General features: G+C 29.9%; 14 protein-coding genes across 22 annotated transcripts in view; 6 read left to right on the top strand and 8 right to left on the bottom strand.

Annotated features, from left to right (window-relative positions):
• The first annotated feature begins 5,040 nt into the window (after positions 1-5,040).
• Positions 5,041-6,648, top strand: LOC119679902 (polyadenylate-binding protein-interacting protein 2). Its single transcript, XM_038092491.1, has 4 exons — positions 5,041-5,123; positions 6,050-6,209; positions 6,267-6,427; positions 6,488-6,648. The coding sequence occupies exons 2-4, from the start codon at positions 6,066-6,068 to the stop codon at positions 6,585-6,587; spliced, it is 405 nt and encodes a 134-aa protein (XP_037948419.1). The 5' UTR covers positions 5,041-5,123; positions 6,050-6,065; the 3' UTR covers positions 6,588-6,648.
• A 486-nt stretch (positions 6,649-7,134) lies between these two features.
• On the bottom strand, positions 7,135-15,507 carry LOC119679903 (eIF-2-alpha kinase activator GCN1). Its single transcript, XM_038092493.1, has 4 exons — positions 15,412-15,507; positions 15,257-15,359; positions 14,228-15,198; positions 7,135-14,088 (listed from the first exon to the last, which is right to left on the bottom strand). The coding sequence occupies exons 1-4, from the start codon at positions 15,424-15,426 to the stop codon at positions 7,204-7,206; spliced, it is 7,974 nt and encodes a 2,657-aa protein (XP_037948421.1). The 5' UTR covers positions 15,427-15,507; the 3' UTR covers positions 7,135-7,203.
• A 761-nt stretch (positions 15,508-16,268) lies between these two features.
• LOC119678779 lies at positions 16,269-21,756 on the top strand. 3 transcript variants are annotated; one of them, XM_038090830.1, is made up of 3 exons: positions 16,269-16,466; positions 20,956-21,220; positions 21,274-21,756. In XM_038090830.1, exons 2-3 carry the CDS (start codon positions 21,104-21,106, stop codon positions 21,649-21,651), a joined length of 495 nt encoding a protein of 164 aa, XP_037946758.1. In that variant the 5' UTR covers positions 16,269-16,466; positions 20,956-21,103; the 3' UTR covers positions 21,652-21,756. The 3 variants fall into 3 exon arrangements, with proteins under 3 accessions (XP_037946758.1, XP_037946759.1, XP_037946757.1); XM_038090831.1 differs by lacking the exon at positions 16,269-16,466 and having other exon boundaries at positions 20,867-21,009; positions 21,069-21,220; XM_038090829.1 differs by lacking the exon at positions 16,269-16,466 and having other exon boundaries at positions 20,867-21,220.
• Positions 18,845-19,613, bottom strand: LOC119678781 (MICOS complex subunit MIC10-like). The gene is made up of 2 exons (XM_038090832.1): positions 19,416-19,613; positions 18,845-19,243 (listed from the first exon to the last, which is right to left on the bottom strand). The coding sequence occupies exons 1-2, from the start codon at positions 19,507-19,509 to the stop codon at positions 19,113-19,115; spliced, it is 225 nt and encodes a 74-aa protein (XP_037946760.1). The 5' UTR covers positions 19,510-19,613; the 3' UTR covers positions 18,845-19,112.
• Positions 21,757-26,881: 5,125 nt separating the features above from the next.
• Positions 26,882-29,567, top strand: LOC119678778 (transmembrane emp24 domain-containing protein bai). The gene is made up of 5 exons (XM_038090828.1): positions 26,882-27,267; positions 27,321-27,441; positions 27,839-27,909; positions 29,174-29,300; positions 29,368-29,567. Exons 1-5 carry the CDS (start codon positions 27,094-27,096, stop codon positions 29,487-29,489), a joined length of 615 nt encoding a protein of 204 aa, XP_037946756.1. The 5' UTR covers positions 26,882-27,093; the 3' UTR covers positions 29,490-29,567.
• A 1,695-nt stretch (positions 29,568-31,262) lies between these two features.
• LOC119678900 (inositol polyphosphate-5-phosphatase A) lies at positions 31,263-39,817 on the bottom strand. Of its 3 annotated transcripts, none has more exons than XM_038090987.1 (10): positions 39,744-39,817; positions 39,537-39,680; positions 39,252-39,482; positions 38,031-38,198; positions 37,798-37,970; positions 37,651-37,738; positions 37,431-37,586; positions 37,129-37,377; positions 35,625-35,661; positions 31,263-31,565 (listed from the first exon to the last, which is right to left on the bottom strand). In XM_038090987.1, the coding sequence occupies exons 2-10, from the start codon at positions 39,645-39,647 to the stop codon at positions 31,306-31,308; spliced, it is 1,473 nt and encodes a 490-aa protein (XP_037946915.1). In that variant the 5' UTR covers positions 39,648-39,680; positions 39,744-39,817; the 3' UTR covers positions 31,263-31,305. The 3 variants fall into 3 exon arrangements, with proteins under 3 accessions (XP_037946915.1, XP_037946917.1, XP_037946916.1); XM_038090988.1 differs by having other exon boundaries at positions 31,486-31,565; positions 35,483-35,661; XM_038090989.1 differs by lacking the exon at positions 35,625-35,661 and having other exon boundaries at positions 31,455-31,565.
• A 4,555-nt stretch (positions 39,818-44,372) lies between these two features.
• LOC119677620 (C-terminal-binding protein) lies at positions 44,373-57,096 on the top strand. 4 transcript variants are annotated; one of them, XM_038089045.1, is made up of 8 exons: positions 44,373-44,787; positions 45,618-46,057; positions 46,240-46,545; positions 46,617-46,877; positions 46,940-47,080; positions 47,166-47,388; positions 52,974-53,164; positions 56,968-57,096. In XM_038089045.1, the coding sequence occupies exons 2-8, from the start codon at positions 45,863-45,865 to the stop codon at positions 57,034-57,036; spliced, it is 1,386 nt and encodes a 461-aa protein (XP_037944973.1). In that variant the 5' UTR covers positions 44,373-44,787; positions 45,618-45,862; the 3' UTR covers positions 57,037-57,096. The 4 variants fall into 4 exon arrangements, with proteins under 4 accessions (XP_037944973.1, XP_037944975.1, XP_037944974.1 ...); XM_038089047.1 differs by having other exon boundaries at positions 52,974-53,149; XM_038089046.1 differs by having other exon boundaries at positions 44,374-44,787; positions 46,940-47,071.
• Positions 57,097-59,125: 2,029 nt separating this feature from the next.
• Positions 59,126-68,216, bottom strand: LOC119682661 (prion-like-(Q/N-rich) domain-bearing protein 25). Its single transcript, XM_038096150.1, has 11 exons — positions 68,122-68,216; positions 65,586-65,884; positions 65,394-65,511; positions 64,859-65,338; positions 64,679-64,798; positions 62,249-62,368; positions 61,934-62,197; positions 60,589-60,744; positions 60,354-60,482; positions 59,384-59,536; positions 59,126-59,318 (listed from the first exon to the last, which is right to left on the bottom strand). The coding sequence occupies exons 1-11, from the start codon at positions 68,183-68,185 to the stop codon at positions 59,218-59,220; spliced, it is 2,004 nt and encodes a 667-aa protein (XP_037952078.1). The 5' UTR covers positions 68,186-68,216; the 3' UTR covers positions 59,126-59,217.
• A 6,926-nt stretch (positions 68,217-75,142) lies between these two features.
• LOC119676033 lies at positions 75,143-80,597 on the bottom strand. Its single transcript, XM_038087255.1, has 8 exons — positions 80,524-80,597; positions 80,244-80,450; positions 78,825-79,005; positions 78,694-78,772; positions 77,640-77,866; positions 77,448-77,579; positions 76,442-76,596; positions 75,143-75,353 (listed from the first exon to the last, which is right to left on the bottom strand). The coding sequence occupies exons 1-8, from the start codon at positions 80,595-80,597 to the stop codon at positions 75,209-75,211; spliced, it is 1,200 nt and encodes a 399-aa protein (XP_037943183.1). The 3' UTR covers positions 75,143-75,208.
• Positions 80,598-91,790: 11,193 nt separating this feature from the next.
• Positions 91,791-105,056, bottom strand: LOC119684868. Its single transcript, XM_038099001.1, has 4 exons — positions 104,862-105,056; positions 97,076-97,222; positions 92,097-92,273; positions 91,791-92,035 (listed from the first exon to the last, which is right to left on the bottom strand). The coding sequence occupies exons 1-4, from the start codon at positions 105,004-105,006 to the stop codon at positions 91,944-91,946; spliced, it is 561 nt and encodes a 186-aa protein (XP_037954929.1). The 5' UTR covers positions 105,007-105,056; the 3' UTR covers positions 91,791-91,943.
• Positions 105,057-110,443: 5,387 nt separating this feature from the next.
• On the bottom strand, positions 110,444-111,614 carry LOC119683706 (protein SEC13 homolog). Its single transcript, XM_038097511.1, has 2 exons — positions 111,228-111,614; positions 110,444-111,170 (listed from the first exon to the last, which is right to left on the bottom strand). The coding sequence occupies exons 1-2, from the start codon at positions 111,512-111,514 to the stop codon at positions 110,510-110,512; spliced, it is 948 nt and encodes a 315-aa protein (XP_037953439.1). The 5' UTR covers positions 111,515-111,614; the 3' UTR covers positions 110,444-110,509.
• Positions 111,615-111,706: 92 nt separating this feature from the next.
• Positions 111,707-119,036, top strand: LOC119683705 (DNA polymerase epsilon catalytic subunit 1). Its single transcript, XM_038097510.1, has 6 exons — positions 111,707-112,063; positions 112,123-112,249; positions 112,303-113,325; positions 113,401-113,995; positions 114,063-118,629; positions 118,686-119,036. Exons 1-6 carry the CDS (start codon positions 111,993-111,995, stop codon positions 118,993-118,995), a joined length of 6,693 nt encoding a protein of 2,230 aa, XP_037953438.1. The 5' UTR covers positions 111,707-111,992; the 3' UTR covers positions 118,996-119,036.
• LOC119683707 (ATP synthase-coupling factor 6, mitochondrial) lies at positions 119,027-119,781 on the bottom strand. The gene is made up of 3 exons (XM_038097513.1): positions 119,638-119,781; positions 119,356-119,507; positions 119,027-119,300 (listed from the first exon to the last, which is right to left on the bottom strand). Exons 2-3 carry the CDS (start codon positions 119,505-119,507, stop codon positions 119,135-119,137), a joined length of 318 nt encoding a protein of 105 aa, XP_037953441.1. The 5' UTR covers positions 119,638-119,781; the 3' UTR covers positions 119,027-119,134.
• Positions 119,782-122,320: 2,539 nt separating this feature from the next.
• Positions 122,321-144,179, top strand: part of LOC119679547 (ETS-like protein pointed) — a 90,743-nt gene continuing 68,884 nt past the window's right edge. The window contains exons 1-3 of one of the 2 annotated variants that reach the window (XM_038091962.1): positions 122,321-123,039; positions 124,906-125,143; positions 131,084-131,186. In XM_038091962.1, the coding sequence (XP_037947890.1) occupies positions 124,919-125,143; positions 131,084-131,186 (328 nt within the window). In that variant the 5' untranslated portion in view covers positions 122,321-123,039; positions 124,906-124,918. The remainder of the gene's footprint in view (positions 123,040-124,905; positions 125,144-131,083; positions 131,187-144,179) is intronic. The other variant, XM_038091961.1, reaches the window with a different exon arrangement.

The raw sequence follows: 144,179 nt of genomic DNA on the forward strand, positions 1-144,179 counted from the left end.
GGCTCACAGCAAAGCAGCACACAGTTCTAATTTCGGTAACGATTTTTTCTTTGTGGGAGCCACTCTAGATTTTGCAGTAAATAATTGTATGTGAAAATTACCTTTGAAGTTTGTTGAACGAAGATATAAACAGCAGCCATATGCATGTATTGATGCATCACAAAACCCATGAGTTTGTAAGTGTGTCCACTTCGTAACCAAGCAATATCTTGGTACTTTAACTTGTGAGAGAGATTGCATGCTACGAAGAAAGTTATTCCATGCTAAATGCAGATTCTGTGGAACGGATTCATCCCAATTAAGTTTTAATAGCTACAGCTCTTGTAGAATAATTTTTGCCACTAGTATCAATAGTGCTAATAAAACTAATAGATCGAAGAGAGACGATGCTGTCGATAAAATTACTCGCTACGTGTAATTAATTTGATTTAGTGTTAAATGTAAATAGAAAGATATCTTGTACTTGTTGCCATTTAATACCTAAGGTACTAGTAAGTGCGCCGTCATCCGGATTAAGGTCTTTCATTGTGCTATCATCAACGAAATCTGGATAATTAGAATGCCATTTGTCTAGCTTCAGGCCTCCGTTTTCAAAGATAGTTGTAACTTCTTAATTTAAATTCTTTAATAATTTTAATGTTGTGTGATCAAAACATTGGAATCAACTGTTTGCAAGTACTGAACACTTCAATCTGGATTCTATCAAAACAAAAAAATCACTGAATTAGCCCTACCTATAAAATCGTCAACATAAAATGAAGTTTTTGTTTATTCAGCATCGACTGGATGTAATAAAGCATAACCAATTCAGACTTCTAGTTGCTAGAAATGGTGCTGAAACCATACCATAAGTGATAGTGTTTAATTTATATGTGTGTATGGGCTCCGCGGCGGAAGTTCTTCACAAGATGCAGTGGAACCTTCGATCCTCCTTATCGATAAGTATTTGTCTGAACATTTTTACAATGTCTGCGGTTAATGCATAGCTATAGAGACGAAACTGCAGCAATAGATGAAACAATTCAGGTTCTGTTATTGGTCCTACCATTAAGATGTTGTTGAGAGAAACATTATTAGTTGTGCAACATGGCGCATCGAATACTACTCCTAATTTAGTAGATGATCTTGTAGGCTTTATCACACAGTGATGTGGAATATAGTAGTGCGGTTCCATATTTTTTGGCTGATTAACCATAGTCATGTTCCCCAATTATTCGTACTCTGTCATAAATTCTATATAGTCAAGTTTAATTTGTGGTTGTAATAATAATCGACGTTCTAGTGCTAAGAATCGACGTAACGCAATGTTGTAAGTTAAGCCAAGATAGCTTGGATTTTCTTTGAAGGATAAACGGACCACAACCTTACCGACTAAATTTTGATGCACTGAATTAATATAAGGCGACTCACAACTCTTATGTTCTGGCGACCATGGCTTTGAGCTTACCTTTAACTCCTCTAGTTTCCACAACATTTCAAAATTATTGTTAATCGCCTTTTCAGATGTAATAGAGTAGTTTGCAGTCGAGATAAATGATTTGTGTGTTCTGTATTTTCCGGATACCACCCATCTCAATAAGGTTTTTTGAAGAGTAGGCAAATTCTCACCTAATTTAATTTGACCGACACATAAAAACTCAAAAAACTTTCCGCACCTAATAGAATATCAATTTTCTTTGATTTGAAGAATTCTTCATCAGCGAGTGGTGTATTCGCGGGAAATTCCCAATTAGAAATGTCGAAATCTGAATCTGGTTGATAAGCAATGTGAGGAGTTATGCAAAAATCAAGAAATCATTCAAAATTATTAACCCGTGATTTAATAGTAGTTATGATCTGATGTTTAATTTTAGTCGACGTATTACCTATACTAGTGATATTTAAAGGTTTTTTATAAGTTTTTGCATAAGCATAAGTTTTTGTGAAAATTCCTCTGTCATCAGATTAACTTGGGAGCCCGAATCGAGCAACGCCCTTCCAAGTTGATAAACGCCAAAATTGTCCTTTATTAAGACTAATGCAGTTGCAAGAATGATTTGTTGGGTTGAGCAGATATTTAGGTGAGTGTGGATAGCAACAGAAGTATCCTCCGAACGTATGGGACTTGTTGCCAATTCTGCAACGAAAGGCTGCAACAGCTGCTGACACGATGACTTTTTGAAAGACAATTTATACAAAGACCTAGGCCTTTAAGCTTCTCAAATCTTTCATCGATACTTAACTGTTTAAATTGACGGCAATTTTGAATTAAATGCTCATTGCTTGTGCAAAATAAACAGGTTTTAATTGCTGTAGCTATCGAAAATAAGAATTGATTATTACGAACGTTATTTGGTAGTTTATTGTCAACCTTACGCAATTGTTATTGTTGGTTGCACTTACCCTCTACTGAACTTAAAAATTGACAATGCCTGTCAAGTATTTTCACAGAATGGTCCCAAGTTGGAAGCAAAGTGAAGCTTAGCGATTCCTTCCATTTACGATTCGAATAATGTTGAAAGATTTTCCATAAAAATCAATGTTCTATTGTCGTATCACGTCTTAAGTCTTTCGAGTGCCTTTGGATAATTGTCATTAGTAATTGGGAGTGCTTGTACTGTATCCAAAGCCTGTCCTAATAAATGATTGAATTTTTCAATGTTAGTCAAACTCGACTCTGTCAATAATTTGACTAAAAAGGTAAAGATGTTTTGAAACTCTGAGTATTTCCCATTAAACGTTGGGAGTTTTAGCACCGGTAGTTTTTTTAAGTAGTATTTTTAAGTCACGATGAATGTCGTAGTTTGAGATGTACCAGACAGCGTTAATGATAGTTCTAAGTATTTTTGATTGTAGTCTTTGCAGTATTTGTAGGTTAGATTTGCATGCTGTGCCCCATATTTCAGCTCCATATTTTCAAATTAGAGCGATTATCGTTTTATATATTAGAAGTTTATTTCCACTGTTAGTTTTGATTTTGAGCAGAGTAATCAGTACAATTGTCCAAAGCGATGCTTAGTTTCATTTCTTTTAGCTTTGATATGGTCTTTCCAAGTTAATCTGCTATCTATAGTAATACCAAGGTAATTTGCCATTGTGTGTGTGAACACTTCATCATTGTTAATTTTTAAACGTTTTAGGTCATATTTTTTATTCGTGTAGATGACATGTTCTGTTTTAGTTGTATTTATTTGAACTCCCCATTTGTCGAACCATTCCAGCGTTGCATTTAAGTAATTCTGCAAGTTGTCTGTAGATTTGTTAAAGTTTATATCAGCCTGCAATTAGTGCTGTATCGTCTGCAAAAGTTGCTATCAAACTTTGAGGATCAGAAGGTATCGGGATATCAGCAGTGTATAACAGGTAGAATAATGGACCTAGTACGCTTCCTTGAGGCACACCAGCTTTCATTTGTTTAAGTTCGGAGATTGAGTGTTTGTACATTACATAAAAGTATCTATCTATTACTATTTTGTAGATAGCTCTTTATTATGAGGCAAAAGTTTGTTGGAAGTAGCTGGGATAATTTGGTTAGGAGACCCCCATGCCAAACGCTGTCAAAAGCCTTTGCAACGTCTAGATATAGTGCCGAGGAAAATTGTTTTGTATCAATATCACTTGTTATTTTATTTACAACTCTGTGGACTTGTTGTATAGTCAAATATTTTTTTCGAAAACCGAATTGGTGGTCAGGAATAAGTTTATCTTTGTGGAGAATCGGCTCTACTCTTTTAAAAAGTATTTTTTCAAACAATTTTGACATAACTGGTAATAAACTAATTGGTCTGTATGAGCTTGTGAGAGTTATGTCTTTATTTGGTTTGGGTATTGTTATTACTTCTGAAACACATTTCTCAGCTATACAAGTGCTTGTTGAGGTAGCTCAGTCAGAATCTTTCCCATAATACCATCATATCCCGGTGATTTTTTTAATTTAATCTTATATTTTATAGTATTTTTAATCTCTGTTATAGAAAATTCCTTTATTTTAATGTTTCAAATAGAGCTGCTCTGTGCTACGTCGCTATCTTGTTGTTTTGGGTTATTAAACGTAGCTTCGAAATAGGCGGCAAAAAGCTCAGCTTTTTCGGAGTTGGTTCTAGCCCAAATCCCATTTGCTTTCCTCTGAGGTGGTTGATACATTATAAATTGCAATAATTATATTATCACGTATATTATTCGAATCACACTGTATAAATAAAATTGCATTAATTTTATTCCCGAGAAATGGATATACACTTTTAAACTCGTGTCCCACGTTGGACGCCAAAATGTAAAATCACATGTGTTTTTGTGACAAACAACGAATATAAAAAATGTAAAGAACCAACCAAAAAAAACAACGACCGTTCGGAAGTGGAGTTGAACTTATTCTGATATAATTTAAATTGTACAAAAGAATTGTAATGTAAGTTATTCTCAATAATTAAAAGCTTTTTCTCAAGTAATAAATATTAGAAACCTTGATCATAATTTATAATGGGTGATCCAACAATACATGTTGCAAAATTCTATTTACTAATAATTATATTTACTAATATATTCATTTACATAAAGAAATAAATTATTTTAAATTTAAAAGATAATAATGCTTACCATTATTTTTCTGATACAAATATTTATTTTTTTTTGTTGTTTAAATTAATTAATTTTTAGGTTTTCAATTTTTATATTTTATATTGTACACAACATAACAAAACATATGTCAACATAGGTAAAAAAAAGCATTTGACATGTTTTAAAATTGATTTATGTATACATATTTACATATATCAATAATAATTAAACACTACTGATTTTAGTTTACAAATTCAAGTATATTTGATGTATATAACATATATAACAATTGTTAAATTGAAAAAAATTGAACATACTAAACGTTTTAGTTATCAGTCACACCAATCTTAATATCTGACCATCGTGTTATGGTGAATACATTACAGATATTACACAATGGATCACAATTATTCAAAATTTTTTCGACGCTTCCCTTATGCATATTATATGATATACAACAGACATAATCATTGACCTTGGTATTTCAATTTACTTTGTTTCTATGTTTCGTTCCATTATGTATTCCGTTATTAGTAATATAAATTACAGTAAATAAAAATTTCTCGATCGAATAAAATTGTTTTGTGGTTAGTGTTTTAATTATTTATTTAATTTATTGTAAAAATGACTAAATTTACTTAAAAATCTAATGTATTTGTAAAGTTTAAATATCTAGTCAAGAAACGGAACACGGAAATAAAAAATTTTTGCAATTTGCTTTGTATCAAAAAAAATTCTATATAAATATATTAATATTATATATATAATCAGATTTGTTTTTATAAGAATATTTTGTTATGCGTATATTTTTGGAATATATAGGAACCAAGCTCTTAATAACCGTATATTTATTTCCACAAAATAATAATATATATTTTGATAAACTTCTTTAGATATTTAGTTGTTTTTCTACATAAAGAAAATTAACACCTTTTATATAGTTGTTTTTTTTTTGGAATTGATCGACTATCGAGGTCAAAAGTAATGGTGTGAGCAATTAATTCGACCCTTAGCCAAATATATTCACAATTCATTTATCCATCATGACGAATTACTGAAATGTTTGCTAATTATAAAAAATCATAATTTTATGTATGAATACAGTTTTTGTAATGAAAGCTATATAAACATTTACGCAGTATATTAAAAAAAAACAAATTAGATTATTATTCAGATATTTATGATATATGTATATATAATTGAATATGCAAAGTACCATTTGTTATTATTTTTATGTTCATTCTAACATATGTACATATAAAAACTTTTTTTTTTTTTGGTTTATTTATATTCAATATTTATTTGGTTTGTTGAACTTAATTCTACTAAATTACGCATCTACATTAAGAGCTAGTAAAAAATTAAAAATTTCAAAACTAAATAATTTGTTCATATATCACTTCAAAATAATACAAATAATGAAAAGAATTCGAAACTTGCTACTATTTAATGCACGTCTTTATGTTTACATGACAACTAAATTTTCTCATTTTTTACATTTTTTATTTAACAGTTAACAATATATCAAAATGCTTATTAAAGTACCCTCAAGCGATTGGTCAGAACAGCTAGATTGTATTGTCGAAGAAGAAGAATCATTTTCAGACTTTGAAGAAGATCCAGATTTCTCTGAATATATGTGGATGGAAAACGAAGAAGAATTCGATAGAAATGTAATAAATAATTATTTATAATTTATTTAATTCATCAGTTTTAAATATTTTCAATAGGAACTCGCGCGACTTGAAGAAGAACACTTAATGAACGAATGTATGGAGGCCATGATGGAAGACGAACTTATATCTGAATTAACAAAGAGTAAGGAATTTTGTGATGAACATGAAACAGATATCTCCAATTGGACAGAGTTTTGTGATCCTCCTAGAAATAAGTAACTTAAAGCCACTAAAATATTTTAAATTGAGTGACTACATTTTCAAATACATTTCAGACTGGACCAAAATAATTCTACAGTGTTGACTCTCAATGTACTGCCTTCTGTTTTGAACCCTAATGCCAAGGAATTTGTACCTCAAACTCAACTTAATTAAGTAAATTTTAAAACATATGTTCTAGTATCCAATAAATATTTAAGAATTTCGTACATTACACAAAAAATATTAATTTAATATTTTAATAATTAATACTAATAATTAATTAGTAATAATTAAAACCACGTATCCAAAATAATTATCTTTAACGCTGAAGAAATGCCTTCGTTTTTTTGCAAACCGTTTGTCATTAGATCAAACTTTGGTGTTAAACTGCTGTTTCAATATGATAGCCTATTAGTGATCATTTGTAATCGATGTCGGTAAAGAATCCTCTACTAGTTAAATTCTCAAAGTATGGAATAATCGCTGCACCTCGGATAACGGTTGGTTTATTTAAAGTATTTTATTCTAGGCTCATTTTCTAATGTTACTAATATTAATGGGAAAAGTAAGAAGAAACTCTTTTTTTATCTGAACTAGTGGTAATTTTATGTTCCTTTGAACTATCCAATTTTATTGTTACCTAATAGGAATCCGATACAGATATTTTATTTTTAAATAAATTAATTAAAACATCCAATTTTTGATAAGTCAAAAAAATCTATTAGTTTGCGGCATTTTTTATTTTTAGACAATAAGAAGACAATATAAATAACTGTATACAAATTGATAATTATGCCAGGATTGTGTCATCTAGTTCTTCTTCTTTTCCAGCAGGTTGAATTGCCGCCTTCCGTAATACTTTACTTACTACTTCAGAGAGAGAATCTTTTGCGCCGGGCTCTAAAACTTGGCAAACATTTGCATATGTATTTTCATTTTCACGTAGTCGTAGTATTGATATCAGAGCAAATTCAGAGTTCGATTTAACATAACTATTTTTTTCTTTAGTGCCATTTACTAACATAGGCACAATATACTTCATCACTTCAGGAACAATTTGATCAACGGTTAGTGTTTTAGCAAGATGACTGCAACATTTAGCTACAAGTTGTTTTACTTCATTGCTGTTATGATTCATAATACGAGTAAAAGTGACCACAACTGTGGCTGGTGGAATTTCATTGTTAGACAATTTATATTCCATAAAATAAGTAATTGCTCGAACACCGTTGCATGCGATAGATACTTTGTCTGATGTAACACTGCTAGAAATGCTTTTTGTTATTTTTTCGGTGTAATTCTGTGTTACTATAATTGAAGGACATTCTTTTAATGCTACAAACAAAACAACTGTTCTGCCGTGTTTATATGGACCGTCTTCGTTGTCGTCTACAAAAACATAATTTTTAAGAATTTCATCAACCTGTTCACTTTTCAGATATTTTAAAAGTGCACCTATGCATCCACCTACTGAATTTCTTGTAATATCCTCTTGGTGTCCTAACATTGATAGTAATGTGGTATTTACTTGCTTTTTTAATGGTTCTGACATCTTGTCACCGCCTGCTGTTATTAAACTTCTTAAAGCTTGTAGCATTGTTTCACGTATACCGGAATCGTCGTTGCTTTTGATATTATTATGTATTTCATTAAAAAGCGGATCAGGGCGACTATGAATGGTAACGAGTTCAGATAATGCTTTTCCTGCTTTCATTCTGACCGTTCGATTTTGATCGTTCAATGCTTTCAAGAATGTTGTTTGAAGTTGAGGTAGGAATTGCTTTAGCATCACTCCGACTTTATGTAGCAAAATGGCTAAAGTCTCCAAAACAGCAGCTTTAACGCCAGCATTAAATCGATCTCCTAGTATACGAATTAAAGGACCAGTAATATGCACAACTGAAGGTTGTAAGGATTGTGAATTTGTTAATTCAATAATTTCGCCTAATCCTTGTGCTGCATTTTCTTTTTCCTCTGGTAAACCATTCAGTATTGCTTCTCGAAATACAGGTAGTAATGGCGATATTCCTTTAGGTAAGCAAAAACCAGGTAATTCACTTTCTTTAAGATCACTAGCTGCAAATCGAACTGCTTGCCGTACGTCCGAAACATGAGCTATTTGTTGTGCCGAGTCTAAGCCTTTAACAACAGCATTTAAGGCATCCCAGGATCTTTGCAATATATCTCTGTCTGAGTCAGCCATTAATCGTAATAGACTGCGTAATAATTGCGGTACGTAATGAGAATAGTCACCAGGTGAATGAATGCAAAACGCTGAGAGTAAACTGGAGGCAGACTTACGTGTTGGAATGCTTTCCGATTTAGCAGATGCCATTAATGTATCCATTATAGTACGAATACCAACTTCATCAGAAACAGATAAAATTACAATTTGACAATATTCAAGCTCCTGATTTTCGTTGGCAGTTCCTTGCGCATCAGAAAGAGCTTGAAGTAAAGCAGATAATATTTTTGGTAAATATTTAGTGAGAGCTTCCCCTGCAACAGAAACCAAAATAGATAATGCTTTAGTGTTAACTGGCGCTGCAGTTAATTGAGGGACTAAATAGGGCAATACTACTCGTGATTTTATAAACATGACTTGTCGAAGACCATCTAAGGTATTTTCAGCAACAGTAGTATCTGGATCGGAAAGTCCCTCAAGCATTGATGGTAATATATCATTTAAAGCACGGGCTCCCACAGTGGAATGTAGTGATTCAAATGTTTTTGCTGCTGCTTCTCTAACTTCAGGAAGAGGATCTGATAGCGCTTTTCGAACTGTTGGCACCAAACTATCAACAAATGTTAAAACCATTTCTTTAGATGTAGATGCCATAATTTCTGATAAGCCTATACACACACCTTGACGTTGATCTGCATGCTCTGAATTCAATCCACATTCTAAAATTGGAATTATTTCTGGTAATACTCGTTCTCCTAATTTTCTTACTAAATCTCCTAATGTTCGCGCTGCAACTTGACGCTTATCGTAACTTGTACTAGCTAAACAACCGAGTAATAAACCAAACAGAGTTGGTAGTATCTCTCTTAAAGTTCGAGGTGTATTTGTAACAACTACTTTCCAAACATGTAGCGCAGCTTGTCGAACCATCAAAGAGACATCACTTCTTCCCATATAAAGTCCAGAAAGCACCCTATTACGTCTTTCGTCGCCTAAAAATCTTATTATAGCAGTATGTGATTGTTCAGTACCAAAGTTATCATCTTCACTAGCAGTTTCCGTTGTCATTTTTCCAGAAACTCCAGAAATTCTATATAGCAAATCCCCAAGCAATTGTACCGAACTAAACCGAATTCTCCAATTATCGTGAAACAATCCTTTTTCTAGTTCTGGCAGGAGTAGTGTCACAGCAGTTTCTGCATACAAATTTACAATTCGTTGTCCAGCCTTAAGAGCAGTATCACGAACATACTCATTTTCATCTGCTAATGCTTTTAAGATGGGGTTAATTATTTGACCAATATAAGGTGTGAACTCTTGTGGAAATGCACTAGGCATATATATAAACATCATAATATAACCGTCTTTTACATGCGGGGCAATATCATTTCTTTCTGCGGTTGCAATAATTTCCGGCATTATTTGACGTAATTTCTCAATTCCCAACCCACCTACAACTTCGGATAAACCTTGAGCAGCTCCACTTCGATCTACACTACTAGATTCCGAAGTTAAAGTTTGCATTAGCCAAGGTAGAAGATCCTCAAAAGATGTTTCACCCATTCCACGAACCATAGCACCTAGGGCACGCGCTGAAACAGCCCGAACTTCAGGGACAGGGTCCAGTAATGACATTTTGAGACCCGGTGTAATACTTGGCAAGTATGGCATTAAATCTTTCTGATCTGTTAAAGAATACATATTACCAATTATTTGAGCAGCCATTTTTCGTGTTTCAGTTGATCTATCCATAAAAGCTCTTTGAACAACAGGCATTATCAGAGCCAAGGACGGAGCATCTATGAAATGTACAAATTTGGTTTGTAATAAACTATGTAAACAAGTTGAAGTATTTTTAGATGGGTCTTCCAAAGCTTTTAACAACACAGGAACAATAGCTTGTATTTCTGGATTTTTTATTACTGAGCCGATAACTTTCAAGGCATCAGCGCCTGCTTCCTGAACTTTTGTGTGCGAATCACCAAGTACTTCTATAAGCTTGGGAACAATACTGGGTAGGCAAGATGATAATTGTTTTGGAGCACAAAATGCCATAGCCCCAAGCAATTCAACTGAAGCTGTTTTTGTTCGCCAAGAGTCTTCATCTAAAGCATCAAGCAAAGCAGGCAGTATAAGTTTCACACCATGATTTGATAACTTTCCCATCACAACTTTTGCTGTGTCATCTGCAGCTTGTCTTACATACTGTGATGAATCTCCGAAACATTGTAGTAAATGTGGTAAAACATGAACAATATAAGGTTCAAATAGTCGTCCAAGTGTTGTACAAAGGACTTCAAAAGCGAATAAAGCACCTTCGCGAGATTTATAATTTTTTTTTTCTTGAATGTAAGTAGTTAATTTAGACATAATATCGAACTGTTTAAGCGATAAAATACCTAATCCTTTTACTATACCAGCTATACCATATGCTGCTCCTCTTCTTTCGCCATATTTATCAGATTTAACTAATAATTGCATTAACCTCTTGATTATCGCTGGAGCTTCATCTCTTACTGAAGGAACTAGATGAGGTAAACAGTTTGATACAGCTTCTTGTACTTGCTGAGATGGAGTTGATAATGCAGTTATTAATCTTCGTACAATTGGTTCAATGCGTTTATCGTCCTTTTCCAAATGCCTAGCAAGAGATCCCATCAATATTACAACAGCCTGACGAATATTATCATAACTTTGAGATTTTGGTGCTTTATCCAAGAAATCCTCAAACACTGGTAATAAATGAATTATAGTTTCTTTTCCATGTAAGTCAACGATAGTCAATGAAGCAGCAAGCATTTCTTTATGAACTATTTCTTCACGATCGCCAAGACCTTGTGATACCATAAACTGCATTACATGATTGACGTCTTCAACTGAAAAATAAGGCGCTATTTGCGCAATTGCAATTGCAACCCCTCTGCGAGGTTTCCACTGATCAACAGCCGGTTCAACTTCTCTATCAAATTGATCTAATACAGGTGGAATCATTGTAAGTTTTTCATTATAAATTGACAGTAAACGTTTCAAAATTCGTTTCACTAAGACAGTATCTTGACCTAATAGATCAACTATTGAAAAAGATGCTGCTTTCTGAATACAGTGCACAGGGTGTATAATATCATCAAGAAGTTCTTCAGCTTCAGGTAACTCCACATCTGCTAATTCCCAAAGTTTATTCGCTAAAATACGATTTGATTCAGAAATGTCGAATTTTGCAATCCATAATCTGCATGACACGTGCGTACATATTTCTTCATTCTGCTTCTGTTGAAATTGTAAACCTTTAACCATTATAGTTAAGGCACGCAAGCCAACGTCTCTAATTTCCTCAGAAGGGCTTTGCAACGCATCAAGAAACAACTCAATTTCTGTTTTTGCAGCCATTACACAGTAATCTTCACCTGAACATATCTTCGCTACCTCTAAAAGAGCGCACACTGATTTAGTTTGAACTCTAGTTCGATATTTTGATATTAACCCTAGAAGTACCTTAAACATTTCCATATGAGGCATATATTTCGGATGTCTGTAGTCAGACACATCGCCAAATATTGTATCTCCTTTTATTTGTGCATGGTACTCAATAATTTCAATAGCCATTACCAGGTATTCTTCCTTTGCAGTTATACAATTAAAGGCTAAAGCTCGTTTTAAAAATTCAAAAGCAAAGGCAAATGCAGGTGCAAGTAATGCAAATTCTAGGTTGTCACTTGAGCATTCATTACTTCTCCCAACAGTACACTTATAAAGAAGTATTAACGTATCAATCACCAAATCATTTAAATCCTTTATAACCCATTCATTATTTAAATCACAATGGGGCTTTTCAAGTCTTATTGTAGTCACTGCAAGTGAGTGGCCCAAATTTTCCATTTCATTATTAAAGCATGTAGTGTGAAGGAAAAAATATAAATTCGAAAGTGGTTCGGCTGCAAGTGGGGACTTTAACAGCCTAAGTACTGAAGGTAATAGATCTGCAAAATGTAATGAAACCTGTTTTGCTCCTCCCAAACATGCGGCTTCTAACATTGTTATCAATGTATTCAATTTATTTTTTAATATTGACAAGCGTTCTTTAATTAAATTTTCTTTTTCTGTTTGAATTTTGATAACTTCCTGCTGCTTTGGGGTTAGCTGTGAAGGTTTTGCTTTGCCTTCTTTTTTGCGTTTTTCTTCAATTTCACGACGTAATTGAAGCTCTTCAAGTTGTTCTTTATAACTATAGACTTTGTTTTCCCTTTTTAAACCCACTGTGGAATAAATATCCTCGTTATTTGGTATAACACTTTTGTCATATAATTCTCCATTAGGTGTAAGATACGTAAAATAATCATTATCGGTTACATTTATCATATCTGGATCGTTAAGATCCGTAATTATTTTTGACATTAGAATTGGTAACATCACATCTGGACTGAGTCGTACAATTGTTCCTGCAGCATTTTTATACGTATCTTTTTCTTTAAAATTATCAATTAATAAATTTTTAATTTGCTTAGAATTTAATGACACAAAAACTTTAGGATCTAAGTTTAATTTCAATTTCAAAATATTTTCCCACATTTCAGATTCATTACTAACTACAGCTGGGTGATGACAAACATTAAGAGATTGTAGAGCTAGTATTTGAGCATCGGCAAACGTTATTTCTTCAAAATTGCAAAGTTCTTCGATTATCTCAACAAATACATATGATGGAGTTAAACCTTCATCGTTCGTTATATCGCCATCGTAACTTATCTTAACAACATCAACACAGTTTTCTAATTCTTCCAAAATTTTTTTAACAAATTGTACTCCATTTGTGCCACTAATCAATTTCGGTATTAAATATTTCGCATAGTTACGTACTTTGGTAGAGCTCGATGTCAGACAATGAACAATACCTTTAAAAATTAAGTCTGTTGGTCCTTTCAATTTGTGAAAGTAATCATTCAGCAATCTTTCAGCAAGTAAAGATATGTAACATAAGGTATCAGCAGGAGCTGAATATAAAAACCGCTCACTAAAGAATATTTGTTTGTTTAAATCTAATATTGTGCTCCAAAAATTATTGAGACTTGTATCGCCATTTTGTTTTTCTGTTAATAATATAGTACAGGCAGCACACATAGCTTCACAAGTAATTAGAACTTGATTGGTATTTTGTATAGCTTTTTCAAAAATCTGCAACAGAAGCGGAGTAAATTTGGCATTATTGTGTAATGATGAATTGTGTAGAGATGCTAAAAGCCACTGTAAATACCCAAGGCGTACGCATTGTGTGGTTGTTTTAAGCTCCAATCCTTTTTTAAATACCTCAGTTATACGTGTCGGAAGTTCCTGAGAAAATTTCATGGACCATAAGCTAAACATTTCTAAAGTGTGACATAAGACTTTTTCCTGAATCTCACTAGTAAGTGCCTTTGAAAAAAGTTCAATTACTTCATTTATGATTTTTGTAAAATTTTCCTTAGGAATAGAGTTGAAACTTAAATTTCCGGCACCCTTGAAATAAGAAACAAATAACAATAAATTTATTTGCATTTCATCAATGTAGTAACTACCTAGTAATTCGAAATATTAAATATATATTTTACATATATTTTAAAATTAGTTTCTTAATTTGGAGAAATTAATGTCATACCTGTAACAAGTTTAAACGATATTCTGCAACTGTAATCTTCCCATCGCTACCATTTAAAATTGAAAATATCATTTTTAGTAACGTTAAAATTGCATTTTCCTCGGAACACTTCTGTGCAATTTGTTTAAGTGATTCCACCGATTCATTTCGCGCTACTTCGTCTTTAGAATACAAATTTTGAATTAGCACCTTTCCAAACAAGTCTGCATATGGACTAAAATCTAAATCAATTTCCTGAACAATTAATCCAACGGCTTGTAAAATAAGTTCAGGACTTCTGAGCATTGCTTTTTGAAGAGGTGGTAATATATAATTTTCAAACTCTGTTTTGTGTATAGTTTTTAAGAGTGGTCGACATGTAAATATGTAATTCTTATGGGGCTTGATTTTTGTTGATATTATACTTTTAACAAAATAATTAATGAATTTTTCTTTGTGTGTATCTAATAGATGTGTATCTCTTTCACGGTCATTGAATTGCAAATGTAACATTAAAAACAATAACACATTATTTGAACATTCTTTTTCCAACATGTGGCTAAAACTGTTCTGAAATAAATTTTCATCACGCCATAAATCGAACAACATTTTCTGTGTTGTTTCATGTATTCGTATGCTATTGGAATGCAGAGTTATTTGATATATAAGTGACTGGTAATCAAGTAAACGCGACCATTCTGTTTTTAAAACATTAGATTCTGGACTAGAATGTTTCATTACTAACACTGTCCATCCCAATGCAATTACAGCAGCCTTTGATGCTTTTAATGGAGGAGCATTCGGCAATTCTTTGAGAGCTAAAACTTTAAAAATAGAATTTAAATGCTCAACAGTGAAGTCTCCAACAACATCAGTTTTCAGCATGTCGACTATTAAGTTTCTAATAATTAACTGAGATGGGGGATCCTTGTATTTAATTAATGTTGTAGCAATAACTTTACATATTCCTTTAATCGTAGCTGAGTTGACTCCTGTAATAATTGTTTATATTTATAATTCCTCGAAGCACATTTTTATTTTAGAGCTTACCGGGATTCGATAACACTGCCGCAACATTTTTGAATAACAACTGTCGTTCTGTAACTGGAACATTTAATGCCCTGTTGGGTAAGTCCTTTAGTGCTACCACAAGCTGTAAAAACATATATTAATTTTATTACAATTTAAAATAAATCATCATTAACCTCCGACTCTGCCATATTTCATTCAATGTAATGACAAATATTTCAGTACAAAATGTGTAGAACATATTTGGTGAAATAGTGGAGTGATAAGAAAAGTCAGCTTTTTATGATATAATAGGAATATATGCGCGCTGGTTTAGTGACGCCGTTTAGAGTAGAACAAAACATAGCAAATGTCGCGGTAAATCATTTTGTTTCCAATGATTCGTATATGTATATTTTAAGTAATATCATTTCTATATTTACGATTTACCATATTAAAACCTCAACCAATACAATTTGCATTTTTTCCGTGGTTATGAATTATGTCACGTTACATTGTATTTACAATAACTAGACCAAAGAAGATAAAGAAAAGAAATTGAGAGGAAATTTTGAATCATTGTGCTTCTTTGTGTAATATCACAAAAAAAGTCTTAATGGATTTTTAACGTTAAAAAACCCAAACAACGAAATTTTTCGGAAAGTGCTGTGTATTTTAGCAAACATCGTGGTGAGTACGGACCGGGTGAAAAAATAGCAAGACCGAATGGGGAACATCATCATGCACCATTGTGTCAGCATTACGCTTTTTGTTTTTGTACTGCGTGATATTTTCACTTCATAACTAAAAACTTTAAATATTGAGTTATCTAGAAAATTTTATACACAATTTTTAGTATAACTCAGTTTTTTTTCTTTATTTTCTTTGTATATACATATAATAAATAAAAGTTTTGTTTCATTTTGTATGAAAATGTCATTCATTCTTCAGAACTGCTCATAATATCATAAGTTTGTACTGAAGTGAACTATCCAAAATAAAATCAATATGATTTTGTAGAAATTATAATCCAATTCTATTTTCAGCTGTCAAAATTCCCATACAAATCATTTTGATATCAACTTGTGCTATCAAGAATAATTTGGAATGATAGCTAAAATTACAATCAAAAATCTCGTGTTAATCCAGTATTATCCTAACTAATTTGCAATTGTACCGGATCTTGATCATTTAAAAATATTATGACAAGAATCTCAACAAGTTTCCAAGAACAATGGACTTAATTTCACAGGTAATATTTCACTAAAAGGAGACACTTATTAAAGTCGATTGCCTCAGCTAGTATACCTTTATTATTCTATAATAAAAATTAGCTTTTTTTAATGAGTTAATAAATTTATTACAAAGTACTTCTCATTAAATGTCATACAAAATTTCAGTTCAAACAAAACTTTTTTTAACCTGGTTGAGTAAATTTTACAGACCAACTTTATGTTGGCTGCATAAATATTGATTTACATTGGAATTAGTTTTTTCATTTAAGTAATTGCGGTTTTATTTTTTACATAATTTGTTTATCATTGTTTTTTTTTTTTATTAAGTGGAATTTCTCAACCTCTTAGTAAAATATCGGTGCAGCTTGATCACAAAAATTTATTCATTTAACGCAGCAATTCTATTAGGAGAGAGTAATGCTTTACTTAGCCAGTAATTATCATTTTTTATTTGTTTTCTTCTTTAACTTTTTGATTGTCTTGACTATATCGTCACCTCTTTGGATTTTTGATTCGACTGATTTAGGAGTATAAATATTTTGATTTTTGTTGAACTGGTGAAGCAATATAGACTCCTTTTTAAAGATTTTGATTTGACTGATTTAAGAGACAGGATATTTCAATTTCGATAGAAAATTCAACGTCGAATTTCCATCCAGAGATGTTTGGCTGTCAGAGGACCCTTCTTGAGGGATGATTTTACCATTTATACCGCTGGACCAAAAACTAAGAGTGCCGTAGGCAGTGAAGTTTTCTCAGCAGGGCTGAATATAGCCTCTTACTATAGGCTTTCAGACCATTGTAGCGTTTTTCAGACAGGGGTGATCGCTGTCGTGATTAAAGTTGAATCTCGAAGAGGACACCACAGCTGTAGGGTCGACTGTAAGTTCAAGTGCATATTCAACTTCACTCCATTGAGGTTACCTCCATTGTAAAAAGTGTCGATATACCTATGATAACAAGAGAAGAATCGACGGATACACATTGGAGGAACAGTTCTATTAAACATGGCGCCTTTGGGATGTCCATCTATGTGGCACACAAAAAATATTCCTTGCACAGTAGTGTGTTCACATACGACATGTGAAGGCAGCCCGTCGCGAATCATACTCGAAAAGTTGTGGGGCTAACTAATACTGAAGCAGCGTAGGCCGCAATAGGACGTCGTATATTTGTATGTGTTAAGAAGGGTTTCTTTGTCTTTACCCCATCAGCAACCTGCGCGCGTTTTCAACACATTATTGCTAGATATCCGACCACACATAGCCGTAGTATGTGTAGAGAAAGTCAACATGCTGTCAAGCACGACACTCAGGATTTTGCGTTAGGTGGTGGTTAGTATCCTAAATTCACCAATATTTATGAGCAGTCAAAGATACCTCTTTAGTCCCAGAAGTAAAGAGAGTGGCTTTATTATAAGAGGATTTATTTGGTGATAGATGATAATTTCTATGATCCAAAGAGGAATTCCACAAGAGAAACATATGTATTCAATTTGTTACACAATATAAAGTGACATTTTCTAAATCCATGTTGGTGGGAAAGATCGCTGATTGGTAAATCTATTGACTTGATGAAATATACACTTGCTACATTCCCTAATAGAGTTCCTCTTCAACAACCATTAATATTCGGCACAAGGTGATATTCTATGTCTCCTTTTGTAGAATTTAGCAGATTGGGTTCTATCAACAGGCACGCTACTCTTCCCGATCGTAACGATAACGGATAAATTAGCCATCAATTAAAAATATCAAGCGATAGCTAAAAACCTGGGTAGATGAAGATTCTTGTCAGACTACAAGATATTCTACAACTTAGAGAAAAAACGTACCAGTCAGTCAATTAAACTAAAACGAAATCTACTGAGCGCTACCGCATTTATGCTGGCAAGTCGCTGTGTAAAGTAGGGATGAATCATAGTTTATAACATTGACTTTTGAATATGGCTCTGTTGAAAGAAATTGCGATTCATTTAGTGCCCATCATGGCGAGAAGTTTTAATATTTTGTTAAATTGATTCGATCTGTATAAAGGAATCGTTCTTGTTCTCTCCAACGTTGTCTACTTTGGTTTTTATACTCATTTTATTGGTACTTAAGTTAGCTTTAATATACAAGGCCACTAAATAAGATGAAATACTCCTTATCGTAAAGAATTTTGAAATCTATATTTCTTTAAAGGTGTCTAATGCTACATTTACATATAAGTAGACAAGAAAATGTGTTATTAAGCTGTTAATAATAGCATTAAGCCTTTTTAAAATCTAAACATTTCTCTACATTATCACTTTTTAATTTAATAGGTATATACCATAATGGCCTATTTGCATTATTTCTTCACTACTTTACTAAACTATTCCGAATTTTATAGTATAAAATGAAATCTGTCGTCCTTCTTATGACAAAATTTATTTCAATAATAAGTTACTTAAAGCCGTTTATCGTGAAGTGATTATTATGAGTTTACATATGTAATTAATTCAAAATTGTTTTTCCACTTTACACTGAGAGTTCAAAATGATGATCAATTTTGTTGCCGTAGGCCTCTGCATAAACAAGAATTATAATTAAAATAATCATAATTAAAATTATTGCAAGACATAATAAACTATTTCTTCGTTTTTATTTGGTAAATAAATGATGCATAACCCGGAAATCCATTTATGAATTTAAATCTTTTTCACATGCTCTATAAGCGACTCCAACTCCAAAACCAGTCGCAACTAGAGTCGGCCACACTCGTCTTTTCAAAAATAAAAGTGAAAAAACTGATCCAATTAGAAATCCGCTGGCTGAAAATAATTTTTAACACTCGTTAATAATATACTTTATAAAAATTAAAATATATATGAAAGAAATAGATTTGACATATGAAAATTGTGAGTTAGCTACGAAACTTTGAATGCAGATTGTTAATAAATGTACAACATAACATTATATAAGACTTATAATTTTATTTCTTACATCCTTTTATTAAAGCATCAGTAACACAACGATCAAAGCGTTTTCCGAATTCATCTTCCGAGAATCTAAATTGGGCCTCTGTTTTGGACATCATAAACTATAAAGCAATGCTCGAAATATCTAATTCAATACCTTAAAAATAGTCAAATGCTGTGTACGGCACAGAGAACTTAAACAATATCAAATTATCAACATTGTCTTTAGGAACGAACGGCAATAAAACACACAAGTTTTAAATTACCCTATATAAGCAACTAACACATATGTTTTTTTTTTGTGCAACATATGACAATAACTAGAACATATACGAAACAGTTTCGCAAGACAAAATAAATTTGTAGTATATTCCATATTTCTTCGTTAAAGCAGTTGACTTAGGTTGCTAACGGAGTTTGATTAACCATATAAAGATCTTAAGAACTTTTTATCTGTTTCTATAGGCACTTCATCATTTATATTGATGAGTGTACGTTCACGTTATATTGAATTTAATTATGCGGGTGATAGAACTTTTATAAACTTAACTTAATAATATATCACATAAAAAATTATATATATAGTGAATATAGTAAATCATTTATATACATTTTATTTATCAATTAGATATTCAATTAATCAAAAAAAAGTTTTATTAAAAACTTACTTTCTCAGTGCCTTTGTTTACAGCTCAGCTGTTGTTCATTTACATTTTACATATAAAACATATGACACATTTGAAATTTTGGTAATTTCCCTTGCAGAAAATTTACTTTTAAGTGTTGCATGCAACATTTTTTGCCTTAAATTAGCTGATTTATTAATAATGAGCTCATTGATATGAAAGATTTTTGTATTGTAAATCATCCTCATTAATGGAACCATTTTAATGAGATAGTGTGAATGTGATGTAAGTTAAAATAAATCGAAGGAAATCACACCAAAAATGTTAAATGTAATATCACAAATTATTTTTTCCAAAAGGAAAATGATCGAAATTTGACATATTTGACACATGAAACAAAAATTAAATGAAAAAAACATAAATAAGTCAAACAATCAAGTAATAATACTGGATTCACACGAGAGTTTTGTTTCACTATTAAAATTAAACGTTGTTTTGGACCGTCTCACGCACTAAAATTAATATTAAATGTCTTTAATATAATTTATATGCAATACCACTTATTCATTCTCATCTGAACCAATACATAAAACGTTCACTTTTATGAACACAAAATTCACTTATCAGTTTGAACATCTATTTTGATTAGCTCTAATACTTCTATTTATTGTAATAAATCAATGTTACATTATCACATTGTTATATTTATTTTCTTACATACGTATAACTAAAATATTATATATATATATATATATATATATATGCAATTATATGCAGAACTTCTTATATACAACGTGTAAATTTTGTAACATACTTCATATAAATATATATTCGAAATTTATCACTGCAGAAAATAAATCTGACGTAGCGGAATATTATTATCTATTTTAATATGTCGTTGTGTCTTGTTGATATTCTTTGGTTATAATTTGTTAATAGCGCATTCATGCTGTGAACAATTTTTGTGAGCACGTTGAAAATACGAAACAAAAAGTATGTCGAGCAGATAATTCAAAACATTATAAATTTTATATAAAAATTTTGTGTAAAAGGCCTTTGGATTACATGGTTAAATATATGCTTCAAAATGGAAGGCAATGGACAAGACTTTGATTTTGAAATAATTGAACCAAGTTCTAAAAGTGACCATCTATCAGGTTTTAATACAGAAAATGATGAAGTTTGGTTTATGCAGCTTCCGAAAGTATTACATGTGTTTTGATTTTATTTTATATATTTATGAATAATCAATTTCAGAATTTAAAACCAGCACATTTACTACAACAAAAATTGAAACTTCCAGGTCGCAGTAATTTAGAACATAAAATAGAGGGGGTTGCATTTGAATTTTCAGACTCCAAAGATAATGTATTTGGTATCAATAAAATAAAATTGAAGCATAGTATGCGGATATTACCTGTGCGCGGATGTATAGTTTTACGTAAAAGAATGGACACTATTAAGGAGAAAGAGTATGAGGTTAATAGTGTAAGTAAAGGAAGCACCAATCCTTTAAGTATAAAAAGAAGCCATCCTTTACTGAGTGAACGCCCTTTGACTGAAACTAATACAGACAGTAAAAGTTTTTTAACGCATATGAAGCCTAAAAGGCGAAAAAAAGCCGATGGAAATTGAATGGAAAGTACGTTTTATCTTGACGTAAGAAACAAATCATGAAACGAACTTCAAAGAAGTATTTAATATTAGTAAATAAATATACATCAAATAATCTTAAACGAGTTCTATGAAGTAAATTATTTATAATTAAGCAGCAATGCAACGAATTTGTTGTTATACTTGTTTGGAAGCCACTCTGTGATTTTTTTATTTTTATACTATTATTTTATAATAGATCTAAACATGAATGGTATTTGTTTTGCTTGTAAAAGAAAGTTGCTTTTCAATAGTTGTATGTGTGAATGAACCTGTGACAGCTGTAAAAGTAGAGATGTAAGGTAGAGATTATAGAACTCAGTAAAAGCTAGTAGGATTTCTGGCATATGCTCATATGCAGAACTTGATTGGCCCATTTTTGTATCAACCGCGAATTTGAGGAACATGGAGATCTTTTAAAATTGAAATGCTGTGTAAGCACAGCAGATTGTATATAGATGGCGATTTAGATGGTTGGTAATCGTAAAGAGTGACTGAAAAAGCTAAAGATATATAAGAGTTATTTGTGCGTGAAAAATTAAAAGGCACATGATAATAATTATTTTTGATAAATATAATATAAAGCAAATTTAATTACTATTCTTTGAGTTTTATTTTAAAATGCGAATGATAACAGTTTACGGTGATTTTTATGATAACTGTTAAGGTCCCTCGTATAAAGGGATGTTATAAATAAAGTAGTAAACATGGCTCAGGAAGCAATAAAAGAAATTAGATGGAAGGATTCCCTTCTATTATACCAATAAGGGAGTAGGTTCGATTAGATTTACTGGCGATTCTAACAATCCACTCAGGGGTATTGGTCAATTGTTTATCGTATAAGAATTCGGAGGTTTAAAAACTATCTTGAGCCTTGTGCAGTTACAGAAAACAACTTTCATTGATTTTTCCGTAATTGCGACAAAAATAATTAAATGGGAGATTTAAATTTCTAGCGTAGTTCTATAAGCTAACTCAAAATGTGATATCTTTACATAAATGACGGCACATCAATGAGATTGCGAAATTTTTTATCATAACACCACCCGACTTGCTTGCAGAAGCCTGTTTATCGTTGAGGCTTCACATCTTGTATCAAATTGCTCAAAACAATAAAAATTCAACAACTATTTGCGTGATGATACCGGTGTGTCCAGATTATTCATATAATTTGAATGATATCACGTCTGGTTGCTGGAGGAAAGGGAGTGAACATACAAGGTAAAGTGTCTGATTGCATTCAATATAGTAAATGCCAGCGCGATCCTTATCACTCTTCTTTCCAACAACTTCCACGTGGCCCCCTCTGAATAGCTGCAATCATCCTTCCGTAATGCGATGAATGGGACAAGGATGCTCTAAATGAGAACAGTATGGATTTGCGATAAACTGAAGGTTGAGAAAATTGGTCTCAACACTTACAGCAATAAACGAAAGGCTTGGCAAAATCCGTAATAAAGCAACATTTTTCTACATACCTCTACTTTGTGCACATGTTATCTCCGTAGCCAAGGAGATAGCTGGTACGACCAAGAGTGTCGTGACGTTACCGCAGAAAAAGACACATCATATCAAGCCATTCTAAGGTTAGTTATGACGCGCGCTGCTAAAGAACGATATCGGCAAAAGAGAAGGTGAAAAAAAAAGAAAGTAGAAAGACGTGAGTACAGAAAGCTTGAGAAGCTGGGCGACAGAAATATGACTCAAAAATTCTACCAAAAAATCAAAATAGACAAATGGTTATAAACCCGGAATTAATTCCTGTAAAGATGAAAATGGTAATCTGGCGATAGATGTCTAAAGCATGCTTAACATTTGGAGGGATCACTTCTCGAACCTACTAAATGGCTGTAGTAGTAATGTGACTTAAGCGAAGATGATCCCGAATTTGCAATCAAAAACAATAAAGCTGCAGGCGCCGATGGTTTACCGGCTGAACTGTTTAAAGCTGGTGGCGAAGAGTTATTAAAATGCATGCTACTGCTAATTTGCAACATATAGTCGGATGAACACATGCCCAATGATTGGAATTTAAGTGTGCTTTGTCAACCAACTGATTGAACATTATCAGACTCTACACATTTACTCTAGACTAGATATTCACAGCGCGTCAAATCTTGGAGAAGACCCAAGAAAAACAAATCGACACACACCACCTATTTGTCGATTTCAAAGCTGCTTTTGACACTACGACTAAAAGCACTCTCTATACCATTATGTCTGAATTTTGCATCCCTGCAAAACATTATTATTGGAACGATGAGCTGTATTAGCCATACCGTGACATTGATATAATTAAGCGCATAATTCAGCAACTTCGCTGGCTTGGTCATGTCGTGTGAATTGAAAAAAGTGCTCCGGCTAGAAAGGTGTATAATTTGGTGTCCGCAGATGGAAACCGCGGTAGAGGACATCCACATCTTCGGTGGAAAGAGCAGATGGCCAAGGATATGGGGGCGATCGGTACAACCAATTGGCAACAGCAAACAACTAATCGGACTGGCTGGCGGAGGCTACTCCACGCGACTAAGACCACTCACGTAATGGCCAACTAAGTAAATAAGTATGTATCCCGTCTGGCCTGCACTGCCAGCAATATTCCTATGATCGGGAACCCAGAGTAGCGAAATGTTTAACTGCAGCGACATTCAATCGATTTCATGAAGGTCAAAAAAATTTTGAAGCATTTGTACTAGATCCATTTTAATAGAGGAATTAAGCTTATTTTTGCTCATATCCATTTGAAAGTCAAATATATTTTGTGATATTCCCGCTGAATGCATTACGTCGGATGATAACTGCTGCTCATCGTTTTTGTACACCCTCATACTAATGGATGTTATACCATATTTCAAGACGGTAACAGAGAGCGCCAAGGAAACAAAAAAATGTCTTGTCGATCACAAAATTGTCCATTTTGGATTCTTGTAGCTCTTTTACACGGCTATCACAATATCTTGGTTTCCCAACCAAATATGCTCCAGAATATATTGAATATATATAGTATAACAACAAAATTGAAGAAAGTTGCAGCCTTATCGCCACATCACTCCCCCACCAGTGACTAACCGGAAGCGATGCCACGTTATATTTAACTGATTTCATTTTGCAAATCTGATTGGCAAAAGGATGACCTTGTCACTGGAAGCAATGCGGCTTTGATTAAGCTCCTGCCGAGATGGTTGTACTGCATGCGTATCTGGGTTTGGTTGCAGTGTGCTTAATTTTGTTTCTTTGTTTAACAAGAAAGCTTCCTTTACTCTATCGATGGTGACTTGCACAGGTCGGTTTTTAATTAAAATAGCGATAAGCTTATGGTCTCGTTGTATCACTTTGAATGATCAGCCATAAGGTGCCATCAAGGGAGATCGAACGCTCGTTGTACGAACATTTTTGTTTTTAAATGGTTTGATGCTGGAACTGGAAGCAGTTGATTCATTATCTTTTTCAGGAATACTACTAACTCGGTGTGGTACCTATCGTTGGATGTCTTTCAAAAAATTCTTAGCTTAAGAAGCATTCCGTATACCATTTAGGCCAGGTTAACTCGGATATCGGCAGCTAAACCAGTGGAAATTCTATGACCGTTTTTACCAATTTCATAATGGCCTTGAAACTTGAATGACCCAAATTATGAATTATATGAAAAACTTGTTTACGGTACTCATCTGTGATGTTTTGTTGAAAAATCGCATGCAATGAGATTCGTTCAATCAGGTATACGTATCCATTTCAATTGTAGTGAAGTTCCACCTGGCAACGGAAAGCGATATATGTTATTTCTGGGTCGTTCCGTTTATTTTCTGCTAGTTGCACGTGATGCAGCCCCCACCGCTGTATTGCTCGCGGTGACGTGTGCAATAAGATTAGCTTTTGCTGTTATATTGCTGTGCAAGTGAACTGGCACCGACAAGTGCTTTTTTATAACCGCTGAATCGGCTTCTTCTGTTCAACGCAATGCAGATTTCATCTGTGTAACATATTGTGAAGGCCAACTCACTGAGCACTTGGTCTATGAACCGTTGAATGGTCTGCGCCGCATTGCACTGACCGATTGTCATCATGTTAAATTCAAACAGCAGGGTGTAGTTATAGTTGTTTATTTTTTGTCTTCAGGAACTATCGGTACGTTAAAATAAGCCCGTTTCAATCAAGTGTAGTGAAGATGGACTTTCCGCTCCAATTCTAAGTGAAATCTTGGATGTGCGGTATTGGGTAACGATCTGGAACTGTCTGTGCATTGAGACGTCTCTAATTCCCACACGGTCTCTTGATTGTTTCATATTTGTCGGCTACGGGCAACAAAAAAACATGATATCTGCATGTTTCTCAACGTGGCCTTATCAAGACTCCAACTTCGTGATCTTATTTGGTTTGGTTAGTAGTAATACCCGCATTTCTGAATTGTAATTCCATCTAAATGAAATATAGGTCCATTTTACTGAAAGCTTGTACTTTTATTCCAATACGACGAATGTGGCCTTGTGGCTGATCGGTTTAAAAGATAACTGGTGCACGACCATCTACAGACACGTTGCTTGGCACAGCCCGCGATTGTTGCTTGCTTCAAGTATAAGCGTTCAAGTATAAGTGTTGTGTTTGTTTATTATGTCGTTCTCAAAATAGCGAATGTTATTGTTATGTGACGTATATGAATGATGTTATACATGCTTGTGAATACATTATTTTTGGTGGCAAATTTGAAAATGAGAATATATACATTTCATTTTAAGTTTAGGCACAACCAAAAAGTAGAAAAAATACAACACTCTACATAACATGCATTTTCGTCATAGTCCAAAATAGCCAATTTTGTCGCGCCCGAGACATTCTTCATACCATGGTCCCAACTTAGTTTTCTAATGAGTTTACTTAAAACTATTTTCATCATAAATGGCCTTTTGAAGAATTAAAGGGATTTAATCGTTGGACATATATAACACTTTTTGAATAAAACTTTTTAATGACTATTATTAAAGGTATTGGAAAAGAAAAACAATATTTAAAATCGTGGTGAATATTTTTATACAATTGGTTACAACGAAACTGTCAAAAACAGCTGTGAACATTTTTTTTCATTCAATGTATTTTATTGAAATTGTGTTTTCAGAAATTATTTATAAAATAGCTACCAGTCTATTTCATGTCTGTAACTGTTGTTGTGTTATTATTATGAAAATTTTTTTATTTAAAAACATATACAAATAAATTTTATCAATTTTAATATATAAATACAAAAATTTTTGTTTGATGTGCCATTCTCAATCTATTCCAAGCATCAGTGCAAACTTGTTTTCAGTGGTCACTTCACATACGATCATTCATCAAATTTTGTCAAACACACTTTACAGTAAAACTGCATGACAAGTTGGCAGCCAGCTCATTGAAAGTGCAGAACACACAGCAGTTTTAAAAATATCAATTATGCGAATATTAAAATTAGTCTGTGTTTTATTTACCTTAAGCCTTGCAGAAGGTGTATTATTTAGTTTATCACCAAATGCACAAAAATGCTTAAAGGAAGATATTCAAGGAAATCAGTTAGTAATGGGGGAATACGAAGTTACAGATGTACCCGGTCAAATTATTGACTACATTGTAAGTAAATAAAGTTGAACTTCACGGAATGCTAAATAATTTATTTCCTTTAGGCTAGGGATACAAAAGGTCATATATTATCACAAAAGGAGCATATAACCAAAGGCAAATTTAGTTTTATGTCTGAGGTTTACGACACGTATGAAATTTGTTTTATATCAAAAGTACCTCCACGTAAGTAGAAACCACTAGTTGTTAATTTCAAAAGATCAAAACATAAGAAACTTTAATCATTTTTAGATTGTTTTTATGATTCACAATCTTTAAATAGAAAATAATTTTAAGCATTTATATGCATACAGCAAATAAAAAAAACTTTAATTAGTAAATTAAAAATACTACTTTTGACACGGGAATTTCTTCTGGGTTTAATATTAAGTCTGTGCAGTTATTATTTAACTCAAGGGACATGTATAAAATGCATTAAAATTTAATAATATATGAATGTTATTTATTTTAGTGTTTATATGATCAATCTCTTCATAATTAGTGAAAATATATAATCATAATAATAAAAAATCTAAACACCAGAAAATCATATTAAATTAAAAAACTATTATATTACTTACAGATCAAAGAGGAATTCCACAGGAAGTTTCTTTAGTTACCAAAAAAGGAGTAGAAACAAAAAGTTATGAAGGTGTAAGTATTTTATTAATTTAATTTTTTTTATGCAGAGTGGTTAATTATTTTTTCAATCAAATTGTAAGCTAATGCAAGCAGTATAATATCAAAGCTTTCTTTGTCATTAATTTGTTAGTATCATGCAATTTATTTACATCATAAAACCAACACTAAATAGTTGGTATTAATGTTTTATATGGATCAAGTATATTTGAATGGGTTCATACGTGTTCCGAACTAAACACTAAATGATGTAAAAAGTAATAGAAAATAACACTTTTTTTGACCTTACAATATATATTTAAACTGTATATAAATATAAAAGAATATTTATATATAAATTATATAGAAGTATATACATTTATATATTTATTTATATAAAAATGATATATAAGTATATAAATTACATAAATACATAAATTTATATATATACAGTCAAATTTCTCATAAGTTAAAACGTGTTGTAGAGTGTTTAACTTGAATTTGAATAAATTCGTTATAGAGAGATTTTTTCGTTATAGAAAGGAATTCGCTATAGAGAGTTTCTCATATATAGAAAAAATCGCTGTTTTTTAACAAATCGTCATTATAGAAAGGAATTCATTATAGGGAGGTTCGGAGACCTTTACTAAACCACTTAGCTAATAAGCTACGTTTATATGCATGTATAAGAAAAACAAATGCTTGTGCGTAGTTTGTTAGTATATAAAGCTTGATAGCAAGAAGAATATATATAATATAAATAATAACAATAATTTCTTCCTAGCGTATAATTATATTAAATACTTAGACTACCAAAGATAATACCTTAACCTGTGCTTTAGTTTCAACAGGATTGGAATTTCTGATGTGATTTTATGGGTTTTCTATTTGGAATAGTGTTAAAATTCTAGTTAAATTTTCTATAGTAACTTGGTTTAGCTATAAATTTTTGATTTCGCTGTACTCTTATTTGACATGGGTCCATCATTATTATGATATTCATTTACTCAAAAACCATTAATTTAAATTCCCTTAAATTTGTGACATGTACACTTACAAATCAAAATTCATTAACTTTAAGATTTCACATTACGAAGCTACAAGAAACGTAATAGCTACTTTATTTTATTAATAATAATTGTTGTTACGAAACTGCAGCTGTTGACAATTTTTTTTCTCAGTCAGGAAGTAAGCTATTTAACTCTCTATTCAATTATTTATAAATGATAACTGTAGTCTTATATTTGAGAATATCATTTTTATAAACATTATAAACATTTACAAACATTTTCAATTTTAGATTGGAGAAGCTGCTAAATTAAAACCTTTAGAAGTTGATCTGAAACGTTTGGAAGATCTGTCGGATTCAATTGTTAGGGACTTTTCTTTAATGAGAAAACGCGAAGAGGAAATGAGGGATACAAATGGTAAATTCAAATATTAATACATATTTAAGAATATATTAACATATTTAGTATTTTATTTTAATTTCAGAAAAAACAAACAGTCGGGTTTTGTTTTTCAGTATATTTAGTATGTGTTGCTTACTTGGCTTAGCTACATGGCAGGTACTTTATCTTCGAAGATATTTCAAAGCAAAGAAACTTATTGAGTAAATTAAATTAATTTATGGTAGTGGTTTTTATATATATTTTCCACACTTTGTTTAATAAAGATATTCTGTAAACATCAAACTATAAATAATTTTTTTACAATTTGTGTGGGATAAAAGCTTTTATAAGATCTAAACTGTTTAGAATTTCATTATCAAGGATGCAAAAATATTTTTAATAAACTATGTTCTAAGAAATATATTAAAAAAATTATTTAACGATTCGTACGTGATATAAAAAAAGAATAAATTTCAAAAAAAAAAAATTAGTGTGGTCTCTAAGATGGGCGGTACTGAAATAATGTTTTTCAAATTACTCCTAAGGAAAATACCATTCTGGAAATGTGTATTTTTGTTAATTAATTCAAATTAGAAATAAAAATGAAATATGTTTGTGGTACATGTTATGAATTTTTAATTTAATATCATTTAATATTATTATCTATAAATATAAAGACAAACCACAACAAAAATCATTTATATATGGAGTGACATTATAAATTTAGCTTTCATCTTCAAAGCCAAACTAACAAAAATCTTACACTTTTGTCTTAAAGAACATAACTATCTTATCTTGGATAACCCCAATTATACTTATAAGTATTTGGCATCACAATAATCCAATTGAAGACTTTTTCAAATAACAAAACAACAATCGATAAGTTGTAAACAATAAGATCGTAAGACAATGTAGTATATCAAATATATTGCTACTACAAGAAGAGCACTTAACGAAAGAGCAGCTGAACGTATCTCCGACGTAACAAAAAATAAAAATATAATGTCTCAACATTGTATGGAAAAACAATATAAGCCAGATTTTCAGAACATTATTTGAATATATATAATTTCTGTAAATGAAGTTTTAGACAAGACACACTTTTAATCTTCATGCATATATATGGATTTTTATATATAAACAATTTTATTTGTTTAAATTATTATAATTATAATTTTATAATTTAACTTTATAATTTCAAATTTCTATTTACAAATCCTGACGTGTTTCTAAAATGTAAATTATAAATGCTCAGGAAGACCGATGACCCCGTCTAGCAAGAACTGTCCTAGTTTAATTGAGATCAGGATATAGCCACGTGCTAAACGTTAACTTGTCATGCATAAAAACGTCTATTCCTAATTTGTGCTGAAACTGCAGGTTAATCCCCCATGATGTCACTCATCTGTTCTCTTTCAACACTGCACACACAAATTTAAATCCAATTGATCTTTGGGACTACCCAATTGAAGTGGCCAGGTTTTTTCGTCTGGACCGGACACGGGTTGATTTCAATTTAAACCCCTTCCAATCTAACCTTTCACTCTATCCCTCTCCACCATCTTCAATAAGCACCCATCTACATCCCTATCCATGTAATCGCCTTGTAAATTCTTTCATGTAATCTACTTACCGGTCCCAGGGGGCTACAACAGTAACAAGATCGCCTTCCTTGTAAAAATGAATAAAAACACCCATATGCATATAATTTTAATAAGTGGTTAATTTTTTTACAATTTTTGTAGAAAAAATTAATGGAAAACTTGAGAAAAAACTAACTGCATTGATGCATAGTGCACATTTTTTATAGATAAGGTGACAGCGGCTCTCAAATAAAGTTGGTATGCAGGAACACAACGAATGATTATATTATAAGTTGTTGGATGTCAAATAAGTTAAAGATTGTATTATAAGTTATTATTTCATAACATTTATATTAACAATAATTTTAAAATACTAACAAAATTTTATATGTAACAATTTAAGTACAATGTGAATTTATTCAAAATTTAATGTTATACAGATATTATTTAAAATAGGTTTATACTGTAGTTTCTTTAAATATGAAATTATGTTCTGCAATATTTCGATTCTCACTAACCAGTAAGCCTTCTTCCTTACTCTTAGAGCAATCATTTGAAACTTTCTTAGAAAGTTTTGTTATTTGCACATAACGACTTGGAACAACCATAGTGTGTTCATCGTCTTGATATAGGTTTCCCCTACTAATTGAACTTCGCGTTTCATCGCAATCAATTTCTTTCAATTTCTTTGTTACATCTGTTAATCGAGAAGATAATCCTGTAATTAAAAAAATTATAATCTATTAAACGTTTTTTCATTCAAATTCTGTTAATCTATCGAATATATAATAAATTATTTTTGGTATTACTTTTAAATACCCTTTACACATATAGTTGCACAAAATCTTTATTTGCTATATATATATACAGAGGCAAGGCGTCGAATGGTTCAGAGTGTTCATTGAACACCTTAACAAAGCTTCCCTTTTGGACATTTATTAATGTACCTATTAATCTCGGTATGCCAAAATGTTAAACCGATATAACATAGACACAAAAACGTACTATACAAACAAAATCAAGCATGGGTTAGTTACAGCCAACATTACTTTCAATTACAAAAGGTATTCTCTTTTAGAGTTTACTCTTAAAATGCTCCAAGGTTCAGAATAAAAACACCACCGCGCTGTCTACAAAGCACGCAATTGAAATCACATTTACAGTGGAACTTTGTTCAATATTGAATACACAACACAAAATATGCAGGCAAATATAAAAATAAAAGAGAAAACAAGACCTATAAAATATATAAGTAAAATAATAATTCTTAAATTAAAGCGTGCATGTGGTTCAATAAAAAAAGCGAACTTATGCAAGCTATGCAAAGCTAATAGAAAAGAGAAGAGAAATGACTGAGCGATAATCGCTTTACATATGACTAAAGGTTCAGCCGACCAAATTGAACAATTAGTTCATACAAAGCGTGCAAATAAAATAGAAGTCACGGTTGTCATTTTATATGAGCAAGTGGTTCAGTAAAAAAAACTGAACCTCGTAAAGTAAATACAAAGTAAAAGAGAAAATGACTGCACGAGAATTTCTTACTCTTATGTAGAGGTTGGAAGCAAAACAAAAATCAAAGTCAGTATTGCAATATTCTAGTATAATATTGCAATAATGATAATGGTAGAAAAAATAAAGCAAAGTTAAAGTGAAAAATTATATTTAGAAATGGATAAAGGTGTAGTTAAAGATTTGATTCAAACATCTTTTATTAAACGATCTGCTGAAGAAGAGGTTTTAATTCATAAAATGAAAACACCAACTCCAGATATGAAGAATTTGGTACCTGATGTAAAAATGTCGAAATCTGTGGTAAGTCGCCGTTTTTCTAAAACTATTTGCCATAAAAACCACTGGATTACAGGCTGCGAACATTTAAAAAATTCTTTTATTGGTCTTGTAAGCTATTTGCTTGTGAGGAAGACAGAACTCAGGAGTAGGGGGAACACGTTATAGTTGGAGTTCCGTTTTGATCAAATTGTGAACACCCTGCCAAAAAGCTGACGCCTCGCTACTGTATATATATATATATATTTGTAGTAATCAGCTTTTTAATTTTCAGGTAGGTTAATATTAGCATTTATTTTATTTTAAAATATCTAAACTACATATATGTTTATAATACATTTAATTTGGTAGTTAGTTCATCTTTTTAAGATGATTCTAGGGATCTTCATAAACCTGTTGGCTAATAGCATTGTCTTTTAATATTTGAAAGTTTTTTGATTTAATTTATAACAAACTCAAACTCATGGCTCTTCATTCCCACATATCAGACTTTTTTTTAATAAATTTTTTTATTAATAACATATATTCTGTATCTCCAAGTAAGAGCCATTGTTTATATTACTATAGTTATAGTACAAAATGTAATAATTTATATTTAAAAGGATAAAAATGTGCAATTGTCCTTTTATGACTTTTATGACTAGTGCTAAATTAGGTAAATGGGATTAATAAATTTGCATATAAAGAACTAAAAAATGTTCAAATACGTAGGCATATGGCCAAGACTAAGTCTGTTTGTATCATGTAATTATATATGTTTATATATTTTAGTGCATTTATCATAGTAATATTTACTTTGTGTAAAGAATATTCGGTAAATGGAAATTGTTTAAAAATTGTGCAAATAATAACTGTAAAAGATAATAAGAAATATTAATAATAAATTTTAATTACAAGAGAATACCTTAACGCGTTTAAATCGTAATTTTCAAACATTAATTTTTTTTAAAAACTAATTTAAATATTTCTGCTATCTGGATTTTGTTTAAAGATATATATAAAATATTAGATTCTTTTACGAAAATAAATAATGATAGTATTTTATAAACATCATAGATATTAGGTCTGTTCCACGAGCTACTCATAGTAACTTTGAGTAAACACTGTGTATACACAAGCGCGTTCCACCAGCAAATTTTCAAGTATTTTTGTGTAAATTTTACTTCTGTTTTACTCATGTGTTACTATGAGTAGCTCGTGGAACAGACCTATTATTAAATCACATCGAGCAAACCAGCTTTTAGTAAATGAGTGAAGAGTACTTAAAGATAGCAAAAAAAAAAAATGACAGCGCTAGTGAGCAATGCTACTGAATCTGTTATAATGAATCTATACAATTTGAACAAAACATTTAATCTCATATTTTGAAGATATATAAAGATAAATTAAAAATTATCTAGCTTATAATGATAAAACAAATACCGCAATATTATCGTTGTGAATAGAAGTGTCCGAATCATTGTTAAAAATATGAATTTAACTATCAAAACAAAGGTTTTGCTTTAGATATATTGATAGACCAATCCAATGGCTCAATATGCTCACTTGGCTCAGTCCGTTATTCGAGAGATACTAGTCTTTTAAAAAATCACAACTCTAACACGACAATGCGTGTGTCCAAATCGTTTTGTTCGACGGATACTAAAAAGACCGCTACATTCGGCAAAAGAACACTAAAAAGACCACTACCCTAGTGATAAGATCGTTAAAAAGACCACTACCTTCGGAAAAGAACACAAACAGTACAGACTTCTTTAATGTATTGCTCGTTTAGTGTTTTTTTTATCAAGGATGACAAACAGTACACTATGTTTAGTACTGTAGTGTTCGGTCACTGGTTCAAACACCAATGGTTATGGACAAACAGTAAAAAATTATACAAATACTGTAACATTTGACTGATTTTTCGTTAATCGTTACAGAACTTGAATATAAAGTTATTATTTTGTGGTTGTTGTTTTGGTCTTTTGAAGTTTAAAGTAATATTCTTGGATTTGAAAAATTTTCAGAATTACAGATAATTATAATACTTTATGTGAAGGGCTAAATCCTAGGTAAAAAAAAATTGTATAAAAGATAGTCAAACGCGTAATAAAATTACTTTTAATCAATAGCAAAACAAAAAAAAATACTTGAAATATATTTATTATAGATGTTTTTACAATTAAGCTCCGACTTACATTTCACAGTACCACACTTCAAACTAAGCTGTGCTTCCCAACATATTTAAAACAAACATGTAATACAAAATATTGCAGGCTTCAATAGAGCCGTCAAAGTTGATATAGTATTGAATTGTAAGTCGGTGATGTTGTACGCTGTTGTATAGGTACTTTGAACGCCTACAATATTTTATAAGGGAGAACTGAAAGGTGCTAAATAAATACCATAAACAATCAAACTTTCGCGTCTATAGAGTATAGCACACCAATAATAAATATTTGAATTTGACAGAATGGCTGCAACTTATCCAGAATTTCGGACCAAGTGGGCGAACACATTCGTTAAAGCAAAATATTAAAGTATGGATTTTCATTGATTTAGTAGTTTTTGGTTCTAGTAATTTAAAATAATCTAGCGGTTAAAGTGCAACTGTTTTTGAAAAAAAATTTTTGAAATGAATGTCGACACCTTTATAATTTTTCATCCACTGTTCGACAGACGTCAAATTATGGTGTTTATAAGTACTGTTTATTAGATTATGTAGTCTAATATATGAAAAATTTTGGTTGAAGAGAAACAAACCTGGCCGAGTTGTTGTAGAATGGTAAATATTTAATTCAGGAATATGGTTTATTTACACGTTTTGACATACCTTTTATTAATAATTTATATTAACTTTACCATTCGGGTATAGTCCTTTGATGAACATTTTATGGACAAAACGTATTTGTCTCGCTCTTAATTCCTGTACTTACAGCTGGGATATAATGTGATGTTGATTTTTTTGCTACGTAAATACAACATTTACAACATCTATAAATACCTTGGTTTGTCTTCAATCGAATCTTTAAGTAAATAGGCTAAATAAAAAAGATATATATAAATATATATATGTATATATCAATTAAAACAATTTTTTTAAATAATTTTAGCACTCAATATCAAGATTGTATGTAAAGCGCATTAAGTTTAATGTAAATTAATAAATGATTATATTAAAAAAAGAAAAAAAAACGCCTGCATTTAACTATTTATTGATTAAATTTCAAATATGTGTTCTAGAATTTACATCAAATTGTGCAAATATAAGAATCTGATGTAATTATAATATTAAAAGAACAGAACTCAGAACAGTTCAAATAACAATTGTTTTTATTTAGATTTTAATTAAATCTAAAGTTTTTTATTTAAATTTTTTTTTATAGTAATGGGTTTCATAACGATTGTTTAAAGAAAGGGCAGTGCTTTCAGGGATGATGTTTCATTGGGGCACATATCTCCCAAGAGTAACCATTGCATTAAGTTAGTTGAGTGCACATTATAGTCGAAATTTACTCGACTAACAATGACGATTCTGAGAAATATAAAACAAAAAAAAAAGTCCAACCCCTGTACTACACGTTAAAGAAGTATTCTATATCAAAATTGTACCAAATCGATCAGATCTCACATTTGTCTGCACAAACGATATCGTGCTCCTCGTATCAAGCAAATATTACCAAGAACTGTACGTTAGCATAGAATATAAAGAAGTAATGGTTGACCTGGCCTTTGTATTTCAGAAAGAGGAAAGGTTTCAATATATCGATGTTCATAACGAGCAAGAATACTTCTAAGCTGTGATCAAATTATATACAGCTTGGAACAGTAATTAAATCAAATTTCCGGCTTAAATAACGCCACTTAAAGATTAAACGATCAAAATGTTTTCTGGCATACAATTATACTATTTTTGTTGTCATGAAAAATGATTAAATTAAGCAAAACTTTTTCAATCAAAGCCATACCTTGTTTTTATAAGAACTAAACTAATAAGAACTTATTTTTAAAATAAATTAATAATAGATTTAATCTCAAGTAAAACATTATTTTATAAATGTTTTTTCCTGCGATACTTTTCCATCATATATACATATATAGGTTTTCCTAAAAGCAGTTCTCAATTGAATGTTGATCTGTCGACATTGGTAGTGTACAATCCCATTTTTTAATAGCCCATTTAATTTTTATTTCCACACAAAATTTCTTAAGTTTGTCACGTAGTATAAGTTTTTTAATTAAATTATACAACTATAACTATAACTATAAGATAACAGATACTCAAGATATTTGCAGAAATCACAGAAGAAATTATTAAGAAGTTCGCCATTTTTAATAATGTAAATTCAATTTATTCACATTATATCTAAGAAACTCGGTACTAAACAAATTTAAATGTTTGAAAACAAATTAGTAAATAAATATTTAATTATAAAAAAATAATAATAATAGATTTAATGAATTATGAGTCATGAATATTTTCAAATATAAACGAAAATGGTTTTTACCTTATGATCTCCCATACACACATTTCTGCCAACGATGTCATATAAATACGAACTATTAAGATCTTCCATAATTAAATGTTTAGCTTCTGGACTCATTAAAATACGATCGCACCAAGCAGGACAACGAGTTGACATATAATTCGAGGGTTTATCTGGGTCTTCTTCATATGGATATGATGGCGGAAATTTTATCGGAAACTCTATTAATATATCTTTTAATGTTTCCAACTCCCTATCATATTTTTTCATCTAAAATTATAAAAATTATTTTAAATTTTTAACATATATGCCGCAATAACAACCCATGACTCTTTAAATATCACTTGATGTTGCAAATAATTGAATTCCTTTTTGCCAATAGTAAGTACATTATCTCCTTCAGAATTTCGGTAAACAATTTTAGAATTTTCCTTTTTATTATTTTGAATTCGATGAACTGTTAAGTTGTTGGCTAACTCCTATTTAAAATTTAAGATAAATAAAATAGTCTTTAATTGGTTTGATAACTTTTTAATAATATACTTTAATAACTCCCTGCGTGTCGCATCGAAAATTGAAATCACCAAAAACAAAATATGGTGCAAGTAAGTTTTTGTCATCCAAATGAAATCTAAAAATCAAAAAAGCAATACATTATGCTTAACTTTTTCTTTAAAGAAATGTTTATACCTCTTTAATGTATATATTAAAGCTCGTCTTCGCGAACTGCAGTACACCGAAGGAAATTGTTCACAGGCGGCTAAATTTGATGCATCGTGAAACAAATGTATGTTTACAAAATCGATAACTGTTCCCTCGATTTCCCATCGAGTACGCATAAACCCCTTCCTTGACCATTTACACTGAATGTTAGTATAGTTTAGGGTTTACTCATGTATTGTATTAAGAGGATAAAAGTTTACCTCTGGAAAAAAATGTTGCGGAAACTTAGATTTTTCTTTTGTGGAAACTGTCTCTATATTTCCTGTATAAATATATTTTTCTCTTCCATATTCCCAATTATTGTTTGAGAAATTCCAAATTTTAATATTTTCTAAATTTTTGTGGACAAAGTATAAATTACCTAAAGCCTATAAAAGAAAACAAGTCTTCAGAGGTGGTATATTTTAATAAATAGTTTTTTATATTACAAAAATTAGTTCAAAAGTTTACCATGTAAATCAATGTTTGAAATATATATTTCATGTTTTTTAAAAGTAAATGCTGATATCATTTAAGGTCGTGTGCGAGTTCGAGTAAATTGATAGTAAATTGAGGGAAACAGAAAATTATGTCAATATGGCAGCGAATGTTGGCATTTACCAGAATTTCCAGTAGGTTAAATTAGATAAAAATTAAGTAAATTAGGTGTTAGCATTGTAAAAATTTTATTAGATGTTTAATAAATAAATAAGAAAATTAAAAAACTTTTAATCAAAAATAATAAATAAGTTCAATAAATAAATAAATAAATATTTACAAGTAAATATTTATAAGTGCAGTGCAAAACATTCCCTAGAAAATTTCAAATTACTTTATCTCAATTTACTCGAACTCGGACACTGCCTAAGAATGTGTTTTTTACAGAAGTTAGTGATCATTTTAATCCGTGTTTCTTGTGTTATTTGATTACCAAATTTTTGTTTTCTATTCTTTCTCACTGCGTAATATACATAATTGAGATGATTCAAGGACTGATTGTGTTGAAGTGAAGAGAATAAATAAGAAGAGAATAATAAATAACAATGTAAATCTAACAAAAACACAAACAACGAATTTACTTGTAGAATAGCGAAACTTTTTAGTTACTAGATTTGCAATTAAATAGTAATAATTATATAAATATTTTAAAAAGAATTTTAGTAAGCAATAGAGCATTCATTAAAATAGAATGATAAAATAAAAACGCAGCAACAATTTAATGTAAACAAATATATCTCTTTGTTTAAAAGATTTGTGTTGAGAGTTTTCCACCACGATTCTTTTGCAAACATAACTAGAATATTAAAAATACAATGGAAAATGTATATTTCATATAGTTAGAATTGTTTATTATAATATTAAGTTATATAACCGCTTAAAAACATAGACGTTTAAAGGGAAAAAATAAAATAATCATAAGTTTACTATAATTAACAACTCACAGTAAAATTTTCCACAGAGTTATAGTTTTCATCCATATAAATTCGCATATAAATGAATTCAGTCATTACTTTTGCTCCACATAAATAATCAATGAATTCCTTCACATGATTAGAAGATTTTTCATATGTTTTTCCACCAACTTCTTGAAGATGTAGTGCAAGAAATTTCGGTTGTAACTCTTCTATTTTTTGCAGAAATTCATCTAACCAAAGATGTAGTAATCTAGGCGACTACTTTAACTTTAAAACAATTTTGATATTACGTTATATTATATTTATATTTACATCTTCAAAAATGCTACCAACATTGGCTGTAACTAACAAAATCGATGGACAGTATTTTTCGTCAAGCAATTTTTGGAACTCAGTACACATTGAAGATTTTTCTTTTTGCATATTTTTATAGTTTATAATCAAAGCAGCACACACCTTAAAAACATAAAAAATTTAATATTATAATTTTTGAAAACAAACATATATAGAAAATCTTACTTTGGAGTGCACACTCGCCTACAAACTACCTTTAATTTTATTATGTTTGTATACACACGAATTGCTGGCTGATATTTTGTTTTCTAATTAATTTCCCACAAAAACCAGAGAACAATTATATTAGATATCTCTTATATTTATTAAAAAAAACTTAGGCCTTGTGCGAGTTTGAGTAAATTGAGGCAAAGTAATTTGAAATTTTCTAGATTTTTTGCACTGCACTTATGTAAATATTTATTTATTCATTTATTGCACTTATTTATTTTTCTTTGGTTAAAAGTTTTCAAATTTATTTATTAAACATCTTATAAAATTTTCACAACCTAACACCTAATTTGTAACACCTAATTTACTTAATTTTTATCTAATTTACCCTACTCGAAATTCTGGTAAATATTAAAATTCGCTGCCATATCGCCATAATTTATTATTTTCCTAAATTTTTCATCAATTTACTCAAACTCGCACAGGGCCTAGGTGTTCAAAATAGTCATATAGTTTTGTTAAAATAAACTAATGGCGTTTTCGATTGTTAACATTCGAAATTAATGTATAACACTCGAGGTTAATTTATAACACTAGATATTTAAGCAGAGCAGCAAGATTACTCTGAAATTAACAGTTGTTTTATGTGATTTGAAAGATAAAAAAGTGTGATTTGTTTCCAATTTGTTTATGTATTTAGCTGTTGTTTTAAAAAAAAGTATATATGTAATTAATATAATAACACATTTGATTGCAAATACAGATGAAGATATATAGCATATGGAGATATGCCATTTGCAAATGATACTTGATGCCATTAGTTGAACACTTTGTGGTGAATGTTGTGTACAACTATACAGAAATTGAAGTTAGTATCAACATTTTAATTCAATTTATTTACACAGCTACGAATATATTACATTACTCTAAAAATGTTCGATTGAGCAAAAAAATTTTAAAGATCAAGAGTAAATCTAGATTGAATCCAAATTTACAGATCGCCCTAATATTAAAACAAACTAATTCATCAAGTATAAAAACTACATATATCCATTCAATAATTCATACCATATTATTAAAAAAAGATGAGATTGTGCACTGCGACCTAAAAGATCTATTGTGCCCCTTACTCGGGTTAGAGTGTTTCTCCAAGTCCGATTTCTTTAATGAAAGACAGTATAGAGCCTACCTTTCCTAGTCTTGAATCTTTATGATCCATGAAATACCCTCCTAGGAGTTTCTTTCGCTTGTGCATCAGTGCCAGGCACTCCCCAAGCACATGATATATAGTTTCTACAGTATCTTCAGTCTCAGTTGGATTGTATTCCTAATTTCGATAGATGATTATTTAATCTACAGTGACCGGTCAATATTCCGTAAATCTATAGCATAAGTAATATATGAACTCCTAAACAATCTAAATGTAATATATTTTAATAGTATGTTTTATAAAGTTCATTAATAACTTTCATATAAATTATAAGGCTATACAGATATGTTTAAATTTGTCACTGAATAATGTATACAAAAAGTCATAACAGCAAAACAAGAGAAAAAGAAACAAACACACATTATACTCACGGGAAATTCAAATTTAGTTGAAAATAGTGAAACTGATCAATACCGCAATCATTACTATTAATGAATATCACTGCGCTATACTCATTAATTTATAATACTTGAATATACGATAAACACATATGAGTACTTCTGCTTGTACTCTACTCTACTCAATATATTGTTCGCAGTTTTTTAATCAATGCTACCACTTTAGCCTTTATCCGGACAGGTTTTAAGTGCATTTGTAAAAATATTTGAAAATATCCCCAATCAAGAAAACTTTTTCCTATTTTAATAGATTTTACAATTCTTGTCCTTTTAAAATGCACACAAAACATAGAATTTAAATATCCTATAATATAAGAAGAAAAAAAACACACTGAACTGCATCCGGTCATAATTTTAACACTCATAAATGCGTATACATGTTTTTTTTTTCATACAATACTTATAAGTAACATATTTCGCCATTCGCCACAGAAATGAATCAAGAGAATTTTCGCTAACGAATGCCGGTACTAATGAATCAGTGTCACAAGAGTGCCAAGACTTATGAATCATAGCATACACTCGCGTGGTATGAATCAATGAATGTACTCATCGAAAATGAATGACTGCTGATTCGATCAGTTTTAGCATTTGTAAACATTTTATATGAGCGCTGTTGTTTGCTCATTGTTTGTTATGGTGTTATGCTTTTGGTGGTAAATCACTATACTCGCAAGTACTTTTAGTTTTATATATAAGTCAGGTAGAGTTCAGTATACTAAAAAGAGAATTAGACTGAGTATAAATGAAATATAGTCAATGAATCGAGTATAACTCAAATATTGACTACTCTGATGTTCCCTGTTTCCTATACTAACAGATAGGCAACGGGGAAATAAGAGTAATTTTATTTGTAATGATGTAATGAAATAAACGAAATATTGAGAAAAATAAAATAAAACAATAGGGGTATTCACGAGTTCGAATTAGGACTTCGGTAACAGAGTAACGTATTAAAAACGCAAAGCAGCAACAAAATACACGTTGAGTAATGCGGTGCAATGTTACTACATTAATCAAGCCTTTGCTTTCACCAACATTTGCTGCACTTTTACTCTATTTTCAATGTTGACACCTTTCTTATACAAAAGAAAAAAATTTACTCCGAAAATGTATTTATATTAAGCATTTCATATGAGCAACATTTAAAGTTTGATTTTGCTGGATATGAAATATTAAATTTAATTTAATAATAATTCATTAAATGTCTTTAGTCATTTAATCTATTTTCCGTATCCTGCTTACTATCTAGCCATTTTATAGTATTTAGACTATTTTTTTTCAAAATGTCAACAAGTTTGCTTTTTTTACTTAACTATGGCATAATATTGATATTTATATCACAATCTCTTCTCTTTACACAATTATTTTCAAATTCATTAAAACACAGCTGATTTTAACAAGAGGCAAATTCGTTAATAAATCGACACAATCATGTGTGCTCACGACTTAGAGTAACCAGTTGCACTTTTACTCTGTTACCGAGGTCATGAACACCCCTATTGATATTATTCAATTGTAATTGTATAGATAGCGTGTGGCAGTACCGTTGGCAGGATCACAGCAAAAAGCAGTTTTTTATCAAATTATTACTTAAAACAACTACAGTGACCGATATGAACGACATGCTAATAAGTAAAAATAATAATAAGATAATAAGTACTGCAGACATAGTCTTGTGCACCGATTCCGGCAGTAATTGGACATAATAACTGCGAAGATATCGTCGGGTGCGCCGTAAGGCATAATATACACGATAAAACGAGTGTGCCTACTTTGTGTGAAGCACTTGCTTGAAACAAGTTTGAGCGTGTATAGGTATGTGTATGCACCAAATTCAGGTGTAAAAACTTGATGTGTAAAAAATTAAAACTTTTCATTATTTTTTAAATTTGTTTTGCAGTGTCAACGTATTAATTTGACATTCGCAAAAATATGTATTTTAATAAATAATTTCATGTTTTGTATTGTATACTTCAATATAACATTTAAAATATAAATATAACTTGGTACACTTTTAATACATAATATAATTTTGTTGTTGTAGCTACAAAACTGTTGTTGGAAATTGAAATTTTATAAAACCAAGTCGTTTGTTATTGATTTGTATATTATATTTTATATTATACATAAATAATTTTTTTATAGTTAAAAACAAAATAAAATTAAAAAAAAAAAACTAAATTTTATAAAAATTTTAATTTTTGGTAATTAATAAATATGTTTTACGCATACTTGTGTGTCAACGAACATTTCCAAAAATCAAACATAAATATTGGAGAATACGCAAAACATATTAATTAAAATTAATTAAAAAGTAAGATGTTTATTGCTTGCATTATTATGTTTCTTTCTATTTTAAAAAATAGCTTCTTCGTCATGTTTGACTGTGATGAATTTAATTATAAAAATTTTAAATTTATAAATAATACAATTAGTACTGTAAAAATTTAAATGCAGCATAAAAATTTAGCTTAAAATGTCAATATGTCAAAATAACTTTTTAGTTTATTTACTTACCACAAACTACTATAATTATAATATAATTTTGTATTTAATTTCAATTCAATTTTTTACAAATAATTTAATTGTCATTTTACCTATCTGGTTTTTGTATTTTATTCGATTATAATTTCATATAATTCATATAATAATTGTTATTAAAGTGTAGCATAAGTGTTTATAAAGTTACAAAATGAAATTAAAATTTCATTTATTATGAAATTATAAATCATATTATTATCTGCATAACATGCTTGGAAAACAATCTAAATAAGCAAACAAAACGATTGTAAGACGTTCGTGTTTGAGAATCGCTTGATCCTTGCATAACATGGCGTTTGCAGGAAATGCTACCAAAATTAGCCGACATGTATGCTTGCCAAATTAAAGGCGAAAAAAATTTATATTAGATTCGCTAATGAATAATGTAATTCGCTGAATATTATATATATACAATAATATCTATTTTTAATACATATATATAAATTTGAAAACATATATATTGAATTTTATGATTTGTGCATTTGTAGGCGAAAATTCTTAGAAAATGTAGGCATTCAAGGGTTAATGCAGAACGTGAAAAAATTTTTGTGGCATATAGAGTATTTTAAAACGTGGCAACAATTCAGAGTACTAAATTAATGTTAAGAACGTGTGGAGTATTATTTGCGTATGTGGTGTAATATATATAGTAATTCTAATATTTTAATAAAAATATATTACAGAACAATAAAGTATTAAAATTAAATTTTTGTTTTTGATTGAGACTAAAATAAAAATAGTTAAAATTACGGCGAATTTTATCGCGTCATTTGTGTACTAAAAACAAATATAATTCGCCGAATTCTCCTTAATTTTTCCGCCATTTTAAAAGCGAACAAATGTGAAGTTGGATTTCAATGACTGCGTTGCTTGTTTTATATAGTTTCTGAAAATATTTATTTTGAAGGTAATTTTATCACAGATTGATTTTGGTTTTGCGTGTAAAGTTAAAAATATTTAAAAAGACAAATGTGCAACATAATATATTTATCGAGACAATAACTCCTAATAATATAAAGGTTCGGTACTGCGGCGCCGCAATAAAAAATATTTCGAGGACGGTGGAAAAAATTTTGTAAAGCCTGTTTGTGGACAAAAATATAGTTAAATGAATTTGTTGAAGTTATGGTGAGTGAAGTTGTGAAAATAAAAGTTTATAAAATATTGTGCTCTAAATTTTTTGTGGAGTTGAAGTAATTTTGGTGCTGATGCGGTTCTCGAAATATTCTACCTACTATATAAAACTTTTTTTTTTTTAAAAAAACAACCATTTATTGGTTATAAGTGCAAAATAGTGCATAATATCGACTTTTTTAGAGTTGAGTACCTGTCAATAATAAAAACCGGGTTAAATTTACACATAATTTCTGAAATATATGTACATAAAAGATTATGTTATTGCTTTATGTTAAAAAACAATTCATATATTTTAGAATTGTGTTTGTATTCTAAAAAAATTAAAATGCCTTCAGTTTTATTGTCTTAAAATTTTTACGATGTAAATACTAAACTAAATTACAGTTCTGCGAAAATAAATTGAATTAATGTTCTGAGATGTATTAATTATTATATAAAGTTATTATAAAAAGTTATGATACAATTTCGAAGTTGATTCATTTAATATATGTATATTTAACATTAAAGGAACAAAGCAGATTTAAAAATGAATTACATATATATTTTTATATATATTTAAATTTTGTATGTATAAAATAAAATTTACATTTATTTTTACAGAAATGGGAAATCAATATGATACGTGAAAAACTACAAGTTTGGTTATCATGAGGTTTTAATTTTATTTTTACAATAAGCAAAAACATTTAAGCACATTTTAAAAAAATAGTTTACTTGTGTAAAAAAAATTAAATCACTAATCTTTTATTAAAAAAAATTATTGTTTTGAATTGTACTGATTTCGTGTTGTGTAGAAATAAAAAAAAAACTAAAAAAATATAATAGTGTAAAATAATAGAACCATAATGGATAAGAATATGATGCTACCAAAACGAGCGCGCTTGGACGTGAAAGGAACATTTGCCAATGGTCCGCTCCAGGCACGTCCACTTGTTGCTTTGCTTGATGGCCGAGATTGTTCAATTGAAATGCCCATACTAAAAGATGTTGCAACAGTGGCCTTTTGTGATGCGCAAAGTACATCAGAAATACATGAGAAGGTATGACATCTATAAAATACATATTCGTTATTTATTTGGATATAAGTGAGTTATTCATTTGTAAGATCAAATTTTTTAAGCAATAACATATTTGATCAATGAATAAATGAACAAATAAAGATTCATCTTCTTAGTTAATATTGTAATCATCTAAAAATTAACTTATCTTCTTAATATTATAGGTTTTAAATGAAGCTGTTGGAGCTCTTATGTGGCATACAATTATTTTAACAAAAGAAGATTTAGAAAAGTTTAAAGCTCTGCGTATTATTGTTCGTATTGGGAGTGGCACAGATAATATTGATGTTAAGGCAGCAGGTGAACTTGGTATTGCTGTATGTAATGTTCCCGGATATGGCGTGGAGGAGGTGGCTGACACAACTATGTGTCTCATTTTAAACTTATATCGCAGAACTTACTGGTTAGCGAATATGGTGCGAGAAGGAAAAAAATTTACCGGACCCGAACAAGTTCGGGAAGCAGCACATGTAAGTCATAATAAATTGAAAATATTATTATTCAGCATATTATAAGCATAATGTATGTTTTTTGTATATAGGGGTGTGCCAGAATTCGTGGAGACACATTAGGTTTAGTCGGTCTTGGTCGAATTGGTAGTGCCGTCGCTCTGAGAGCAAAAGCGTTTGGCTTTAATGTTATATTTTATGATCCGTACCTTCCGGATGGTATAGATAAATCGCTTGGGTTAACAAGAGTCTACACCCTACAAGATTTGCTTTTCCAATCAGATTGCGTATCATTGCACTGTACACTTAATGAACACAACCATCACCTTATTAATGAATTCACAATTAAACAGGTTTGTTTATCAAATTTGCAAGCATTTTTTTCTTCTTTTCTAATATTTGTTTAATATCGTAGATGCGACCTGGTGCATTTTTAGTTAATACCGCACGAGGTGGTCTTGTTGATGATGAAACTTTAGCCCTTGCTTTAAAACAAGGCAGAATAAGAGCAGCTGCTTTAGATGTCCATGAGAATGAACCCTATAATGTATTTCAAGTAAGATTGTAGTAAAACGAACAATTTTACGCAATCTCTGTAAAGAAAATATTAAAATTGATCATTAACAAATGCTTTCTTTCAGGGAGCCCTCAAGGATGCCCCGAACTTAATATGTACACCACATGCAGCCTTTTTTAGTGACGCATCCGCAACGGAATTGAGAGAAATGGCTGCCACTGAAATTAGACGGGCAATTGTAGGCAATATTCCAGACGTTTTAAGAAATTGTGTGAATAAGGAATACTTCATGAGAACCCCAGCCTCAGCTGTAGCAGCAGCAGCAGCTGCAGCTGTTTATTCAGAAGGTAAACTACAAATAATATCAAACCAAGAAAAATGAATTATTCAAAGAAAATAATTTAAGAATAAGCATAACCCAATAACAATAATACTTAAAAAAATTACAATACTATTAGGTAACAAAAGCAAACATTTAAATTAAGAAAAATTTAAAATAGAATAGTTCTTAACTTGAGTAAAAATAAAGTAAATATAAAAACAAAAAGTGGTTAATAAAAAAATGTATAATTGTTCCCCATATTCTCATTTATACGTAAACTTTTATATTTATATATAAACAGATATATGTGTATATGAGCTTAATTCGTTTATATCAAAAGTTTGGCTCACAGTATGAGTTAAATTTTAATTGATAAACCACATTTAGTCGGCTATTTTTTTAATTTTAAATTCTTACGCATACACAATTGCTCAATATAAAACTTCATAAACAACCTCAGTAACAAAAATTTTTTGCTTCTGTGTTTTAATAAATTTACTTCTTTTTGCATTTAAAATGTTTGTATATAATAAAAAGATTTTTAAATATATCATTGACATATTTCATTCAATTTATATATTATGTATGTTCTGTATTATTTATTAATTTTTTTTTTATTATTTGGAAATGCGATGTTAAAATATATATATTGCTTTGAAAAAAATCATTAAATTTTTTAAGTAAATTTAACGTTTAAATTTTATAACTTAAAACACAGAAGACAGACATATACATTTTAGAAAATATACAATTCAAGCAAATAAATTACGGTTTGTGAATCTTCCAAATTCTAAATTTTGATTAGCGTGCAAGAGCCCATAGTTCATATGTTGATATATTGTCATAAAAATTATAAATTGTTTATGTTAATTTGGACAAATAGACAACTAAAGCAGTTCTTAATAACGGTGAAACTAAACGACTGATGTTGGTTGCTTCAGTCTTTACTTTTGATGTAGAGGTAATTTTGTTTAAAGAAAGAAGAAAATAATTTTATACAAGTTCAGTTAACATAAAATGTTTGTAAAATCTTTAAATTTTGAAGATTGATAAAATTTATATGCGAAAATTGCAACACAAGAATTATTTTAATTTATGATTACCATTATATTATTCAAAAACACTTTAAAAAAATTTTATTAATGGATATAAAATTTATATACATTTCTTTTTGTTTTTTAAAAATAATCTGTAGTATTTTTGTATATTTATCATTTTATTAAAACAATGAAATAATCATGTCTTATACAAACTTTAAATGAAATATTGTAACAGTTTAAAAATCTTATAATTTTTATGACAATTATTTTTTTTTGTGTTAAAAAGTCATAATGTTTAAAAATGTAATAAGTTTTTAATACTGACTTTCGTTTATTTTTACTTGAATCAGAAAAAAAATCGATATATGTGTACAAAATACTACGTTTAATTTAAAGAAAGCCGAAGGTAGTTATTTTATTAAATGAACTAAACATCTATGTTTATTTTCACCTTAAAAATTGTATATGTATATGCATATGCATATGCGTAAATAAAACAGACGCCGCACAATAACATATAGACATTTTTATTGTTGTACAAAGAATGCGAACCTATTATCAACACATTTTGCATATAGGATATCGTTTTAATATTTTAATCTCTTATCTAATAATTTTTCATTTAAGCGTAAAGAAAAATTAATTAGTTACTATTAAAAATTAATATGTATGATCGACATATAAACTTTTTAAACTTTGTAAATGAACTTGTTCTTGTAAAACATTTTGTGTGCAAATTTGTTCATTATATTTACGTAAAATAACATAATCTTACACATGCAAATAAACACTCATAAACACCACTCCACGTAAAATAAGCACTATAAAAATATCTAGAAGTCAAACTAAATAAACACAAAAACAAACGGAATATAGTTTGATATAAGATTAACTGTTATTTTATATTATATATATAATTTTTAATAACTGTGAAAGCTGAATGAAATTAATAAATCATAAAATAAATATCTAAAATATATGTGTATATATAAGAAATGCAAAACAAATAGCGTTACTTTTGATATTATTGACTTAAGAAAGATTAAATCACTTGTTTAATATATAATGAGTGGTGTTCTGTATTCCACTTGTTTGCATATTTAAAACTCTTCAATATGACTTGGAATTGTTAATTTCTTTAACATATTTTTTTGAACTTTGATAGGAGTATAATATAAAAAATTTTAGTATAAATATTTAAAATAGCAATAGTTCAATTGAGTATATATATATATATTCAAAATGTTTAAGGTTTTTGTATTCAAAGGATATTATTTATCGGCTGGTTGTTGAGACTAAATTAGTTTTTTAAAAATAAATATGTTGAAATTTTTATAGTTAATATTAATACTAGTTTATCAGATTAAGTTTGATTATAAGACAATTTGTTACAAGTATGACACTATGCTTAGACACAAATTCATTTAGTAAAAATCAGCATTTATTTTTCAACAATATTAATATTATGTTAGGTACATCTTAATTTCACAAAAATCTTAATTCCATCTTCGTTTCAGCGAAATGAAGTTATTTTTTCCACGCAAAATTCAGTTTAAAAGTTAGAACGAAATTAAGGAATATAAATTAATTTCGTTGAAATAAAGTCTGAAATTAGGGGACATTTCAAAAGCAACTATGCGTAAGATAAATTTTAAGGAAAAGATAAAGTTGAGATAACGAAAAAGTGACTTTTTTTATAAATAAATATCAATGACAGTTGACTTTAATAAAAATGGAAAATATTTCGAAAGTAGTTTAAATTTTAAAATTTGAATATAGAGAAAAAATTGTAACTGTTATTAATTTAAAATAGAGTGAAAAATAATAATTCACATATCTGAAATCCATTAAAGCTAATGCCATCCTTTATAGTTATAATAATCAACTTTTAAAATTTCTCAGATACAAATGGTGTGTGAAGTATTTGATTTTTAACATTCGATTTCTTTAATTTGCGGTAGTATGAACACTTTCGAAATTAACTTAATTCAAGAAAATTTCGCTGTCTGTTTCTTAATATCGCAATTTAATTTAAATTTTTACATAGATTCGTGTCTAAACATTGTGCCACATACTGTTTAAAGTAGTTATTTGGTTCATTTTGTTTACTTTATGGAGAGTTTTTCTTTTGAATGTATTAAAAGTAAAGTTTCAAATATTCCAGTTGTTCAAAGCTTGTTCTAGCATTTGGCTCTAGAAGATTGATCCGTTCGAAGTTGTACAGACACGATATGGCGTTCGAATCTGATTTTCATGTATAAGATAATTTAACGAATTTATATATTTATATTTGAATTTTAAGTATATAAGAAAAATCTATGGTAAAAATATTAGGTAATATTAGGTTAGGTAAAAATATTCGTAAGTTTTTAGTTGAACGTTTGTTTATTATAAATAAAATTAAACATATATATAGGTATATATATATATATAACATCTCAACATTTACAGTGTAAATAATTTATTAAGCATTTAATATGTTTATTTAACTAAATAGTTTAAATTTAAATCGGTTTATTTTCACAACTATAGAAAAAAATTTTTATCATTCTTCCATCTAAATCTGTGACAGGTGGAACACATTTTGTAGGTCAAAGCAATTAATTCCTATAATTATTTCGATTATTTTCGTGTTTAAAAAACAGTATTTAACCATCAGTTCTTTATTTTACAGCTACTTAAAAAGTAGAATACAGAACACTTGAGATAGCTTATGTATTTATTATATATGGATGGCTTTTTATGAAAATTTATAAAAGAAAACGAAAGTCAGTGTTATAATTGGTAATAAACATTAGATGATGATTAATTCTTTTGCTTGGTCCATACGATTATGTAATTTTTTGTATACATAGTAATTGTTTATTTTAATCCAAAAAAATAATTTCTTTTTAGAAATAATTAGATAATGGTTTTGTGCCATCCACTTTCACTTTATAACAAGCTATTTAAACATGTGTTTATATATATATGCAATTAAAATAGACTTTTGTTTCATTACTTAAACATATGCATTTATATAAATATGCAATCAAAATAGGCCTGTGTTTCTCCATTTATGTTCGAAATTTAAAACTTGTAGGATCTTAAATAAAAGATATAGAATTCATGTGAACATCTATATGTAAATAATAGCTTAAAACTAACAAAGTTCTGATAAAGATTACGTTATTATTATCATTGGATAATATAACATTATCTAACATAAATTATTTGTCAATTAATTAGGCATTAAAAATTTTTCTGGATAATATAAAAATTAGATTGAATTTAAAATGAAATTGAAATGATTCTAAATACTTTATATTACCTTATGTTTAAGTTAACATTTTAAGTTTATTTTTCATACATTTTTACATTCTAATTTCTATATATTCATAAATTTTATTGTTTAGACCTTTAATGCGGTTTTTGTTAACCTTCGAATGACACGCATATAGAGCTAAACTCTAAAAACCGGTAACACTGTAATTGTTAATGAAATGTAACAAGAGAAAGTATAAGGAGAAAAGGGTGAAAGTTTTTCTGAAACCATTTCGAATTTTTAAGAAAGTCAGAAATGTTGTTTAAGGTGTAATCCTATAGCCATCAAAGATCCTTTAGAAAAAAAGCCCTAACATATTTAATATATATTGCGTTTTCTTTGTCTTTTTCACAACTGGGACAAGCCTCTTAATCTCTTAGTAAGGTTTTCTAATCATCAGATACCCTGCAGTCAGAATATTTACTATAAAAGTGACATCTTTAAGTGGTATATCAACGATATTTTTTGTAATCAACTTGCGTAAAGATGTCTACAAATTTTTGAAGCTTCTTTTCGTGTATTAAAATGTTCCACATACCATATGTATACAGTACAGAAAGTACTTAATAACTTTTTGAATGATGCCAGCGGAATGCCAAGATCTTTTAGATGTTCCGAATGTATGTTTTAGGCACCCTATCTATCTAACTCCTTGCAACTGCTCGCGATATCTCTGCAGTTACTGGTAGCTTGTTATGTTAATATTATTAAACTTTGAAAAGATATATTGTTTTTCTATAGAAAGTGAAAATGGTACCGAATGATTTTAAGTCTTTAGTCTTATATAAGAAAGAGTTATACAGACGTATTATTGAACGCTGAAACTTATTCAGTTTATTTGATTTTGCAAATAGCCAGTTTTCAGTAATTTCAAGATATGGTTTTTCTTATTGATTATAATCTTCACAAGACATTGAAATCAAAATAGTTTTAAAATTAACTTTACGTTATTAAATTAAGTTGGGATGCACTATTTTAAGTCAAAAGTTTAAATGTACATACTATATATGTATAGATAGATTATAAAAATTTAGATTAGTTGTAATATAAACTATTTGATAGTTTATAGAAGACTATTTTTATAAATGCTCGTATGTTAAAAAACACAAGTGTTTTTATTTTCAAATCCAATTTATTTACTTAAAAAATATGAAGATATATTTTCGGTTGATTTTTATATATAAAAATGATATATGATCATATATGTATAAAGAAAAAACAGAAATATTCCATTATTCTGTTATACTTTAAAATATGTATAAACAGGAATTAATGGCGGATATTATACTGGAACTATTCAACAAGCACATAGCACAACACTACTTGATTCTCCTCACTGCGTTGGAAGTGGTATAGCTGCTCCATCATCTACGGCAAGTAGCTCTTTGGCTGCAACTTCAGTTAATCCAATGCATCCTAATGTGGGACATCAGCTTGGAATTGTGAGTAGTAAATCGGTAGGTAATGGTTGTTTTGTGTTGTTCATATTATTGTACACAGTTCACTTATATTATTAATGTAAAATTGTTGCTGCTTAAGATTATTATTGTTCTGTATTATATATAAGAATGACAAAGTCATATATTTTCAATTTAGAATTATGTTTTCGAATTTTGGATTAATTATATTACAGGTGTTGTATTGAATTAAATTGTGTTAAGTATTGATTTAATTTATGCACTAGGGGAATAGTGCAGTTATATTTATTTGCTTCAAATAAGAAGCATTAGCTTATAAATAATTCGAAATTAGTTATCCACAATTTCATTCATTGTAGGTAAAATATTTATCTATGTAGAGCTCTATACCAATTATTGTACCGGTTTTGTTAATAATAATTTTTTTGTAAATAATTGCCTTTAATCATTCTACTAGGTGATTCACTCGTCATTAAAATAGCAACAGATATTTTTCTACTTAGGTATGTGTTATTTTGATTTAAATAAGATTATGCCAAATTTATTGTGTTATCTGAAGATTTAGACTTGATATAATTTCTTTAAACTTTATCAATTTAGTAATAGGTACTAGGTAATACTATTGATTTAATTTTATAACAAGTCAACTGTTTTGAATAAAACAAAATTTTGAATTCTTTAGAAAGTTATCTGCACCTTACACTATTATTACACGATCTAATCGAGCTGTTTTATAATATTTCTACAACCATATATTTATTTTCTTACGATAGTAACTTCGTGAATAATTGTAGATTGGCATTGTCTCATCTAAGGTTCCCAAGTAATCAGAAATATTACGTCTGTTAGACGCTATTGCTAGAATCACTGGTATCACAACTATCACTATTCTGGTTTCTATAGTTTTAAATTTAAATAAATTTTTTTGTATTTCGAGGTGCGTTATTGCCTAAAATTAACTCACTTCCCTGGCTACTTTAACCACACTCATATTTTTAATAGTTTTAAGTCAACCGCTGCCATTCACCGTCCTCAGACACTCAAAATTCACACCATTCATTGTAATGTACTGTATCCTATAGAGTTAATAAAAGCAATATTTTATCAGTTAGACTTCTCACAGCATTTTGAGCTCATTAAATTGTAATATTTCCACGCTAACACTTATAATCACTAAACAAAATATCAATACCAAATATATTCTCAAATTTTACGAAATCGCAACGTTTAAAACGTTAATGTCCAATTAATAGTATTAATAGTATCCAATGTAGAATAGATGTCTAATCGTACCTCATATTTTATTACGCCTACCCTTCACTTAAGTATAAGAAGGCGCAAGTTTACCAACCTCTCTATCAAGTGACGCATATAGGCACATAATTGGAGATAATAATTTAGGAAACATCAAAATTCCTATCATTTATGTATCGCCCAGCACGCCGTGATATTTTCTATTTGCTCATATATTACTTTGAATCATCTGAGTGTCAATCAAGGTTTTTAAAGTTTTAATGTTTCTAATAGAAAAGACGAAGGAGTTAAGTATCAAGACTACCCTAGCTTGCCTTTTCTTATTTGCCGCTTTCAATAAAATTGTTGGTCTAGTATTTAATTCTGTTCGTATTTTCATGAATACCACGATACTGCTCCTTCAGGTTTACATTGAAGCTGATATGGAAACCTATTGAAATCTCAAAAGGGCAAAGTGATGGAATTTATTCGATGACAAGTTAAAGAAATCTTTTTTCATCATTATTATCCATTCACTTTTCACAACAGATATCCTTTAAGTAGGATAAAGAAATGGACGGTATTTAAAAATATTTTGTGGCATGTGTTTTAGGATCTGTCGTAGCACCTTTTACAATAAAGAAGAATCTTGGATAGCAACAACAGTAAAAATTATAATTTATGATTTGAAAATTGATTAAAAAATTAATCAAAATAAAAAAGGGATAATAATAAATAAAAAAAAAAAAGAATAAAATTCTATAAAATCGTAAAAGAGAATATTGTCTTATTAATCTTGTCTTCCACTCACCAACATGACTTTATTAGGCGTTACCGCTAAACTGGTAAGCTGGTAGTTAATTTTACGATTTTACTTGCCTTATTTTATTGATTGCCTTATCTTCAAATTGTATGATTTTGAATAGACTTTAGAGTATAATGCTCGCATCTTTCTAGAATTCGGCTATCCAAGAAAGTACATATGTAACGATTCCTCATTATTTAACAAGATGGCATTTTGATTTTGCTTGATTAGTGTTAGGATTTTGTAACTGTTACTGCCAATATATTAGTGAGTATAGTAACAAATATTGAATATATATGAGCGCAAATATTATATATCTGACCTAAATAGGGCAGAAAGCGGTCTTGAAACCAAAGTACATTTTTTTGTTTAAAAGGCAGGACGGGACCACGATACTCAGTCGGTAAACCATTGTACCCAAACCCGAAAATAGGCGAAGAAAGTGGATACTGAAAATTATTCGGATTTCGTGTATTTTTCAAGTGAAAAAAATTGCTCAGGAAACTAGCTAGATAACGATACCAACGATGCAGCATTGCAGCACTTCTTAAGATCAAAGCTTAAAAAGCGACAGACAAAAAGAAGAAAGAAGGAGAAGTATTGGGCCTGAAGCTCAATTTGAATAAACATTGATTTAATATTAAAGAAAAAGAAAAAGAAAAAATGTACTTTTGAGCAATTTGAAAAGAGAAGTTTTTATTGCCTTTTAGGATTGTTATATCTTGTTTTTAATTTCAATTAATTTTTTAAAATGTCAGTGTCCTTAGTTTGAAAATTTACGTACAGCAGTGTTATTATTGCTATTTTCCCTGTACCATTTCTTTGCCACTGTAAAATAATTCAGATATTTTCTTGATTTCTTCTGAATGTGATGTCTGTCGATTAAATCGTTTCATTTTATTGCATGTTTCTCGAGCCGAATAGGATACTAATACTGAATTAGTGGATGTTAATTCCTTTTTGTTCGCTTTCGAGATAAGACTCTTGATATATTTTCGGGTGTAATTATTTTAAGTTTTGTGTATAAGCAAAAGTTATTAAGAAAATTTAAAAGCAATGTTCCGATAGTTTTGAAGCAATATGGGATATTCGGATCATTTTGTTAAACTTAATTTAGTTTCGGGTGTACTTATATGAGTGTAAACACAAGTTATAAAAAAATTTCGAAAATATTAAAGCAATCTTCAGATAATTTTAAGATAATGTGGCATATTCAGGTGATTTTTTCAGAACATGACAGTATATAACTGCAACAGACCCTAACCATTATTGCAATTTATTAAGAGGGTAGTGTTTATTTAACAATTGACATAAAAATATTTGACGTGGTCTTGGAGGGAATGACTAATCACTTGAAGAACTTAATGGAAATGGAAATAACAAGATAATTTTTATTTACTGTTCTATATGTGTTAATTCTTAGGAAATTTTTTTCTTTTACATTTCTTAAATGATCGTACCAATAATAATTATTATTTGATATATTAAAAACTATCCATTACAAAATGTTTATGAAAATTACCTGTATTATACTTGATCATTAATATAACTATATATATATATATTATATATGTACAATTAACTTCGATAAAGGGAAGTGCTCAAATAATCGCCTTATATACATTAAAAATAAGTCAAGTTAAACTTTTTGTCGACTTTTTATTAATTATATGTTAATATATATATATTAAAATAATCTTTTTGTGCGTTTTGTTGTTTGCTATATAGTATTTATGAAGTTATATATTAGTAGGTTTAATAGGTTTCTGATAAGTTTTGTTAAATATTTTATTTTTTCTTGTAGCCTCTGAGTGCACCCGACGGTAATAACCAGCATTCGTCTATAAATAAGCCAGAACAATCAGAGGTATAATAGATGCAAAAATATAAAATTAAAATAAAATAAAAAATCTTATGTATACAAACTTATGTTAATAAATATTATGAAATAAATACAAAATATTTTATAAGTAATAAATCTATAGCCATATTTCTAGGATATAAATTTAAAATATAAAATATATATCAATATTACGTCCCTTTTAAAAAATTGATCATAATAATATACTTATTTTAACTGAATTTATCATTCAGAAAAAATTTTGTTCTAAATTATGGTATATATATAATATAATTAATAAATTTTTCTTTAATCTTGTTTATAAAATAGATACGAGAAAATTTTTTTTAAATAAATATAATTTAAAACTATATTATGATGGTACATTAATCTACACCACCAATCTTTTGTCTACGAAGTGCTGAAAGAACTATGAAGCCTTTATAAAACTTGGTTATGATTGAAAACTCAAAACGTTTTGTAGTAAATTTAAGATCCAATTACGAAGCATAAAAAAGTTATTAGAGGCATCATAAAGTATAAAAATAGATTTTGTGGTAACACTATTATCGTTAAATTTAAACGTCTCTTATACAATGGAATTGTCAGAAATCGGATACAGTACTCGTATGTGACTTTGATCCAAGAGATTTCAAGGTTTCAGCTTAGTCACAGGATTGGTCACAAAACTCGTATTGTTCTAATAAAATAAAATAAATTAAATTAATTGATTTATTAACTATTTTTTTTTCTCATAAATACAACTTGGAAATATTAAAAATAATTAAGCATATTTACAGAGTGGTGAGAGGATAATTATTAGATATTAAATGTGTTTCGCAATAACGTTGATCATTGTCGCTATTAATTTGATAATCTATAAATGCAGTGGATGTTAATAGTATTGTAAAAATCAGTGATCCAAATAGGTAAACTTACAGTTTGAATGATGGATTAAATTTGTTGTTTATCATAAAGTCTTATATCATATCATATCATATCTTATATCATATCTTATACTATATCTTTATCTTATATGTTGATGCTCCCGCAATCCTGTATCCTGCTCAGCGATCAAGGAAATTATCAATAAAAATTTTATAACTTGTAACAATAGAAAGCGCAGTGAAAAATCTCAAATGTTAAGTGTTATAACATTGTATGAGAATTCATGATTGCAGCTCAGTGTTACAGTGTAGGAATAAACGGGGTACTATCTCCCAACGGAGCGGATCACTGCGACAATGATTGCTCTTTTGTGCTGTTACAGTGTAACATTCTGAAAGTTTTTTTCTTGCTTTCTAAGTCTGCAGTTCTATGGTCATTCAAATAGCTTTATTATGCCTTTATATATATTTTTTCTTATCTGTACCTTAGTGAAGGCATTGAAGAGAGTTATTTTAACCAAGTTAGATATGGGCAATCCTGAAACCAACATTTCGTTCTCGCTCCCAACTTTAACAAGTAATAAAGACTCCTCAGAACTTACCAAATCATTCAGCAAGACAATTTTTTAGATGGCATGCTCTAAGCTCTGTGCTATATTTTTGTACAAATTAGTCAGTATACCAAATTAAGTTTTTTTATAGTTTTCGGATATATAAACTTTCTTGTTATTGAGTTGAAGTGGGATCATTTCATCTCTCAGTATGGATTGTACTAAATATTTGTGGAAATATCAAAAATTATGAACAGATTTTAAGCACTTGAACTAAAAAAGCGAAGTGGCTGGGCATCAGTGTGTTCTATCTTCAATGATAATATTAAGTCTTCCTTTAATAATATTGCACTAAATTGTTGAAATTGAAGAAAATTAATAATTATTTTCACTATATTATGAAATATTTTTTCAGAAAAGATTTGTTTGTATAAAAACTTAATAAAAAAATTCCAAAGTTTTGCACAAAGTTATTTAGTTATTTTTTTATTTTAAATTTATTAGGTATTATAAATATAATATATACAAATAGTTTTTTTTATAAACTTATTTCCAAGTAATGCATTTTATGTACATTTTTAAATTTTGTGTAACTTAATTTTAAAAAGTCAAAATAGTGTTTTATATATATCTGTAATAATATATTAAAAAATATATTATTTGAAATTATTAATGATCTTATATACTATTCGTATTTTTGTATATTAAAAACTGAATTGACTTAAGCTATTATTTTAAAAGTTAATAATAATAATGATGCCACTACCATTGGTATCTTAGTAATAGGCTTGCTTAATAGCGGCACATGTTATTAGGAATGCTGATCCAATCAATAAAAACGTTATTATTTTAAGAGCACTTGGTCTTGAGGAAGAATCTGAAATGATATAAAAAAAAATATAAACAAATATATCATTGGATAGAAAATAGAGTGTTTCTTACTTTTTTTGTTAGGCAGCACACGTATGCATGACTTTTGTTCTAAATCACTTTGAAAACCAACTTTACACTGGCAAATTGAGTTACGGCATTCAACGTTTTCCGAATCTTTTTCAATAAAGCACTGTCCAGCTCTGGAACATGATTCTCCAATACCTAAGCGTATAAATAAGTAAATAAGTATAGTATATTAGAATAAAATGAACAGAATAAACAAACAACAAAATATTTAGAATAAACACAATTACTTATAAAATAAACCCTCTTAAAATGTATTGTCAAATATATTAGGAGTATTGATATACTTGGATCGATAACTAGGTACGCCGCTTTTTAATTCTTTCTCGGTAAAGTTGTAAACTGCCAAAGCAGTTGATGTGATTTCTGCTTGCCAGAAAAAGTGGAAGAGTAAAATTTATTTATTAAAAATTATTGTTAGGCGATTCCACGGCAATAGTTTTAATAATATAATAATAAGTAAAACTTGCTCTCTTATTTTAGTTTTTTTTTTTATTTTTTATTTTTTAGAGGGTTTCGAATAGCAAAGAAAGACAAACTCAAAAATTTAGTTATTTTTTTGAAATTTGGCTGATCATACAACGCTGTTTCGAGTATTGCGAAGCACTTATCATCAGTGGTCTTAAGAAATATTCGAATTTCTTAATTAGTTTATAGTCCGTTGTAGACTGCAAGTGCCAGACTTATTTTTTTAAAGAATAAGTTTTAAATTTAATTAAAGTTTTGTTGTTAATTTACTTACTCCCTTTTTTATTTCACAATAATAATAATAAACCGATGTTTAACCGAAGAATAAAAAAATTATCAGCAATAGTAATACGTGGTAACGCGGTAATTACAAAAAAAAAAAAATGCATATTAAAATATAAAATTGTATAATTTTATCAATATATATATACACATATATATAAATAGATAAATTTGTTATATAGTGGTGTGATTATTTTAATATTACCTTTTCTGTTTTCACACTGTCCATATTTAAAGTGTTGTTCAGCGGTACAACTGCATTTCTTATCAATACAAGTTGCTAACAAAGGTGTGCACTGCTCATTTGCAACACATGGCTCTTCAATTTCTTCAACTGCATTTGACAAAAAACAAAAAAAAAATAATAATAATCGATAAGTAAACAATAAAAAATAAAAATTATATGATTTCATCTACTTGTATTTTAATTAAACAATTACCTTCTTTAAGGCACTCATCTTTGAAATGCACATATCCCTTTACGCATTGACATGATTTTTGACCTTCTTCGTTACGGTGACTAACAGTTTCATGATCTTTACAGGTTGCGTTTTCCACTACACAATTCTCATCAGTGTCACACTTTGCACCAATTCCTATAATAATTTTGAAAAAAAATTGTTTTACTACACTTTACAATATTAAACATAGAAATGTTTATACAATCGTGTGTACAGGTTTAAATATTATACAGAGTATATTCGTTTCTATTATTATTATTAGTTTTAATAATAATACCTCTTGCTAAACTAATCTACACTTTCCCACTATATGTTTTTTACGTACGTCGAATTACATTTTTAATCCGCGACTACCCACCAATCCAAAAGTTTTATCATATTTATTAACTGATAATAAATATCGCTATCATAGCGCTGACTTGCAATAATGAAAATTAACGCATTGTGTCTTTCGTAAAAGCTGTGAATGCGATTACCTATAGTACTTTTAAAAAATTAGAAAATCATTTGCGGAAATAAATAAAAATGCAATTATATTTACGTCGCATGCGCAAGTTACAGCGAAAGTTGGTTAAATTGAAGAGTATTAAACGACAAGAAGCAGAAATGTTATTGCAAAAACTATATACATCATATATAATAAATTTAACATACAACAACAACGATGTTGTCTTATGTACCATTGAAGTGTGTTGGTTGAATTGAAAAGCATTAAACGACAAGATGCAAAAATGTAATTGCAAAAACTAATAAATTTAACATACAACAACAACGATGTTGTCTTATGTACCATTGAAGTGTGTTGGTTGAATTGAAAAGCATTAGACGAAAAGATGCAAAAATGTTATTGCAAAAACTATATACATCATATATAATAAATTTAACATGCAACAACAACGATGTTGTCTTATGTACCATTGAAGTGTGTTGGTTGAATTGAAAATGTAATTGCAAAAACTAATAAATTTAACATACAACAACAACGATGTTGTCTTATGTACCATTGGAGTGTGTTGGTATGTACAAAACTTGACCAAGCAAATATTGCGAAACCTTCCCCCTTTTCGCTGCAAATGAATGATTAAAGATTAGCATTTTTTAAGTTAACATAAAAACTACTTTTGAACAACACTTTTTGTATGTATTAATAAAGAAAGACTTTATTACTTTATAATTACTTTATGCGTCATACACAATGCCGCTATTTATAAATATTTTTAAACATTTATAACGAATTTAAATTTCACTTATTTTTAGAAATAACTTGTTAACGCGAGATCTTGATTCATTTACGAGTATAATTAAACTTTAATACAATATTTACCTGCCACACAAGCGTCATTTTTTTCGAAAAAGTTTTCTTTGCAGACACAGTAATGGTTAACGCATTCTGAATTTTCAACCGGACAGGCATCATTTGTGTCACAATTTGCACCTAAACCTTCATTATATAGACACATTTGACGCAATTCATCATACGATGCAAATTCCACACAGGTGCAACGCCGTGGTATCTCGGAGCTGCAAAAAGCGGCGCCAAACGGACTGCATTGACTGTTTGATGTGCATGATAAGTGATATTGGATTGCTAAAAAAAGAATTGTTGGTCTTTCTAAAAAAAGAGATCACATTAACTTACGTTTTCTGCATGCTCGTAAACTACGCTCGTAAAAGTAATTCTTTTGGCAAATACATTTTCTAGATATATCATGGAAAGTATGTTCGCATTCTGTAGAGCTCTCCGCTATCTCTCCAAGCTCTAAAAGCATAGCATATAGTTATATTGTAGTGCTGTTCGTACTCGAATTTTTCGAATATCTGAATTTATCTCGAATAATTTGAACTATTCGAGAAGTTTTATTCATATTCGAATAGTTTGTTTATTTTTTTGTTTTTGGTTCAAAAGAGTTTAATTAACACTTACAAAAATTAAAATATTTTACTTAAATTTAAATTGGCACTGCAAATTTGTGTCAGATGGGCATTATAGACATTATATTTTTATGAAAATTCTTCAATTACCCTTCTACAGTAAAACGCTTTAGAAATTTGTGTAGGTTATTAGTATTGTTACCACTTATTTTTGGAAAAATACATCTATGCTCTATATAAGTCGAACTTGGTTAAGATAAATCTAATGTTAAATGACTAGTTCTAATAAAAATATATAGGAATAATCCTATAAAACTATTAAAAAGAATTATTGTAAATAAAGAGATTAAAATTAATGTGGATTCATTTTTTCCAGTTGGTCCTAATAATGTTTTAAATCCAATAATCTAGCGTTCTATTTAAAAAGACTACCTATATATATGCGAAGTATACTCGACATGTGCTGAGTGTTTTTATAGTAAACTTATGTTAGAAGTTATTTTACAAGCATTTAAGTCAAGTGGAGTAAATTGCACTCTTAATCTTTGTTATCTGAGAGGTTATGAGTAATTTGTATCCCAAGTATATATATATTCCATTGCTATTTCTATCTGTCTGTCTTCGATCTTCATGACAATGTCTTGTTTAATTTAGAATATTTTCTAAAAAGTGAATCATAAACTTATATAGGTGAGCGATAAGGCCACATTGTGAAGTATACATAATCAGATCATCTATCATACTTTGCAATAGTTCTGGTGAGTCAGCAAGCAGTGCCACACCGTCGGCATATAAAGGCACTTTTATGTAAGTTGAACCGATAGATTCTCCACTCAGTAAAGAGTCATGCAGATTTAAGTTCCTGTATGGAGAAGAATGCTAGGCAGAGCAAGCGAAGAATGACTGAAAAATTATCGTTCCATGCGCGACAGCTGGTATTCAGTATAATTTTATTAATGTGGTTGCAAAATTGTGAGATAAACCTAAAGTAGTTACTTAAAAAAACGAACTCCTATAGTAGGTTAGGTGAACGACCATTAGGGGTTCCCCTTAGGCCTTTTGGGTCATTACGTTACCGTATAGAAAGGAAAACTCAGGGTTTAAGACCACTTAAAACCTTTGGCGAAGCTCAAAATACTGTTTAGTGGGAGGTCTTGTAATTGTTCAATATTCTAAAGAAAGGGGCTCCTAAAAAGTTGAGTAGCTGCCGTGTATGAGCTGAGTGGCACTCTCACCGTCTTCCCCACAGCTGCGACAGATATGATCGAAAGCGAGATTCAATCTTCTAGCATGGTTCCCTAGTTTGCATTGACCTGCAAGTAAACCTATCATAAGACGAACATCTCTACTAGTCATCTCAATGAGAATAAGGGATTTCCTTTTAGTGGAAAGTAGCCAGATTGCATACAAATGCCTGCATATCGTTAAGTTTTCCCCTCTTTTATTAAAAATTTCAGCACAGAAAGAAGTCATTAAGAACTTGCATGATGTTAACGATATGCCCAGATTACTAAGGTGTTCCGCACCCCTTCTGGCTAGTTCGTCTGCTCTGCAATTGCCGAAAATATCTCTATAAGAGGGGACCCAGATGAACTCATATAGTATCAAATGAAAATACAAATCCACGCTTTTCAGTGATACCTTTTTTTAAGTGTATTATAGAGGTGAGGTTAAAAATGTTGCCGACAGTTGCGTAATTTCTACGAAATCTTGCTTGGTATTCGTTTAAAATATGATTGAGGTCAATCCAACTAGTCGATAGCTACTTTAGGATCTTCTTTTTTAAACAATGGTTGAATTATCGGTTTAAGGAAACATAGTTTAACACGGATAATAATTATAACATTATATAGCGAAAGCAATTCGTTTCGAAAACCAGGTGGCACATTTTTGTAATATTCATAAGGACTGCGATCGTTACCGGTTACTTTATGAGGAGTGGTATTTAAGAGCTAGTATTTACGAAATTTAAAAAGGGAACAAGACAGAGATTGACAAAAATCGAGAGACACCAAGTGATACTTCAAATTTGTAAATTTATGAAAATGCGTTTTAATATTCAATACTAAAAAATCTGAATACTTGGAATTAATTAAATTTTGTGTGGTTTTGAAGTGAATGAATGAAGTCAATGAATTTAAAAGCCTTTAATGTAGTTTTAAATGTAAAAATTAATTCACTGTTTGATTCAACTTACCAGCAATGCATCTCCCATTTTTGGGATAGTAACCCAACTTACAAAGACATAACTCATTTGAGCAGATAGAATGTGAAAGTCCATCACACGCTTTTCCGTTGTCTGTACATAAGCTTCCATCTAAATATAAAATATAAATAAATAAATATCTAAAAGAATATTTCTGATAGCAATACATACATTTTTTCCCAACAATATCATCATCAGTGTTAGAAAGTGTTGATAAGGTTTTTTCCTCATCATCGTTTTTATAAAAAAGTATATTGCGTCGTTTGTAACTTTGTTTTTTGCTACTGGTACTTGTAGATCTTGTCACAGTACCAACATTTTTTAATTGAGGATTTAAAAGTCTGAGTTCATAATTTTCGATACTAGTTTGCACTGCGATTTCTCGGGATTTATTATTGTTTGATAAAGATTCTGTTTCAGTTTCAGTGTCAGTAAATATACTATTTCCATTTTTTACTGTATCTTCACTTTCATATTTTTCTGTTTTTAAGTTCTTTGATGTTTGAGAGTCGTCTTTTATAGTTTCATCCTTTAAGCTTTCAAAAGAGGTTTCTTCTATATCATTTGGCAATTGGCACATTAGATTCGTACACTTAATATTTGGTCCTAACTCATCACAGTCGGTGTCAACAACACATGCGTCGTCGATTTCTGAAAATTAAAAGCTTAATTTTAGATTTGAACTAAATTAGAAAAGAAAAATTACCCATTGATTTGCGACGGCAAATATTTCCATATCTTTGATAATACCCATCAGCGCATGCACAATTGTTATTTTCACATTTAATAGACTCTCGATCGTATGCAAAATAACAATCTAAATCCTTTTTATAAAATATAATTAAAATTATAAAATACGAATTATAGTTTACGAATAATATAATATATTATAGTTTACCGAATCACAATATTGACCTAGACCATTTACTGGCCTACATCGTCCACGAACATATGAGAGCCCATCGGCGCAATCGCAGACCCCTGATTTACAATTGGCTCCAGATGGCATAAGATTGCATTGAATAGTTTCTTCGCAAGTGTCACCAAACAGCGACGTCTTCAGACATTTTGAAAAGTCACTAGAAAATACAGAATCAAATTCATCGCAACTACAGGATTTACTTTCTTCCAAACATGTTGCACCATCTGCAGAGCAATCATCATTGGTTTCACATGCCCAATAAACTGTTTTACTATCTGTAATAAGATATAAATACAGGTCGTATTTAGTATTCCAAATAAATTGTGTATCATATTGTAAAATATATAGTTAATGTCTTCAACACAAAACATTTTATTAAGACGGCAGTATTTTGATTACTTTGAATCTAAAACTCTATTCAAAATGCTAAGTTGATGTTCCTTAATTTACTTTATTTTCAACATCAGAAAGAGACTATCAAATATATAGAAGTTAATGTTTCTATTACATAAAATTCTATTTATTACTCTATTTTTATTTTGTTTTGATATATATAACTAAGCTATCAAAAATATAGGAATACAAATTTAGATGACTCAACAATTATATATATTTTTTTAACATAAAATTAAAAATTAACATTAAAATCATTTTTTTCTTTTGTTAAATCTTTAATCTAAGATATTATAGAGTAACATTTAAAAATCAATTAAGTAATAATGTAATTGTGTATGTATATTATAATTTGTATTCATTTTTGTTTTTGTTGTTGTTATTATTATTATTGTATTTATTACTGTATTATTGTATTTATTATTTTTCCCGCTTTACATGTATATTTACATGTTTATTAGTTTCCCTGAAGATGATTATCGAAGATGGTTGAAACACCTGAAAATATCTTAAAAATCCCGCTCATAAATTAATATAAAAATTTTTAGTTAATTTATGCTTAACAAATTAACTTTATAAATTTAGTAAATCTTATATAAAAATAATATGGCATTATAAAACATATCTGTCGGATAACATATACATATATAATTTATAAAATAGTAAATATATTATTAAATTATAAATTTATATGAAAATTTGTGTAAGTATAAATAGGATATATAAAAGTAAAAAAATTATATAAAACTTAAATAAATCCGGACATCACTAATCCTAATCCATTCGCTAATCCGGACATTAACATTTCGTCCGGACTCAAAAACAACCACTTCTTATAGTGAATTTTATTAATTTCATGAATTATCTTTAGTCATAAGTCATAAGGTGTGTGGGCTACCGTAACAAACGGCGATTTGATACCAAGTCCTAACTATGTTCGAGTGTGTTTGGCTTTACATAAATATGTGATCAGGATCAAAAGGCTTGTTATACAGATACTCATAGCACAATGATCAATTTTGTACTATTGTTACATTTTTGATACGTTTTGATTGTGACTAAATTCAAACGTAAATCATTTTTGTGTGGATATTCGAAAAACCCTATTTCACAAACACGATGAAACACAGAAAGCCTAGTCACTGGAACCAAAATTATTACAAAACTTCTCATTTTCTCTTAAATTTTTAATTTACATTGAAAACAACAATATCAGATTTTCCCTGAAAATGACTATTTAACATAGGTTCTAAGAAAATTTAAAAAAAATTTGGTGTCCACTGATTAGTAACTTCGGATTAATCTAAATGTTATCTCTTAACATTCAATAATATATATTACAATAAATATAATAATATATATAATAATATATAATATAATAGTATATAATATACAATAATATGTAACATATATTGAATTCTTTAACTCCTAGGAGGAGCATAGGGTCGCAACAAAGATCTTCCACTCGGTACGATTGTTGGCTAGTAGCTTCAACTCTCTCCAACAATTTGCCTTCTCCAGTATGTGCAGGTCTACCCCTTCTTCTGCTAACTATCGGGTTCCACTCAATCGCCATTTTTGTCGTATTAAAAGTCGGTCTACGCAAAGTGTGACCGACCCAGTCCCATTTGCGTTTTTTGATTTCGGTTCATATAGGTCTTTGTTGAGTTAAAGACCATAAACGTTCAATTGGAATTATATTTGACCAAAATACTTAACAATTTTCGTTTTGACTGATTTACGAATGACTGATTGGAATGCTGCGGCTATCGACATCAATGAACTACAAGTTTTCGTAAATCAGTCATTACGTTCAATAATATAATAGAAGTACACAAACCATTCCATGGACTTTAAAAAACTATAACTTATTTCAATTCTCTAATGTTATTAATGCTTTTTCTTATTTTTTTTGCAATTAAACTCAGTTAACTCCTCCATTAATCTCAATCGAGTTCGTTTTCAAAATGCGTTGATATTATTTCACTTGTACGTTTTTTATATGAACATTTTGAATTAAACTATAAACTATATAAGTTTGTAACATAATTTTTTTTACACTTCATGTTTACATATTGTTACTATATATTTATTTTTATTTAAATTTATTCGTGTATACCTGGTAAACTTCCCAGGAGCAAAACTAATGCAAAATATAATTTATACGAGTTTTGCATTTTCATATGAGTAGTTCTCAATCAAATGGCAATATAAACGGACGGAAATCAACTGAAATGCAAAATGATTGCTAATAAAACATTAATACTTGTTAAAACTTATTAATTAAAGTATATATTTATCTAATCTCATTTTTCGAAAATTTACTAAATACTTTTTTTTAAGGTTCGTTATTCTTTTAATGGAAAATATTTTAAGAATATATTATTTAAGCGTATTCGTACTTTTGTTAAGAATCTGTTGCATTCCTCTTTTATTATCAAAAATATCGATAAGTAGGCAAATAATCTGGAACACCTGAGTTACAAACACCTGCTTCCTATTTAAAGCAATGATAGCTTAATCTATTGTAGCTTAATCAGTAAAAACAATAAATGTGTATCTATACAATGTGTAACAATTATAATTATTTGAGTTTAATCCCTTACCTTTCCTTATGTTTCCGTTTAACTATTTTCAAACATCTCCAGCAATTTCATAATTAATATAAAGTCAATCATTTTAATGAACACCTGCATTAATTTAGTTCATTACTGCTTTGTGGTCTGCAGATCTTTTACAAATTTATATCATCATTTCTAATCAGTAACCTAGAGCTAAGTACTATTATAGGCGTTTATATAGAAAACGTACGAAATTATAGACTAAAATAACCGGAAAAGATGTCAATAATTTATTTAATATTTTATAAAAATATGAATGAAAATTATCTTCACAAATATCACATAATGTTTTATTGCAAGATATTTTAAAAACATTAGTAAAAATTGTATATTACGTATAATATTAGCTTTCATTCGTATTTAAAAAAAAATAAATTTTTATTTACAAAATACTTTTGTTGACTTTTTATCTGCCTACGTCAGAGGTGGGCAAACTAAACAACTACCAAATATTCTCATTGTGCTAATATGTGAATATTATCAACATCTGTCGCATTTTAAAAGTACTTTATTCACATATGAAATATAAATACTTTGCAAAGTTAAAGCACACTAACATTATTGTGATACTAAAGGGTATGCGGTACTTAAACCTGCTACAGCACGGTACACACACGATAAGTATGTAAGCTGCGGCAAGTATGTTATGTGGTACTTAAAACCATTATGATCTATGAGTAGGGATATTTCGATCCAACTAAATACAAATAAGTATTTTTGCATTTAATACTTTTTTAATGCAATATTTGGTACCAAAGAACAACCACTTGGATCTTGTTATTGGAGACAAACATATGCAATTTTGGCTTTTTTTTTAGTCGATATTGAGTTCTGCTATCCTATACCTTTTCAATAAATTGCCTACAAACGAAAAAATAAACTATTATTTTACATTATATATATGATTACAAATTTGAAGTTATGTCGACATATAATTTAGTAGAAAAAGTTGCTCAGAACATTGAAATTCACCAAAATATATTATCAAATCGATAACATATGCTAAGCAATCATATGAGTATAGTGTAAGTATAGTGAATGTCAATAAAAGACAGTGAGGCAATAACACATTACATTCAAAAAAAGTGGTTTCATCTATTTTCCTAGTAGCCTTTCTTAATAAAATGGACTATACTAATATTTTAAGGTACTGTGCTAGCTATTCCTTTGAAAAGTAGTCCGCTCAATGCTGTGATAGTATATTAATGTAGTATACTTAGTATATATTAAGATCAAGGGTTCGAGCTGGAAGTTTTCCGGCAACAATATTGTTTTTACTTTCGCCTTTCGGTTTAATTCTGAATACATTCTTTTTATGTATTTATATGTATTTGTATTACGAATTAGATCTTTCGTCATGATTAAAATCATACTACGTATTTTATTAAAATAGTATAGTTTAAAAATTTATTCAATAAAAAACAAACTTCTAGGTTTATAAACAAAAATAAAAAATTTGAAAATATAGCCGAGAGGAATTTATTAAGTGAATAATTGATTTGTACTATTACGACCGTGTTACGCAGGCGAAGAAATGATCTTCGTACAACACATTTATTAAAGCTATCATTGGACGAACCCAGTAATGCACTCTAATTGGGACCCTATATGTATATTACTAGGATCATTGCATTACATTACTGGGATCGTCCAATCTTCGTAATCATAAGCCATTTCGCTTCCAATTAGAGTGCAGCACTGGGATTCTCAGATTCTCCTAACCATAAGACATTTCTCTTGACGAATATAAAGTCAGTATTTACTGTACTGAGTCATGTTATGAGTCAGTAAAAGGAGGTCTCTGCGTAGAATCTAACTTTTCGCTCACAGCAAATCTAAGTGTTCACAAGGAATGTGACGGAATTTAGCAGTGATGACATTTTGTAAGCTGAGATAAACTCCTCTTATTAAGATGATAAAGGCGGCTGAAGATGTTTTTTCAGGTAATCTGTTAACAACATTGGTTCTATTCTACTTAGAATCTTTGTCTGTACGAAACCATCGGCCGGAGATATCATACAGCGAAGTCAAAACAAATGTTTACGGGTGATTGTAAATGCTTATCGATATGTAACAAACCAATAAATACATAAAGATTTGAGAGTTATAACTGTTAGAGAAACCATACAAGAAGTAGCTGTTAGGCATGAAAAATGATTACTAAATCCTATCAATCTAGAAGCTATTCAACTGCTGGATATTACACATGAACTGAGAAGTCTAAAGCGAACGAAATCTTATGTGTTAACATAGATAATATTATATTATAAGTTATTTGTATGAAAGCTATATCTATCAAGTACAATTCAGAAATTAACACATAGTTCAGATTGTACTATTCATTGTACTTTCATTCCAGGCAGAGACGAGGTTCAAACATGTCTAAAAAAACTCATCTTGTCACCATCTGCACGTAATGTGTAGCTTGATTGAGATAATCTTAATAAATTACAATTTTACTACTTTAATTATTTATATGAATTTCACTACTAAAAGAATTGTGCAGTTTTAATACTCAAATTAAGTTAAATCCGTTTTATAGATGTAGTAAAACTAAAATTTTAGTATTTTAATAAATTAAAGTATTATGTTTATAAAATTTTAATTACGTTTCTAGATTAGGTAGGTTCTATACATAAGAAAGAATATATAAATCATGCAACAAATAATGCCTCCACAAACAGAATAATATTGAAATTTAACAAATAAAAATAAAAAATATGATTAATTAATTCAATTATTCTCCAACTGGTTTATGATTTAGTTGTAATATAAACACAGCAGGTGAATTTGTTAATAAAAGTTTGACAGTAAATTAACAAAACTCCACAAAAATGTGTGAATATAAAAGTCAAGTATGGCTTTGGATCAGTTGGTTAAGGAGCGCTGACTCTGCGCTTCAAATATGGCAGGGTACGAGTTCAATTGCTGTTACTGAATTTTTGTTGTTGTAGTTCACTGCTGTTCGAAAAACCTCTTTATGATTTAGTAAAACTAAAGTTTTAGTATTTTAATAAATAAAGTATGATATTTATAAAATTTTAATTAAATAAATTAAACTTTATTCGTAAACTTTATTCGTAATTAAAATTTTGGTTCGTTACTTTTTTAAAATTATTCAGTGGATTTATTGTATTGCTGCACAATTTTTTGAAATATATGTATATATATTATATTTTCTTTATTTTTAATTAATTTTAAAATTAATTTTAGTGTTCACTCAGAAATAAATATTAAATAAACTTCCAATATTATTCATAAGAAATTAATAAAATAATATTTAAAATAACTTACCTTAATAATTTCCCGTTACGAACTTATAGCAGATTTTACTACCAAACTTTACATATATATAGAGTATGTATTGCATTGGTCGGTTCTAGCACAAATTTTGGTTTACAAGTTATATTGCGAACTACCGAACTACCGAAACACAAACTGACTTTTGTTGCTGTTCGCTTGTCTGTTCTGTTGCTTCAATCTACCACATTTCCACTTCAAGGCAAATGTCGATCGATATTTGAATTAGACATGCGAAGTTATTTATACATATGAATTCTTTATTATCACACATGTTCCTATTTATACAATATTTTTAAACTTTTTATTAAAATCCTAAACTAAAAATATTGCTTTATTGCTTGAGTGTTAACAGTCCGAGTTATAACTAAATGACAAAAAAAAAACCACGAAAAACCACACTAAAATCCACGCTAAATTAAGAGGCGCAGAAATTCTAATAGTTTTGTTTATTTAGTTGTTTTTGTTAATATTTAATCAATAAGAAATTAAACATTGTAGTTCCGAGTTAAATTTGATAACATCACAGAATTATTATTAATTATATTATAAATAAAATTATGATATATCAAATGAAAATAATCATTGTATTAAATATTAAACACTTTTATAGATTTCTGTCATTAAATAAGCGTAGCACACACTAAATCACACTTAGTCCTTTTTGCAGGAAATACATAAAACTCAATGTATGTATATATCAATAACTAATATGTCCTGTTAATATAATGATAACTCCTTTTTTATAAACCACTAGTTTAGTTATTTCAATTTGTGTTCTCTCGAATACAATATTTTCGAATTTTAAATTATTGAATATACTTATATGTTTAACCTAAATTGCTTAAAATTCACTACTAGGCCAGAAAAGTTCAAACGGAAACAAAACACAACAACTGAAATGACACATTGCGCAGTACTAGGCTATGTTAGCCCTACACAAGATTTATTAAGTGCCCATGCAGTGTATCAAGTCGACTTTTATTTAAAAATCCTTATTTTTATGCCAACTATTGCCAACAACAACATTCGTTACAGTAAAAAAAAATTCGCTGTTAGCTTTTAAGACAATTATATCATTATACTTTTATAAGAAGTATAGAAGTAACTTGTTAATAATAATATTTTATTATTATAACAATATTTTTATTTATAATAATATTTTATTAGTAATAAATTATAAAGTGATTTTTATTCGAAAAGTAATAAACTGCAACAACAAAAATTCATTTTATTCATTGGAGACTGCAAGTACCTGGAATTAAACTCGTGCCCTGTCAAATTTGAAGCTCAGAGTCAGCGCTCCTTAACCAACTGACCCAAAGCCGTACTTGACTTTTATATGCACATATTTTTCTGGAGTTTTGTTAATTTACTGTCAAACTTTTATTAACAAATTCACCTGCTGTGTTTATATTAGAACGAAATCATAAACCAGTTGGAGAATAATTGAATTAATTAATCATATTTTCTATTTTTAATTGTGAAATTTCAATATTATGCTGTTTGTAGAAGTATTATTTGTTGCATGATTTATATATTCTTTCTTATGTATAGCATCTAATCTAGTAACGTGATTAAAATTTTATAAACATAATACTTTATTTATTAAAATACTAAAATTTTAGTTTTACTAAATCATACAGAGGTTATTCGAACAGCAGTAAACCACAACAAAAAATCATTTTTATATTATTTTAATAAATTAAATTTTTGTCTGACCATTCAGCTGCTTCGAGTATTGCCAAATACCGATTATCAGTGGTTTTGGAAATAATTCTTGTATTTAATTATTTGTAAATAATTTTTTGACACTGCAAGTATCAGGAATTGAACTCATGCCCTGCCAAATTTAAAGCTCAGAGTCAGCGCACCTCAACAAACGGACCCAAAGCGGTACTTGACTTTTATGTTCGCATATTTTTCTGGAGTTTTGTTACTTTTGCTGTGAAAGTTTTTATTAACATATTCACCTGCTGTGTTTATATTACAACTAAATCATAAACCAGTTGGAGAATAATTGAATTAATTAATTATATTTTCATTTTATTTGTTAAATTTTAATACTACACTGTTTGTGGAGGCATTATTTGTTGCATGTTTTATATATTCTTTCTTATGTATAGAATTTTTGGGTGACCAAAAATATGTGTATGAAATAAATAATAAATAAATAATTCCATAATAATATTAAAATCGCGACAATTTAACAAAAGAACAAAAATGAATATTTCCAATTCAAATGTGAGATCAGTCCGTTATTATGGCTGCGAAACATAGAAGTATTCATAACAGATAGTAAATAAGATACAAATATTTTTAAATAAATTCCTTTTCAAAATCCTAGAAATATATTGGTCCAACCACATAACAAATGCGGAACTTTTGTTTCAAATAAATTAGAATGCGACTGTAAAATCTCCGAAATAAAAATGGAATTGGACATGAAATCCATAGGGCAGCAGACGCCCTGGTGCACCGGCTTTAACTTGGGGAATTAATATTAAAAGAGATTTTAACAAAAGCGCACTACACATGGAATGATATATGCAGAGAAGTAACTAACAGAATGCGGTTTAAAAGAATCTAAGAATAATAATAATAATTTTAATGTACTTCTGCGTCAGAACATCTTTTTTTTAAGATTAGAAATGGCTTCTTATACACACCCTCATTTCTCAAAAATCTTGATTTCATCTTCATTTTAGCGAAATTAAATTGCTTTTTCCATACAAAATTCATGCCATTCATGTTATGTTGGCTCGCAATTTTATTTCATATCTCAATTATTGATGCTGTTAGCTGGCATGTATTCTATTTTCTTATATTGTTTTAATATTGAAAATCTTTATACATAAGTTTTCTACAGAAATTTTCAAGCTTAATAGCACTTTTATTCATTTCTCTGGCTGTGTTGCTGACGTTGACATGACTGACGTTATTGTTAATAATAAATATAAATGTTTATGATCTTTAAAATATAGTAACAAATAAAAGTTTTTATTTAATTATAAAAATGTAATATTATTGTATACATTTGGAATATTAAAAAATTATTAATATTATTAATAAAATAAAGTGCATAGCGCAACGCCTATAACAAAAAAAAAATGTGCACTTAAAATATTCTGTAATAATTTCTAATAACTAATAAACAATATTTTTATAAATTTAATAAAGAACACAATATAACAATTTAAAGTTTATTGTTTATTGCTTACAAACAAATAAAGTAATTTGCTGTGTTAAGAAACATAGGTACAGTATATACTGTAATCTATTATTTTAACGTAATCCGCTGCATTTTTTTTTAAAGTATTGATCGCAATTTTTGTTCTTTATTCCAACTACTATAGACTTTAAAGTGTGTGTTATTGGCGGATAGGGTATGTCTGCATTAATTTGGGTTGTCAACCAACTCAAGGCGTAGCTATAACAAAAAATATAAAAACATTAAAATTATAATATTTTGATATACTATATGTATAATGAAAGCTTTTAAATAGCTAAGAATATAATTAACGTAAATAGTTTAATAAATTTAAAATGTTTAAGTTTTAAAAATAAAAATTTAGTATTTTAGATATGTTAGTTTATGACGCTTAACTACACATCTGGTCGGAAGACCAAATACTGAATCTCATTATTGTTCACTTAAGGTTAGATGTAATACATCTGAGACTTTTTTAACTTAAATATCAACTAAAAGAAAGAACCGAAGGCTTAAAGTCGCATTAAAGAGGTTTTTCGAAGAGTAGTGAACTACAACAACAAAAATTCATTTTATATTATTTTAATTAATTGAATTTTTGGGTGACCACACAGCTGTTTCGAGTATTGCAAAATACCCATCATCAGCGGTCTTGAAAATAATTCTTGTATTTAATTATTCGTTAATGATTTTTTGACAGTGCAAGTACCAGGAATTGAACTCGTGCCCTGTCAAATTTGAAGCTCGGAGTCAGCGCTCCTTAACAAACTGACCCAAAGCCGTACTTGACTATTTTATGTTCGCACATTTTTCTGGAGTTTTGTTAATTTGCTGTGAAAGTTTTATTAACAAATTCACTTGCTGTGTTTATATTAAAACGAAATATACTGTTTGTGGAGGCATTATTTGTTATATAATTTATATATTCTTTCTTAAATATAGAACCTAATCTGGGAACGTAATACTAAGAATGTGATGATAATGTTACTCCACGAGTCACACGGGCGATAACACAATGTGTTAATTGAATTTAATATAGGACTATAAAAGTCAAGTGTTAGTTGCTGTATATAAACTAAGTTACTGTTATTAATACGCAATTATAGTCTGCCTTAGTAAGGAATATAATTCCTTACTAATAATATAATTTTTGTAATTTAAATAAAAATAATTTATAATAATTTTTTTTATATAAATAAAATTCGTTTTAAATATTAGATACAATTGATAAGCTGGGTTTTTTACAGGCTTAGTACTTATATGCAAGAAACGATATTACAAGTATGTATCAAAATGTGTTAACTTACTTCCATATAGGAATCCAAAACGCTTGGCCATTACGTTGCTGTCTTGCTTCTTGGTTATTTACACACATCAACCAATTTCGACAGGAACCGTTATCATTAGTAACAAATAATTCCGAATTAATTGTCAAAAGCGCATTTTTGCATATATTATTAATCTATAAACATAATCAAATTTTATATAACGTTAATGTAAACCCACTTTATATACCTATAACCATATATAAACATATGTTTGTATGAATATATAAACAAACATGTATTTATATGAGTTTGAATATTTTAAAAACAGATAGTCATACATAGCTATATAACAATTATTAGCTATAGCCGCATGATAAGTTATGAGTTAGAAATTTAATTTAAATTTGTAAACCAAGTTAAAACAAACAAAATTTGAGAAATCTATCTTGACGAAGACATGAACCTATATCGATTATCCGTCACGTACAATATTCTTACATGTCTATTTAGTGCAAGTTTGAAGATACTATTTTTTGATGGTGATATCATACTATCAGAACAAAATTTCATCGATCAGATATTTGCTCTACCATCTGTCTCCCTGAAGTAATGCTAAAGCGATCTTGGGGGGAGAAATCCCGCTAAAGAAGAGAGGGTGTTTTAGTTCATATACTACACAGTAGGTATCGAATACACCATTCCGGCGACGGTTGGTTCGACGGTGCATAAAGCTCCCCACCAAAAAAAAAAAAAGAAAAATCTGCCTATGTGTTAAATCAAACCGATCGAGTAAGCTAAGAACTGGAAATATCGACAGGTTAGGTAAATTAAATAATATAAAACTTTAAATGTTGTTAAAACTCGCATCACAGAGACACTCACTAAATAAACAAACATTTAAGATTTGCTTAAAGTATAAGAATAAAAATGTTTTGTACCAATAATACGAATAAAATCTGTACCCTAAATTTGTAAATCTTAACGAAAAAGAATCTGGTGTTGCGGGCTACTTGTAAAAGTTTTTTGAATACATTATCAATCGTACCCTATAAATCAATTGATTTTGGTTAGAAACAGAACGTCGTCTACGTCGTATTTCTTCAACTCCATCGCTAGCCTCAGTTACTTCAGTAGCTTCTATAGGTAGCATCATCAAACTGGTTGTATCAATTTTGTTCTGAAATAGTGTCGAATAAGTTCTAACAAATCTTTAAAATAAACTAATATAATAACTCACCACTGTTATGCACATTAAAACCTGTAGCATAAATATTCCAAATGACAGAAATGCCAATGTTGTTAGAGCGATGTCTGTAACATCTTTTAAACTTATTTCCTTTTTGAGTGCTTGTATAGTTGCCGACTTTCCTATATTATACGGTTGTTGCTGGCTCTCCGTTGAATAATACTCAGATTGAAATAAATGGGGTTTGATTCTGTAATCACTATATTTTTTTTCAAGTCCTGTAAATATGTTTTTCAAAATTTGATATTTATATAAAATAAAAAAACCAATGCTTGTTACACTTATTTTTTTGAATTTAATAAGAATCAAAATTAAATTAATAAAAACGCCAGTAGCCAGTACTTAGCCAGAAGAGGCTAAGTAATATGCCTAGCTTTGGCTTCAATATATTTAAAGAGGGTCGCGTTATCATTAGTAAAAGTGGTCTTGTTTAGGAAAAGAGTATTATTTTTCCAAACGTATTACAAACCTATGTAGGCTTCTCTCCAGGGAATTGGCCATCGTGTTGGGGTACCTACTAGAACCTGCTAGAATTGCAAGCAGCAAATTATTTTTAGAATTACATCAGCCGAGAAGCACGCAATAGAGTTCGATACAAAAGGATAGTGGAAGCATTCTTCTAGAATGCAGACTTGTCATTATACGAAATATAGCTGCAGTTTTACCAACAGCTCAAGCATTATAGCTGTTCGAGTTGCACGCTGCGCATAAACGGACTACCCTAAACCACAAAAAAAATCTAATTGCAGATTTTGTAATAACCCGAACAGAAAAAGACAAAACAGAGTTAATAAGATTCAGCTGAAAAATGTTTTAGGTAATTGTGCTTGTAAGCGACCTTAGAGTCTACCGAGCTATTAGTCCAGAAAGTAAATATTGAAGACTGTGGGTACCTTTTATTATTTGCTTTTAAGTTTTGAGTTTGCAGTTTTTTTGGTTAAATTAAAAATACTTAAGCTAAATATGTGTATTATCTGAAAGAGTTAATTTATTAAAGGTTGTTATGTACTTCTACTAAATTTGTCATAATTTAAGTTGAACTCACCTCTTTTATAAAATTTTGCTGAAGGTGGATGATTGTTTGAAGAAAGTTTCCATAATTTGCTGTTATTATTATTATTATCCTAAAAGTGAAAATGCTATTACATGCTGATGTTATATGTATGTATAACTTACATTAGAGTTCGAGTTAAAAGCATAGCCTGTTATATCTCCCTCATCAAATTCTGAAACATTAAACGTGTTATCAGTGTAAGGAGTTGATCTTTTAAGCCATTCATTGTGGTAATTGGATCGCAATTTGTTTTTGTTACTATGAAAACTCATTTGATCTTGAATGTCGTCTAAAATAGCAATTCTAAAAAAAAATTATTTGTTACTATTATTTATTACTTTTTAGTATACCTAAAATTTAGAACTAAAATTGAATTTTTTAGATATGAAACTTATAAAAGACTAGACGTTTGCAGTACTATATCCCATATCAATAATAATATAAAAGGTACGCAAAAAACTCAGAAAAAAGTTATTGTAAATAATTAAGCCAAACATCATTTTTAGATAATGGCCTCATAATCTAGGACTCATAATACTCAAAATTATATTAATCATAATCTTATAGATGTTTTATTACACAAGGAATAATAGTAAATTTACATCACCTTCAGAAAGTCAGATCAAAAGCATATATCTGTGTAGCTAATATAAACAAACTATATGCTCAACAGTCTAAACCAAAAACTTTGTCATAAATAGACCGTACCTACACTTCAAAATCAAAATTTTTGTTTCAACCGATAAGCTCGATTACTGAACTTCTGTTTTTGGCCCAAAATTTGTTTTTGTTTGTTTAATTAGTTCTAAGATAATGTACGAACGGTTGAAATAAAACTTGATGAACGATTTTATAGTAGTTAAAATAACATGAAGAAGGTGAATAATGTACTGTCAGCTTGGAAGGTCATTATATTTTTGAGGCAGTAAAGGTGTGTTGCTCATTAACTACCCTGAAAAGTGTTGCTCAATAATGCCGCGTTTAATATCCATGAATTGAGTTTCTAATTGATTGACCATCCCTCTTATTTACTAGATCATAGCGATCATTTCTTTATTTATAAAGTTTAAATTATGTGTTGAAGGGCATAAACTGTATTCATGTCCATCGTGTCTAATTGATTGACCATCCCCCTTATTTACTAGTTCATAGTCACCTCAGCGATCAGTTTTTTTAATTATAACGTTTTAATTATATCGTGAAGGGCATAAATTGTATTTATATCCACCGTAAATAGATATTTTAAAGATATTGATCCAAAATATTATTTACAAACTTATAAAAAGGCTGGGTTTGGCTCAAGTCACCAAAATGGGTTTTAGGCAACTCACCAAAGCATTGATGTCCGAACTAACAAACATGGCGACAAAAAACAAGCCAAATCAATAAGAGCTCATTAATCTTATCAAATGGGAATATACATAATCATTTTATGATATATATTATTTTTAATTAATAAATCAATACTTTCACCCGAAAACCTGTTTGCTTAATATGTTATTAAGAAGTATTGTTGTATATATTTTACTAAATCAGCATACTTTTTAAGCCATGATGCATATTGCGGAAGTCCTTCTTTCTCTAAGAAATGATTCACTCCTTGTATTGCGTTTTTGTTATTTTCTACATTCGAACCGTTATTTTTAAATGGTATTCCGGATCTCTTTGCAAGCGACTGAACTCCGAACTCATTGTTTAATATATTGTTTGCAAGATAATGTAGCGCCATATACTTTTGCATCATTTGACTATAACAAATCGGAGAAGATAAAGTTCAAAATAATTTTAAGAGTTATTAAAATAATAATTGTATATATTCACCTATGATATCTCATAGACTGTATAGCTGATTTTAAATCAGTCACATTAACACCAAAATATTGGAAGGAATCCATTTTATTGTTATGAAATGTTTTTAGTTTATTTAAAGAATTCAGCTCTTTAGAAAACATGTCGATAACCATAAGTTCAGAATTAAAAATATCACTTATATTTAAATTTAATGTAGGGCTAATCTCAATTTGTTTCGATTGAAAGGCATTAATATTAATTAAAACACAAGAGAGAATCCTCGTGATTAAGAACACAACTTTTGTATGATACATTTTACTACTGAAGTAAACTTGAAGTATAAAGTCACTAAACTTTGTCATTAGTAAAAAATATCACGAACTACTACTAAAAATCGTTACACATCAGTCATTTTTACACTTTCTTAACAAAAATGTATTCATTCACTAGTTGTTCTAAAACTTAGCAATTACAAAGATCGTTTAAGCATGCTAGAATTAAATAAATATACCAACACGTTTATATATTTTAAAGTTAATTGTGACATATATATATAAAATACTGTTCTTATGTTTTTAATTCATGAAAAATAAATCACTAAATGGTACTTTTAAATGGGTACTTTTAATTTAGTTGTAGTTTTTATGAAATAAAATAAAATATTAACTAGCCAAACTTATATTTACAGTTATGAAGTTATAAAAATTAATATCTAATTACGCTAAATTAAGCTGTTTGCAGCAGGAAAATTATGCTCTGTTGACGTGTAGATCATATGCTACGCCTATTATTTTTTATTACTCCCTTTACAGACTGTTGATGGTTTCCCCCACCATTGCACATGTTTGCAGCATGACGTATTTCTTAAGGGTTTAAAGGTTTAAGAGTTTTGGGTACTATTTCAGTACTCAATCACTTGAACAACCACGCGTTTGTCTCAAAATTTCTAAAATTTTTCCAAATCAGTGGTATGCAGTGGTTTTATTTTCCCCATACTTCTGCTTAAAATTGCCATTATGCGAAATAAAAACATCAATCAAGTATGCTGAATAATTCCATCTATCAACCATAAGTGTGTAAGGTTTATTGTGTGCTACTGGTCGATCTATATAAACTTGCCGATCTCATTACAAACGAAAATAGGTGTTTTCTAGCACCGCATTTGGTGTGTACTGGTAAATCGAGCAAGTTTCAGACATTTATTATTTTTATTAATAAAATAGCAATACCAATGGTCTTTTGTACTAACACCATTTCTTTCAATCGATAATTAGGATTAATGAACTCGAGCACTTTTAACGGATTTTTATTATTCCATATACTACGTGACAGTGTAAGAAATCTGTTACAGACTGTTTTTTATAGATTGATGAGTCTCTTGGCCTGGTTTGTGATTTATAGCTAATACTAATCGAGAGTATTTTAACTATCGTTACTCTTGAGCATATTCAGTAAGTGAATCCTTATAAAAGTTATTAGCTTTCGCTGAGTTCTCAGATTTGAATTCGTCAGATAGCAGGAAACTGTTCGTCGCACGCCTTGGCACACCTTTTTCAAGCAATTCTTCAAAAACTCGACTCCACTCTATATCAAAGAATCTCCGTAACCCGATGCAAGCAGTGTGATACCAATCTTTTTACTCAAACTTCTGTACTAATCATTTGGTTAATAGTTTGTTCATCTACTACAGTGAAAGTAGTGAACACACTTTTATAATCGATATTCGACGATCTGTGTAAATTGACTTGACCTAAATGGAATTCTAACTTTTTCTATTCTCTTTAAAATCCTTAAAGTCAAAATACTAAATAAGTATCCTGGTACTAATAGTATTTTCTACTACGCTCTACGAAATCTTTTATATTTTTTTTTTCTAGGGTTGTACCATTTTCAATCGCTTTTTCAAGATTGGAAGAAAGCAATAATTCTCTCTTTACACAAATGCCGTAAATTAAAGTCCCTAGTATCGAAGTAACCCTTCATTTCGCTTATTAATTCCATTACTAAATTGTGCGACATTCATTGTCAATATGTTTTCCAAAGTAATATCTGTGATGGGATTTTTAGCTTCCAGACAATAGCAGCGGTGTGCGATTGGTGCTCGAACTCTGTCAACTTAGCTTTTTTACTCCTTTATATAGTGTGATTTACCAATTCCTAACTGCCATGATTTATCAGATTCGGGTTGGTTCCAAATTGCCGTAAACCTCACCAAAGATCACACCACAAGTGCATCCGTAATACATTGTGACTGAAAAGTTTTCGGAAATTCTCATTTAAAATTCGCGCGCTGTATATTTTTCGATATTTTAAGTTTATGTAGTTTGGCAGCACTGTCCTTAATTCCTATGCCAAAAATGAGCGCGATCTGTCAGACAGTTCGTTTACGGCAGCTGTTGAAACCAGTTCACCTCAGTAGTGCGTTGCGAAAAAAACAATGGAAAAAAATATTGAACAAAGAGTTTGCATCAAATTTTGTTTTTCGAACGAAATTTCGTGTGCAGAATCGTTGCGAATGCTACAAAAGGCTTATGGGGAATCAGTTTTATCGAAAACTCAAGTTTATGAGTGGTACAAAGCCTTTCAGGACTGTCGTACGACCGTCGAAGACATGCCGCGTTCTGGACGACCTTCGACCTCTACCACCGACGAAAACATTGAAAAGGCAAAGGAAATCGTGTTCAAAAATCCTCATGTGAGTGTTAGAGAGATAGCACGAGAGCTAGGCATCGGTCGTGAGATGGCTCGTTTGATTTTGGTGGACAATTTGTGTATGCGACGTGTCAACGCCCGGCTTGTTCCGATTCACCTCAATTTGTTCAACATTATCAACGATTTTAAGGCCAAACATTCAATAAATACCATCGAACAGCCACCGTATTCACCTGATCTTGCACCGTGTGACTTTTTCCTGTTTCCCAACCTCAAATTACCACTCAGAGGAACGCGTTTTGAATCCATAGAAGACGTAAAACAGAATTCGCAGAGGGAACTCAAAGCCATACCGGAAAGCGCCTATAAAAAATGTTTTGATGATTGGAAGAAACGTTGGCATTTGTGTATCGCTTCTAATGGAGCATATTTTGAAGGAGATAAAATAAATATTGATGAAGATTAAGAATTTTGCGTTTTATTTATTTATTTCCGGAAACTTTTCGGTCACAATGTATTTTAAATTCATTTCAAATTACAATTATGATTTACAATAAATGAAGAAATATATTTAAAAAAATTAATAATATACATACCTCATTCATTTACTATTTGTATAGTTATTGCATTATAAATAAATATAAATATTAATACCACCACTATCGGCATTAAATAAAAATACGTTAGTAAAAAAAAGAACAACACGAGAAACGTCAAAACAAGAAAGCTTTTATGCCAAAGTCCTGAGAGTACTGAATTGCATCACAAGAAGTAAACATGTCAAGCGTCAATCAAATATGTTAGAAGCAACAACAGCGACAAAAATAACTCAGTGGACAAAAGCTTTATTGCGCTACATTACGGGATGAGTAATTTAGTATAAATAAGCGCATATAAGCAAAGGCACTTGTTATTCACAAACAGGTTCATTGTTATTAGAATTAGTTTATCTCTTTCTAGCGAATATTCCACCACCGCCCGTGTCCCTCAGAGTCATTACTAGGCCCTATACTTTATATATCTTCACTGCCTTCATCCATATCTTCACCCGTTCTCCTCCTCTAGGCGTTAAGGAAATCTGCTACGAAGATTTCAATCTCCCCAGTGGAATCTTCTTTGGGCTTAATAACGCCCTTGTGACTTTCTCCGCCTACTAGGGTAAGTAGAAGATTAAGATTACACCCACAAAAGTCTCCGATCGCGTTAGAACCTCCAAGACCTCCGAGCTGGACCGTAGCATAGATGGCACTATCATTCTGCTTGTTTATAAGTAAAAAAATTTGGAGTTTTGTATTTACTCCTAAATACAACTTCGTCTTCCACGTTAGATATGCCATCAAGAACACCACATTTAGACATAAATACGTGAAAAATGGATTTAAAGTTCGCAGTGAACACATTATATACGGATTGCATAATTTTATTATAAAGAGGTTTTTTTCGAACAGTAGTGAAATACAACAACAAATATTAGTTATTTTTTATATTATTTTAATTAATTGAATTTTTGGCTGCACCTTAACCAACTGATCCAAAGCCGTACTTGACTTTTTTGTTCGCATATTTTTCTGGAGTTTTGTTACTATTACTATGAAAGTTTTTATTAACAATTTTACTTGCTGTGTTTATATTAGAACGAAATCATAAACCAGCTGTAGAATAATTGAATTAATTATAATTTTATTTTCAATTGTTAAATTTCAATACTATTCTGATCGTAGAGGCATTATTTGTTGCATGATTTGTTCTTTCTTATGTATAGAACCTAATCTAGGAACGTAATGCTGAGAAAGTCATGCTTATGTTACTCCACTAGTTTTATTATGTTCAAAAAACATTTTATGCAATTATTGTATAATTGTATTGTAAACAAAAATCATATCATTTATGAAATGCAGAAAATAATTATAATGTGACTATTATATTATAATTATTATTATTATTAAGCATTATAATATAAAATAATTTATAGGACTGTGCCCCTATAAAAGACCGTCCGAAAAAATATTTTAAATGAAACGAGGATTCGGCTAACGGTTAATGCACCTCTATTGATTATGTCGGTAAAGTGATATTTTTTCTTTTCTATTTTTACGTGAGCAACATGTTCTTCGGCCCCCCTGCATCGCTTTCTGACTATGTTCATTTAATACACAAAGTTATAATTATCGATAACTTATTTTTTATAGTTAAGGCAGGGTATGAGTAATCGATATTACGCCTTATTCGTTACAATACACTTGAATACACTTACAATACAAATCCCATACAATATTCTATGGTGTACAGAATATTTTAAAAATTAGAGCATTATTGGTATTATTGCAAGAATTTGTATATATGTACAAAAAAATTTTGTAAAATTATTGTTATATTCAATAGATACTTGTTGATAATTGTTGATTTTTAAACGATTCAGATAATAGTTTAGTATTCAAAATAAATAATAAATTTGCGTATTAATTTTTTATAAAATTTATACTTATAAGACTTCCAAGAAAATGTAAAACATATATACCAATTTTATTTTGGTAATCATGCACTTTTTTAAAAGCCACACGCAGGATCAGGTCAAAAGCCATACTGATAAGGGCTGTGAGTTGGCATGTGGCTTTAACCTTTCACATAGTACATTGTTGAAAAGACCTTGTACGCGACAGATATTAGGCTGATCATCATTGTCAATTGAAGACTCCGAGAGCATTTCTCCAAAAGCAGATTATTTTCATCATCGCCAGATAGTAGTTTGGAGAAATGTTCCTTCCATACATTTAGTAAATTCTGTGTATCTGTAACCAGATTACCCTTTTCGTCCTTAGAGGTAGACGCTCCAGGCGGTTAACTTTTTGATAAAATTTACGGGCATCATTCCTGTTTGTACACACCTCGGTACATACCGAGCGATAAGACTTGCTGTTTGCAATATTAGTTTATTACCCAGAAGGTGCCAGGTAACTAACCAGGGGTGCACAATGGAGGCTGTGTGACAACTTGCGCTGGTATTACTCATATTAAATTAATTAGACACATTGTCTTGTGTACTAGCTCCCGGGGGGTCGCGTACCCATCTCATCCTTTGAAGGATTAACCCTATGGTTTATCTAATTATCACTCTTAAATTGTTAATGTGCATGTGTTTAAGTACAAATAAGAAAATATCTACATAGGTGGAAAATGAATTTTCTTTATTATTTAAGATATATTTTTTTCAGGGAACCACTTTAGTAATTTGACCAATTCGATGGTTTTATGTCGCTATTTGGAGTTACAATTCGAATATATCATATGATGTAATGGAAATTTCTATGAACACATGCAATTGAATCGTCAGTTATTGGCGATACTCCAGCCCATCTTGGTATATGTGGCATTCTTCTTGTAAAAGAGAAGGATTGGGTTGATTTGAATGACATACGGATGACTAAACCTTCTAGCATATAGAATTACCGGTTAAAACAACTGACCGTAATTGTCTCGGTGGATCAAAGATATTCCTGACAGTTTCTGCAGCGTGGTTATGGACTGTGTTAGTGGAGTCCGATGAGCCTTGTATCCGGTGCAGTCTGAGTGATATGACCAGTATGTGCCGAGAGATCAAGTTTCAAGTCGTAATACTCCATACTCCAAGAATTCGGCAGAATTTTAAATTCGTTTGGCACAGTATAACCACCGTGATAAAATAATTCATGGAACTATATCGTAAGCTAAACAACTTCTTCAATTGAATCAGCACCATGCAAGCAGATATTCAGGTAAAAGGAGTAAAGCAGTACTTTCGTTGCCTTTGAATATTTATTCTTTTCATGGTCTGCGAGTAAATGTAATACCTTGATTGTTACATATGGTGAGGTTTGCATAGCAAGTTTGCTATTCTCATCTCTCACTATTTGATGCTTTGCACATCAGCGTCGGCTTTGATAATATATCTTGATGTCTACCATGAACTCTATTTTATACAATCGGTAATTGATGAGAATAATTCATATATCATTCTGTAATTACGGATCGACATGAAGACAACCGTTCACTTGTCTCCTTTTTGGATGCATTCATTACCGTTCGCAGTTTAGTTGCTGTGCTGGATTTCTTGTACACTCCATGATTTGGAATATAAGAGACTGATACTTGATCTTCCATTACAGACTTCCTATGACCGGATTTCTAAACCTTAAATTGTATTATTGAAATTTATGCATTTTTGACATGTTCCACAAATTTTGGGCAGCTCTATTTCTGGTAGTATGGAACCCATTGCTCGAAATTCCGCTATCATGTTAAATACAAAGCTGTTGTTGAGTTCGTCTAACTCTTATGTTTGCGACAATTGACTTTGAAATGAACAAATAAAACCGCAATTAAGTTTTATATAAAACTACTTTATTAGATTTCTTTAAATAAATGTTTAAATGTGCCTCTTTTATAATTGATGTCATTCTACACACGTTTTCTTTTTACCGTTAGCAATCGTTACTTTAACATTTGAGTTTTGTCGGCCCATCTGAATTTAACACTTCTTAGAATATTTTTAACTGTTTCACAATAATCCATAAGCCATCGATTCTAGCAATATTGTCTAATGCAACCGGTATCGTAGGATTTATTTTTTCTATTTCAGTACTCGCAAGTTGATCGTAAACCAATTAAATTGCTTTCAATAGTCCTAAAATGAATTGTTTCTGGCATGGCAATAACCTCACATTATTTTTATGTAGCCGTCTTTTTTGAGTTATACGGCATTTATACTGGCCGAAAATGGCTAATTTTGGTCAAAAATCGAAAATGAGAAGCGTATAAATATATAATTGCATATAAAATTTCAAGCGCGAATGAGCTATTCCATCACATTCTGTATGAATGCGTCCCAACGACGTTCGCATGCGTTCCAAATATGTTTCAAATGCAAACGAATAAATTGAACATACCATAAATAAAAGCTCTTCATGGCATTTTCACAGTTTGAGAAAGCTGTTTTTGACATATTTACAAAAAAGGTAAACAAATGTTTGGTGGTTGCATTTTCTTGAAAACGATACACCTCTTTTTAGAACTTCTACTTCCCAAAAAGTAATTAATCGAAATTAAAAATATGTTTTAAGTTTATATTGTAAGGTTTGAAGGCATATTTAACCTTCATTCAAATCAAATCAACAGGCAAGTTGAAAAATCAGCTGTTTGAAATAAGAACAAACGAATTACAACGAATGTAAACACTTTCAAATGGCTCATTCAAAATGAGTCATTTTCGGCCAATGTAAATGCTATATTAGTTGAGAAACTTCTAATGAATTTTGCCATATATTCTAACATGTTACTCACCACTCTTGACAATGTTAAGACGATTGAGTGTACTCATATGTCGCTTATCGTCGTTTATTTGAGCACAAAACAAAGCAAGAGATCCCAAAATATTGAAAGTTGCTTGTTTTTGATTACACTAAAATAGATACATCATTAGTAAAACGATTACCATGTGTTTTCAACCAAACCTTTATTATTTGTAAAAAATAAAATAACATAACACTGATGTGAGATGTTAATATAAGTCATCTATTAAACAAAAAAAAAACATTACCAGACTTCTTCTAGCATAATTCGTAAGTACTACATCATCGATGTTTATAAGTTGCAATATGTTTTAGTTGTCACAGTAAACGAAAAACGGTGTCCAGATCAAATATTTTTTTTGTATTATTACTCCCTTTTTTTTTGTATTTTCGACTCCACCTGATTCATAAATACAGCTGACAGCAATTATAACGATTTATACTCTTCTCATACGATACTCATTAACACCGACATTCGATAAAAAAGTGATGCAAATGATTTGTGAATCATTCATGAGTATTACGTCTTAAGCGGCAAAAATTTGTCTGCTTTGTTTACTGTGCATATAATTTTCAGCTAAAACAAACTCTAATTTAATGCACATGTAATATTCAAAGTTAACAACAATGCACACTAAAAGCATAACACCAACACACAAAAAAAATTAAAATTAAATTGCTAAGCAAACAGCATTCACACAAAATTTTTACGAATGCTGCGACTGCTCTACGAGTACATTCATTGATTCATACTACTCGAGTATATGCTATGGTTCATGAGTCATTTACAATTCTTGGTACCCTACATTAGCAGCAGCATTCGTAAACGAATATACTTATGAATCATTTCATTATGCATGTGAATGCATATAAGTAGTGTATGAGAAAAACATTTATACGCTTTTTATTGGGTTTTTTTTATGAGTATGCTCTGAGTGTTAAAATTATAACGGGTTACAGTTCTCTGGTACCTATGCATTATATTGATGAAGGTGCATCAATGATATTTGGCATAATATTAAAATTTTTTCTAATCCTTATTGTATCCATTGTCGATTATTAATCCTTTCTAAAAATATTCGGCACATCCAGATAAATCTACTATTACTACTTACTCAATGGTTTTAATGATGTTATTTTCCATCTTTGGCAAAGTTTAAAGTTTTTATATAACTTTCTTTTGGCAAATCTCGCGTGTTTTTACATACGCAATATGTAAATTTGCGCTTTAACTTCGAATTTGAACATTTGATTGAAAGCCTATTCACATATCACAAATAGTAATTTTGCTCGTACAATTCATCTCATTGCAAAATCAAACTGAAATTACAATCCGATACCATAAAAATATCCAAAGGCTTGAATTACAACAAAACTTTCAAAAATAAAGTATTCGTGAAAATTGAAATTTTGTGTTTCACAAAAATGTTACGCGATATTGTGAATAACTCTTGCATATTTTAGCCACTACCGTGTAGTGGTGTAATAAGAATGCCACCTCATTAGGTCCCTGCTTGTCGTAAAAAGCGACTAAAAGAAAAAATTTACTGGTCAAAGTAGAGTATCTACGATGCCTGGTGAGATGAGGAAGAGAAGTCTGACAACGGACCCCTTGCAGCTCTTCGGTAATAACGAAGTATCTAGGACTCATCCTAGATAACAAACTGACTTGGAATAAACACGTGGAAGAGAGTGTGTTGAAGACGTTGCGAGTAATCACCAAAATTGACGTACTGGGTCTACACGATAATGATCTACACGATCTATTATAACATATGCGTCAGTTGTCTGCTGGTATAAAGCCACCTAAAAGAAAATAAAAGCAACTTCGGAACTTTAGTGAGGCATCGAAAAATTTTTGACCTCGTCCAGACCACGGTCAAGGAAACACTACATCTGTCTTTCCTTGACTATGAGGAGAGTTTACTAGACAGAAGTGTCCTGTAGAACACTGATAGTAGACGGTCTTCTGCATGATGAATGTGAAAAGAATAACATTAGCTTCTCCTTCATGGATGACATAGCTGGAGCTGGAGTTTACTCGAAAGAGTTAAAGCTAACGTACACTCTACATCTAGGAAAATATGTTATCATGTGGGTCAAAGGACATGCCTGTCAGATATATAGCGCTAGACAATCAAGCAGTTATCAGAAGCATGTAAAAGACGCGCATAGTCAATAGCTTAGTACAAGAATGTGTCACGAAGCTGATGATATGTGCTCATGAAAATGGGGTAACAGTCATGTGGGTCAAAGGACTGTATTGAGCAAAACGAAAAGTCAGATGAACTTTTAAAGCAATGATCATGCCATAACTTCTGCAGCCCTTAATACCATTGTGCCATTGTTCACATGACTGCAGTCTATCTTAATAGATGAAGAGAGATGAGCACTTGTACACAGACTAAACTCATGATGACGAAATAGTTGGCCAGGAAAGCGATTGAAGTGCTTTGTTATCCGCGAAGCACCCTAAACTCATTGATAACTCTTGTTGAGGAAGACAGCTGCAGACTATGTCTAGAAAAAAAGGAGACAGCGGTGCATATATTGGCCAATATCCAGCATTGACAAGTAGGAGCATGACGGTCTTGGGACACCGTTGGGTTGGTGATAACTTGGCAGGCAACTTCAAATTAAATGACCTGCATGCAATAACAAGAGATGTAGTTATGCGAATGGAAGCCACTCTAGCTCTAACTTAATAACAACATCCGAGAATCGAAGGACGAAAAAGGGCCCAAGTCGTTTTGTAGTTTACTTCGGCTAATCCTTCACTTCATTAGGGCCACTTGCTGGACGGTGCAATGATACAACGTCCCACAATATATAATATAATAAAACAAAGTAAAATATTGCTGCAACGTTCAGTATTTTCATTCACAAACTCAACTACAAAAATAAGAAACAAAATGGTGATAAAATTATGATTTGCTGTGTGAATAAGTTTTATCAAATCGAGTCGTATGAGTAAAATTACAATCAAAATTAAAACTACATGCGCAGTGAATAGGCTATAATTTATCTCGAATCTGTTCACTGTGGTGAACACCAAAAACAGCAGACATTGGTATTGTAAACTCTATTTGATTAGAGTTCTCCTGGTAAGACCTGCATAAGTGCCAGAGTTCATAATACAATAATTTAATAAAAGAAGTTAAAAATAACATGTAATGTTTATTACAATACGTGTTCATTTATAGAAAGATAACAAATAACATTTTTTTCACAAACGTAATGTTAAAAAAAGTATGTTTAAGTGATAGTATGTAATTTATTTTGATGCTTTTCAAAATTGAATAAAAACGAATTTCAGTTAATTATTGCTAATGTGAGTTTTAAATAGCTGAATCCAAAAAATTAATTACATTTGAATTTATTAGCTTTTTGTGCAGCATTATAACCAACTATTTATATTGCAGTATATATTTAAACACATATAACGACTATATATGTTTATTTATCATTTTTAATTTAAGAAAAATTTTTTATAACGGTGGCAACAATGAAAGGCATAGCTGTGCTTAAAAAGATAAATTTTATGTTCTTGGCGATCAGTGAAGTTGCTGAAAGTAAACAAATTATTGATTCGATGGCTTTATGTAATATATTTATTAAATATTTTACCTTCGTTACATATATCAAGTTTAATATCTTCTACGTATCCACTATCATTATCACAAAGACATAATTTTGTCTTTGACGACATGAATTTTGCTAAGCCAACAGTTCGGTTGCTATTTTCCAACTGACACGTCATTCCTTCTTCACATTCTCCACTACTAGTACAAGTATGTCGCAATCCTTAAAATTGTAAAAAAAAAATTTTAACAGTTTATTTACCATAAGAATAAATTTTGATAATTATTTTAAAAATTTTATATTATATCTGGTTTTAATGTAGGAGAGGAAAGAGGCAATCCTTTGTCGACTAAATCATAAGAAATTATTCTTACATATAACATTTTATGAATTCAGTAGTATTTTACGATCAGAATATAAAACACTTTTGAATAAAGTTTAGTCAAATAGTCTTAAAAATACATGAACGAACTGTGGAAGTCAAGTTGATTCAGCAAAAACAAATGAGTTGAATAAATTCCTTTAGAAATCTTCCAAATTGTCCGAGTTCAATGCCAGCCAGCCTAATCTGTGTTACTGTTCTCTCCTATGGCCCCCTATGAATAGCTTTCATTATTCGCAAGTAGAAAAAAATTGGTTGCAGCTAAACCTCATGGGTATTTAAATTATACCTAGGATTTGGAACAATTTATATACAACAATCCATCAATAAAAAATAAAAGAAGGCTTTACATCAGTCTACAGTCCACAAATATTAATACGAACACGATTTTAAAAATAAGAAACTTGTCGAAATAATAGAACGATATATAGAATTTACTTGAATATTTTCTTTCTAGTAAAATTTGTGTTGATATATAAATCAGCTGATGTGGTTTAAAATTGAATTGAACGTACGTACAACTGTACGTTGTTATATATGAAATGAAAATAAATTTTAAATTAAATTAAGTGCACAATGAAATAAACAACATATAAATGAAGAACTTAATAACCTTTGTAATTTTTTAATTTGAATTTCAATTTTTACATGGTTTGTTTATCCAAAAACAGTTGTTAACACCAGACTTTATGCAAAACTGTTCCATAATATTTTGTTTAAAGAGCATAATATTGGCATCCTATTTACCTTATACTGTATTTAAGCGAGAGTTTTGTTTGTAATTTTAGCTATCATGTTTGTAATTTTCGCTGTCAATTGTTATTGCTTTCAATTAAAAATGAAAATTTTTGACAGCTACAATTACAAACAAAACTGGTGTGAATGAAGTGTTACGCTTTCAATTTCTTCGAGCTTTACTACAAGTATTTTATTGTCATCAATATTTCGCTTATATTCCATAGTTTTATCTTCATTGTACTAATGAAATACTAATGTTTATTATATAGCAATAATTCAATACATACAATAATTTTTTATTTAAAAAAATTCCCGTATTTTTTGGTAAACTGGAAAGCTGATTTTTTTCTCATTTTCAACTTGACATTTACTTGAAAAGTATGGGAACAGACATAATACTCGTATGTGCGCATGAATTGTTATTTTGATTGAAGTGTTTGCTTTTGTTTTTGTTTTTTGAGCACGTATGCACATATAAATACTCATAGAATAGGTGAACAGGTCGGCGATAAGGTCTTTTGATGCATAATTATAAATAAGAAAAGTGTGAAATACACATAACATATATACACAATGCATGTAGTGTATGCAAGTGTTTAGATATTTTTTCAGGATTCGTTAATATACAGATGTTTTCTGTGCTTTTTACTATTTAGCTTTATATTGTACAATATTTTTGCAAATTTTTTTATGTTAAGTAGTTTGCTATGTATACATCCTGAAGAGAATGTAGAAAATAAGTGCATTTTGTGTAATTTTCATTTTAATTATATGAATTCTGGACTCAACGTAAGCTTAAAAAAGATTACATATTACATTCACTTTAAAGTGACTCGGTACTTTTACTAGTTGCCCTTACCTATACATATATATATATATATATATATGCATATATACACTGAGTATATATGAAAATGTTTATATTTATTTTTTAATTGTTTACTTTTAACGCAGAAATGTGTATTAAAGATACGAGTATACATTAGTAAAAACTTTTATAATTCTTTGATATACGAGCACAGGATGTTACCTAACTTGGTATAGTAGATACAAGAAAAGAAAACCATAAATAATTTTAGTATTGAAAATATCATCTCTCCAAGAATTTAAATGTGATTTCTTGGATATATTGCTACTATTTTGGTTGTTTAATACTGGAATTACACAAAAGTTTAGTTTGTAATTTTAGCTGTCATGTTTGTAATTTTAGCTGTCAATTATTGTTGCTTTCAATGAAAAATTAAAATTTTAAACACCTGAAATCACAAAGAAAACTTTCAGGTGAATCACGTACAAGACTCAGTGTACACTTGCGATAGAAACACTTGATTTAATACATCTTACAAACGCTTAGTGTGCACGCGCGTTTTTTTTTGCCGCAAATGCGCAGGGTTCTTGAATGGGGTATAATTTCCTTATGACTTATCAATAGAAAACCGAAAGTAAAGAAAAAAACGCATTATAAGTCATAAAAAATTAGCGTGTTGGGTTACATCCAGGACACGTATTTAGTAAAGTTATTCAGGAACTCAAGTATAATTTCGACAAATTACGAAAATTCAGTACAACAAATGTTTGAATTCTATTAACGAAATAGCCACGTACATCTCAATATTAAGGTATGCATTTCACAAAAAAAAAAAACAAAAATTATAAGAACTAAAAAGCACGGTAACGTATTTAACTTCATTTAACTATCTTAAATAAATGGATCAAAGCGTGTTCTAAGTATATGAGTCATTATTAATTACTTACAATTAACATTAAAAACAACTTATACAAAAGTTTTTGACATGCTTTAATGCCAAAACTGGAGTAACATTCATTAATAATTTATATTATATTGCGATAATTAATAAACTTGTTTATTATAACTATTTAAAACTGTGGAAATAATTATACAAATGCAAAAAAAATTCGCTTTTATTTTAAATATTGTTGAACTGTAAATACTGTTTGAACTTAGGTAAACGACTATTTTATGGTTTTAATATTTTATTTAACAACAACTATAATTAACTAATTTAACTATAATTAACAATAACTAACAAACTTTTAAGATTCATAAACTATAAAAAACAAAACTACACTCAACCTAAAATAATTGAACTCACCACAAAAAACAAACAAAAATGAATGAAAAAAAACTTAACAACAGCAAAGTTGCCCACTAATCAGAAAAAATCCTGAACAGAATATTCACTAAAAGAGGAGAGCCAATAGATCCAAAACTACAATAAAATATTATATGTAACAGGTCAATGAATCGAAATAAACTGCGATCAAATATATATAGGAACAACCGACCATTAGACACCCGCAGCTTTCGTCCAATTTATAAAAGCAACAAAACATACAACCGAATAACTAATATAAAAATAATAGATAAAGTATTATTCAGAGACTCGCACTAGAGACCCTCCATATACAAAAACAAAACAATAAATAGAAAAAACGATGCGACAATATTATTTGTTATTATCACATTATTATTATTTTTAAGTTTTAATTTTACTATAAATAGTACCAATTCTGTTTCTAAAATTTTCTAAAAAAAACCTAGCTAGCAAGAGACTTCGGCGAGGTTAACTACTACCTCACTCAATTCCTGTTTGGACGTGGATATTTCAACAGCTAAGTAGAGTCCCTAAATTGCATATATTGCAAAGCTAAATAAACATTCTTTGAGTGCAATAAGTGGTTGCACTAGCAGCGCAAGTTGGTGTTTTCTCTTCAAGGACGGTGACAAAAAGTCACCTCTGGAGAGCGAATACAGAGAATTGGCGAACGATAGAGTCATATGTGATATAAGTTCTCAAAATGAAGAAATTAGACCTAGAAAGGAGAATCGGAAACTAGGCTAATATATAGGGCACACACGAAGAAAATGAGATAAAAAAGTGGAGGTCTGGACACATATTGAAAATCACAACAGCATGACTTGAAATCCCAACATAAAAGAGACTTCCCTCGAAGTAATGCGAAAGCGGTCTCGAGGGAAATAGGTCTTGTTGAAGAGGGCATGTTTTAATCCGTATACCACATACAAATGTTAGAAAGTCGGGTACACCATTTCGACGGCGGTCGGTCTGACATTTTATAAAGCATTCCCCCTCACTACAAAAAAAAGAAACAAGAATGGGTTATTTATTCCGAACGATGTTTAAACATAAGAAAATTTTGTTTTATTTCGTATTAAAAAACAAATTGTTTTGTCGAGTGAAACACGCAAGTCTAGGTGTAATTTATGACTGACTGTTCATTATTTTTTTTAAAAAGTGTAACACATGTTTTTCAACTTCACCATTATGTTGAATTACACGTATGTGACACAAACAAAAATATTTGTGCATAAAGATAAATCATCACGGATGAAGTTTTTCGTAACTTTGGTTGGTCATATACACTTAAAATTTATAATAGTATACAAAATTAAAAATCACAAAATCTTTATTATTGATACAGAAAACCGACCTAGGATAGCTGGCATTATTGTTATTTGGAAATTAACACTAAAATTAGAATTTTAAAGTTCACTAAGAATAAGGAACTGGATTACTAGGTTCTTTACCCTAGGCATCAAAATAAAAGTAAATTTCAAAAAGAAAAGACATATTACGTTCGTTTTAAAGCAGTAAATTTATAGAAATTCTTGAACCAATAACATTTACAAACTTTAATAAGTTAAGAGGGACTGTTTATTAAATAAAATTGATGGTACTAGAATATTTAGTTATGCAAAGGAAAACAATAATGCATAGGATAATCAAGATTATATAAAAAAAAACACGAAAAACCTTTAGATGCATTATCTAGTATTATTATAATTGACATATTTAATTTATAACGATGTTATGAAAGTTAATCTTATTCATTGAACATGAACATGAAATCTGAAAATTACCTTTTGATACGTCCGGACAATAACCACCATTCGGCACAGTATCATCTCCACAGAGGCATCGTAATTTATAGTCATTGGGATCTCGAACGCAACTTGATTTATCTATCGTAACACAATCATCATGAGTTACACATTCTCGTCCTTTTACTAAAAAATTTAAGAAAAAATTGTTATTATATGAGAATTTAATATACAAAAAGGAATTATTAATTAATTTTTTAATTTATTTATTAAAGGGAATAATATGATACATATGTATCAAGCACACCAGTAGGATGATATTGACTTTACCAATTTAAAATGCAACGATATAAAAAATCTAAAATTGGTTAAAGGTATATAAGTATATATCTATACTTACTGCTATCACATAATTTGAAATTAAATTGATTTTCATATATATGTTATTAATTATGTAGATTTATTTGTATATTATAAAAAATAGATAACGAGTATTTGTGTTTATATAGTATATACAGCGACTGACAATGTCCTGCTATACCATAACCATATCATGTCATACCAGAGTCCCTTATAGAATATGTCGCTTCTGTCATGCTCAAAGCAAAGTGCTTTACCTCATAAATATACATGACGAAATATCTGTTATATAAGGGTACCAAAACCGACTGGTACTATATAAGGAATAAAACAGTACAACCAGTAAGCTTATTAAAGCAAAAAAAAAAATGTATTTACCCTAATATGTATATTGTGTACATAGGTACATTATAGATTCCAAAATTTACTAAATGCTTGTATTGATTTTACAAATTTACATAGTTGAATGACATTTAAATGAGTCACCCGTTGGTGAATAAGCAAATTAAATAATTGTTTCTTCTTCTTCTTCTTCCTGTTCTTGAGTTAGTGTTATTACGCACTTTTACTCTATAATGGTTGGGGGCTTATCACTATTCCACACTAGGCTTTAACTAGGCTAAGAAATCATATCATTTATTTGTCTTTTAGTTGATGACGGATCTTAAATCAGCATATCTTCCTGAGAATCCAGAAGTGGACTTGAGGATTGTTATATTTATATTTTTTATTATGAGTTACGCGTCAGAAGCGTGTGTAATAATACCATAAATACAGTTTATAGAGAATATACTATATCGCAATCAATTGTTAGGAAATGTAAAAGATGCTTCTTAGCTTGGTCGCCATTTCACCAAAACAGTCTAAATCCTTAAAAAAGACGACAATAATTATTACATCGAAATCTTAAGATCAACTATGGTTTTCAGCCGAGAGAAGTCGCTACTGCCGCTACAGTTCAAGTAACCGTCAGGCTAAAGAGCTGGTTCTGTCGTACAATTATGGTAAGGTAGTTTTCTTCAACAGAATAGAGTTGAACTTGTTGGTGGGATATTTAACGGGTCACTATGGACTATGTTACACCTTATCCATCCAAAAAGATGGATAGTCGACTCTACTTAAAAGTAGACGAGACTTCGGAAGGCGTAATGTCTTCTGTTCGTTTAGGGTTTGTTGCAGCACAAAAAATCAACTATATTCACAGTGCTTCGCTCCGTTGGGAGCTGGAACTCTGTTTATTTCTATTCTATTCTAACATATTGTTGCGAAGATACAATTCGATTTAAGTTAACTGAGATAATTTTGAATTATGTCAGTTTGTTTAGTAAATAAGTTTTTAAATATAGTTGGTTAATTTTAGGAGAATACAGTGGTTGGTTTTTTAAGGAATAAAGTTGTGTGTGTTTCAGAAGATAAATAACGGTTATAATTAATACAAGTTTAATATTATTCACTTATCAGGATCCAGTGTTATCGAACGAAGCGTTAGAATAAACGTAACATTGGTGTCAGAAGTGGGATCCTGATAAATAAAATGGTTAAGCTTGGACAGTTAACCGTAGTGCAATTAAAGCGGCAACTGGAGAAGCTGGGGATTAGCACAGGTGGTGTTAAGACGGAGTTGCAAGTAAGGCTGCGTGAGGCTTTAGAGGCGAGCGGTATAAATGCGGAAGTGGAAGAATTCCCTGAAGAGATAATTGTAGGGGGAGAAGTTAAACAGGTGGGTAATAGTGAAATGATGGAGCTTATGATGAAGATGATGCAGCAGATGAAGGAACATGCAGAGCAGACTTCCACTGAGCTTAAGAAAAACGCAGAGCAGATTTTCTGTGAATTCAAAGATTTAAAACAAGAGTTGTGGCAACTTGTCTCGATAACAGCAGAGACGCAAGAAAAGTTGTCAAAAAGGGTTGATGAAACAAACCAGAATATTCAAGTCTTTAATGAGGTGTACCAGTTAGAAAATCGATTGGATGATTTGTCGTCGAATCGTCATTCGTTAGCGAGTGTTCGCCGGACTGGGGGAGTAAAATTAAAACCACCGGTGTTTGGTGGAACCGCGATGTTTGAAGTTTTCCAGTTACAGTTCGAGACTACTGCTGTTGCAAATCGTTGGGGTGAAGATGAGAAAACGGCAGCGCTGATTGTGGCATTAAAGGGCAGCGCGGCAGAGGTGCTACAACAGATTCCTGATAAGGCACGTAGGAATTACCATGAGTTAATTGGCTTATTAAATCGTAGGTATGGCAGCAATTTTATGTCACCCCTACGCAGAGTAGAACTGAAGGCAAGAGTAGAACGGGTTGGCGAGAGTCTTCAGGAATATTCCGCGGATATCGAACGTTTATGCAATTTAGCGTATATTGGCAGTTCTAGTGACTTCATTAAAGAAAATAAAATTGATGTTTTTATTGATGGCATACGTGATCCAGAAACCAGACGGCAGGTGGTAATGTTTCCAAAGCTAACTTACGCTGAAACAGTTGGCAGTGCGTTAACGTACGAGGCTGCCGGTATAATGTGTTGCTTTACAGCAAAAGTACGGAAAATGGAAACTGGAGTGGCAGGAAGAAAGACAAGAAGGAAGGCAAAAGAAAAGACAGAAATGAAGGCAGGAAGAAAGACAAAAAAGAAGACAAGAAAGGAGGTAAAAAGAAATAGAGGAAAGAGAAGAAAAGAAAGAAGGATAAAAGAGAAAACAAGAAATAAGATAAGAGGGAGAAGAAGACTGATTCAAATAATGAATAGGGAAAAAAGAAACAGAAAAAAGAGAAGAAAGAAAAGGAGGAAAGACTATTTCGGTTTATATAGTTATGATTTTGTGTTAATCGGCTTTGGTATAGCTGAATCAGTTGAAATTAACATCTGCTTGGACGACCAAGAATCCCCATATGTTATATATGTTGAGGGTACTCCATTTGAAGTAGATTTTATGATTGCCCATGGAATTACGTTGGACTTAGGACAACGTATCCTACGGAGCGCTGTAATGGGATGTCCATTGAATACTGGCAGTGAGCATTGCGATAGGGTGCGACAGGTTCGATTGAATCGACGACAGAGAATACCGGCAAATTCAGAAGCGATTGTATGGGGAACACTAGACGCGAATAAAAGGACGAACAGATGCTGGATTGTAGAAGCCATGGAAAATGTCGGAGTCGATAATATCGTACTTGCACGAACTTTGGTGCATCCGTTCAGGATTAATCAGGAAATCAAATATGATGCGGAGACCGCAGAGGACTTGTTGGTCGCGAATAAGTTGTCTTATAAAGATATACCGTTAAACGTTGATGCCAACCTCACAGATGATAAGAACGTGACAAATGATCTAAATGTCTTGTTTCATGAGGATACCACAGATGACGTATTGGCTACGGGTAGTGAATTTAATGCTGATGTCAGAGATGTCTTGTTCGTTTCGGACATAACAAATAATGAGAATAAGATGAAAGTAGTTCATTTGGAACGGTTGGCGCGTTGTCATGAAGATATAGTGACACTTGTTCGGGACGAACAAGTTTAGGTGGAGGGCAATGTTGCGAAGATACAATTCGATTTAAGTTAACTGAGATAATTTTGAATTATGTCAGTTTGTTTAGTAAATAAGTTTTTAAATATAGTTGGTTAATTTTAGGAGAATACAGTGGTTGGTTTTTTAAGGAATAAAGTTGTGTGTGTTTCAGAAGATAAATAACGGTTATAATTAATACAAGTTTAATATTATTCACTTATCAGGATCCAGTGTTATCGAACGAAGCGTTAGAATAAACGTAACAATATCATAATATAATGGTGTGTTTTAAAAGTCTTGATCAAACCAAGATGAAAGTTGATATAAGTACTTGTTTTCTCATGGTCAAGTAATTGATTGAAATTTCTAGTGGTACTAAAAAAAGAAACCCTAAGCTGACAAATATTAAAAGATTTTCACTCAAAAGTTCTAATACATAGTATAATTCTAACAGTGAATTATAGTTTATTCTGATCTCGAATAAACTTCCTCGCTGGCATAAAATAAATCTAACTCTTTGAAAATGAAACTTAAGAATTTTGAAATAAAGCATTTATTCAAAAAATGGCATGGAATATGTTAAGGTAATAGATTATAATAGTGGCATATAAAAAATTTATTTTATTTACGAAAATAGAAGCGCTCATATAAAATATATTAATTAATTTTTAGTCACAAAAACAATTAATATTTTTTTTTTAAATCAGAAAAATATTTTTAATTTTAGTTATAATGTTGCGGCTAGTTGAGTCAGTGCACTTGAGCACTTTTACTCTCTATTAACTTCGAGGTTTCTTCATAACCCCTCTTTACGCCTTGACTGGATTATTGTTTATCACTTCATCAGACTAAGCAATAATTGACCTCAGATCTGCATACCTCCCTGAGAACTCTGTAACAATTCTTAGATTCGATAACGCGGTGTTGGTAAGCCTGTCAGTTTTCGTAAATAATTTCAGGGCTCTATCCTTTATGCATTTTTTGGTCGAATCAATCTTGAGGTCCCTGAGGATGTCATTCGCCCTAATATACCATGGTAGCTTGAAAAGTCTTCTCAGCGCTTGGTTTTGTGCAATTTCTAGCTTGCAAATAGTAGTGTTTGAGGCCTTGCTAAACGCTAAACATCAACATCAACATTCTTAACATTGAGATTTTCATTTTTGAATAGTGGTTGGACGTGATGAAGAATTTTGGCACAGCAAATTCTTTTCAGTTGAACATGTTTAAGCCATGTGAATCGTTTGTCTCCGTGATGCCTAGATATTTAATGCTATCCTTCCAGTTTATTACTATATCTCCAACTCTTACTGTTAGCAGGTTCTGTCTTCTCTTACGCGAAATGAACAGAGCCTTAGTGTTTTCATTATTGATTTTTATTTTCCATTTCTGGAAATAATCCAGGATGAAGTTTATATGCTCTTGCAATGTGTTGGTTATGTTGAGAGTGTCGAGGGACCTAACATTGGGATATCGGACGTATAAATGTTGTAGAGAGAGGGGGATGGTAGGGGAGGGTGGGGATCTCTGAGCAACCCCTGCTTCTATAGTTGAAATAAACAAACACTGAATAATTTTTACTAATCCCAAATTATGTATGTTTTTTTATATACTATATCAACAATAATTTAAGACATTTAATGGAATCCATTCTAAATGAAAACAATTTTTCTGATCTCAATGTTTAATGTAACATTATTAATTAGTTCAGATAGTATAAGTTGATTATAGTTTTATTCAACAGAATATAATTATTTATAATAAATACAAAATAATTATAAATATTAGATTTTTATACATAAATCTAAGTGAAATTCAAGTGCTTTAGTCACTTTGCTTTTATGCAGAACTCAGTTCAGTGCTGAATTGTTCAATAAAAATTAAGAAAGGACACGCAAATATTTCGCTACCGAATTGTTCGAGGTAAAACGCATGTGTTGAAGTAATTAACCTTTTCATTTGGTTCATTTTCAGCACTGCCTATTATCATTTAGCACTAAAGTATGCCGATTTCTTAGCACTGAATTTTTGGTTGGAGATTTTTCAATAAAATCGTTCTTTATTTGCATAGTAGTATGGGTGAAATCCACGACTGCTTTCGTTTTCTTAAGCGAACAGGACAAGGTATGCAAATCATATCTCCATAAAATGGAGATGGTATGGTATGGTATGGAGGTATGGAGTCACACTAAAACTGTTTCTAGATTTGTAAGCAAAGACGTAGTATATGCGAGAGAAGCAATTTCGAGGAAGGAGAAGTTAAACTCTCTTGCATTATTTCCTTATTTGCTTTAAAACTTTTTTATTTTTTAGAAAATTAAATTAAAGTAAAAATAAAAGTAGTTTCGGAGTATGTATGTAATTATATCACTTCATTTTCTCTTTTTTCATAACCTTAGTTTATTTTTTTCATTCGTTTCAAAAACAAAAAAAAATATAAAGGGATTACTACATATACATAATATATCACTTTCATTTATTTTCTAAAGCAATATTAAGCATTATAACTGCATTAAAATTAAAAATATATTTTAGATTGTAAATAAATAATATATATATATATATATATACATATATATGGGTATATATTTGATACTCTATTTGACTCTATATATTTGACTACTAAAATTGAGAACTGATAGTAGTCAGGTGGATAATGTTTGTTAGTCTATAAAATGAAAAACGTTTTTGTTTAAAATATATATAATTTATATTTTTTCCTATCTTAAAAGCGACTACTTTTTCCATATTGTTAATTAACGATTTGTATATCTTTAACTATTTAAACATTTAATATAAAATTATATATTAAATCTGTTAAGATATTTGTAACGCAGTGAAGCAGATAATTGAAACACTATAACGAAGGAAATTAAAGTTCTTAAACATTTTAATGAGATGGATCAAGCTAACCTTATCGGTCCATTAAAAAACAATATTTGAAAATTAATTAACAAATTAATGAACCAATACCAGTTAACCATATGCCATAACTGTCGTAAAACATAACAGAGAGATGAAAGAGATGATAAGAGATGAATGGGTATAATATTTGTATTGAATATTGGAGTTAAATTTTTTTCGAAAACGAGAGCTAACATATATACTGCAGTGATTAAATATTTATATTAAAAAACTAAAAAGTAGAGTAATTTGCTATTGGCAAATTAAGTCTGAATTAGATAAAGTTTATAGGGTTCTGCACTACACGGATTTTAAAAGAATAGGTTCTGTACGGATTTTAAAAGAATAATGGTATATTACGATAGTTTAGGTATACCGTAATGGTTTTCCTATGATAGATAAAATAATATTTCTTCCATAAAAGGTAGCCATTTTTTTATAGATTTTATATTAAATGGAATAAATAAATAATTTAGTTTTAATTTTAATTAATAAATAATTTAATATTCATTTTAATCAAATAATATTAAGAATATTATGAGTTAACACTAAAATTAATTTTAAAGTTAACTAAGAATTGAACTGGAACTGGACTACTAAATTTCTCTATTATATGTTAAATCTATTATAAAACAATAGTTTCTATACAAAAAATAGTTTCTTTCGTCATAAGTGACTTTAAAAATCAAATTGAATCAATAAATAATTTAATGTCCATTAAATTGATAAATAAATAAATTATTATTATTTTTATATATATTTTAATTCGGCTATAGGTCCCTTTTTGTTAAATATTTTTTTATTATATTCTATATTTCGACTATCCTTAAACGTTGAAGTATTTAAAAAAAATTGAACGATAGCTGGACTAAAAAATATATAAAAACCATTCTAAAAAACAGGTCGATAAATAAATTCAAAAAATTTTATATAGTTTAATACTAATGAAATTAATAAACAATTGAACACTGATTTAAAATTCTGTTTAAAAATAGTAGCAAAACTGCTTAGGGTTTGTAGTTATTTGTGAACAGAGACTATACTTACCAATTGGTCCGGGAGTCGGTGCTGGACTGTTATTAGTCTTCCCAAAGGTAGTTAAAGCAGTAGAACTCACTCCAAAAAGTATTAAAAAAACACAAAACAGCATAGTTAAGCTGCCGCACTGGGTGAAGCGCTTTAATGGTTGCATATTTATATTTTTTTTTTATTTATATATCGATTGAAACACTGTTTAAAACAAAATTTAAACAATTTTTAATGTGAAAAAAAATTCATGTGCGAGTTTTTAATTTTTTTCTTAGTAAAAATAATTTTAATTTATATTAAAATTATGCGAAACTGTTTGATTTCTGAGTTGAAAAAATATTATATTAATTTAAATTATTTTTTTTTTTTCAGCAATATTTTCCTAATTTTCCTGATGTTATCGCTTAAGAATAAATTTGATCGTCCGTTAACTTTCACGCTCCAAATACAAGTGAATATATTTCAACTAGAAAAATCTTTAAATTTGGTTTTCATGAGTAACAGTTCTCAATTTTTTGCACCTCGCGTTAAAGTTTCCTTGGTCTTTCAGAACACACTATAAATCGTAGTGATGAACAGGGTTAACGAATATTTAAGCTCGTTACAAAAGGTTAAAACCTTTTCCCTTCGTTCACGGCAACAATTGTAAGCACAGCCAACGAATTTAAGAAAGAGAATAACTTCGCAGCAGTTAATGGAACGGTATCGTGATTTTCTTTCTGCGCGAGGACGAGGTCATATTTCTAAATCGATGACGAAGGCAAAACATTTCTTGAATAAATGTACTTATAAATTTAAGCATTGCATGCAAAGAAAACGTAAAGCCTACATTTAAGTTTCGGTTCATGCTTAATATATGTATGTACTAGCAATAGACGTACGCCTAGCAAATATGTATGAAATATGTCTACTCCAACTTGACAGTGCTAAATATATAAATAGCAATTGGCTTGTGCAGTGGAGCTAGTACCAACACTAAACAATCATTAAGAAAAAATTACATGTTATTGTAAACATAAAAAACAATTACATGGGCAAAGACGGCAAAAGTTTATATTATATATTAATTACAACTAAAGTTTATAAGGAATTTTCTTGCAGTATATAACTTTTTTCAACTTTGTTCAACTTTTTTTCTCAACTCTTCAAAATCAAAACAAACATACTTCTACCGAAAGTAGTATCAAATATTTGCATATATATGCATATACAAACATATATGTACCTAGTAGGGAGCCGTTGTTATTGCTGTTACAAGGAGTTGCAAATATATTTACTAGAGTTTGATGCCTGTAGTAATATAAGTGAAAGGAGCTTGTATTAAAAATGAAAGTTGTTGTGTATAAATTTCCTATAAACTCGACACGAGTACATAATCAAATGTATAATAGAATTCATTTCTAGTCTCAGAACTCTAATCAATAAAAGCGAACAATAAAATTAGAAAATTAATAAATAATGTAGATTTTTTTATTAATTACATTGTTACTCGGCTTTGAAAACTTTTAATGACCTTAGCTTATACAGTAGATATTTTTTATATACATTTAAATATATATTTTCATCATAATTTTGTGATAAGAACACTAATATTTTACATAAGGTTCATATAAAGCTGTAGGCTTCAGGCACATAGCTAAGAGTGATTTAAGCGGCTGAAATGCCCATAAAAGAAACCGAACTGCTATAAAAATTAATAATTATTTTATATTTGTTTTTTAATTATTTACTTATAAAAAACAAAATTATCAAACTAACCATTAGATAAGTTGTAAATTCTTTTAAAAAAATGCATTTTTTATTTTTTAGTTTAATTAGTTTTGCCGAAAAAGCTATCTAAGGCGAATTGTAAATGCTCCATGGTAAGTACGCAATAAAGATATTCATAAAAATCTGAAGATTGAATCTATACAAGCGTATACCTATGAGAGGAAAAGCAATACAGCTGTTTGACAAAATTGACAATCACAAAAACCCATCACTGGACTTATTCAAAACCCAATGAGACACAAAACGAACGGGCAGATTCGCAGAACTACAAAGCTTTATACTACAAAAGTACTATAATAATTAAATAAAATTAAAACACAAACAACAAAAACTACAACAGTTAACATTAGAAAACCTATTAACGAAACCAACCCTAGTTGTAATTTAATTCACTACAAAGAATACAGAGTCAAAGTACTTATTGATACAGACTCACTAGCAGAAACAAAACTATAACAAGAAAAACCACGATTTCTTATAATGACAAAGAAGAATAAGAAGTTTGTCCTTTTTTTCTTTGCTATTCGGTACCCTCTAAATTTTTTGTTTTCTTTATAAATTCTTAAAGCCCACACATTGTGTTTTTGTTTTCAAGTAACTGTCAGTTCATCTGTTCCTTATCTTTAAGCAATGATCCTAGGTTTCAAGTAACTGTCAGTTCATCTGTTCTTTATCTTTAAGCAATGATCCTAGGTTTCAAGTAACTGTCAGTTCATCTGTTCTTTATCTTTAAACAATGATCCTAGGTTATTAGTTAGTTAATCTTTCACATGAACATCTTTACCGATGTTCAATATTCGAAACAGTACTGTATGGTCTGCCAAACTGCAATAAATTAATTAAAATTTTTGTTGTTGTCTTTTCATTTCTATTCGAAGCCTTCTTACATTAACATTAAATCTTTATTAGTTAGTAGAGTCATATTTATATGGGATAACACATTCATTTCTTTTTTTATAGATTTAATAATTATAATCGTATTTTGAACTTAGCATAGAAACATTCAAAGCAGAATTCGACGAAATGTACTTAGATTGTTTTTAGTGAACATGTATATGTGTGTAATAAATACACTGTTATAAATACACGGTGTAGTATCACAAAAATACACAGCGACAAATATGCTAAAACTAACAAATTAATTCGACAAAATTTTTAAGTAAAATCAACTTATTATCTTAGATAACCTTGTCTTTCTATATAGCTAATGTTATAAAAAGATAATACAAATCCAAAATATGCGAAAAATACTTTTGAAACATTTAATTTTGTAACCTTAAAACCTTAATTTTTCTAAACAAAAAAATATTGGTAAACCATATACAAAAAATTTGTATTGCATGTGCTGAGTGCGTATACAAAACCAACAGTCATAAAGGGCGAAGTACATGTGTATTATGCAATCTTCTATTCCTTTGTTATAGGGTTCTGGGAGACCTTCTGGTAGCAAACAACTAAAAATACAAGCTGTCCCTTGATCTAAGGGACAGCTGCCTTAGATATTACTGTAGCTTTACGTTGAAATAGTGACAACTAGACTCAGCGCTCAATTGACTACGTGTGCCTTAACCAGGGATTGACTCTCTAATACCTAGTAGGAAAAACTGGACCTTTGACAAAGTAGTCTCTCTCAACAAGGTAGACGTTTACACAGACGGCTTCAAAATAGACGAAAAAATCGACTGTGGCATATTGTCTAAAAAACTGGGTCTTAGTTTTTCGCTTCGACTACCAAACAACTACAGTGTCTTTCAGGCAGAAGTGATGGCAATCTACTATAATGCAGTAAAATAGGTCCTTGGTAATCAAATCCTTGAACGAAACTATTGCAAACTTCTCAGACAACCAAGCTGCCATTAAATAACTGTTAGGCACTGTTAGGCACACATCAATTACAACTCAAAACTGCCGAATTTCCCTCAATGACTTAGCTCTCGCGTGTCAGGGCTCAACTAATATCGATTCCTGTACATATGGACATCTCAGGCAATTACAGGGCAGACGAGCGTGCCAAAGCAGGTCGTTCCACTTACAGTAGTTAAACTGGCAAGCAATGTTGGGCTGACGAATCCTGCTGTCAGATTTCTAAATTGATCTAATTTGGACAAAAAACGTATCAGTCAGCTGCTTCAACTAAGGTGGAACCTGATCAGCACTACGGCTTCGGTGCTGACGGGTTATTGCATAATAATGTTATGAAACTCGGTCTACCGCATAATGACTTATGCCATAGCTATGGCTCTGAGGATAAGGAGAAAATTGTGGTCCATCTTATATGTCAGTGATAATTCTTAGCTACGAGAAGAGCAAAAACCATCTAGATCCTTTTTATTAACGACCTGAACGAGTTGTCATCCTGTAATATTAGAGAGTTAGACAAATTCATAGAAATGTCCGAGTGTTTTACCCTTATCTAATGGGGACGTCGTTGACTTTTTCGATGTTAGTCATATGCTGACTTTCTTGTCTGAAACCAATGGTGTTCATGTGGTACCACAATTGCCTATTATTTGAGCTTAAGTGCACTCGCTCCAAGCTAACCTAGCCTATTTGGTGATTGGAATAAGCTTGTGTTGTTTGTGTTTTTATGTTGTTCTGTGTTGGGGTATTCTGTCAAGTAATCATAACTTAAAAGACATAAAGCAGTTATGTGTTTTAGAATTTTTCATGATATGGTGTACAGATCCTGGTGTACATATTCGTAACAATTGTCATATCGTATGATAATAATAACTATGCGCTATGCCTCACTAGGAGAAACTAAGAGAAACGGAATTTAACAGTCTCATAATATAATTCGGAGCACAGCTCTGAATTTGATTAGAAATGTATTCAACATCAACAATCAATTTTTCATAAGGCAAATAAGAGAATTCTAATTGACATCCTGCTTAGAACGACAATCGCTGATCATAAACAAGACAAAAAGAGCAGATCAACTTCCAATGATAAAAAGACTGCATTAGCGACTCATTACTCTATGATGAACCATACTTCAAATTTTGAAAAAATACAGACCATCAATAATAATCAGTAATAATCAAAAACTTGAAGAAATTTTGTTTATATATAATTAATATAAATATTTAAAATTTATAAGAATACAATATCGGATTTGTAATCTGTTTATTTGTACCAAATGTTTTATACATTTTGAGTGAGATTATAAAAATAACTATTAAACACAAAAGCGTTTTATTTTGCTCTTTTTAAAAATAAATAGCCTGCGTGCAAGTTTTATTGCGTTTCAAGAATAACTTCTACACAAGCAGCTTTATTTTTTTGTTTGAAGAATAATAGTTATTTTTGAGTTTTTCGTTTTTAAGTCAAAAATAATAATTATTTTTATCTTTTAAAATAAAAAGTAAAATGTATGTTATTTGTAAAAAGTATTCTAGAATAGTTAAAGCTTAGTGTGGGGCAGAGATAAGCCCCCAGCCACAAAAGAGTAAAAGTGCGCAATAGCACTAACTCAAATCACAACAACAAAAACAAAAGTAAAAAGCACATAATAATTATTTTTGCAAAATATAATATAAAGCAAATTTAATTATTATTTAATATTATTTTAAAAGACGAATGATGAGGCTTGTTAGTTAATCTTTTTTTAATAACAACTGTTACAGTCCCTTCATTTAGTCATTCGATTGCCGTTAACTGCTAAAGACCCGCTCTCGATAAATTGTAAAATCCAACGCAAAAAGTTCTATTTTATTTATGAATTTGCGGAAAAACTCGAAACCTTACAAAAAATATTTTTTATAACAAAAAATTAAAAATGTAATTTGTATATTATTTTTTTAATATTTATATAATATGTATTATGTATATATGTTTTTAGTAACTTTATAATGACAAGTAATATTTTTATATAAAAATTTTATTTTATTATTGATTCATAGTGTTCTTTGTTCACTTTGTTGTGCACCCGATACCGTTGCGTCATCATTCAGACATATCCACTGATTTTCATTATTTTCTTTCCACAATGTTACTTTATTATCTCCTCCAGTAACAGCAAGTATATTTCCTGTAACTGACCAACTTACACTCCATACTACATCGTCAAAGGTATGTAAGATAGTAGAAGACCATGTAATCAAATCTGCACTATTCCATATAATAACATGACGATCCTGCGATGCTGAAGCTATTTGAGATCTAGCTAAACCAATTGATGGCGCGCACGCCACATCGCGTACCCAATCTGAGTGTCCTTCTAAACGGTTCTCCTCTATCCAACGGTCATTAGTTTCACGCCAAATTTTTACGCAATTATCACATCCACCACTAACTAAGCGTTTCACAGTGACATTACGAGCAACAGTGCGCTGATCAAACGCTGGTTCAGGGACAGTCGATGAACACCAAGAAACTGCATTACAACCTATAGTATGCGCATTCGGAATTTTTTTACTATCCCAAACGCCATATTCAATGTTGGATGTTAATATTGATATAGAACCATCAGAGCTTCCACAAGCCAATATTAATCCATGTTCAGCTGGAGCAAATGCTACTGAATTGACAGACGAATCATGATTATTGTATTCGTAGCTAAAAAAAAAAAATTTTTTTTTAAAGAATTTAAAAATAATTTTATACATCACTTACAGTTTAGTCCAGTTACCAACATTTTCCTTCCATATAATTACTTTACGATCGTAAGAGCAAGAAGCTAATATGTTTCCAAATTTAGGATGTGCCCAAGCAATGTGCCAGACCGGTCCTTGATGACCTTTTAAATCAGCTACAAGCACCTGATTTCCATTCTTAACATCAAAAATTTTAACAGAACCATCTGATGAACAAGTAGCTAAATGTGAACCATAGTAATCAAGAACTGCGTTATGGATGATATCCTCATGTCCTGTGTCCACTGTGTTGATTAAACTAACCATTTTTTACTTAATATAAACACAAATATCAGATCATCAAAAAAATGCCGATTGACGTGGTGGCAATTTATTTCAGTTCTACAGTGCAGCCAACCATGAGTATTGCTTATAACTTAATAATACAAGATGTGAAACTTTTATCAACACGTAGTGTACCTAACTTCAAACAAAAAACATATATAAAACAAATCTAAATTTGTTTGCTATGAGAGTGTACTAAACAATTCTTCAATAAACATAAGTATTTAAGGTATAATCAGAGTACTTTTGTTGTATATTCTGTTCAATTTCTATAATTAATTTCCCGTCATTAGATGAATTATATACAACAAGCTGTATTATGTAAGTAGTGTATGCATATATGCTCTCAATACTAATTCCGCTGAGATTAAATCAGCTGTTTTAATGGCGCCAAAAATTTCAATAAATGTTTAACGTTAGTAGGAGTTAATTGTTATTATTATATAAATGTGTATTTATAATGGAAGTAAATAGTGGTCAAAAGGTATTACAAAACACAGGCAAACTACATTCAGAATCTAAAACTGAAAGGTATGTGTATGTGTTAATATTTATTAAAATAAATATGACTGTTTAATGTTTGATTTTAGTGATGAGTATTTTAATGAAGCTGGCTATAGGCAATCTCGAGAAAATGATAAAATCGACGCTAAGTATGGATTTGAAAGAGTTAAAGATAGCACGGAACGTGTCGGTTACCTTATCAACATGCACTCTGTAAATAATTTCGATTACACATATGTATTCTTATTGAATCTTTATATTTCTAGACGGAAGTGCTAGATGAAGAACGACGTTTAGTGGCTGCATTGGATTTATTTTTTATCCAAATGGACGGATCACGATTTAAATGTACAGTAGTATTTCAACCATATCTTTTGATCCGTTGTAGTGAAAATCAGTCATTGGAGGTTGCACGCTTCTTAAATAGAAAGTATTCTGGTCAATTGTCTAATGTAGAACAACTGGTTAAGGAAGATTTGGATTTACCTAATCATTTAAGCGGATTAAAACAAGACTATTTAAAACTTTCATTTCTAAACCAAACAGCAATGACTAAAGTTCGACGCGAACTTATGTCTGCAGTTCGAAAAAATATAGAAAGAGAAAAGTCGAATACGTATTATATGCAAATGCTAGCATCTTCATTGACTGGTGCTAATAAAGGAAATTCAAACGAATCAAAAAAACAATTAGACTATATGAATTATATAGTAGATATACGTGAACACGATGTACCTTATCATGTGAGAGTTTCAATTGATATGAACATTTTTTGTGGACTATTTTATAATATACGATGTACCAATGGTGGAAAAGACATGCCTATTATCACACCAAGACCAGATTTATTGGAACGACCCGAGCCTGTGGTCCTTGCATTTGATATTGAAACAACAAAATTACCATTAAAATTTCCAGATGCTCAGCATGATCAAATTATGATGATTTCCTATATGATAGATGGGCAAGGTTATTTAATAACAAATCGTGAAATCATCTCAACAGATGTAGCTGATTTCGAATATACACCAAAACCTGAATTTGAAGGAAATTTTGTTGTTTACAATGAAGCCAACGAAATGCAATTAATTCAAAAATTTTTCGATCATATAATGGAGGTTCGTCCACACATATTTGTTACATACAACGGAGATTTCTTCGATTGGCCTTTTATAGAAACTAGAGCAGCAGTGTACGACATGGATATGAATCAGGAGATAGGTTTTTCCAAATCTAGAGATGGAAATTACTTGAGTCGTCCTGCAATACACATGGACTGTTTGTGTTGGGTAAGTGTTATTCATCTACAAATTGTGATTATTTATATGTTGAATATCCTAATAATTGTTTTTATTTATGTGTAGGTGAAAAGAGATTCTTATTTACCAGTGGGATCTCATGGCCTGAAAGCTGTAGCAAAAGCTAAGTTACGTTATGATCCAGTTGAACTTGATCCTGAAGAAATGTGCAACATGGCTGTGGAGCAGCCACAAGTGTTATCAAATTACTCAGTTTCAGATGCCGTTGCGACTTATTATTTATACATGAAGTATGTTCATCCTTTTGTATTTGCATTAAATACAATTATACCAATGGAACCCGATGAAATACTTCGTAAGGGTTCAGGGACACTTTGTGAAACATTATTAATGGTGCAGGCATATCACGCAAATATTGTGTACCCCAATAAACAGCAAAGCGAATTAAATAAGCTTTCATCTGAAGGACATGTGTTAGATTCCGAAACTTATGTTGGTGGTCACGTAGAAGCATTAGAATCCGGTGTATTTCGAGCCGATATACCTTGTCGTTTTCGATTAGATCCAAACATGATAAAACAATTGATATTAGATATAAATAAAGTGTTAAAACATGCAATTGAAATTGAAGAAGGTATTCCAATAGATAAAGTGACAAATTTGGATGATATACAAAAGGAGATACAGCAGGCTTTACAATGTAAAAATTTAATGCTTATATATCTTTTTATTTTTCATTTTAATTCATTTTATTCATATATTTAAAGGTCTACACGACATACCCAATAGATTCGAACAGCCTGTCATATATCATTTAGATGTTGGTGCTATGTATCCTAATATTATATTAACGAATCGTTTGCAACCATCAGCAATGGTTGATGAAAGAGACTGCGCTGCATGTGATTTTAATAAACCCGATGCTAGATGCAAAAGATCAATGGACTGGCTATGGCGTGGTGAAATGTTACCAGCTTCTCGCAGCGAATATCAACGTATCCAGCAACAATTAGAAAATGAAAAGTTTCCACCATTATTTGCTGGTGGTCCCACCCGTGCTTTTCATGAATTATCGAGAGAAGATCAAGCAGCATATGAGAAAAAACGCCTCTCCGATTACTGTCGTAAAGCATATAAAAAAACTAAAATTACAAAACTTGAGACGCGCACCTCGACAATCTGCCAAAAGGAAAATAGCTTTTACGTTGACACCGTTCGGGCCTTTCGTGATAGGCGTTATGAATACAAAGGACTAACAAAGGTTGCTAAAGCAGCGGTCAATGCCGCCATATCTTCAGGAGATGCTTCGGAAATAAAGGCAGCAAAAGGACGCGAAGTTCTCTATGATTCTCTGCAGCTTGCTCATAAATGCATTTTGAATTCATTTTATGGCTATGTGATGCGACGTGGTGCACGTTGGCATTCAATGCCTATGGCTGGCATCGTTTGTCTTACAGGTTCGAACATTATTACAAAAGCTAAGGAAATAATTGAACGCGTTGGACGACCACTTGAACTCGATACAGATGGTATTTGGTGTATTCTTCCTGGTTCTTTCCCACAAGAGTTTACTCTACATACTACGCATGAAAAAAAGAAAAAAATTAATATATCTTACCCAAATGCAGTTCTTAACACAATGGTAAAAGATCATTTCACAAACGACCAATATCATGAACTAGAAAAAACAACTAACTCGACATTGCCGCAGTATAAGATAAGAGAGGAGAATTCAATATTCTTTGAGGTCGATGGACCCTATTTGGCTATGGTTCTTCCAGCAGCAAAAGAAGAAGGCAAAAAATTAAAGAAACGTTACGCAGTTTTTAATTTTGATGGGTCATTAGCTGAACTAAAGGGTTTTGAAGTTAAAAGACGTGGGGAATTACAGTTAATTAAAAATTTTCAAAGCTCAGTGTTTGAAGCGTTTTTGGCCGGTAGTACTTTGGAGGAATGTTATGCATCAGTTGCGAAGGTTGCTGATTATTGGCTTGATGTACTGTATAGTCGCGGTACACATTTACCAGATTCAGAATTATTTGAGTTGATTTCTGAAAATAAATCTATGTCTAAAAAACTTGAAGAATATGGAGGACAAAAGAGTACCTCAATTACAACAGCAAAACGTTTAGCTGAGTTTCTTGGTGACCAGATGGTTAAAGATGCTGGATTGGCATGTAAATATATAATATCAAAAAAACCAGAAGGGGCACCTGTGACTGAACGTGCGATCCCTTTAGCAATTTTTCAATCTGAACCCAGTGTAAAGCGTTACCAGTTGCGACGATGGCTTAAAGATGCATCTGTAGGTGATGCAGACATTAGAGACGTTTTAGACTGGAACTATTATATTGAACGACTCGGTGGTACTATACAAAAAATTATAACTATACCAGCTGCTTTACAAGGTTTGGCGAATCCAGTACCTAGAGTAACTCATCCAGATTGGTTACATAAAAGAATGCTTGAAAAAAATGACACGTTTAAGCAACGTCGCATAAATGAAATGTTTTTGCCAAAACCCAAAACAACCTCTCCTAAGAAAGATAACGAAACCACAAATGATGGTAAAGATTTTAACATAAGCGATATAGAAGATCTGGTTCAAACAGCAACAGTGACAAATAATGTACCAATAGTAAGAAAAAGAAAAAGGTTATCTTCAGATTTAGATTTGGAAAGAGAAGACAATACAAAAAAAGCTACGACGTGGCGACAAGCTTTAGGTCAACCACCTCAAATTGGAAATACACGTGAAGAAATTATAGCATGGGTTCGTTTCCAAAAAAAGAAATGGAAATGGCAGCTAGAACAACGTGAACTACATACACAGATAACAAAGCGACCCCGCAACAACAACAATAAGAATAATATTAATAATAACGCCTCAATATCGACAGCAACTCTTGGCGGATTTCTACTCCGTGCGCAGCGATCTTTGATCGACCATGTTTGGCAAATAATTCAAATTCTGCCCATTGATGATTTGGGAAACTTTAATGTCTGGGCAATGGTTGGGGAAGAACTCCATCGTATTAAACTAACCGTTCCACGAATATTTTATGTTAATCAACGTAGTTTAGCACCACCACAGTCCGGTCAAATGTGGAAAAAAGTTAATCGAGTTCTACCAAGATCACGTCAAGTATATAATCTTTACAGATATAGTGTTCCGGAGAAAGTATTTAAAGATAATTGCTTAGGCATGCTAGCAGATTTAGCAACACCAGATATAGAAGGAATTTACGAAACTCAAATGACGCTCGAATTTAGAGCTTTAATGGATTTAGGTTGTGTTTGTGGTGTGCAGAAAGATGCAGCTAAACATTTGGCTGCTTCAAGGGAAATGGATAGCTTCTCAATTGAACAATTAGAATTCAGTTCACACTCTCAAACTAAATATCTGCAATCGTCTAATTCTAAATTACGTACAATATTTTTATATCAACATAGTATACCCAATGGAAAGAAGGAAATTTGGGCGTTATTTCTAATGGCAAGTAAAAAAGTATTAGTCATTGCCTTAGATTCAGTACGTACTAATCAAATGCCTAATTTAAAAAATCTTTATGCCGCCGAACGTTTGGTGCTAATTAAAAATGTCAAAAACCAAGCTGAAATTGAAAAAATTCCACCGGAAGATCTAACTTTTGAAATTTTAATTGAAGTTGACTTGAAGCAAGTATATCGTCATTTGCAGCGAGCATTATCTTCTTATAAAGAGGAAAGACGCGGGCCTACAATACTTTGTATGCAAACATCGCAGGAAGCAAGAACATTGTACTCGGCTATGCCTATCCTTCAAGAGTATCCGTTAGTTCCAATTCATATTTCTGACGATGCTTCGTTACTATCAGGGTTAGATTGGCAACGGCAAGGTACAAGGGCTTCAATAAGACATTTCCTTAATTTAAACAATGTAATTGATTTAATGTTACAGCAGTGCCGATATTTTAGTGTACCAATTGGTAATATGCCGCCCGATATCGTCTTATTTGGTGCTGATTTATTTTTTGCGCGATTACTCAAACAACATAATTTTGTGCTTTGGTGGTCAGAAACAACAAGACCTGATTTAGGAGGCAGGGAAGCAGATGATAGCCGTTTACTGGCCGAATTCGAAGATAACATATCTGTTGCCCAAAATCATCCTGGTTTTTATCCGGATATTTGTGTTGAGTTAACTTTAGATAGTTTAGCTGTTAGCGCTCTCCTACAATCAAATAAAATTCAGGAATTGGAAGGTGCACACTCAGCGGTTACATTTGATGTTATACCACAAGCTTCATTGGAGGAAATGATTGGCGCGATTCCAGTTCTGACGTTACCAAGTTATGATGAAACCGCCTTATGTACGGGAGCTTTTCGAATAATGCGCTTAATGGTAAATAGCTGGTTACGTGAAGTTTCCATTAACAAAAACGTGTATTCGGATTTTCAAATCATTCACTTTTACCGTTGGATACGATCAAGTAACTCTCTTCTGTATGATCCAGCATTGCGCAGGTCGCTAAATAATTTAATGCGCAAACTATTTTTGAATATTATAGCAGAGTTTAAAAGACTTGGTTCGACAATTATATATGCGGACTTCAACAAAATTGTACTCAGTTCTAGTAAAAAAACGGTTACAGATGCTTTAGGCTACGTTGATTACGTTGTGCACAGTCTTCGCAACAAAGAAATATTTCATTCAATACAACTTTCTTTTGAACAATGCTGGGATTTTATGCTATGGTTAGATCAGACTAATTATTCAGGTATCAGAGGAGTTTTACCCAAAGGTAGCGATGAAACTAGCTTAAATAGTTCTTCAAGAGCATTAGAAGAGAATTCAGAATGTGAGATTGTGGAAAGTGGATCTGATGCTAATCAAGACGTTGAAGTTTCTTTGGAATTGAATTGGACAATTGCTGAACATTTGCCTCTTGAGCAAGACTGCCGCGGTAAATTTGAAACAATATTAACTTTATTTATGCAGTCGCTCGCTGAGCAAAAAAACATAAAAACTGCTCTTACGGATATATCTCATTACTGCTTTGATTTTATAACAAAGTTACACAAAAATTACGGCAAAGGAAAGCCCAGTCCAGGTTTAGACTTAATACGGACAATTATCAAAGTTCTAAGTGTTGAGAAATCACTAAGTGAAGATATAAATGAATTGAGGCGAAACATGCTGCGTTTGGTTGGAGTTGGAGAATTTTCTGATCTTGCTGAATGGAGTGATTCTCATGATAGTTACAGTATATCAGAAGTAATTTGTAAAGCTTGTAATCAATGCAGAGATCTTGACTTATGTAAAGATAAACATCGTGCAATAAAGAATGGAATGTAAGTCAGTATTATAGTTAATTTTCGTTCTATTCTTTTTTTTCTATTCTTTTCAGACCTGTTTGGCTTTGTGCACAATGTTTAATTGCTTACGACAATGAGGATATTGAAATCCGAATAATTGATGTCTTACAACGTAAAGTAATGTCATACATATTGCAAGACTTGCGTTGTACTCGGTGCAAAGAAATAAAACTTGTGAATTTAACAAAATATTGTCCATGTGCTGCGGATTTCGCTCCCTTAATAAATGAGCAAGATATTATGTCATTATTACACATATTTCATAAAGTTGCAAGCGATCACAAAATGGAATTGTTAACTGATGCTGTAGAACAACTGCTCTATACGAAATGCAATTATTAATAATATGCCATAAAAAATAAAAGATATAGTATTTACTCCATTAAACGCTTAATTTTATTTAGAACGTTTTACTCATCCACAAGCTATTAATATTACGCTAACGTTGTTTAAATGGGGTAAGATAGAGCTCATTTTATACTTAAACGGATTGGTTAATGGGATCAAGTTTAACTTCCGGAAATTTAAATTCTGGGAACTTAGTCATGTCTGTTTTGCCATCACTGCCATACTGTTTGGCAACGCGTTCCAATTCGTTCTTTAGTTCGCGTTCAATTTCTGGATTGGGATCAACCATTTTTCCGCCTCTAAAATGGCAAACAGTTAAATTTAAGTATTAATAATACTTCAACTTTTACTTACGCGCTTTTTTGTTTGTATTCACGCACTTTGTCTAAAAACAATTGCTGTATAGGATCAGAGACTTTGTTGAGAGCGGGTGCCATAATACCTATACTGCGTTTCGCTTCCGTTCGCAGTATACGAGCTCCAGATAGAATAGATTGGGATAGCATCTATGGTTAGACATGAAATGATAACCTCATTAGGTTATGTAACATTTTTATATGAAAAATAATATACTTCACTAATTAATATTATTTCTTTCTCTAGAGACAGTAAGTTTTAATTTATTTATGTACTTGCCTTTATTTCAATTCAAATTAAGCACTTGCGATGTGGAATAAGAAATCCAAAATTTTTGGCAAAACTCGATTCTGTCAAGTTCAAATGTCAGAATGGTTGTTAAGTTGGTTGCGGTTCTTTTATTAAAAGCGTTTGCAAATATTGCAAAAATAAGTTTAAAAATATAAAATTGTTTTGATTTTTTTTATTGTATACAGTGCATTAAAATGTATATGAAGAAATTAATGATTTAAAATTCAAATTCTAAATTGACAATTTAATAAGAGTTTATTTGGATTATAAATTCATTACCACTGTTTTTATAATTTTTGGTAATTTTAAGTTTCAAATATGCAGTATGTCACATCCCTGTGTTATTGCGTTATGCGTATATCATGATACAACTTCGATTAAATATGTCGAATACCATTTTATGAAATAAAATGTGATAGTATATTCACACAACAGACGTAATAACAGTTTTACTTGAATTATGTTTTAAATGTTCATAAAGCAAATCATACATTTTTTGTTTTGATTAAGTTTCTATTGATTATAAAACTAAGCACTTTCTTGTGCATTTCCTTGCTTTCACAGGTCATTACAAACACATTTTCAAATTCAGTACAGTTTATTACCGGAAAGCACACATGTGAGTACCACGATGACGTTAACTTTTTAATCCTGCTTAAACTACCTTAATTACTTTTAATGCTGCTGAAACTGCCTTAGTTCCTTGCGCACCCTGTACAGGTGTCTGAAATTGGCTCCTTTATTTCGTGCAACAAGGCGATGAATTGTTCCATTTCTGTTCAAAAACTAATTATATTATACCATATCACTAATGAGGCTAATTTGCAATACAAAATGCTTTTATATAAATGAGCTCATTATAAACAAATCAACTGATTTAAGGCAAAAAGTACCGAATTACACTGTTATATAAATTAAGTATTGAAATAAATTTTCAACAATTTTCGGCAATTGTTGGATTATAACACCTTAATTGCAATAAATAATGCAGATTAAACTTTAATCGTTGGTGAATAAATTTAATTATTAAAAAAAATTGTTGTTATTAATTAATGTGTTTTAAGTTAAGTGCCTCTAATTCCAAAGTATTTTATTTTATTATTATATGTTTTAATTAATTTATTACAAATAAAAATACAAAGAGTGTTCATACATAATAAATGTTATTTTAAATAAGGCTTATATAAAGTTATAACGACATGAACTGAATATATGCAAGATCACACCAACTTATTACAATGTCGATGTAATCCCAATTTTAAAAAATATATAAATAAAGTTGTACTACTTTCTGCTAAATATAATTTGAATATACTAATTTTCCGCGTTTACATTTTGCGATTAAAAGTAGATTAAAGTAAAAATCGAGATTAAAGTACTAACCTCGTTGTTTAATCTCAGATTTCCCATAAAAAATTAATCTTCTTTTGATCGAGATTAATTTCAAATCTCTTTCAAAATTGTGATTATTTCTCTGTACAACTCTGCAAATGTCTTAATATCGTAGATTTTTTTACGATCTTAGAAGAATTTAAAGAGAAAAGTCAAAACCTATTCAAAACAAACAATGAAAATCTAAAAATGTCGAATTGAGTAAATTTTTAATAAATTTGTTTAATAATAGTTTTGTACATAATTATAATTAGAATTTGTTAAATTATTGTTATGAAACCATTTATTAAATTTATATTTTAATTTTTTTGTATAAAATTTTAATTAAATGTTTTATTCACAAAAATTTATCAAACACACGAAACAAAACATAAAAATAGTAATGTCAAAATTAATCTCCAATGTATAATGTAAACGGTGGAGATGAAAAAGTTTTAAGATTAAGTTTCACTACAGATCATAACGTAATAAAGAACAAATTATATATGTTGTTGCATTTAGCAATTGTTTAGTATTTATAACAAAACTTATAGTTTTGTAATTGAAATTTTTGTTTTTCAATTTCAATTAATTTTCAGTAAAATAACTTTATTTATCGATTTTAATTTAATTATGTTGAAGCTATTTGAGTTAGTGACTTGAGCACTTTTACTCTTTCTTAACTCGAGGTATTTTCAAAACCCCTCTTTACGCTTTGACTGGATTATTGTTTATAACTTCATCAGACTAAGCAATAATTGACCTCAGATCTGCATACCTTCCCGGGGAACCTGTAACCATTCTGAAATTTGATAACGCGGTGTTGGTAAGTCTGTCAGTTTTAGTAAATAATTTCAGGGCTCTATCCTTTATATATTTTTTGATGGGATCAATCTTGAGGTCCCTGAGGATGTCATTCGTTCTAATGTATCATGGTACTTTGCAAAATTTTAAACTAAAGCTATTTATCACGATAAAATTTATCAGTGTTTCATTCTAAAGAGATATTATATTATATAAATTCTATGCTATTATTTTTTGTGGAAAAAAAATATTAAAGTATGTATTTATAGACATCAAATACATACAATTTCCTACAATATATTTATTCTTAATATACCGTAGATGATGATAAACTGTTTTTGAGTATTAAAACATGAAGCACTTCAGACTTCAGCCAATTTATAAGTTTTTCCATTTAATAATAAAAATTAATAAGTGGCAACTTTATTTCTGATCTGAATCTGCCTGTTGCATTTAATGTTTATAATAACACAATAATATGAGAACATTACTCGTATAACACAAAGTACATAATGCGTGCTGATAACGGAAATATTTACTACTGGTAGAACTGATCACTTTTTGGAAAACAATCAGTGAAACTAATCGCTTCCATAACGAATATTTTTAAAAGTAATGCACATAGTGGGCAAAAGCATTGAGTTCGAATGTTTAAATTCTTTACGTGGTTACTCTGGCTATGAGAAGGTTTTGTTTTCTCTCGCAGTTGTACGATTTTATTTAATTTTGTTTGTCGCGTTGGTAGTGTGCGATTGAGATCGGAAGTTTGCGTATGTATCTTATAGCCTAAAGTTGTTACCGCAATAGACTAACTCGTGCAATTTTTTTATTATTAGTGAAAATAAAAACATTAACAGTTTTCGGAATTAAGTTAAAACGTTTATATGTATATGAGAAACGTACTTCTTTATGTATATTGTATGTGACATGGCTGTACGTAATAAAATCCCTTACAAATTTTAAAAATCTATGTGTGTGTGTATATGTGTACTGTGATATAAAAATAAGTTTCTTATTAAAAAATATTAGAATGAAGTCATATCATAATTATCCCGCTTAACGTTTATACATGTTTCATAATTATACAAAATAATGTTATTTTACAAAAATTGTTATTTCGAATTGGAATAAATATTTAACATCAAAAACAACTACAACTATACGATCAACTACCGCTTCGAAAGAAATAGTCACGCACTTCAGGTACAACCCTAAGTAAATAAAATAAATATTAGAGCAGATATACACACAAGTGTAAACAAAATATATATACAATATAATTTTTTGTTTTGGCTAATTTTAAAATTCACTGATATTATATATTGTAAATATATGTAAAATATATACACATAATTTTAATATAATTTTTTAAAATTAATGAAAATAAACGATATCTAAACATTGGTATTTTTGGTAAAATCCAATTAATTCTGCTATAAATACGTTCTGAATATTGTTATCTAAAACATATATACATATATAATATCGCACATATGTGTTTGTGAAAATTATTAATATGATGAATTATTCGTTGTCCCATATGTGTAATTTTTGCAATAATTAAATAAATTTTTTATTTTATACTAAGTGCAGTCATTAGACGTGACAACAAAAACACTTCAACCTAATATTTTACAAATTATTTTGTTCTTTATTTGCTCATTTAAAACTACAATACATATTTGTTGGAAATAATGATTTGTATTAATTTTGACAGTACCGCTATGTCAGTACTAGGTACTAGTGTTAATTAGAAAGACCCATGATGATCTTACGTTATCTCTTAATGTTTGACGTTCTTATGGAAGTAGGCAACGATGTCCTGACTGATGTGTCGAAGTTCCATCACATTGCCTGTCGTGCAATATTCTTCCTCTGCCGTCTAAGAATATGGCCGTTCCATAACAATGGTTGTTGTATGATATTATTCTGTCTTTTGATAGTGTGTTTAATTCATATGCGTTTTTGTATTCCTTCAGTAACTGTAATGTAACTAATTCGAATCCACAAATCGGTATTGAGTTTTCTATGGGGCTACCAAATGCGCAAGATTCAGTATAGTAACTGGTTTTTGTGAGTCTGTATTTTCGGCTTCGAATCTTCAGATCGGTATTGATCTATGGTGCTATCATATGGGCAAGATTCAGCATAGTAGCTAATTTATGTGAGTCTGTATGTTCGATTTCGAACTTAATTCGAATTCAAATGGTCTACCAATTGAAATTGGTCTTCAATTTAAAATTCAGATGTAATCTTTTCAGCCAATCATTTTCATAAATGTCGCATTCAATACTAGTATATATAAATTAACAACATTGGTATTTAAGCAAGAATATTTCACCTAAACGTGATTGTCAAAATTTATCTGATCAGATTTTATTCTAATATACCAATATAAAATTGTAGTTCTAATGTGTTCTCTACATTTTATTAGTGAATTGTTAATAACTTGAAATTGAAATTTAACAATTAAAAATAAATGTATTAAATAAATCTACAGCTGGTTAATGATTTCGTTCTAATATAAACACAGCTAGTGAATTTGTTAATGAACTTTCACAGCAAATTAACAAAACTTCAAAGTGTGAACATATAAGTCAAGTACGACTTTGGGTCAGTTGGCTACTGAACGCTGACTCTGAGCTTTAAATTTAGCAGGATACGAGTTGCACCCTTGATACTTGCAAGCTAAAAAAATTATTTACAAATAATTAAATACAAGAAATAACTCCAAGACCACTAATGATGGATATTTTGCAATACTCAAAACAGCTGTGTGGTCCGCCAAAAATTTTATTAATTGAAATAATTAATTTTCGAAATTTCTTTACCAAATATATGAATATATAAATATAAGAATATATTACAATATATAGAAAATAAAAGTGATTCCATACTATAAATAGTTGTTATGATTTAGATAAAAGTAAAATAAAACAATAATAAATAAAAACAATGGTAAACCAATAATGATTGATTATAATGACACCTTATGTAATTTCAATTTATAATAATTATAGGATTAAGTTTCTTCACTAATGTATTCCTAACATATGCTTTTTTTTTCTTTTTTTTTTGTAGATGTACGCGCAATATGGAACTTGGAATTTATAAAGCAGACCTGCCTTCTACAAAATTTATGATACCAATCACATCTCCATCAACAACGTTCCCTGTGAAAACAAATAAACATATTAACGAGATCCTCAGTCTTAATTCCAATTTATTATTCACAAATTCAAATAATATTAAAAGTGGCAATTACGCGATGCGACTGAAAAAAAATCGTAAAGTAACATTTCTTTCAAATCTAGTAGAGGTAAGGTTCCTTCAATTTTTCATGGGTCATTAGTTTAACGTTATTAAATAAATAATAATAATAATAAAAATAAAAGAGTAGACGTGAAAATTGCCCGACAGCCGGTACTGCGGCCAGAAGAGACCTATAGTACCAGTTTCACTATTGATTAAACAAAGCCCATTAGAGCTTTGTGAATAAAGTCTAGAACTAAATCTAAAGAAGAGTTCTTAATCTGCTCTGGTGACAGAAATTCTTTATGAAACAGGTTTCTTCTGTGCGTTATTAAAGCTGGACAGTCACAAAGAAGGTGCATGGTCGTTTCCTCATCTTCGAGGCATAATCTGCATTTCGAGTATTAAATAAGTAAAACTACATAATTAATATTCAATAGATAAATATTATAAATAAAGATTGATTATAAATAAAGGAAGACAATCCTTTGTTTAGTTTGTCACATAACAAATGGCGGTCATTAACCCAATATTATTGATTGTTCTCAAAATATATTGAAGTCCCTGCCAAACCAAGAAAAAAAACTAGTGTGGTTGAATTTGTATGTTGTCACTGGACATTAAACGACATCTTTACCTTAGCATCCAGTGCAGCATATTTTAAAGATAGTCTTGCGGTCTTGTGCTATACTATATAAAGAGATAATAATCAAATTAGAATAGTTTTCTGACCAGATTTCAAAAACATTTTTGGGGATGAGGTTTTGAAAATATTTTTATGTTATTTAATATGTTTTTTTCGTGATTGAGTTCAGATTTATAAGTATATATTTAATTTAATTGATAGAATAATATTGTTGTTGTTGTAGTCCGCTGAGACTTGCTTGTGTAGTCCCTTTGGGAGATGTCGAACGGCACTTGATCGTCGATAACGACGTGTGGTGTCGACGGGTTATAACTTAGACATAGACCCGCCCGTTCTTGAAATCCTGATAGAATAATCATAATCGTTTACTCATAGTCGGGACTCAAAGTAGTGTTAAACTGAACTGCCAGAACTGATTTTTTTTATTATTAATTATTATTATTAACATGATGCGTTTGGGTTATAGTTATGATTTTTATCGAATTTTGTAGATATATTATTATTACAGATTTAAGAAAGCTTAGCATGGTGATTTCAATCCATTAGTAAATAAAAAGTTCTAGTGATTATTTCTAAAATGAGATTTCTTGAAATTCATCTTTGAAATTTTTTAAGACATTAGCGTTACTAAACAATAGTTTCTTGTTTCTTGGTGAGTAGTGAACTTATTTAACAAAGGCGATATGGTAACGTAATGATATTAAGGGATATAAATGAAATACTACTAAATACGATAGATAGTTAGTTAGATAGTAGTATAAAACAAATAATAACTAAAGTGGGCATTAATGTAAGTCAAAATATCTGAAATCTAATCTATACGATTGAGACTGTAACGCTATTGGGTCTACTTTTTCGGATTACTAGCAATTATTTAGAAATTCTGCAGATATTTACTAATAGATATTAGAATAAATACTACAGATATTATATACTAGAATATTTACTAATAATACTATAATGTTGTGCAATGTAATGCCAAGACTTCAATCTCTGTGATTGTATAAATTACAAAATGCTTAAATGCGTATTTACTAAAATAATGTTTGGTATTTTTAAAAACTATCAATTGTTTAAAGTTTTGTTATGTTAAAAAAAGTATTTCATAAATAATTTTGTTTAACTGATTAGAACTTTTTTATGTTTGTAAAACAATCGGTTGACTACTGACCTTTATTATCACAACATCATGATCACACGTTTCTTATAGTATTTTTTGTGCTACATACCAGTTTAAAATAATTGAATTTATAAGAAATTATAAGAAATCAAAGACAAGCTGATAAGTTTATATTTCTGACGATAATCTGAATTTATTTAAATATAAATTTTAGTCGCCGAAAAATTTGTTATTTAAATTATTAATGTTATTACTTTATTATTGTCATATATGTATGTATAATGTAAACATTATCTAAATATATACAATTCCTCATTCACAGAATGGAAGAATTCTGAAAATATATGTTACACAGACGTACTTTATTTAACTAAATCCTTTTTATTTTTATTTATATATAAAAATCAATTTTTCGTATGTTTTTGACTGCAGAACTCAAAAAATAGTTGTTGAATGGACTTGAAATTTTTATACAATTTTGCATTTCTAAAAAGGCGTATTTTTATATACTTTTTATTCCGGAGTTCTCACTGGAACGGGGAACGCAAAGTGCTTTGGTTTAAATATGAAAAATAAATATAATATATAATTATATATTAATTTTTATACAAAATTATTTATATTACAAATATTTCGTTGTTCAGAAGATGGTCTATGAAGTAGATCGACATATTTGTAATATAATTAATTATGAATAAAAATTAAATTATAATTAAATACTTTGCACAATTTAATAGTGTAATTTATTATTTAAAAAAAACATTTTAAAAATGAATATATTTATCAAGCAGCAAACTTCTATTAAAGCTTCTATTAAAAAAAAAATAGGTCTGTCCGAAGAGATGGAGTGTCGACTCTGCGTACAAGTAGACGAGATTTCCAATCACATTCTCTGTGATTGTCCAGCCTTGATCTGGGCCAGGAGGAGGTCACTAGGAGGAAAGCTGCTCTCCGCTTCTGACATTAGGAGGTACTCAACGGACGACATTCTGGCCTTCATTCATTCTTCTGTTTGGTTAGGGTCTGTTGCAGCACAAAAGATCAATCTGGTCGCAGTGTTCTACTCCGTCGGGAGCTAGTACCGCGTTCATTCCTATCCTTTCCTATCCTATACTTATGATTTTAGCAACAGACATACAATTAGATAACTAATATAGTTTTTTTTTATTGTATCTGACAGATATTAATGTTTTTTATTCTAAAAAGTTGTCTCACTTATTTTTCATCCCATGATGTGTAAACAGGAAAAATAAACCTGAATTAATTTCATACTGAACATTTTATTCAATTAATTTCTGCAACATCGTTAATTCAAATAAAGAATTAGTAGACAAGGTATTCCAAGTATCGAAAGAAATTGTCAGACATAGTTGAGTAGAAGTCATTTAAACCCAAAAATATGTAAACAGTGATTTCAACAATTTTTCAGAAAAAAAATCAGCAACAAAAATTGTCTAAACTCATATTTAAGTATATAGTTATCATTCTAACAGCTTTCATCCTTAATATTATGCATGTTTTTTTATATATGAGCGTTTTAAAATAACAGAAAAAATAATAATTAAATTTGCTTTATAATATATTTATTAAAAATAATTATTTTCATATGACTTATTTTTTCACACAGGAATAACTCCTACACTCTGCTTTTTATTTTAAAATGCACAAATAACTGTTATTTTTGCCTTAAAAATATAATAATCTATAATAACTCTTAATTTTGGAAATAAAATATAACTCACATTGGCCTGCCTGATATTTTGAAAAACAAAAATATAAAATGCATTTTTCATGTAAGGTAGTTGTATTTGTTATTTCATACAAAATGTATTTAAGGATTTAAATCAGGGACTGTAACAGTTATCATTAAAATATAAAAATCACCTTATAACTGTTATCATTCGCATTTTTAAATATTACGACAAAATACGACTGCAAAATACGAATACGATAAAATACGACTGCAATAATACGACCCGATAAAATGCGTTTATGGGTAATTATAAATTACTCGCTTCAGAGTCGAAGCCATCTGAAGGAACAAACGGAAAATTAAGTCCATTCACTAGCTTTAGAATAAAAAAAACTCTTTTTCCGTATTTCATTCATTCCATGACGTGACTAAAACAACGCAAACTAGAGTAACAAATTGAACAATGTATTTTCTCGATAAGTCTATGTTCAGTAGCATAACATACTTTTATTTATTTCCTTAATAATTGATATTAAATTGAGACTGAAACTAAACTGGATAGGTAGTATATACATAAAAGCGCAAAAAAAAAGTTATTGTTGGAGTATAGTAAGTTTAATCTAGGATGAAATAGATTTTTAGGTACTCCAATTACTCGGAGTAACTTTTTTTACCCGTATACCATGAAATACTACATATTGCTAAAGGTTGACTTTTCAATATTCGAAGCAGTGTTATATCGCACGAACTATGATTTTTATTATATATATGTGTTTATAGTAGTGTATATATATAAAAGTGTGTATATGCTTGGATACTCCTCTAATTTATGTCGTGTAGATTTGGCACAATGTTTACGAATTACATACATTATAAATCTCTAATGTCTCTAAGAATGTTCTGTTCACAGAATGTTCACATCTATTGTTTTGTGAAATAAAAGATCGGCGACCTAAGTTGAATTTTAAGTTGGAAGAATAACTTTGTATGTGAATCGGCATGGTGATATGCTGACAAGACCAAGATCAAATGTAAAATTTGAGAAATAGTTTGGTTTTAGTGAGCTTCCTCTTCTTCTGTAATATTGAATAGGTGATTTCCCCCGGTTATGAAGATCTAAGATTAAAAGCAACATGTGAGGTTGATAAAAGAAATTGTTTTTTGAAGATCTATGCTAGTAATGTGCGTCAATCTCCTTAATTCTTAATAAATATGATGAAACTCATCATAATGGAATGTTTTAATCTTACTTTGCAAAGGCTATTGCAAAAATACTGTTCAGATGTTTTTTTTTTATCTTCCTTCCTACTGAGAAGTGCATACTAAAATAATATGGCAAATGAGAATATTAACAAAAAAAGATTGAATAAACAGATTTTGGTATTGAACTTCAAGGAATTACAAAAGAATGTATGTTTAGCAATAAATAATTACTTCACTAGGCACAGATCATATATGCATACATACATACATGTCAAAAACGATACAGAACTTTAATTAATTTTAATATGATTGTTGAAGATCAATCTGTAATACAGATGGTACTAATATGAAAAGTTTAATGGAACTAATTAATGGATTATGTTGAAAGATAACCACTGCATTTTAATTGAAAACTATGTTTGTAATGATTTCTAAAAACTTTCTTCAAATGCTGTTATAGATAATCCATACAATTTTTAGATAACATTATAACTACGCTCAGTTGTTGTAGCTTTGAGAATGTTTCAGTTAAGATAAATTTTTTCAGCAGAAGCCAAGTACCACCTACGATTCGATTCTAATGCAAAGTATTGTTTAATGTGGCACTGCTTTTTCCTTTAAGAGTTATAACTCTTTTTTTTAAGATTTATAAATATTCTGCAGATAAAATGCAGGGAAAAATTGCGTTTTTTTTTAGTTATAAGAATCGGAGAGATCTCTCATTGTCTGTATATATGTTTCTCTATTATGGAATTTAATGGATTCTCCAAAACTGGTGAACGTTACTTAACTGTCATTTAAGCTGATAGATCAGAAATGAGTTTTCATATTTACAAAGATTTTTAATTGAAACTGTATATCGGTTCAGAAATCTATATAGCTGTAATATTAGTTTTTTTAATTATATTAAATATCGATATTTTGAACCGAATAACCTAGGTATGAATGTATAACCTAATTGTTTAGATACAATTATTTTCCACGAAAAATCATTGCTTTTGTCGACTTATTTTTAGCAAATTTGATTTTTAAGTGCTATCAGCTGGGCTTTATGTACATATGGTACAGTTTGGTTTTGATATGAAAGCTTTTTTAATTATTTATTTTTTTTTTAAATGGATTTTTATTTTTCTTCGACTTATATAATTTTTTTTAATTATAGGGTTCATAAGTAACTTGTGTAAAATATAATAATTAAAAAACTTTATATGATAATTAAATTAAAATTTTATTGTTAATGATATAAGAACATTATTGTGTTAATTCTTAATAAACATATTAATAATTATATTTTTATTGATATTTTAATATTATTTATTTATGTTTTCATTTTCGTTTTATACAGACTAATTTTTTTATAAAAGAAGAACCAGAAGATAGGACAAAAGAAATTCCTCCCGCTATCTCTAGTATAACCTCCGATATTTCTGATCATGAACCGTCAATTGGTGAGTATAAAAATATATTTCATTTAATTTTATATATATTTGTGTTATGCATTATATATTATTATTTGTTAATATGTTTTAAGTTATAACTTATTCAGAAAATATGAAATTATTTCTACAATATTTCGTGTTCAAATATGTTTTATGCAAACTTGACATCTATACATCTCAACTTTATTACTACAAATATTTTTTTATTAGTTTTTTGTTACAAGATAAAATTCATGTGAGTGTGTAAAAATTGTATAAAGTACAAATAACTTTGATTCAAAAAAAGTATCTACAGATAACAATCTGATAAATAAATATAAGTATAAATGATTTTTTATTTAATGATAAAGGCACAATAGTTTTTTTAATTGAATTGCCAATTAAATAATAATTTTTTTCTTAAAAATATGTCGAGTTTAATAAAAAAAAAGAAGGAATGGTATTTACTAACAACGAAACAAATTAAGTTTACAAAACATACAAAAATTGTTCCAGATAATAAAACTAAGCTAAGTTTTGTAATGATTGTCCATTCACATTTTTGCGGAAAGTTTTGATAACTATATTTTAATGATTTGTTATATTTTTGATTTTAAAAAATTAACAACTTTGTAGTACGTTTATCGATCACCTATGCATATATCAATCTTTGAGTAAAGTATCAGACTCTGCAAATTGTTTTATTTATTAGAATATTAGAGTATTCTGCCAGTGGCGTCGCTAGGCGTCAGCGATGTCGGCGACCGCCGACGGCCTCGCGCCCACAGGGGCCTCGCAAAAAGTTAGCGACTGTGGATTCTAAGCACTTAATAAATATTTTGAACAATTTGGTCTGATAATGACATTAACCATATTCGAAGTATTTCCGAATGTTTTTATAGTAACCAGATTCATGTTCACAGCTTCAGTCAGTATAGCTTCGACAGAAAGAAGCTTCTCAAAGTTAAAATTGATTAAGACGTTCTAGAAAAGTATTATGATCCAAGAGAGACTATCTCCATTGGAAATTCTATAAACTGAAGCAAAAATAGCAGATGGCACAAATTATGATATAATTTAAAAAGAGTGAGGCTAAAAGCAGGAAAATTCATTTATTTTAATTTGTGTTTATTTTAATTTGATTAACAATAAAATTGGGTTATAAAGGGGGCCTCGCAATTCTGATGTGACGTCGTGCAGAGTTGGTCTAGCTCCGCCACTGTATTCTGGTAATATTTAATGAGTGCCAAATTCCTTAAAACAGTCAATGTTCATTCGCTTGTGACCAACTTGAAGTGGATTACAATTCTCGTAAAGGTTACCCCTAAGTTTCGTTTGATGATTTAAGCGTTGCTCTGGTGAAGTCCAAAATTGATGAAAACGAAGATTAATTTAGGAAATTTAAACTTTTATTATGATTCATGCAAATAGTTTTTAATTAAATAATACTTACCGGAACTGGATCTAGGTGATATTGATCGTACGACATTTTTATTGATTTATTAATCGGTAATCAGTAATTCGGAATTCACAATTTAAATATTATTCTTATTTGTTCTTTTAAATAAATAGATTTTCTTGGAAATTTAAAATGAATGTATATTATAATAAATCAGACGTATATGTGTATATTCTGTGTGAAAAGAATTTTATTATTATATTGAGGCTAGTTGAGTCAGTGCATTTGAGCACTTTTACTCTCTATTAATTTCGAGGTTTCTTCATAAGCCCTCTCTACGCCTAGACTGGATTATTGTTTATCACTTCATCAGACTAAGCAATAACTGACATCAGATCCGCATACCTCCCCAAGGAGCCTGAAACCATTTTGAGATTCGATAACGCGGTGTTGGTAAGCGTCTCAGTATTCGTAAATAATTTTAGGGCTCTATCCTATATGTATTTTTTTGATCGGATCAAACTTGAGGTTCCTGTGGACCTCTATATGATTTCTTTCTGTTTCGAAGGATAGAATTAGCAAAATGTGGAGTTAAGCGGTATATCAAATCAACTGATGGAATATGTGTAGAGGGTTAGTCAAGCGTTGCCATAGTTGTTTAGTTTTCGATGGAGACTACTTTAAAGGCAACTAAATAAATTATGATTGATTGATGTTTTAGTGATAATTTTTTTCACATAAAAATAATTAGTCATCAAAATCTGATATAATATTTATTTGATACAATGTCATCTTAAATTATATCTATATCTGAAATATTTCATGGAATTCATTATTTTTGACAAAAAAAATTAAATGTTAAAGGACATGAAACAAGAAATTTGTACTAAAATAAAATAAATGTTATCTCTAAATAAAAACAAAAAAAAAAAATACTGCTTCGAAAATTTTCTTTTGTTTTCGTTTTTTGTTCTTCACGCTATTCGACGATTTAATTTAGGAATCGCGTTGCAAATGTAATATCAAAATAAAAAGCATTTGTTTTTCGATTTCGCGCAGAATATATTTTGAAATACTCAGCCAAAAGATAAGATAATAAATTATAAAATAACAAATAAAAATTACTTATTACTTATTTGCTGTGTATTGCTTTTTTCTGTGCTTTCAAATGTTTGCAATAATTTTTTTACAACAAAAATTCTTCATAAAAAACTAAAATATTATTTTTTTCATCTGTTGCTGGCATTGCAAAGATCAATATGTATGTATACACATCTGTTGTATACACATCGGCTGTGTGGGTAACCAAGAATTTGTTTTTGTTTTTGTTGTGTGCACTTGGCGCTGTGTGAGTGTGAGTAGTGTGCCCAGTTTAAGAGAAAAATACTCGTTTTTGTTTCTTTGCGCATATGTTTTCATAGATTTGATTCATTCATGGTTTGTGCTTTTACTGCTTTTTAATTATTTTTTGTAGCCACTCGTGCATTTTTTTTTCGCTGCATTGCTGCATTTTGTTTTTGTAGTTTGGCGTTTGGCGTGTTGGCTGCGTTTGAAATTCATTCATACTTGCCAGTTGTGTTGTTGTTAGTCTTTTCTCCACAAATTATATTGCTGCTCAGCGTTTGTTATTAATATTGCACTTCATGATTTTGTTTGTATGCAATATTTTTAGCTTTCAAAGAGTCTTTACCAAAATACTTGTATGCTCTACTGAACTGTGTTCTCACGCGAGCAGAGAAGTAATTTCATTCATTTAAAATATTTTTATTTCTAGTTTTTTTTTTGTGCTTTTTATTCTAAAAAAAATTATGTAGTTGTTGCTTGAGCACATGCACGCAGTTATTTGTTGTTTTTGTTTTTGAATTTATATATGTTTTCATATTCTTTTTATTCTAGTTTTTATTTAGTTTTGCTTATATATACATATTGATGTGTATACATATATGCATAGGTTTGTGGATTTATGTTAAAAATTTGTGACAATTCAGTAAATTCAGTATCGTAAATGTTTATTTATTAAAAAGTTGGAGTAGGGAAAAAATATTCAAATGCTTTAAGCATTGCTTTGCATAAATATTAAGCTACGTTTTTGATCTTGATTTAATTTACTCTTATGTATGTATGTCTGTCTTGAATTTAAAATTGGTTTCGTTAAAACGCGATAAGTGCGGGTGCGAATAAATTTATTCCCTTTACTTTTCTACTTTTCTCTTAAAAACTAAACTGACTTTTTAAGCAGTAAGCAGTATTTGAATAAGGGAACTTAATTCTACTAATATGGATTGAGTATAAATTTGCAGCTGCTTTCTTGTCCTTCGGCAACTTTGTGTACCGTACCAATTTGTTAGCAATTGCTATGTGTATGTGAAGATGTATACATATATGTATGTGGGCATAATTATCTCATAACTATAGCCATCGTGTACTCTCTTTCTGTGTCAAAACTGGTTGAAGAAGGCGTTTTGCAGTTTAATTAGTTGCAGCTAAGTAAGGGGGAAGAGGGACGAGGGTTATATGAAAACGCATACTGTTTTGCATGTACGCGCTTATGTCTATCTAAACTTGTTGCTATGATTTTTGTTTAAAATTATTTTTTTTTTGCAATATTTTTCATTAATATCTTTGGCAGACATAATAAACATATTCGAATTTTTTTTTAATTTTATGTAGGAGCATATACTCAACATTTTTTGCAAAACTTTATAAATCATTATGGAAAATAAGTTAAATTAAATTAACTCAGTGCAAGAACAGAAATAAATACGATGGCTCCAAAAAGAAGACGTACAAAATGTAATTTAAATTCAAAATTTGTTTTAGCTAAATGTACTAAAATTGTTTTTTTTTTTTTTAAAGCAATTAAACAATTAAATTATGCTTTTTAATTTTTTTTCGTGCTAATGTTTAAATTTAAAATGAAGAATGCAAGATGGGTATTTTATAACAGATTACATGTGGCAACATTGTTAAGTTTTTATTATTTTTAGTACGAGTAAAAAAAAAGCTTTAATTTTAATTAAAAAAAAAAGGTAAAAAAAGTTTGATTTGGTTGAGTCTTATTTCAAACATTCTTCACACATCATCTAGTTTACATTTTAAATGTATTTTTTTTAAATTTATTGAATAAATCGTACAAATCGGTCTGGCGCGATTTGGTGCTTCGGTATATACATATATCGCTAGTCGTAACGTTTTATGTTCTTCCGAATATCCATAAAAGAAATATTCACTTCTATACTTGCTTGCTAACAGCAAACCGAAGCCTCTTAGGTCATGCGTAACTTTTCGGTTAACATAATTTTCTTTCAACAAAACTAGATCTTGAGAACTATTAAAAGGGATCGCGGGAATTTGGATTGTTTGTTCATCGGTAGAACGAAAGCCGTTTTAAATTTTCTAAATTCGACGACACCAAATGGTTGGTTTTTTTTTATTTTAAGGTTTCTTGTGAGAAATAAATATGGTATCAAAACGGTGAAAAATCGCTAATCGATGTCATTGGAAAGATATCTGCTGACCTGTTACCTGGAGGAGTGGAATGCCTACGCATTGACCACCTTCCGGAGCTCCGGAAAGTGAGTGCCCGACTCGCACGGGATAAATCACACCCCCTCATTCATAGAGACCTTGTTTTACCCCGGGACTACGTTAGTTTTACTTCGAGGTAGGGTCCCTATTAGTCATTTAAGACTTCCATCGGTGTGCCCTGCGTCCAGGCCCCGCTACTGTTGCAGATAATTAATATTGCCCTACAGGCTACTTTTTTCACCCTCAGAGTATGTGTTCCGGCTCTTATTCGTGCTCTTCGTTTAAGATTAGATTGCGTCCAGATCTTTCTTCTTTTCCCTTAGACCTGTTACTGTAACCACGCAACTAATTTACTACGTACGTAAAACGTTAAACGCCAATAAACATTTGCCGTCTTCAGAAGGGTTGCACCTACTGTTTATTTTGACTTAATTGAAGAAAAACCTGGATTTAAGTAAAAAACTACTCTATATGCTATTTTCATAAGAAAAATAATAAGCTAGTAATACCACAAGCAATAGGTAATACTAAAAAAAACATAATGTACTATTTAATATTTGAAGATCTTTTTTTTTGGATAATGTTTTGCATACATATATGAATGATATATGATATCATATCTGGAGCTTCATGTCTAAGCGCAGAGTTGACTCATCTATGCCATCATTCGAATTTCTTGTTGTAATAATTTATATATGTTTTTATTTATAGAAGGGTTTTCGAATAACAAAGAAAGAAATAAAGGACAAACACAAAAATTTATTTTTAATTTTATTGAAATTTGGCTGACCATACAACGCTGTTTCGAGTATTGCCAAGTACTCTTCATCAGTGGTCTTTGGGAATAATCGAATATTATTTAATTAGTTTATAGTCCGTATACAATTTGTTTGGACTGCAAGTGCCAGGCTTAGAACTCGTGCCTGTCAAATTAGAAGCGATGACTAATCGTGTTTATCCACAAGAAGCCAAGGCTGCACAAACTTTCAATGCTCAAGTTCCAGGTTTTATTGTCACTTATTTTTATTTAATTAGTGACAACAACCAACGCACTTGCCGTGCTTTTTAAATAAGAACGAGCTTATAAACTTCAGCTTTATTTTTAGAAACACAAGTTCAGCGAATTGAAAGTTTAACTTTTGGGTTTTGCCTATTTCTTTATTTCTTTTCAAAGCTACTCTTTTTGTAGAGACATTTTGTAATGCATATTGTTTTACTTACTATATGTAAAGCGACCATTTTGGTGCTTTTTACAAAGAAGCTATGCTATGTTATTCTACAAATCCGCTTTCGCGGTTAGGAAAAGTTGAACAATATTATATTTTAACATATTGTTCTTTACTTTTCACAAGTCTAATATTTGAATAAAGTATTAGTGTTACTATAAAGCTACGCTTTCTTTGTATGGGGACAAAGAAGCTTTATTAAAATTTAGAGGGTTTTCGAATAACAAAGAAAGAAATAAAGGACAAACACAAAAATTTATTTTTAATTTTATTGAAGTTTGGCTGACCATACAACGCTGTTTCGAGTATTACCAAGTACTCTTCATCAGTGGTCTTTGGGAATAATCGAATATTATTTAATTAGCTTATAGTCCGTATATAATTTGTTTGGACTGCAAGTGCCAGGCTTAGAACTCGTGCCTGTCAAATTAGAAGCGATGACTAATCGTGTTTATCCACAAGAAGCCAAGGCTGCACAAACTTTCAATGCTCAAGTTCCAGGTTTTATTGTCACTTATTTTTTATTTAATTAGTGACAACAACCAAAGCACTTGCCGTGCTTTAAATTAGAACGAGCTTATAAACTACAGCTTTATTTTGGAAACACAAGTTCAACGAATTGAAAGTTTTAACTTTTTGGGTTTGCCTTATTCTTTATTTCTTTTCAAAGTTACTCTTTTTTGTAGAGACATATTGTACTGCATATTGTTTTACTTACTATATGTAAAGCGACCATTCTGGTGCTTTTTACAAAGAAGCTATGCTATGTTATTCTACAAAAATAAAAATACTAACAATATACATATATTACTTTAAATAATTATTTTTGTGTCTTTTTACAGAAATACATTAAGTTTATAGATCTAAGATTCCTTTACTTGAGAAATTTTTTACTTGAGAATATTTTTTATATTTTTTTTTTTACTTGAGGATATTTTCTATATATATATTTCTTTTTTTTATTCGGGATTTAATTATTATCAATCACTTGTCGAAATTTGTCTTATCATAAATTTGTTTTAAAATTATGTTTATTTAATTAGAAATTTAAGTTAATTTAAGTTTTATTATTTTTATTTTTTAACAAACTGACAAATGGTTTATTTTATTTTGGTTATGTTTGTACGACTTTTTCTGTGACTCACTGTTGAAATAACGAAAAGTGGAGAAATAAAATAATAAATTTCTAATAATTTATATATTTCATTTTCTTATCTTCATACAAGCTATATTTGTTTTGATAAATTCCTATTTTATAGCATTAATAATTTGTCAGCTTTATCTTATCAAAAGCTCTACTTTCCTAAATTTGTTAAATGCTTCTTAAGTATAAAATCAAAATTTTTTTTACATATCTACTTGAACAGCGATATAAACATATGAATATGTTTATATTTAAAAAAAAAAAATTTTTAATTCTATCAAAAGCGGAAGTGCTAAAATTAACTTTTCCGTTCTATATTTTTATACAGAATTTTACGCTCAACACTGACCACACAGAACATTAGATAGAATTTTTGTATAATTTGATACTGTATTGTTTGTATTCATCTAACGGTTTGGACAAATTCTATTAATTAGAACAGGAATAGTGGAATAGTTTGAAAGAGTATTGATTATAGGAATTAATTAGTATAAATAATACAATGGTCTTATCAACTGATCACTTGATTGGATTTTATGTCTCATTCGTCTTTTTTCAAATTAATTTTATTTTATTATATTCGTGGTCTACTTAAATACGAGTATAACAATAAAATTTACATAAGTTTGGGTACTTTTCAACATCGTCATTTGCGATCACTTGCACCATAATTTGTTCTATCAACGACATTTTGTGGTGTCGAGCTTTGCTCTCAAAACATAAAATAGACTTTTTACGTTTCAATTTTAGTTGCTTTTATCTTACACTTAATGTGTTTGAATCTGCTTTTCTAGCTTTGATAAGCTATATTAGAATAAATAATAATAATAATAATAATAATAGTAATAAATTTTAATATGAATATATGTTTTTGTTAAAAAATGATATGAATTTTAAATATATATCTTAAAGAGGTTTTTCGAACAGTATGGAACAACAACAACAAAAATTCACTTTTATATTATTTTTATTAATTGAGTTTTTGGCTAACCATGCAGCTATTTCGAGTATTGCCAAATACCCATCATCATTGGTCTTGGAAATAATTCTTGTATTTAATTATTCGTAAATAATTTTTTGAGACTGCAAGTATCAGGAATTAAACTCGTGTCCTGCCTAATTTGAAGCTTAGAGTCAACGCACCTTAACCAACTGACCTAAAGCCGTACTTGACTTTTATATCTTAATAAATAATTTTTATATCCTTATATGTTAAAAATATATATATATCTAAAATAGTGTAAAAAGGGTATGAAAAAGGTTTTTGTAAAGCATTAAAGAAAATATTGTAGACACATAAAGTATATTTATTCCTTCTGTCTATTTTATTTATTCTGTCTTCTGTGAATTTATCTGTTTTACTTCTATTTGTATAAAATTTTGTATATTTTTCGAGAGACCTTGATCGTTTGTCAGATTGTGGTCCACTATATCCTACAGCTGCTATATAAAATCAATAATCGGATATCAGTTTTCTCCGTCTTTAATAAATATGTTTAAATAAAATTTGATATAGAATGTATTCATATAAGGGAATGTACAGAAATTTGTTCATATCGGTTCAGATTTACATACAGCTGCCATATAAAGTGCCAATCCAGACGCATGCTTATAAAAGAAAAGCTTTTTATTTTCTAATATAAATAAATCATGTAAATTAAAACAAATTCGGAGCTTAAGCATAATTTATAAAATGCGACTGGTGTAATAAAAATACTAGTCTCTGAATACTAGCCTCTCATGTGTCAAAATCTGATTTCTTTTGATAAATTTACTATAAAATAACAGTTTTGAGCCTTTAATGCAGAAAACTCATATGTCAAGGCTCCCTAGAAGTGTACTCTCTTCAACTGTAGATGATTATATTATTTTGTAGATGATAATAAATTTTAAAATTTCTAAATAAGTTGCAAATATAATTCTCTGCATCCTAACTATATTGCGCATAAATCTGCATTGAAATTCCTAATTCCTTTAGAAATATTCGTTGAACTCAGTGTATCTCTGTGCAAATCTGAGCTGAGTGAAGACATTTTTAACCGGTAAATGAATTTAAATAGTAATTGAGTTTATTTCTTAAAGATTTCAAATGAAGAGAGACTATTTCTACACAATCAAAAGAGATATAGGCAGTTAATAAGATATCGCTTGACTTATACGTACTTGGCTTTTCTATATAATTAGCGTATACTTAATGTATTACTGATATGTTGAAATATTCAACATATAATTTATATATACTCTCAATATTATAAAAAGTTTTGATCTTAAGTAGCAAAAATATTAATTATTTTATGTAAAAAAAAAAACATGGAAAAAAATGCATTACAGTATTTATTGAAAACATAAATAAATTAAGCTAAACATTTTTGTTTACGTTATGGAAATTTGTTTACTATTTAGAGTAGGAAATGTTAAGAAAAAAAACATTCATGTAATCCAGCGTTAACGTAAACTAGTATACACATTTTAGAGGGAGCACTGTACTTTAAGGAACTTGTATCAATTACAACAAATTTTTCACACATATAAAAATAAAAGAAATTGTTGATGTCTTAATTTGACAGTATGTATTATGTATGTCCAATTACATATTTATCTAAAAATATTTGTTCTTGTGAAAAGCTATAGAAAGAGTTTTCAAGAAGTATCTGCTGCGTCAAAAACACATCTGTTTTCAAACAATAATAAATGTTCGGCCCTCAGAAGTATGCTGTGATTGTTGTGCTATTCGGTATGACTCGCACACATTTTAAATATTTTTAAAGCATACTTTTGTGCGTCCTTGAAAAAGTAAAAATAGAAAAAGTGTCGGATGTATTAAAAATATGAATATAAATATCTGATTCTTAAATGTTTTGACAGATAGAATTTATAAGACATGGTTTTTAAAAAGTGACTGGTGGTTTCAAGTTTTGGAGAACGATTATATATGTCAGATTGCGAGATTTAGTCACTGTCGATAATTATGTTAGATTTGATTTTTATCGGTTATATTAGTAATAACTGATATATTTTTCTATAAAGAATTTATATAAAATGAAATTCAAAACTATTTTATATAAAAATGAATTGCAAATGAAAAATGATTATATGTTTATAATTATTTTCTTTGATAGAAAACCAACATTAGTTTGAGTTCTAAAATAAAAATATCTTCTCATCACAGTACCTATAAAAAGTATTACTTTTTGATATATCCTCTTCAAATCTTTTTCTATACTGAAAGAGGACTATTAACTTTATTACTTGTGGCATACTGTAAAGATTGTGTAAACATACACAATAGTTGTGCTTCTATTTCGAAATATATCTTTTGTTAAATTACTGAATAAATATAGAAACGTATTTCTATCAAATGTCATCAAATTTATTTCTTCTTCAATAGAATATTAGTACGCCAATAAAATCTTATTAAAATCTTAAACATGCAAATCAATAAAATTGAAAACATTTTTGTTTAATTTAAATTAATATTGAGAAATAGATTTCGTGATGGATTTATTATGTGCCAGAGATACTCTGCTGAAAGTAATCGATAAGGAAATAAGAAACAAGAGCCTTGTTGGCGGCGTTTTAAATAAACTTATAAGTGAAAAATTTTTAAATAAAAAACAAAATAATAAACAAATAAAATTTTAACAAAATAGAATTAGGATAGTTTCGTAAAAAAATTTTTTTATAAAAGGCATCTGCTGACAGAAGCATAAAATTTTAATGCTATTCGCTTAATTAGGCTTCCAAATTAATAATTTTGTTTCTAATTTTGTGCTTAATTTGTTAATAATATTATTGATAATATTTTTCTTCCAGTCTTACAAGTGTATAATTTTAATATACAATTACATTTTATTTATTTTTTTGGAATGGTTTTTGTAATTGTTTTATGTTTGATAAGAGTTTCAAAGGAAGATATGATAATTCTCATATGTGACACTATTGTGTTGCCCCACTGAATAGACCTCTATCTGGCCAGCTCATTAGATTTGCATTTTTCCATGATAACAGTGGAATAATATTAAATGGACGTTGTTTATTTCAAAATTACTTGAGATATGCGAGATGTACAACAATATTGCTTTCGACAAGATATGATTAAAAATAAGACAATCACAATAGTTCATTGAACTAAATGGACCCCAATATCTTGAGATCACTCTTCAAAACTAAATTGAAGACAAGTAAAATTTTTTTCCTGTATTATTTTATATATAAGTAATAGCTGACTAAAAACATTAGCTTATAAAAAACGTATGAAGGAAATTAAATATGTGGCCTATTAGTAGGCCATTCTGAAAGATGTTTTCTGCCTGAAAACAGTAATATCTCGTTTAATATCAAAAACACAAAACTGTTTTATAAAACAACGTCGCGTTCATTGACGTCAAAAATGCTTGCTGACTATCAGGAAAAGATAAAATGCATGACAACTAAGGATAATACTGGGATCTATACATATAACCCAGAAATAATCGATCCATTGGAAAGATTACACCGATTCTTCGATAATCGTGGGATCGTTTAACGTAACTGTTTAACAACAGAAATATAGTTAAACAATTGTTAGTTTTTGCATCACGATAACGCACTAACTCACACGGTATTGGTTCTTAGACATCACTTCTCCAAAATTTCAACTTATATCATTTCACGACAATCGTATATTCCTGACTTAAAATCGTGTGACATCTAGCTATTCCCTAAGCTTAAGAGAACACTCCGGGATACCGTTTCGATATGATTGAGAAGATAAAAACTTAATCGCTGTGTGCTGTATCCAGTATTGAAAAAACAACATAAGCGTATTGTATTGAAAGGGAACTACTTTGAAGGCGGTAAAATAAATTTAGAAGATTTAATAAATATTTTAGTTTTAAAAGATTTTAGCTTATTCAATTATTGCTTTATACTTTGTTTTAGTTGTAGTTGATGTGAAACTTCATAAATGTGTTTGATAGAACGTTTTTTGCTAATTACGAATTGTTTGCATATAGCGATAATTTCTACAAAAAATTTTAAGTAGGGTATTCCCTAGACTTAAGTATGAACTCATATCTCAAAAAAACAGTACTTGGAATCATATAAATATTTACTTCAAATTATATTATTCCAATATTATTCCATTTTTTTATCTGCTCTCGTATAAACAAATTCAAATTTGCTTGATATTTTTGTCACCAAGTTCTGTAAGTAAACAAATAAGCAAATTTTTTTTTCTGAATTAGAAAAAAATATAATTTTTTTTTGAACTAACTTGTCATTGCTATGTATGACTATTGTGCTCTTAAAAATAAATCTGTTTTTATTTAATAATGCAAAATGAATTTAAATCTCAACGAAAATGATCTTTTACGATCTTTGCAATTGAATGCGAATATCTTTAGAACTTGGGTCATTAGACTTTTGGTGCGAGTGTGAGAGTATAGAAATCCTCATAGATACATAGATACAATCGACAGATATTTTTTGAAATTCACAGCAACGGAAAAGCAACATAACAGCAGTAAGAAAAAGTGGTTGCGACTGGTGTGCTTAAAGTTTCACCTGCTCACTTTGATCAATTTTCAACTTTTTAAATTTTTTTTCGCCTTGTGGTACTTACGTTTTCTACTGGTCCGAGTATTCCGCCATTTACGTATACTTGCTAGGCTCTGGTAAGAATAGAAATTCATATTAAAATTAAAGCTGAACTAGAAAAGCTTCTGATACTACTTTCAGATACAATT

This window comes from Teleopsis dalmanni, chromosome 2 (genome assembly GCF_002237135.1).
Source record: "Teleopsis dalmanni isolate 2A chromosome 2, ASM223713v2, whole genome shotgun sequence".
In the NCBI taxonomy this organism is placed as follows: domain Eukaryota; kingdom Metazoa; phylum Arthropoda; class Insecta; order Diptera; family Diopsidae; genus Teleopsis; species Teleopsis dalmanni.

Coding starts and splice junctions, on each gene's coding strand:
- LOC119679902 (XM_038092491.1), top strand. CDS start 6,066: ATGCTTATTAAAGTACCCTCAAGCGATTGGTCAGAACAGCTAGATTGT. Junction 6,210..6,266: donor AAGAAGAATTCGATAGAAAT/GTAATAAATAAT, acceptor TATTTTCAATAG/GAACTCGCGCGACTTGAAGA. Junction 6,428..6,487: donor TGTGATCCTCCTAGAAATAA/GTAACTTAAAGC, acceptor AATACATTTCAG/ACTGGACCAAAATAATTCTA.
- LOC119678781 (XM_038090832.1), bottom strand. CDS start 19,509: ATGATGTCCAAAACAGAGGCCCAATTTAGATTCTCGGAAGATGAATTC. Junction 19,244..19,415: donor TGATGCTTTAATAAAAGGAT/GTAAGAAATAAA, acceptor AATTATTTTCAG/CCAGCGGATTTCTAATTGGA.
- LOC119683706 (XM_038097511.1), bottom strand. CDS start 111,514: ATGGTTAGTTTAATCAACACAGTGGACACAGGACATGAGGATATCATC. Junction 111,171..111,227: donor GTTGGTAACTGGACTAAACT/GTAAGTGATGTA, acceptor TTTTTTTTTTAG/CTACGAATACAATAATCATG.
- LOC119684868 (XM_038099001.1), bottom strand. CDS start 105,006: ATGCAACCATTAAAGCGCTTCACCCAGTGCGGCAGCTTAACTATGCTG. Junction 97,223..104,861: donor ACCGACTCCCGGACCAATTG/GTAAGTATAGTC, acceptor TAAATTTTTTAG/TAAAAGGACGAGAATGTGTA. Junction 92,036..92,096: donor ACTTGATATATGTAACGAAG/GTAAAATATTTA, acceptor GTTTACTTTCAG/CAACTTCACTGATCGCCAAG.
- LOC119676033 (XM_038087255.1), bottom strand. CDS start 80,597: ATGGATTCCTTCCAATATTTTGGTGTTAATGTGACTGATTTAAAATCA. Junction 80,451..80,523: donor CAGTCTATGAGATATCATAG/GTGAATATATAC, acceptor GATTTGTTATAG/TCAAATGATGCAAAAGTATA. Junction 76,597..77,447: donor AAAATCAATTGATTTATAGG/GTACGATTGATA, acceptor TTATGTTTATAG/ATTAATAATATATGCAAAAA.
- LOC119678779 (XM_038090830.1), top strand. CDS start 21,104: ATGGAAGGCAATGGACAAGACTTTGATTTTGAAATAATTGAACCAAGT. Junction 21,221..21,273: donor GGTTTATGCAGCTTCCGAAA/GTATTACATGTG, acceptor AATCAATTTCAG/AATTTAAAACCAGCACATTT.
- LOC119679903 (XM_038092493.1), bottom strand. Junction 15,199..15,256: donor GGCAGTGTTATCGAATCCCG/GTAAGCTCTAAA, acceptor CAATTATTACAG/GAGTCAACTCAGCTACGATT. Junction 14,089..14,227: donor ATCGTTTAAACTTGTTACAG/GTATGACATTAA, acceptor TCTTATTTCAAG/GGTGCCGGAAATTTAAGTTT.
- LOC119682661 (XM_038096150.1), bottom strand. CDS start 68,185: ATGAAAATGCAAAACTCGTATAAATTATATTTTGCATTAGTTTTGCTC. Junction 65,339..65,393: donor TTGCCGTCGCAAATCAATGG/GTAATTTTTCTT, acceptor TTTAATTTTCAG/AAATCGACGACGCATGTGTT. Junction 59,319..59,383: donor TGTGCTGCCTAACAAAAAAA/GTAAGAAACACT, acceptor ATATCATTTCAG/ATTCTTCCTCAAGACCAAGT.
- LOC119677620 (XM_038089045.1), top strand. CDS start 45,863: ATGGATAAGAATATGATGCTACCAAAACGAGCGCGCTTGGACGTGAAA. Junction 47,081..47,165: donor AACCCTATAATGTATTTCAA/GTAAGATTGTAG, acceptor GCTTTCTTTCAG/GGAGCCCTCAAGGATGCCCC. Junction 47,389..52,973: donor TGCAGCTGTTTATTCAGAAG/GTAAACTACAAA, acceptor ATGTATAAACAG/GAATTAATGGCGGATATTAT.
- LOC119683705 (XM_038097510.1), top strand. CDS start 111,993: ATGGAAGTAAATAGTGGTCAAAAGGTATTACAAAACACAGGCAAACTA. Junction 113,326..113,400: donor ACATGGACTGTTTGTGTTGG/GTAAGTGTTATT, acceptor ATTTATGTGTAG/GTGAAAAGAGATTCTTATTT. Junction 113,996..114,062: donor GATACAGCAGGCTTTACAAT/GTAAAAATTTAA, acceptor ATATATTTAAAG/GTCTACACGACATACCCAAT.
- LOC119678900 (XM_038090987.1), bottom strand. CDS start 39,647: ATGCAAAAAGAAAAATCTTCAATGTGTACTGAGTTCCAAAAATTGCTT. Junction 37,971..38,030: donor CGCAACATTTTTTTCCAGAG/GTAAACTTTTAT, acceptor ACTAACATTCAG/TGTAAATGGTCAAGGAAGGG. Junction 37,378..37,430: donor TGATATTTAAAGAGTCATGG/GTTGTTATTGCG, acceptor TTATAATTTTAG/ATGAAAAAATATGATAGGGA.
- LOC119683707 (XM_038097513.1), bottom strand. CDS start 119,507: ATGCTATCCCAATCTATTCTATCTGGAGCTCGTATACTGCGAACGGAA. Junction 119,301..119,355: donor GAATACAAACAAAAAAGCGC/GTAAGTAAAAGT, acceptor TTGCCATTTTAG/AGGCGGAAAAATGGTTGATC.
- LOC119678778 (XM_038090828.1), top strand. CDS start 27,094: ATGCGAATATTAAAATTAGTCTGTGTTTTATTTACCTTAAGCCTTGCA. Junction 27,268..27,320: donor GTCAAATTATTGACTACATT/GTAAGTAAATAA, acceptor TATTTCCTTTAG/GCTAGGGATACAAAAGGTCA. Junction 27,442..27,838: donor TATATCAAAAGTACCTCCAC/GTAAGTAGAAAC, acceptor TATTACTTACAG/ATCAAAGAGGAATTCCACAG.